The sequence below is a fragment of the Gracilinanus agilis genome, chromosome 3 (genome assembly GCF_016433145.1).
Source record: "Gracilinanus agilis isolate LMUSP501 chromosome 3, AgileGrace, whole genome shotgun sequence".
In the NCBI taxonomy this organism is placed as follows: Eukaryota; Metazoa; Chordata; class Mammalia; order Didelphimorphia; family Didelphidae; genus Gracilinanus; species Gracilinanus agilis.
In genome coordinates, this window is record NC_058132.1 from 423,879,122 (window position 1) to 424,023,300 (window position 144,179).

Here is a 144,179-nt window from a genome sequence, read left to right on the forward strand (position 1 = left end):
AAGACTTTAAGACCAAACAAGAGATAGAGAATATTACAAAATGTAAAATGAATAATTTTGATTACATTAAATTAAAAAGGTTTTGTACAAACAAAACCAATGCAACCAAAATTAGAAGGGCATCAACAAACTGGGGGAAAAAATCTTTATAACAAAAACCTCTGACAAAGGTCTAATTACTCAAATTTACAAGGAGCTAAATCAATTGTACAATAAAAACAAACCATCCCCCAATTCATAAATGGGCAAAGGACATGAATAGGCAGTTTTCAGATAAAGAAATCAAAACTATCAATAGACACATGAAAAAGTGTTCTAAATCTCTTACAACAAGAGAAATGCAAATCAAGATAACTCTGTGGTACCAATTCACACCCAGAAGATTGACTAATATGACAACAAAGGAAAGTAATAAATGTTGGAGGAGCTGTGGCAAAATTGGAGCACTGATGCTTTTTGGTAGTGTTGTGAATTGATCCAACCATTCCGGATGGCAATTTGGAAATATACCCAAAGGGCTTTAAAATACTGCCTACCCTTTGAACCAACCATACCACTGCTGGGTTTATACTCTAAAGAGATCATAGAGAAAAATATATGTACAAAAATAGCTGTGCTCTTAATGGTGGCAAAAAAAGATGGAAAATGAGACGATGCCCTTCGATTGAGGAGTGACTGAACAAGTTGAGGTATATGTTGGTGATGGAATATTATTGTGCTAAAAGGAATATTGGACTGGAAGAATTCCATGTGAACTGGAACAACCTCCAGGAATTGATGCAGAGCGAAAGGAACAGAACCAGGAGAATGTTATACACAGAAACTGATACACTGTGGCACAATCAAGAGTAATGGACTGGGCAGCTGGGTAGCTCAGTGGATTGAGAGTCAGGCCTAGAGACAGGAGGTCCTAGGTTCAAATCCGGTCTCAGCCACTTCCCAGCTATGTGACCCTGAGCAATTCACTTGACCCCCATTGCCCACCCTTACCACTCTTCCACCTATGAGACAATACACCGAAGTTAAGGGTTTAAAAAAAAAAAAGAGTAATGGACTTCTGTACTAGTAGCAATGCAATGATCCAGGACAATTCTGAGGGTCTTAGGAGAAAGAACACTATCCACATCCAGAGAAAGAACTGTGGGAGTCGAAACACAGAATAAAAACAACAGCTTGATCATATGATTCAATGGGGATATGATTGGGGATATGGACTCTAAACGATCACTATATTGCAGATATTAATAATATGGAAATAGGTCTTCATCAATGATACATGTAAAACCCAGTGGAATTGCTCATTGGCTCCAGGAGTGGGGTGGAAGGCAGGGAGGGAAAGAACATGAATCGTGTAACCATGGAAAAATATTCTAAATTAATTAAATAAATAAACAACAACAACAAAAAAGAATACAGAGAAGAGTGGGAAGGGAAAGAGAAAAAGAGTAAAGCAGATGGGAAATTAAATAACTTCTAGCACTATCCTCTTTCAAAAATAATTGAATGTCAATAAATACTTCTATTAATATTTTAAAAAAAGAACAAGAAGGGCAATTTATTAAATGATGTTATAAAGAAAAACACCTTTGAAATTTGAAAACCGCAAAAAAATGCATATGACCAATCATAATTCCAAAGGCCTGAAAATGAAGCATACCAGAGATGACCAAAATGAGATCCAAGATGTTCATTTTTGGACATGTCCAATTTGTTTTTCCTTGTACATATTTATTATACAAGATTGTCTTTTTTATTTTTGTTTTATTGTTCATTGGTGGGAAGGAGAAATGGGAGAGAAAATAATTGCTTGTTGAGAGGAGGAAATAGCAAAATGATATTTTTAATTTTTAAAAAAAGCTCTCCTCAGAAACTTGGATAGTACTATCTGTACAATGAGCTCTCTGTTGTTGATGGACTAATACTGTTTCTTGTTTTTTCCTCTCTTTTAAACTACAGCTTTATATTCTACCTATCTTGGGAACTGACTCAAATTATGGATGTTACCGGTTTGGCATCTCATCATCTACTAATTCTCTCATAATTGGTGCTACCATCATGGAAGGTTTCTATGTTGTATTTGATAGAGCTCAGAAGAGGATAGGATTTGCTTTGAGTCTCTGTGCAGGTAAATAGTTCTTGAATTATCCAACTTCTTTAGTTTTGCCTTTACTTAAAAATAGTTTCTGTAAATTTACTAATTTAGCAAATTAGTACCAAATCTTCTTGATATTATTATTTTACAATATAGTTTCATCTTGAAACTTCATCCTGAAATTTTGCAATTTTTTTAACAAGTGTAGGACTTTGCATATCTCCCTCTTAAATTTTACCTTGATAAAGTTTGGTTTTGACCAATTGTTCTAGAATGTTAAGATTTCTTGGCTCTTGATTCTTCCAAAAGTTATATTTTCAGATAATATAGAGAAGTAAATAACATATAGTTGTTGAGAGATTGGAGAAAACAGGCATACATTTTCATTTGCTTCAGGGTTGATAATGGAACTGAAAGATGTGAGTTTTGCCACTCAAAAGGTTAGGGAAACCAGGAGTCTGTTGTCTCTTTACCTCTCAGGCTCTGAGGGCAACATGGCTACCCTTAGTCCTGAAGCTATCAAAAACGCAATCTGACTGACGTGTAATTATAAACAAAAAGGTTTAATGGAATAAAGTAACAAGGAATGGGTGAGGGAGGAGAGCTAAGGAGATCCCTAAGCTAGTAGATCTTAATAATCTTAACCCACAAACTAAGAGACCTGCAAAAGGCTTGCCTTCTTTTTCTTCAAAGCTATCTGCAAACCCTTCCTAACTGTGCTATAACCCCAAAAATCCCTGTCCTAGCTTCCTAAATCTATAGCTTCTCCAAAATAGCGTTCAGTAAAGGCTGAGATCAAGTTGGCTGGATCAGGTTTGGTGACCAGATGATATGATTACTGAGGCTGCAGGGTAATGCCTGTAGAGGTTTTGGAGTAACAAGGACAGTTCAGGTTCAGCTGGGCTTCCTTCTTCAGGCTCACAGAATTAAAATTGAATCAGAAACAGGCTGGAATAACTTGGAATGGATAGGGACCAAAGGCAGGATCACACACTCAACACCAAGCAGGATCAAAGGGAGAGAAACAGTCCAGAAGGTAGGAACTCCTCTCACAGCTCCAACTGCTCCCTAGGTTGGCAGTTAACTCCCCATAGTCCACTCAGAGTTCTGAGAGAACCAGGAAGTTCCCCCTGCTTCAGCTTCACCCCTTCACTTTATCCTCTCTTTACATTCTGTTTGGAACCCTTCTCCTTTGCATTCCAGCAAAGATATTTAAATTTTTACAGCTTTTGTATCCTGTATTTCATTGCACCATACCTTACCTCTCCTTCCATTCTCACACAACACTTCTAATAAGAAGTCTTTTAAAATATTCCTGGTTCAATTATGAAGTGTTTACACATGCCTAGTCATTGTGGTAAACATAAGAGACATAAAGAAAAAGGAAAAGCAATCCCTGCCCTGAGGAATCTTACATTATAACAAGGGAAATAAATGTATATATAGGATTATACGAGCAATAACTATGCTCAAGCCTCCCCTATCCTTCAAAATGCTCTCAGTAGATTATAGCATCCCTGTTTGATATGATCCATATCTCTCCTCCCCTTATCAGACAATGATCTCTTAACTCTCATATCTAATGGGTTTTTTTCAATCCTGGTCTCTCTGTAGCATTTAACACTGAGAATGGTCCTTCTTTTAATAACTAAATTTATATAAATGTGATAATAAATATGAACAATATTAATTTAATTCTAATTAATTTAATTAATATAAATAATACAAAATATGTAAATATAAAATAAATTCTATCAAGGTGACCTGGGAGGGAAAAGGACTAGGAAATGAGAGAACCAGAAATGGCCTCATGATAAAGATAATGATTGAACTAGATATTTTAAAAAACCAGAGTTTCTGTGAGTTGTGTAAGCATTCTAGGGACTGACACAACTCCTGCAAAGGCACATGAAATACAAAGGAAATGAAGCATTTTATAGGAGGACTAGCAAATTAGGCCAGTATGACTGAATGAGAGAATGCTTGTAGGTAAATAATGGTTTAAGAAATTTAGAAAGAACTGGGTTGAAAAGGAAGTTAAAATATAAAACACATGACTTATATATCATTCTAATATTACTAGGAAGCCACCAGAGTTAATGAATGGGAAAGGGGAAAATAATCTGTTCCGAATTGCATTTTAAGAAATTCACTTTTGTTGTTGTTGTTTCAAAGTTGGGTGGGGTCTTTGTACAAGGAGAGAATAGGATGTATGTGGAGGGTATCATAAAGATAAAAAAAGGGATTAGCCAGCAGAATGAGAGTTAGGTGGAAAATATGACACCAATGCAATAAACCTAGGGCACTGATGGAGTTAGTGGTACCTTCAGCAATTATATGAAGATGTAGAACAATAACTGGGAAGTGGATTTGTGGCAACAGAAAATGAATTATGATTTCTAACATGTTGAGTTTGTGAGTATGTATAGTATAGTCTTCAAAAACATAGGTTCTACTCCAACCCATAGCAATATATTCAAGTAGGTCTTTATGAATAGCATTAATTCATGAGTATACCATAAAAGAGAAAAAAGGACTTCCCAGGAACAAAAGCCATGTTATAATCTTTGCTATATGTACTCTCTAATGCTGTCTACTTTTCTCTAAAGTCTATATGTACTGGTGAGAAATTGTCACAGACTATTTTTCAGCAAAGAGAGGTGTTTTTGAGCTAATTGTTCTTAATAAATAAATACCTCTTTTCAAAGATCAAATAATTCTAGTTAACTAATTGATATATAGCTATAGATATATAGATAATACTTGAGGAAAGAACAATGATAAGGGTTCATTAGTGTTAAAAGAGGAAAAGGGAATCCCTGGGATGACGTTATAGTGGTTAGTTGGTTTGTGCTAGTGAACCAAGCCCAAGGGTATGCCCCTCTCCTGTTTGACCAGAGAACTAATGGCTACCCTCTGTGCCATTATGGTGATGGTAGAGGAAAATGTAGAGGTATGAATCAGATTAAGGAACATTGAAGGACTGAAGATTGACATTTGGTTAGGGAATTTTGCATTACCTAACCTTCCCCAATATTCCTTTCTGAACATACCCCTATCAGAGGAAACCAGTATCAGACTATTTAGGATTTGACTTAATCCAAGTATGAAGAAAAGTTTCCCCCCAAATAAACCTTTTGTTCTTGGGCTGTTACTACCCTCTTCTTCAACTATCTGACTGCTAACTTGATGTCAACAACTATTTATTTAGGATAGAATAACAAGGGATGAAATTAGGAAAGAGGTTAAACAAGAGTTGCCTAACTAAAGTCTCAGAGAAATGCAGGTTCCTTTCAGCTTTGGTCACTAGCCGAAAGGACCAGTCAGGAAACTGTCTCAATCTTCTTGACTTTCTAATGCTAGCTAATCTAAGTAATCCAGTATTACAGAGATGCAGATGGTTTTAGATGTGGCAGATACAGAGAAAAATGTTTCTCTCTTCAGGACTGACACAGCTTGCCCTCCAGGATAAAAATCCTCCTGGGCAGCTGAATGTCCTGTCAGTCCCTCAGGTCTCCAGATACTGATAAACAAGGTCACTTCACAGTCATCAAGGGCAATGGTAAAGATTGGGAAATCCTCTGGAAATGATGGGGATTCAATCCCAAAGTTGGATTTGGAGCTTCTCTCAGTCCAGGGTTCAAAACTGAACTCTCCCAGGCACTCCTCCTCCCAGAAGTCTTTGCTTCCCTCAACTTTCTAAATGCTTTTGGCTGTCATTCTTGCTTCAACAGCATTCCATCTTCACTCTGTGTCAAAATCTCTTCCTTCATGAGATATTACATTAGAAAATTATCTCCAACCCTTCTGAGTCCCCTAGAATCCTGAAAGGAGACATAGTAGCCAACTTTGGGAAATCCAGTTTTCTAGTGAAGCTGGAAGTTATTATTTTAGCTTTAGACTATCTACTATACTTGCTGTACCTTAAACTTCCTGGACTTCTAGTCTTTCCCTGTAATATTGAATGTTGGTTTTTGGTTTTAGATAGATACACCATAAAAAAGGTTCACTTACTCCTGTGCTTTTTAATGTTTTTAAAAGACATGTTTGTTGTACTCGCTCCCTTTTTAAGAATTTATTCATTAGCAATTAAGTACAGGTTCTCTCTTTTCCTTTATAATTATAAGCAAAAAATAAGATAAGCTTTGTCAGAGATCAAGATTTTGAGATTTAGTTAAAGAATTATTGAATAGTTTGGAGACTAATATTCATTTTTGAAGCTAAATCACAGAACTAGTCTGAAGATCATTACTTCTCCAAATTATAGCCCTTGCCAAATAAGTTTTCAGGGATTCTATAGTTCCTACAGTTGTATAAACAGAATACAGTTCCATGTTGATAGATAGAATTCAAAAGAATTTACCAAATTTATTTTAAACATTAATTTCAACTTCTTAGATTTCTGTATAAATTTTTTATCAAATATAAAGTAAAATGATTCCATTTTCACCTTTTCTTACTTCTATACTGTAAAACTTGTGAAAAATGTCAAGCATCCTCTGCCTCAAAAGGATGGCTCAGTTTTAGATTTCTAGTGAGGTATGGCTATTGTGCAAACCCTAGTTCTTAAATTCTAAAAACTGGCCTTTTTTCCCCAATTCACTAGTCATACTCCTTGGGAGATCTGCCACTGGATACACCTGGACCCAGTCCAACCTAATTACATACTTGTTCTAAAAAACTACAAGGTTGGGGACAGCTAGGTTGCTCAGTGGTTTGATAGCCAGGAATAGAGATGGGAGGTCCTGGGTTGAAATCTGACCTCAGACACTTCCTAGTTGTGTGACCCTGGGCAAGTCACTCATTGCCTAGCCTTTAACCACTCTTTTGCCTTAGAACCAATACAAAGTATTGATTCTAAGAAAGAAAGAGTTTTTAGAAAAGAAACCACAAGATTGCTTCCATGACTATCTTTGAACTATGAGTCTATCATATTTATAGATTGATGTAAAATAAAAACAAACAGAAATAGGCTGTTTTACTTAGTAATTTCCATTTCACATGTCCATGATGAGAGGTAAGCAACAATTTAACCAAATAGTCAAAAAAAGAAAATTAATAGACAATTCCTGAACTGAATAATTAGTCAAGAAACAATAGTGTTAGTTATTTCCCTTCAAAGTCCCAATCCTGTCTAAATCAATATTATTATTATTAGAAACATTCCATTGTCTTTTATCCTAAACTATAAACTTTTATAATATGCTATAAACTTTTTTGTTCCTTCTCTTTCTAGAAGTTGATGGTGTTCCAGTATCTGAGATTTCAGGACCTTTCTCAACAGATGACATAGCAAGCAGTTGCATCCATGTCTCACCTTTGACTGAATCCATTTTGTGGATTGTCTCATATGCTCTCATGAGTTTGTGTGGAATTATCTTCCTTGTATTAATCACACTGTTGTTTCCATTCTGCCATCTGTTTTCATCTCGTGATCCTAATTTAGTCAATGATGAATCATGTCTAGTCCAGCATCGCTGGAAATAACCATCTTGATTCAGACCCAAGGAATTGGGAGCCTACTATTAACAGTTTAAATAAAAAATACAAGGAACACAAACTAAGGGTTTTTTTCCTATATACATTGTAGAGTTGAATCATTGTTTTGTTGCTATATACCATCCAGATTTCCATGTTCTAAGCTTTGATTTTTTTTTAAATTTCCGATTCTCAAGGAGCAAAAAACTATCCTAAATCAAAATATTGTAAATGAACTTCAGCCTCTATTACTAGTTATTGCATGCCAGAGTTAATGGTATACTTGAAACTGAAAAGTGATTAAAAGTTCTCTTATACCTCAAAATCTCTTCCAAAGTAGAGAATATAATTTCAAATTTCAGCCACAAAAATAAAATAAGAATTTTTTTCATTACTCATATCTATTAGTGATTTGTTTCCATTTTTAACATATCTCATCTTATGAGGGCAAGAGAGATTTAATGAGTTTGCTGAACCTTCAATTCTTTGAGTATCCATGAACTCAAAACAGGCATTTTTCATGGCCCTTTTGTACAGCTCAGATGAGAGTTCTGACACTCTTAAAGACAGTATATCACCTGACAACCTTTACTTGTCCCTTTTGTTTTGTTTTTTTGTAAGAGATAACAGAGATAACATAGCAACTCTGAACTCTCAGTTATACCTAACAGAATAATTCTAAACCAATCATCTTAAAAGACATTTATGCTCACTCACACAAAAACATTAAAAACCTTTGTTTTGGGGCAGCTGGGTAGCTCAGTGGATTGAGAGCCAGGCCTAGAGACGGGAGGTCCTAGGTTCAAATCTGGCCTCAGACACTTCCCAGCTGTGTGACCCTGGGCAAGTCACTTGACCCCCATTGCCTACCCTTACCACTCTTCCATCTATAAGTCAATGCACAGAAATTAAGGGTTTAAAATAAAAAAAAAAACCTTTGTTTTATCTATATTAGTTGAGGTATTTCCCTCTTCATAAGTCAACTACAGCAACTGAAAAGTAAGTTTCCATATTTAGATTTCACCCTACTGGGTAAATTAAAGTTCATATTGTTGCATGGATAATAGATATTTATGAGTAGATTTCAGTAATGTGAAGAAGAGATATGTGAAAAGGAAACAGCAAAAAACTTTATCCAGCTTTCAAAACTGTGGAAGTATTTATTCCTGTGCCCAGATATCCCTATACCCATACTGGAGGCATATGCATTATTTTATCTGAAGCAGATTAGCTTGAAGTACAAAATCCATTCACTTTGGGGATATTCAGTTTTAGACAATAATAAATGGACAGAATTAACCTTTTATATGTAATAATTCTCTACCAAAAAAAACAGTTAAGAATTAGGAAAATTCTTGATTAGTATTTATTCAGTCCAGTTCCCAAAGAGACTACTAAAATTATGATACTGGGGTGATGGTAGTATAAAACACAAGGCACTTAGGATTTAAATGTTTATAATCATTGTTTTTCAACATTTCTTCTTGCCACTTGTATTCATGTTACATGATGTCCACTTATCATTGTCAGCTTATTCTCTGAAATCTCTGAAAGTTCCATGTAAATGCTGAGTATTTCTTCTGACTAGAATTTCTATTGCAGTTATGATAAATCCCTTCAACAATCCATACCTTCATCACACAAGCAATTTCTCATTGAGTTGAGTGCTATTTCTATAATTAAAAAAAAAATCCTTACCTTCTGTCTTAGAATAAATACTGGTGTCAGTTCCAAGGCAGAAAAGTGGAAGTGCTAAGCAACTGAAGTTAAATAACTTATCTGAGGCCAAATTTGAACCCAGGACCTCCCATCTCCAGGCCTGGCTCTGTATATACTGAGCCTCATAGCTGCCCCTATTTCTACACCTTATGTGAGTCTTCACTGATGATGGTCATTCTTGGTGAGGAAGCTTCTCATATCGACTATTTTGCAACTTTTAGCTACTTATCTGTATGGCTAAAGAGTTACCTGACTTGCCCATGATCTCACCCTATCATTATGGATCAGAAATAGGACTTGAACTTTCAGAATGAAACGAATTCTCTTTCCTCTAGATTGCCCTGACCTCTCCATTTCTACATCAAGATACATATAGCTTATTTAACCCAAAAGTCTTCTTGATACACTGAAGCATTAAATCTAATTTCCACAAACAATCAATATAGAACTATTTTAATATGTCAGGCATTTTCCTAGACAACTAGGAATTTAATGAAATAATTTCCAATTTCCAATAAATTCCAAAAATGAAATAATTTCTACCCACAGATGATTCGGTGAAATCTGGGCTTAGAAAAAGGAAGTTTATATTAATTGTAATAATTGGCCAACTTCTCAATCCATAAACTAACACATTTATTGTGTCCACCTCCACCCCCACCCACATAATTTTTTTTATTTATTTGTTTGTTTGTTTATTTTGCAGTGACTGTCCTGCATAGTGGATATGACTGACTTGGAATCAGAAAGACTAGTGTTCAACTTCTGCTTATAAAACATATTAGCTCTAAAACTGTGGGCAAATCACTTAAACAGTGTCCCAGTCAGTTCTCTAAGACTATGTAAGTTGCAGGATGGTTCCCAGGCTGCATTACTAAAGAGAGTTTCCTCACCAAACAGCTACTAAATGGATTAAATACCAGGCTTAAATAAAAAGAAAAAAATTGCAAAATGAGTTTTAGTTATTTGGAAATGAGAGTGGAAACATGGTGAATTATTGGAGGAGCCTTGAGATAGGAATTCTAGTATTTGTTGTACAACCCAATAGCCCATCATTTTAGTCATAAATGATTGCCATAAATTATGCTTGAAGAAGCCAGTGGGCCTTTTTATTTGTGATATTCCTTGTGGCAATTAGTTTTTATTATTCAATTATTTTTAGAGGTCTTTTAAAAGGATATTAGGTACAAAGCCTATAGGAAGTGGACTTTCTTCTTTGCTATTGAAATATAAATGCCTTTGAAATTAAAAATTAAGAATTTCAGTCTTGTCCTGATTACCTTTACTACCTATTTCTTTATCAAGATATATTTTATTTTATTGTTCTTGTTTAATTCTATAAAAGCAAAGTAATAAAATGTTCTTAGCATCTTAATATACAATTTCAATGAAATTTCATTTATTCTGTGTTACATAGCAAATTTCTTTAGTTTACCTTATAGTTAGAATACCATGGTATTTTAATAGAAATATATGAATTATATAAATGTAATGGGTACTTTTAGTCATGCTTAAATCACTTGACATGGAAGTATCTTGCTTCTGGAAGAAAATATCCTATGTTCCCCTACTTCATGGGAGAAAATAATCTTTTCTGTTGACTGCATAATGTAAAGCAGAGATGCAATCAAGGCATTTACCTTTGCAAAACCTAACTGTAGGACTTCTGGCAGTTGACTAGCCTTAGAATTCTGACAAAGTTGAGCTGGTCCCAGAAGCTTGTGGAGAGCGGAGGGGCGAACTGGGCTCTGCTTTCGGGATGAAACCTTGCCTTGAATCTATGCTTTTGTCTTTGGATTTTTGGAGCTTAGCTAACTTCTCTGGACCTTCCCTGACCTTCCCTATTCCATTCCCCTATTACCTTCCTGATTTTCCTGTGGGCTTTGGGAGAAGGGTGGATTTTTGGGTTGTAGCAATTAGACTTTGAGGATTTAGCTCCCCATAGACTAGTAGGGCTTACCCTTGAAACAAACTATCCTTTGCTTCATTGTTTTAATACTCCCTAACCTCAAGGGCAGCCAAACTTCCCTGGCTGAGAGAGAGCAGGATCTCTCTCAGTCCAAGCCATTCCTGTGACCCTCCCCCATCTTGAGCTTCTCCCTAGCAGCTGTTAGGGAACCCTGAACTCCTCTCTCCTTGATAATCAACCCTGAAACTTTAATAAACCCCATTGTTACCTATTCAAACCCTCTGCTAAATCATTGGCTCTATGATAGGTGAGAATTGAAAGGGGGGAAGGAATTATTCTCTTCACTTTCCTGAGAGAAGCTGGAGGCATCCATCTTGGGAGGAAGTAGTAGTCTCTACACTTCCTCCTGGAAACCCTTCAGTTTCATTGTCAGAGGAGGAGCCTTGGGACTCCTTCTTTGTGGATTTGAGAAACTGACTAGAAAGCCCTCTAGTCAGATTCAAACCACTTTTGACTAGCCCTAACCTTTGTGTCTGTAGAAATACCATTTTCCCTGGAAGAGTCCAGCCTTCCTTCCCCAGCAACCTCTGTCTCTAGTCTGAGGGTCTCCCTGTCACAGCTGCCTCCCCTAATTACCTCATCATCTCCCTTACCGTTCATTATACTACCTTGTTCTCTATTTCCCTAAACTCAGACATTCCCTTACATCTCTCCTTACCACCTCAATCCACTATTGCACCCTCCTTTCCCACCAAAGGACCAAAACCCCCTATTTTACCTTTTCTTTATTTACCTTCTTATTACAATAGCCAGAAAAAGGTTCCATCATTTAAAAACTACTAGTCTAGGATACTGAACATCTTTCCAATATGCTCTTTGCAGATTCCAGAGAAGGCTAGAAAAAACAAGCCACCTAGAGAGTGGGTGCCATGAACCGATGAATTGGTGAGGTCAGGGAAAGGAGAAGGATTTCCTTTTCCTGTCTTTTCCTTTTTTGCCCCATGGTCCTGAGAAAAAGACTTGGTATTAGTCCTCAGTATTTAGGTGTAGACAGTACTCTTCAGGGACCTGGAAGAGCAAACTATGGCAACTTTGGATTCAGGATTTCAAGTGGAGTACTGAAAACAGCCAGTCCCTTGTAAAAGTTCTCAGTAGCCCTAGTACCTGGAATTTGAGTTCAAAGAAGGTGCTGGACTTCAACCTTGGGCCTGTGCTATATGAGAACTGAGCTAAACTGTAAGCTTAATCCACCCTCCCAGGTTCTACAAGAATATAAGATGACAGAAGAAAGGATTATGTCCCAAATGTCAGGGAGTATGTCTATATATTTATTATGAAACATTTGAAGTAAATATTTCTTTGTAAAAGCAAATCCAATTATTAAGTGGTAAAATGAACATGGGGTGCAGGAACACTATTAGGGAAACATTATACATAATAGGGCCTACAGCCAATGGCTAAGAGTCTAGACACCTCAATCTGTCTTTTTTGTTGTTGTTTATTTACTTAATTAATTAATTTAGAATATTTTTCCATGGTTACATGTTCTTTCCTTCCCTTCTTCCCACACCCCTCCCATAGCCAATGAGCAATTCCACTGGGTTTTACATGTGTCACTGATCAAGACCTATTTCAATATTATTAATATTTGCACTAGGCTGATTACTTAGAGTCCACATTCCCAGTCATATCCCAATCAAATCATGTGATCAAGCAATTGTTTTTCTTCTGTGTTTCTACTCCCACAGTTCTTTCTCTGGATGAGGATAGTGTCCTCTCTCATAAGTCCCTCAGAATTGTCCTGGATCATTGCATTGCTGCTAATAAAGAAGTCTATTATATTTGATTGTGCCACAGTGTATCTGTCTCTATGTTTAATGTTCTCCTGGTTCTGCTCCTTTCACTCTGCATCAATTCCGGAGGTCTTCCAATTCACATGGAATTCCTCCAGTTCATTATTCCTTTTAATACAACAGTATTCCATCACCAACATATGCCACAATTTGTTCAGCCATTCCCCAATTGAAGGACATACCCTTGCATTCCAGTATTTTCCCATCACAAAGAGCACAGCTAAAAATATTTTTTTTTCCCTTATTATCTCTTTGGGGTAAAAACCCAGCAGTGGTATGACTAGGTCAAACGGCGGGCAGTCTTTTAATGCTCTTTGGGCATAGTTCCAAATTGTCTTCCAGAATGGTTAGGTCAATTCACTACTCCACCAGGAGTGCATTAATGTCCCAATTTTGCTACATCCCCTCCAACATTTTTACTTTGCTTTGCTGTCATATTAGCCAATCCGTTAGGTGTGAGGTGGTACCTCAGAGTTGTTTTGATTTGCATTTCCCTCATTATTAGATTTAGAACACTTTTTCATATGCTTATTGATAGTTTTTATTTCTTTGTCTGAAAATTGCCTATTCATGTACCTTGACCATTTATCAACTGGGGAATAGCTTAATTTTTTGTTCATTTGATTTAGCTCCTTATAAATTTGAATATTTAGACCTTTGCCAGATGTTTTTGTTATAAAGATTTTTTCCCCAGTTTGTTGCTTCCCTTCCAATTTTAGTTGTATTGGTTTTGTTTGTACAAAAACTTTTTAATATAATGTAAATAAAAGTATTCATTTTGCATTTTGTAATATTCTCTATCTCTTGCTTGGTCCTTTTCCAGAGATCTGACAAGTGAACTAAAGTCATTCACCCATTCTGAATTTATCTTGGTGTAGGGTATGAGATGTTGATCTAAACCTAGTCTCTCCCATACTATTCCCATACTCTCGTTCCAATTTTTTCAGCAGTTTTTGTCAAATAGTATGTGTTCTTGTCCCAAAAGCTGGGATCTTTGGGTTTATCATACACTATCTTGCTGAGATCATTTACCCCAAGTCTATTCCACTGATCCTCCCTTCTGTTTCTTAACCAGTACTATATTGTTTTGATGGCCACTGCTTTATAGTACAGTTTAAGATCTGGTACTGCTAGGCCCCCATCCTTCACATTTTTTTTCATTATTTCCCTTGATATTCTTGATCTTTTGTTCTTCCAAATGGAGTTTCTTATAATTTTTTCCAATTCTGTAAAAAAAGTTTCTTGGTAGTTTGATGGGTATGGCACTGAATAAGTAAATTAATTTAGGTAGGATGGTCATTTTTATTATGTTAAATCATCCTACCCATGAGCAATTAATGTTTTTCCAACTGTTTAGCTCTAGTTTTAATTGTGTGGAAAGTGTTTTGTAGATTTGTTCACATAGTTCCAGTGTTAGTCTTAGCAAATACATTCCTAAATATTTTATATTATCTAGGGTGATTTTAAATGGAATTTCTCCTTCTAACTCTTGCTGCTGAAATGTGTTGGAAATATATAGAAATGCTGATGATTTATGTGGGTTTATTTTGTATCCTGCAACTTTGCTAAAGTTCTTGATTATTTCCACTAGTTTCTTAGTTGATTTTCTAGGATTCCCTAAGTAGACCATCTTATCATCTGCAAAAAGTGATAACTTGGCTCCTCAATGCCTATTTTCATACCTTCAATTTCTTTTTCTTCTTTAATTGCTACTGCTAGTGTTTCTAGTATAATGTTATATAGTAAAGGTGATAATGGGCATCCTTATTATACTCCTGATCTTACTGGGAATGCTTCTAATTTATCCCCATTGAAGATGATGCTTGCTGATGATTTTAAATAAATGCTTTTTATTATTTTTAGTAAAGGCCCTTCTACCTTCTATTCATATACTTTCTACTGTTTTCAATAGGAATGAGTGTTGTATTTTCTCAAAGACTTTCTACATCTATTGTGATAATCATGTGGTTTTTGTTGGTTTGCTTGTTGATATGGTCAATTATGTGGATGGTTTTTCTAAAAGTAAACCATTCTTACATTTCTGGTATAAATCCCACCTAATCATAGTGAATAACCTTGTGATCATTTGCTAGAGTCTTTTTGCTAGCATTCTATTTAAGATTTTTGTATCTATGTTCATTAAGAAGATTGTTTTGTAGTTTTCTTTCTCTGTCTGTGATCTACATGGCTTTGGAATCAGTACCATATTTGTTTCATAAAAGGAATTTGGTAGAACTTGTTCTTTGCTTATTTTTGTAGAATAGTTTGTATAGTATTGGGGTTATTTGTTCTTTAAATGTTTGATAGAATTCACTTGTGAATCCATCTGGCCCTGGGGAATTTTTCTAAGGGAGTTCTTTGATGGTTTGTTCAATTTCTTTTTTTGATATGGGATTAATTAAGTATTCTATTTCTTCTTCTGTTAATCTAGGCAATTTACATTTTTGTAAATAATCATCCATATCATCAAGATCATTATATTCATTGCCATATAATTGGGAAAAATAGTTCTTAATGATTACCATAATTGAATAAAGAACTGGAGGAATTCCATGTGAACTGGAATGACCTCCAGGAATTCCTGCAGAGTGAAATGAGCAGATCCAGGAGAAGATTGTACACAGAGACTGATACACTGTGGTACAATCGAACATAATGGACTTCTCTACTAGCAGCAATGCAAGAATCAGAGCAAGGCTGAAGGACTTATGAGATAGAAAACTAAACACATTTAGAGGAAGAACTGTGGGAGTAGAAACACAGAAGAAAACAACTGCTTGAACACATGGGCTGATGGGGATAATATTGGGGATGTAGACACTAAACAATAACTCTAGTCCAACTATCAATAATAGGGAATTAGGTCTTAATGATGTATATAAAACCCAGTGGAATTGTGTGTAGGCTCAGTGGGGTTAGGGTGGTTTGGGGAAGAGGGAAAGAACATGAAACATGTAACTGGGAAAATATTCAAAATAAAAATTTAGAAAAATAATAATTAACTTAATTTCCTCGTCATTGGAGGTGAGGTTGCCCTTTTTATCTTTGATACTGTTAATTTGGTTTTCTTCTTTCCTTTTTTTTTATTAAATTAACCAATACTTTATATATTTCATTTGTTTTTCAAAGTACCAGCTTCTAGTCTTATTTATTAATTCAATAGTTCTTTCACTTCCAACTTTATTAACTTCTTTAATTTTTAGGATTTTTCTAATTTAGTTTTTATCTAGGGATTTTTAATTTGTTCTCTTTCTAGTTTTTTAATTTGCATGCCCAATTCATTGACCTCTCCCCTCTCTGATTTGTTAATATATGCACTCAGGGATATAAATTTACTCCTGAGTACTGCTTTGTCTGTATCCCATAGATTCTGGTATGATGTCTCCTCATTGACATTCCTTCAACGAAATTATTAATTGTTCCTATGATTTGTTCTTTAACCAACTAGTTTTGGAGAATCATATTTAATTTCCAATTAATTTTTGATTTGTCTCTCCATGTACCCTTACTAATTATTTTTATTGCATTATGACCTGAAATGATTGCAATTATTATTTCTGCTCTTTTGCACTTGTTTGCCATGTTTTTATGCCCTGCCATTTTTAATCTTTGTGAATGAACCATGTGCTGCTGAAAAGAAAATGTACTCCCTTTTGTCTCTATTTTTCTCCATATATCTGTTATCTCTAATTTTTCTAGGATTTCATTCACATCTCTTACTTCTTTCTTATTTTTTTTCATTTGATTTATCTAGATCTGATAGAAGAAGATTCAAGTCTCCCACTAGTATAGTTTTACTACTTCCTCCTTAAGCTCCAGTAGTTTTTCCTTTAAAAATTTGGATGCTATACCATTTGGTGCATACATGTTGAGTACTACTATTTACTCATTCTCTATACTGTCTTTTATCCGGATCTAATTACCTTCCCTATCTCTTTTAATCAGATCTATTTTTACTTTGGCTTTGTCAGATATCATGATTGCAACTCCTGCCTTCTTTTTCTCAGTTGATGACCAAAAGATTTTGCTCTGGCCTCTTACCTTTACCCTGTGTGTGTACCTGCCTAATGTGTGTTTCTTGTAGACAACATATGGTTGGATTTTGATTTCTTTTTTTTTAAACCCTTAACTTCTGTGTATTGGCTCCTAGGTGGAAGAGTGGTAAGGGTGGGCAATGGGGGTCTAGTGACTTGCCCAGGATCACACAGCTGGGAAGTGTCTGAGGCCGGATTTGAACCTAGGACCTCCTGTCTCTAGGCCTAACTCTCAATGCACTGAGTTACCCAGCTTCCCCCAGGATTTTGATTTCTAATCCACTCTGCTTTTTGCTTCCATTTTATGGGTGAGTTAATCCCATTTATATTCAGAGTTATCATTACCACCTGTGTATTCCCCTTCATTTTGATTTTCTCTCCTAGTGCTGCACTTCCTTCTTTCACTATTTCCTTCTACACCAGTGTTTTGCTTTTAATCAGTCCCCCTAATCCTGACCCTTATTTTATTTTCCTTCCCACACCCTCCCTTCTTATTTCCCCTTTATTTTTCTTTAGGGTCTATTAAATTCCCTTCCCCCTCTCTTTCCCTCCCTTTTGGTACTCCCCACACCACTCCCACCCCCTAGGTTTTTCCCTCTCAACTTCCCTGTAGGGTAAGATAGAATTTGGTACACCAATGGATCTAGATGTGCTTCCATCTCAGAACTGATTCCACTGAGAGTAAGGTTTACGTATTATCTCTTAGCACTCTCTTCCTCTCCTTCTTATAATAGTATTCATCCCCTCCCCATCCCATGTGCCTCTTTATGTAGTATAATTTATCCTATTTTTCTTATTCCTTCAAGTTTTTCTTAGTGTCATCTTCTATTCCTCCCCCTTTCTTTTTTTACATATCATCTTACACCACTTAGTACCTCAACCACTACCTATGAATAATTCTTCTAACTACTATGATAGTTAATACAGTTTTTGAGAGTTAGAAATATCACTTTTCCATATAGAAGTATAAAATATTTGACCTTGCTGAAACCCTTAAAAAAATTTTCCCCTCTCTTTCTTTTCATGTTTCTCTTGAGTTTTGTATTTGGACATCAAATTTCCCATTTAGTTTTTTTTTTTTAAGTTTTTTTTTTTTAAACCCTTGTACTTCGGTGTATTGTCTCATAGGTGGAAGAGTGGAAAGGGTGGGCAATGGGGGTCAAGTGACTTGCCCAGGGTCACACAGCTAGGAAGTGTCTGAGGTCAGATTTTAACCTAGGACCTCCTGTCTCTAGGCCTGACTCTCACTCCACGGAGCTACCCAGCTGCCCCTCCCATTTAGTTTTGGTATTTTCTTTACAAACACTTGGAAATCTTCTATTTTGTTAAATGTCCATACTTTCCCGGGCAAGTATATAGTCAGTTTTGATGGGTAGGTGATCCATGATTGTAGGCCCAATTCTCTTGCCCTTCTGAATATCATATTCCAAGCCTTGTGGTACTTTACTGTGGAGCCTACCAGATCCTATGTAATCCTGATTGATTTCTGATATCTTGATATCTGAATTGTCTCTTTTTTTTTTATAAACCCTTAATTTCGGTGTATTGTCTCATAGGTGGAAGATTGGTAAGGGTGGGCAATGGGGGTCAAGTGACTTGCCCAGGGTCACACAGCTGGGAAGTGGCTGAGGCCGGGTTTGAACCTAGGACCTCCTGTCTCTAGGCCTGACTCTCACTCCACTGAGCTATCCAGCTGCCCCTGAATTGTCTCTTTCTGGCTTCTTACAAAATTTTCTCCTTAGCTTGGAAGCTCTTAAATTCAGCAATTATATTCCTGGGGGTTGTCTTTTGAGGATTTAATGTAGAGGGTGATCTATGGACTCTTTAAATGTCTATTTTGTCTTCTTGTTCAAGAATATCAGGACAGTTTTCCTGGATAATTTCTTGTAGTATGATGTCAAGAGTTATGTTTATTTCAAGGTTTTCAAGTAGGCCTATGTTTCTCAAATTGTCTCTCCTGGACCTGTTTTCAAGTCAACCATCTTCTCAATGAGATATTTCATGTTTCCTTCTAATTTTTCATTCTTTTGACTTTGCTTTATTAATCCTTGCTGTCTTGTGAGCTCATTAACTTCTACTTGCCCAATTCTAGTTTTTAAAGATTGGTGTTCAGCTATGATCTTTACATTTTCTTTTTCAGTTTGAGCTATCCTGCTTTTCATGGCTTCCAGCAAGTCAATTCTGATCTCCAATTTGCTTATCATTTCATTTGATTTCTGGGCTTCTTTTTCCAAGTGGAAGATTCTGCCTTTCAAACTGTTATTTTCTTTTTTAACTATTTCTCACTTTTCTTGCCAAGTTTCTTCCATCTTTCTCACTTGGTTCATAATCTCAATTCTGAACTTCTCAAGAGCTTGTGACTAATTTCCTTTTTTTGGGGGGATGCTTTGGATGAGTTTGCTTGTTTGTCATCCTTTGCTATCTTCTCTGTAGTCTGGAGTTTTTCTCCATAGAAATTATCCAGGGTCAAGGTTTTTTTCTCTTTGGGGGGTGGGGGGGTAGTTGTAGATTGTAGTTCTTGGGTGTTGGTAGCCATTGCTGTGTTAGTTTTGTTTTCTCCTCCCAGTTAGAAATCTTTGTATCTAGCTACAGAGTGGTTTTTGCCCTGAGGCTATTTTTTAGTCTCCACTCTGTCTGCTGTGTGCAGCCCCTCTATGCCGTCTCTGCACCCAATCTCCACATCCCATAGCCTCCTTGGGTGCCAAGTCTAGCTGCTCTCTGGGGTAAGTCTATGGTGTCCTCAGCCAGCCCCCTGAGAACCTACTGACTGCCTCATGCTCATTCTGACTCTGGCACCATAGGTGGAGTGGGGGAGGGGTGTTCAGCTCACTCTTTGATAGGAATAATTTTACCCCCTTAGAGTGTGGAAATGCCCAAACCCTGCCTACCTTCAAGGCTGCACATCATGTAAGAGCCCCTTCCCTCATCTGATTTTGGTTTTTGTCCTTTTGAGGCACTTTATATCAGTAGGTGGTGAGGCGAAGAAGACCTTTGCTTCTACTCTGCAGCCACCTTAGTCCAGAAGTCCCTCAATCTGTCTTAATGGTACCAGAGAACCAACCCCAAGGAATAGGTAAATACTGCCTTTAGGCAGTAAGGGCCAGAATAGTCTCTGTCACAAATGCAATAACATAATGATAAATTGCACAGGGCAAAATTTCCTTTGTATATTTTATAAATGGAATCCAAGCTTTGAGGAAAAAAGACTTTCTACAAAAACAAAGCAAACCAAAGCAACAAGACTACTAGCAATATAAATATCATGAGGGTTTATAAATTGATTTTCAAATAGCAAAAATTCAAACATTTCCTTCAGAGTTTTTTAAAGTCTTCAAACTTTATTGACTGGATTTGTATCTATATTCCAAATATTTCTAGGTCACTCTCAATCTGTGATAAAGTAAAATAATTAAACAAAATTAACAATAGATTCACTTCATCTAAAAGTACATGAAATATCCTACATCCATGTTACCCCCACCTTTCCACCTCTCTATTTGTAGAGTTTTTTTTGTTTTGTTTTACTTGGCAAAAACATAGTTTCTCTTGCTCCCACTATCCACCCCATGGGAAAAATAAGAAAATAAAAACAAATTCCTTGTGGCAAATAATGTATAGTCAAGCAAAAGAAATACCCTCATTGGTTTCATTTATGTATGTGTGTGTATACAGACAGAGAGCTATATAATAACTATCCTAAAATGTATTTATAATAATTCATGTTTGAAAAATAAGGTAAACTGAGAGATAATGGACTGAGCAAGATCAATTTGTTAGTTCAGCTAATAGTAACCAATCAGTTGGGTTTATAATCTCTCAATAACCAAAAACTGCAAAGTAGGACTCAAAGTTTCTTATTGTTTTTTGGGTTTTTTTTAGGATTTTTTTTATAAACCCTTGTACTTCAGTGTATTGTCTCATAGGTGGAAGATTGGTAAGGGTGGGCAATGGGGGTCAAGTGACTTGCCCAGGGTCACACAGCTGGGAAGTGGCTGAGGCTGGGTTTGAACCTAGGGCCTCCTATCTCTAGGCCTGACTCTCACTCCACTGAGCTACCCAGCTGCCCCCTTTCTTATCGTTTTTAAGGAGTACAATTGGATATTGTATCAATGTAACAATTATAACCATGCAGTTTGTTGCAGGGTCATCATGGTGGAGACAAAATTAGACCCAGAGGTTTTGTTTATTTTTTTAATCAGAATTCTTTTAGACTCTGCCCCACAATTGCTATGGAGGCAGTAACAGAGTTTGTTGAGAAAACATTTTAGCCGAAAGGTTTACTATACCTGTTAAATTTGTAACAAGTATAGGATTTTTTTAAACATCATAGCAAGTGATTAATAATAGGTTGTTTATTATTGTTTTAAAATGTGTTATTAAGAATTATGGTGCTCCATTTGAATGTGCATTGTGAATCTGCTATTTTGTAAAACCCATTTACACTCACAGCTCATGCAAAGGCTTAACAGGAAATGAATCTCATTTTGGGGTGCAAACCCCTTCACTAGTTCTAAGCTATTTATTTTTTTGATTTTTAAAACATTCTTTCATTTTTTTCTTCCTTACACATATGCAATACAATATGTGTTCTTTTTCTCTCGAATTTTTATCCTTGAGAGCATTGTATATATTTTTTCTTTTCCCTGAATATATTTTTAATTTCCTTATTGCTTTTCCTTTTAAATTTTTTAACTAAAGCAATTGATTTTTTCCTTTTTTCTCATTTTGTGTTAATCCTTTTTTTTATTTTACAATGATATAAGCTTAATGCAAATATATATTTGCTATATTATTAATGCATACCTGAAAAGCCTGAGACTATGGTAACATGCCAATTATTGGTAAATATTATGGGGCTGTGATTTAATGTCTCTCTGTCTGATTCCAGGAGAAGTGCTAAAAAGAGCCACAAGGTCATGGAGACTGACTGAGAATCTGCAAAGTGCCAAGGAGCAAAAGGCCATGCAGATCATGGATTGCAGAAGTTCTATGCCAGTACTGTAGGGCTTGAAACTGGGGTTTGAGTTTTGGAGTCGCAGTCTCTTCTAACATTTTAGAGGATGAGAGTCCCCCTCAACTTAAATTCCTAGTAAAGTACCTAAGATTGGCTATTATTGGCTCATTCCCTGAGAAGGTGAAGAAAAATCAGACCAGAGAGAGACATTCCCCTTATTTCTCTTATAAAGATAGAGAACAGCAATTTTCTGTAGTCCTGGCCCTGAATGGGTATTTGCAAACTGCTTAAATCACTTTAATTGGGCCTTGATTCAAAGGCCTGTTATAAGTTTATTTTTCCTTACATTTTTGCACATTTTTACATTTCATTCACAAGTTAATTTTTTTCTTCTTTATTTGAATTTTATTCTTTTTTTTATTATTTCTTTTGCCAAATTGATTTCATACAACCCCGTGACTCGGCCATGCATCCTTAGCTGACCTGAGGTACCCTCTTCAGGGGAGAAATGTGTTATTTAAAATTTTCCTCAGGGTGGTGTGTGTTAAGTTTTTATAATAATGTCTGAATTATAATCTATAATGCAAGTTAATTTTTAACTCCTTTAAGAGTAATCTCAGGGGGCAATGTATTAATTCTCAGAAGGAAATGTATGTTTTATAATCTATAATGTAAAGTTTAAATTCTTTTGAGAGTAATTTCAGGATAAGGATTTTGCCATCTCCCCAGAATCCAGACAACGAACCTGTTTGGTGAACACCATGAAGATGCCTGAAGAACCTTCAATGGATCATGAAAATCCAAATTTGAACTTTGAGGTACAGTTGATTTGAACTATGGGGAGTTGAATGAGTTGAATGCATTTGTTTTTAATGTACACTCTTATGCCAATAGGGGACTGCCCCAAATTGGCTTTTTGTCAGTGCGGCCAGTTTTTATCATCTTTTCTTTTATCCCCAATTTTCTGTAATTTAGAAGTTGACTATGAATTAAGATCCTTCAAAAAAGACCAGTCTTTTTCACTAGATCTCAGGGGGATAATGTGTTATTTAAAATTACTGGGGTTCTATTTAGAAATATTAAGCCTCAAGATATGTAGTATTTGACAAACTTCCTATGGACATGTAGGGGACTTTGAAACTACATTTTCCATGGTCCAACTGGTTTCCTGTTCTGGATGACGTCTTCAAGGTAAAGCCTGCTGGCTTTAAATATTGGGAAGTGGTGTTTGACTTATCTCTTTGCTACCTAAACACTCTGGGGTAAGAGGCAGACAAGATGGAAGGAGATACGGACTGGCAGTATTTTTGAAAGTCAGGCATGGCCTTATATATATTTTACTATCATGGCCATGGTAATTAAAATATTACTTTTCCTCATAATATCAGCCTTCATCATTTTTGAAAATAACAACATCAAGGAATTATAGTGATCATAGCACTTTGTTAAAAATATATTCTAGGTAGAATACTAGAATATGTACAGCCAGAAAATGTAAGAAATAGGAATAGCCAAGAATGTTAATGGCTGGAAAGTTAAGGGGGAAATTTGGATACCATATCTCCTTCATTGCTTGTGGTAGATCAGCCAGATGCACAAGGATAACTTCTAGAGACAGATGTAAAAAACACCTCTTTTAGGGGCAGCTGGGTAGCTCAGTGGAGTGAGAGTCAGGCCTAGAGACAGGAGGTCCTAGGTTCAAACCCGGCCTCAGCCACTTCCCAGCTGTGTGACCCTGGGCAAGTCACTTGACCCCCATTGCCCACCCTTACCAATCTTCCACCTATGAGACAATACACCGAAGTACAAGGGTTTAAAAAAAAAAAACACCTCTTTTTAATAACTATTAAATGTTAAGGAAAAGTAAGGAAGGTAAACAAAAGTTATGAGGATTAGGATTCCCTAATCTAAAACAGGTATGAGCTTTCTCCCATACCACTAGTCTGCAAGGACTATCTTCCTGCTTGAGTAACTTGAGCCTCCTTAAAACCCTCCTTATCTGTCACTAAAAAAACCTGAAACTATACTAAATAACCTTATACTAATTACTAATCTTCTAATTATATATTTACTGTCTCTTTAAATCTCCTTCAGCTTTGAATCAGTTGGTAATCTTCTCACTTACTGCCAGCCACCAGGCATCAGGCCTAGGCAGGCTTTTAGGCCAAGGACAGGCTTCTCAGCCTTGCCTCACTCTGCAGCCACACAAAATGGCAGTCTCTTCTCTTAAATATATATTTACCATCTCCTTATATCTCTTTCAGGTTTTAACCAGTTCGGTATTCACTCACTCTGCCTACTGCCAGCCTTTTTTGGGCCTAGCTAAGCTTTTGAGCCTCAAAATGACTTGGCCCTCTCAACCATCACACAGTGAAAAAACTGCCTCTCTCTTTCTCTTTTCTCTTAATTTCCCCCACAAACTGGGTTCTTTCAAGGTTCCAGGGAACAGAAACACCAACCTTCTACTAGGCCCAAACCCTACAGGAGTCTGTTGGCAGTTCAAGAATCTACTGACACAGCCACTACCCAGAATTCCAACCTGCAGGCTTCCCAAGATTCTCTCTAGCCAGCTTTCAAATTTAAAAGATGTTTGTTTTTGCAATGTTATATAAATTAATTTCTTGGTTTTGTGCATTTAATTTATCAGTTTATATAAAACCTTCAAATTTGTTCATTTTTCTAATTAATGCAATATTAATTGTTCTGTTTCTGTTCATTTAATTCAGCATCAGTTCATGTAAGTTTCAGGTTTCTTTGAAATAATTTGCTTTCTCATTTCTTTTAGCACTATGAGATAATAATAATAAAAATAATAATAGCTATAGCATATTATTCATGTTCCATATATTCAACCATTCCTCAACTGATGATCATCTCTTTAGTTTCCAGTCTTTTGACACCACAAAAAAACTGCTGTAAATATATACACATATATATATGATCATTTCCTATTTTTTAAATCTCTTTGGCTCTAGATATATGAACTGCTTAGTAATATTTTTCAAATTCCTTTCCAGAATATTCACAGCTACTTTTTTCCTTCCATGTCATATTTGTCAATTAATGGATGCGAGATAAAATCTGAGTGGCTCTAATTTGAACTTCTCTAATGAGTAATATTTGGGGAATTTTTTCAAAAGGTTGTAGATAGCCTAAGTAATTTTTACTGTTCATATCTGTAGATATGGGGAAAAGGCTCTCATGTTTATAAATTTGAATAAATTCCTTTTATATCTTGGAAAGGAGACCTTTATCAAAGTAAATGACTGCTAATATTTTCTTCCTGCTAACTATTTCCCTTTTAATCTTAGATTTGTTTGAGTAAAACCTTTAATTTTTTATTCAAAATAATGCACTTTATCTTTTATGATTTTCTTTATCCCTTGTTTCAAAATTTTCTTCTCTCCATTGATATGATAGTTATTTTTTATATTTTTTTCCAATTTGCTTGCGATAAAACATTTTATATCAAGGTCATTTTTACATTTGGAGTTTATCTTGGTATATGGTATATAAGGAATAAGGCAAAATGTAATTTTTCCATAGTGTTGTCCAGTTTTCCAAACAGTTTTCATCTAAAAATTATTCCTTTCCCAGCACCTTTGTGTTTCATAGTTATTAGTCTGTTTGATATATTCAATTCTGTTCTAATTATCCATTTTCCTAATTTTTACTCAAAACCAAATTGCTTTGAGAAATACTGTTTTGCTTTCTTTGTTCCTATTTTTATCCATTACTTTCTGAGAAATGCTTAGCTATTTTTGCCTTCATGTGAATTTATTATTTTTTTCTTGTTCTATAAAGTAGTCTCTTGGGAGTATAATTGGAGTTAATTATGGTAATGTAATTTTTTATTGAAACTGCCTATCCATGAGCAATTAATATTTTCCAATTATTTAGATCCATCTTTATGGATATAAGTAACAATGGTTTAGAGTAGATTCATACAGTTTATATAATTTTGTGTAAATATTGGTACACAGACTTCTGAATTTTGTACATTTTGTGCTTATTGTATTATATATTTGCATAATTGTAATACATCTATTTTAAGTGGAATTTCTCTTTATATCTTTTCCTCTAAGTTTTATTGATATTGTGTAGTTACTAAGAACTGTTGAGTATATTTTTATCCCTCAAATTTATAAAAATTATTATTTTAATTAAGTTTTCCATTATCTAGAATTCTTTAAATATACCATTATATCATCTGTAAAAAGTGATTGCTTTGTTTCTTCTTTATATATGCTTATTCCTCAATTTTTTTTCTTATCATTGCTATAACCAGAATTTCTAATTCTGTGCCATTTAGAAGTGGTAACAAAGAACATATTTGTTTTCAGAGGTAACCTGATTTTATTGGAAGGGATTCTAGTTTCTCTATCACATAATGGTAGGTTTTGACATATTCTGTAGTTGTCTATAGGTACACACACAAATATATTATATATATAAAAGATCTATCTTTTTAGTGTTTTAAAAATAGAAATAAGTATTGTATTTTGTCCAAAAATAAACCTTCTTCATCTATTGATATAATCATTTAATAATAATTAACAATAACAATAAGCAATGGTTTATTTGCTATTAATCTGGTCAATTATTGTTCTCCAAAGTTAAATCAATTTTTTTTTGTATTTGGGTATAAATTTAACATGATCATAGTATATAATCTTTGTGATGTGTTGTTTTAGCCTCTGTTAATATTTTATTTAAAATTTTAGCATTTGTGGCATACTTTAATAACATAAGAAATCTACTCCTTACTGAATATATCCAGTTTTAAATATGTATAGGACATCCTAGTATGCTTCTTATAACAACCTGCAGCAAGCAGGGCATTCCAATTTTTATGAAACTAAAAGTACTCCATGTAGATTTCTTTCTTATATGTTTTGCCAATTATAAGTAAAAACAATTTTTAACATCCATTTAAAAAAATTTTAGTTCCAAATTCTCTCCTTTCTTTCCACTCCCTACACTCATTGAGAAGCAAATAATTTTACAACAATAATACAAGTGCAGTCATGAAAAATAAATTTCCATATTAGTCATATTGTGAAAGGAAACAGACCAAAGGTGGAAAAAAAAAAACATGAAAAAATAAAAAAGACAAAAAATGGTTCACTATAACCAGATGGAATTGATACTAGGAATGCAGGATTGGTTTAATATTAGGAAAACTTGGGATAACTGTCAGCATAATTGAATATATCAGTAACAAAACCTCCCCCTGCCAACCATATTTACCCAATTTGGTATAGATGTTATTCAGTCTTTGAGCCAATTCTGATGAGAGTGAGGTTCAAGCATTGCCCACAACATCCTTTTTTCTCTCCATTATAAAATCTCTTTCGCACCTCTTTTATATGATATAATTTACCACATTCTTTCTCTACCTTCCACCTTCTCCCAATCCATCCCCTTGCCCTTTAATTTTATTAGGGGGCGGGGGGTTGATATCATCCTATCAAAGTTAACTTACATCCATGTCTTCTGCCTGTGTATACTCCTTCTAACTGCCTTAATAATCTAAAGTTTTTGAATTTCAAGAATCATCATCTCATACAGGAATGTAAATAGTTTAAACTTATTGAATTCCTTACACTTTCTCTTTTCTATTTACCTTTTTATGTTTCTCTTGAGTCTTGTATTTAAAAATCAAATTTTCTGTTAATCTAGAATGCCTGAAAGTCCTCTATTTCATCAAATATTGATTTTCCTCTGAAGGATTTTACTCAATTTCATTGGGTAGTTAATTCTCGATTGTAATCCTAACTCATTTCATTCCAAAATATCATGTCCCAAGCTCTCTGACCTTTTAATGTAGAAGCTGCTAAATCCTGTGGCTATGGCACCACAATATTTTAATTTTTTTCTTTCTAGCTGCTTGCAGTATTTTCTCCTTGACCAGAGAGGTCTGGAATTTGACTAATATTCTGGGATGTGTTCATTTGGGGATCTTTTTCAGGAGGTGATAGATGGATTCTTTCAATTTCTATTTTAACCTGTGGTTCTAGGATATCAGGACAGTTTTCCTAGATAATTACATAAAATATGATGTCTAGGCTCTTTTTTTGAGTATGTATGTATGTTAAAATTAGTTAGTAAGTACCAGTAGAACCTTAGACTAGAGGATATTAGACATAATGCAATTCCAATCTCTTTCTTTTAATAGTTATGGAAATTTTACATGGAGATTAATTGATTGCTTAAACTTTTTTAGCTGTATTCAAAAATGCTCTCTATGAACTAGTGATAGTTTGACATAGTGGAAAGAAAATTGGAAAAAGGCAGTAGGAAACCAGGGTTTTACTTTGAGATTTATTATTAATGTTTTAACCTTGAACAAGTGATATGACTTACTTGGGCCTTAAATACCTTAAATAAGGATAAAAACAAAATCAAGTTCAGCTAACACACTTGAAATTAAATTATTTAACTTGAAAAAGGTATTAACCAATACTGAAGTAGAAGGACAATTAGTGAGCACTCAGTGTGGTCTCTGAGGCTGAGATGCAACAGAGTATATGGATCCATTTTCTGCCACTTCTGCAATTTTGTCGTGACAATTTACACCAAGAAAACAGAGTTTCTCCACTAGACAGCACCACACCATCTATAAGTGAAACTATCAATTATAGAAAATGAATAAATTTTTAATGTTGTAGATAAGTTCACTTACCTTGGCATTATACTTTCCAAGGATATACATATAAGTGATGAGGTTGAAGGGCACATTGCCACAGCTAGCTCAGTTTTGGAGACACTTTAAAGGAAAATGTGAGAGAAAATAAATATTGGCTGAATACCAAACTAAAAGTCTACAAAGCTATTTTTCTGATATCATTATCGTATGCCAGGTAAATTTAGACTGAATACCAGTGCCATTCCAGGAAATTGAATTGCTTCCATTGTAATTTTCTTAAGCAGATTCTAAAGATCACCTGGAAAGTTAAAGCCCCTGACACTAATATCCTTTCTTGAAATGAACTGTCAAGCATTTGAACTCTACTGCAGAGAGCACAACTCCAATAGGCTGTTGAAGTTGTTCAATTGCCAAACGTATGTTTACCTAAAAGACTATTTTTCTGGGTACTCATGGAAGGAAAGCTTTCAAATAGGAAGTACACAAAGACACTTTTAAGGTCTCTGAAAAACCTTTGTATTGATTGAGAGATATGGAAGATATGGTCCAGCTCACATCAAAGGTGCTACATTTTATGAGCAAAGCATAGTTGCAATAGCTTAGCTTAAAGAAACATAAGATCCACAATTTTTGAGGTACCTAATTTGGGTTCTTTCTTTTAAAGTGTTTCTATTATTATTTTATATATCTCAGCACCTGGCACAATATTTGCTCTTCTACATCAGTCTTTGAAATATGAATATCTGTATGTGATTGAAAGAATATTGATAGCTGCATGGTAGTACTCTTTACATATCCTTTATTTGTACAGTTCATCATTGACCTTTGCACTCCCCTTGGTAAGGAATAGAGAGGGTAAAGAGTGATTAAACAAGTATAAAAGGGTCATGAATCAAAAAATAAACATGCAGAATAGGTTAAAAAGTAAAGATAAATTATGAAGAAAATAAGGGAAATAAATCCTTTTTAGAAAATGTTACACAAAATGAAATTTTAAAAATTAACAAACAAAATAAATTGAAATGGAAGAGAGGAGGAGACTTTTGATTACTTAAGTAAGGGAAAAGGAAGATTTGAGTAGTGATAAAAGTAAGAAAGAAAAGTTACTAAAAGTAAAACTCCAAAATTAGAGGAAAGGGGTAGCAAATGGGGGATGGGGTAATTTGAGCTAAGAGAAATAGGAAGGGACATAGTGAAAGACTGATTGCCTTAAAATAAATTAAACTGAAATAACTAAAGAAACAAAATACTATGTTTTCAAAGGAAGAGACAAAAAAAATCCTAATTTGGAAAAAATAACATTAGAAACAAATGGAGGATAACAGAAACCTAACCTTCAAATGTGAAGAGGACAAACATGCAATAAAATTAAAAGTAGCCAAAGATTAAATAAGAAAACAGAACTTTACAATCTTTTGCATATAAGAAACACATTTTGAAAACATAGATGCACAGATTAAAAAGGAAAAACAAGAAATGAATTGCCACACATCAGAGGAATCCAAAAAAGCAGAAGTCAGTTACAATTAAAGTTTCATACAAATATTCAAGACATAAAAAGCAACAAATAATTAACCCAAGCCCCAAAGTCTATTGATTAAATCATGGTGATACTTTAAATAAATGTTAAAAGTCAGAAATAGTTAACACATCCTTGACCAATCATAATGTAAAGCTAATCATCACTGGTTCAGGGAAAGCAGACAACATATGAAGACAACAATGAAATTAAATAATGAGTGGGTCAAAGAGTAGATAATAGAAATTATACTTGTATGAAAGAAAATTATTCTGATGAAACAACATACCAAAATTTTGGGTATGTAGACAAAATTGTCCTCTTGGGAAAAGCCATGCTCTCAAATATACAAAGTAAAAAAATTAAAAAAATAATAGAATGTGAATTCTAAAACTTATGATATAAATAATCCTAAAATTAGCTCAAATGACAAATATTAAAATTAATAGAGAAATAGAAAAATCAGAAACAAAAAATAGAAATAAGAAATCAATTTACTGAAAAAAACTTAATTAATTAACCTTTTGCCCATCTAATTAAAAAGAAGGTAGTAAATCAAATCAACAAAGTAAAAAATGAGGAAGATGAAGTCATAATAAGACCTAAAGAAATAAAGATAGTCAGAACTTTATATAGATACATATATTAGACTATATGTAACTATATGTTAAAATCTGAGAGGAATATCAATTAGAGGTATACCTTCAAAAATATAAAATACTAAAAAATACAAAAAGACCAAATAGATATCTTAACCTAATTTAACGCTAACTGTATTAAATAACACTAACTATATTAAAAATAAACAAAATAAAAATTCCTGGTTCTCATAAATTTAAAGAAGAATTCTGTCAAACTTTTAAAAATCAGCTAGTATCCATACTATAAGATTTGAGAAAGAAAGCATCACGAGAGAAAACTTTTGTGAGACAAAAAGACCTAATTCCTTACCTAGAGAAGGAGGAAACTGCTGACCAACAAAATTAATGAATATCACTTTTAAACTTTATATAAAATCCAGACTAGAAGAGATATTGGATGAATAATAGCCAATGAGGCAAAGGGATGGTGAATCATGTTTGAAAGTAATGGGAGTACAGAATCAAGGAGATGGGAAGAATATGACCAAGAGAGTTAAGTTAATTATTGAAGGAACAGTTTCAATTTTCCTTTTCCACTCTGGAGTTTGGCCTCAGAGTGGCATACTCTCAGAACCTTAGCCAATTCAGGCAAGGGAAAAAACAGTAAAGCTGATATTCAACATTTCTGCATTTAACTTTCCCAACTTCAAGCATTCACATGATTTTATGAGTAACTTCATTTTCATTTTCACATTGGTAAATATGAACATGCTTGATATGCAAAGTAGAGGAAAAAACAAAAAGCTCTATGTCTGCAAATTTCTGGAATGACTGGTATACTACTGAGGGTTTCATTAGTCTTATTCACCCTATTGTTGAAGATTAAAGAGCTCCCCAAGCATTATTGAGTATTTTTATTGCTTGCCTTTAAAACCTCAGATGTGTGTTGAAATTATTTCCCCAAAACACAGTGCAAGTCTTTTGGGCTCTAAGCCCAAGCATGCAAAGTTAGTGACATAACTTAGTGAGAAAATAAAATTATTAGATAAATATCTTACCAGAATGTCTGCAGCCAATGTCTAATCATTTCAATGTTAATTAATCCACAAAAAGGAGGAAAGTATTTATAAAAGTGTTAGTAAATCCATTCCAAAAATTGTTAATCTCTCAAGTGTGTGATGAGAGAACAATACCTTCATAACACATCTAACAGAGTAAAAGGTAAGATTTAGGTTAGAAAATATTTCCATTTTAAGAATTTTGTGGTACTTTAGATTTCATGTTTTGTGAAAAGTGAACATTGTCTGAAATCAATGTGTTTTTTTTATTTATATTTTAGCACAAAAGGTAACAATTCTAGGGAATTACTAATGAAAAAACTATTTTGCATGTTACCAATCTTATTTTGTGTACTGAATTTTATGGATTATTTTATAGTTACTGTCTAAGGAAAAGTGCATATTATCAAAATTAATGTTTGGTTATAAAGAATTATATGCAGAAAAGTGTATTTTCAGCAATCTCTAATGAAAGGTTATAGTTTTTGGTGGTCACAGGAACCTAACCTTTTCTTTCCCTTAAATTCAATGTACCGTCATTTGTGTTTTGACTCGCACCATTTTTAGGAATATTATTCTCATAAAAGTTGAGGATTGAATATAACTTGGAGCTAAAGAATGGTGCTATTCCTTTCCAGACTAGCCTGAAAAATCAATGGAATGGCATTTCTTTTCTTGCTTGGAAGAAAGGAGTTTCGTGTACTATGAAATAGTTTCCCTTCTTCCAGAAGAAGGTAAGTTATTGGGCAAGTTGTGTATCATATGATAGAATGACAATCTCTACTCTCACCACAAAGACAAGAAATTGATATGTATAAAATAGTATTTTTCTGCTTCCTAAGGAAGGCTGGAGATGAGGTAAGAGAGCAATGCAATGGCACTTTCTCATCTTCACTCAAAATCAGGAGACTGGAGTGTTATTGAATAGATTTTCTCTTCTTAACCCAGGATGCTGGGGACAAGGCAGAAGACTACATGATGGAACAGTGTTTTTCCTCTTCCCTAGGAGGGTAGAAGATTCAGAATGAAGACTGGTATGATAGATTGGAGTTTCTCCTCCTCCTGCAGGAGGCTAGAAATGAATTGGGAGAATTTTAGGAGTAGGAGATAGTACAAAAGCATGAAGATGGTGGATGAAATATTGTATGTGGGAAATGGCAGGGTTGATTTTGCCTGTACATTTGGAAAGGAAAGTTGAGGCCAAGTTGTGATGGGCCTTGAAAGGTCAAAGAGAGGAGCTTATATTAGATCCTTGAGCCAATGAAAACCATTGATGTGGAAATAAGCAGTATTTTAGGAAATCATTTGAATAATAAGTAATCATTTCTTATCTGTCAAAATATATTTTGTTTGATTTTTATGACATTTGGATTTCATTATGTCTGCCATTCTTTAATTCTCATCTTGAAGATAGTATCCTATCTTCAAGCTCTGTATACAAACCTTTGAAATATTGCATTTATTAATTCTGGAGTCACATTTTCTAATATATTATTGCTACTTATTATAAAGTATATATTGATTTAATTTGTAGATTCTTATTAGATTCTTTGTAGCATTTCTTTATCTTGTTCTTTGTAACAGATATTTGAATATAAGCTTATTTTCTGATTGTCTTTGGAAAATGTTCATTGGAAGACCAAGGCACTTAGGTTTTCTCAATAGCTGTGTGACCTTGGGAAAGACAATTCACTTCTCTGAATTACCTATTACTTGTCCTTAAAATGAAAAGATTGGAAAAGATGACCCCTAAGTTCTAACGTCTATGGTGCAATAGGACCACAAAATCACAAAATTGTAAATGGCATCAAAAACCATCAAATTTAATTATAGAACTATCTTCTACAATTCCCAAGCTAAGCATTCCCCTATGTTAAGAAAGGCATGCTAATTATAAACATCCTCTAATTTTCAGAAAAATCTTTATTTGTTTAGCAAATCCTAGAGAAGATATATTGTTTACAACTTGTATTTATACAGTTTTGTTTGAAACATTATATGTTATCTGGAAATTAACTGGTTCATTTTTAATGTTTTTGAGTCATCAACCTTTTGTATTCAGCCCATGTAAATGTACAGTTGAAGTTTTTTTATGATTTCTTATACATATTAGGTTCTTTTTTTGATCATCGCCTTCAGATGCTACAATGACTTTTTTTTTTTTAACCCTTACCTTTCATCTTGGAGTCAATACTGTGTATTAACTCCAAGGCAGAAGAGTGGTAAGGGCTAGGCAATGGGGGTTAAATGACTTGCCCAGGGTCACACAGCTAGGAAGTGTCTGAGGCCAGATTTGAATGGCCTGGCTCTCAATTCACTGAGCCACCCAGCTGCCCCCTACTGCCCCCTACAATGACTTTTAAGTAATATCTTCTTCATGTCTTTTTCCGGGTCAGTTTTTGTAAAATAACTTAAACTTTCTCCTTTCATTTTTCAAGGTTTTTTTACTTCATTTTATTTCTCATTGTCAGTATCTTCTATTTGATCCCTTTAATTTTCAGTCTTTTTGTTGCTTAAATAAGTTATCTCTTGAACCAAGCTGTTAATTTTCTTTGCAATCCTTTCTTCCATAGCACTCATTTCTTTTCCAATTTTCCATTACTATTTTCATTTCATTTATGAAAAACCTTTTAGGAATTCTAGGTGACACATATACCCACGCTATGCTTTTCTTTGAGGCTTTGCTTGTAATTGTCATTCCCTTCTAGATTTGGTTCTTAATTGACCCTGTCAACATAATAGTTTTTTTTTATAATGGGATTCTTTTTGTTAGTTTTGTTTGTTTGCTCATTCTAATAGAGCCTACTTTCTGGCTCTGAATTTTATAATCATTCTGGGGGGCGGGGAGGGCAGCTGGGTGGCTCAGTGGATTGAGAGCCAGGCCCAGAGACAGGAGGTCCTGGGTTCAAATCTTGCCTCAGACACTTCCTATCTGTGTGACCCTGGGCAAGTCACTTTACTCACATTGCCTAACCCTTATCATTCTCTTACCTTAGAACCAACACGTAGTATTGATTACAAGACAAAAGCTAAGGGTTTTAAAAAATCATTCTGGTGTCTGCATGTTTCTGGGAAGAATATCTCTGCTCACCTTGAGTCTTCTAGGTACCTGATGCTCCTCACTTGGAGTATTGAATATTGCTATTCCACAATCTTTGTGACACTTCTAGCTCTGGAGAAGCTTCCAGGGTTCCTATAGTTGGGTCCAAGGCAAAGTTCTCATGGTCCAAGTTTTATAAGTTCATGACCTGGTTTTTTTGTCTGAGCCACAGTTGAATGCTGCTAGACCCTCTTCTGTCAGCCATCTCAAAAATTCAAGTGGTTTCAAGTAACAGAATTTGGGGTTTCTTGTTGGTGTATGACTCTTGACCTGGTTCTTTAGATTTCAGACTGGGGTAGATGCAAAACTGAAACTGTGCTCTGCTGCTAGAGTCTGAGCCACATACTGCTACTTGCTTCTGAAATTTGGCCTTTAAGAACTTTGCCACCCAGGTCCTTCCTAGCCAAGAATACTACCCTAGATGGTGGTCCCTTTCTCAGTTTGCCCTGAATCTCTGATCTGCAACTGGGTGGTGGGCACCATTTAGAAACAAAGAAATCTCTGGGTTGTAATTCTGAGCTTAAGATCCAAATACTTTAATTGTGGTAAATTAAACTTGGAGATCTTACTTGCACCCCCAGTTTGTGATAAGGTCCCATGTAAATGTTAAACAGAATGTTTTATAGGTTATTAAGAGCTAATTAGCATAAGTCATTAACACAGCAGAAGGTATAGAGCAGTGGTTCCAAAACTTTTTTGGTCTACCGCACCTTTTCCAGAAAAAATATTACTTAGCCCCATGGAAATTAATTTTTTTAAATTTTAATAGCAATTAATAGGAAAGATAAATGCACCTGTGGCCATCATCGCCTCCCCTGAATCGCTGCAGCACCCATCAGGGGGTGGTAGCGCCCACTTTGGGAATCACTGAATAGAGGATGTTAAGAAACATGTAATGGTGCTTTATAACAAGAGTTTAGAACATTTGCTACGAAGTCCTAAAAGTTAAGTACAAGATTAAATATCATATTACTGAGATCACAGTAACCATTATTGGCCATAATACTCTGGGGAGCCTATAGTGTCATCTTTAAATCTTTAAAGGATCAAATAACACCTGAGGAAAACAAGGTTGTTTTCATACTATCTGATCAGGCCTGCTGTTTTCCTCTCCACTCTCAATGAACCCAGTTTTTTCTGCATGGGTTTCAGCTTCCCTAGTGTAAGGAATTAAATTTAGGGTTTGACTAAATAATGAGAGTCCTCAAGTAATGTTGTGGGCTTTGTTAAAATATTATAAATCAATACAAGTAAAACCCAGTGGAATTGTGCTTTGGCTACGGGGAACGGGGGTTTTGGGGGAGAGTTGCACATGAAACGTGCAACTATGGGAAAATATTCAAAATTAAAATTAAAAAAAGGAAAAAATAAATAAAAATAAAAATATTATAGCTCAAGCCAAATGACTTTTAGTAGCTTTATTTACAAAGAGGTGGAAAGAGTGAAAGTAGAGAAATGTAAGAAAAGAGTAGAGAAAATGTCTAGCCTATCACACTAAATGTTGTTTCAGTGCCCAGCTAAGCCGGGCAGGGCTTGTTGACCCTCAGCCAGAGGACCTGGTGGTGAATTAAACAGAGATTGCACCCACACAGCCTCCTCCAAAAGGAAAAGTGAAGGCTTTCTGGAGCCAATCTCTCCAGAAGCTAGGAAGGGAAGGCCAGCTACTCACTCACCAGGAGAAGATCCAAGAGCAATCCTCCCAGAAACAGTCCAAGAGCCAAAGTCTCAGTCCAAGCCTACTCACCAGAAGAAGATCCAAGCCAAAGATCCCAGGAGCATTCCCAGCCTAAGCTCAAAGGAGAAGTCCCAAGCTACCTCCAAGAGACAAGTCACTAGCCAAAGATGCTTTGTACAGGAAGTTCAGGACTTTTATAGTCCTTTTCCCACATCACTTCCTGTCCTTTCCCCTCTTCACAGGGGCCAATCACAGCTTACAAATTACCTAACACTGTCCAGGGAGGAAGTGTCTGTGGGATCCACCTTTCATTCTCTGAAGGTGTAAACTCTTATCAAAGGATTCACAAGTTTCTGACTGATTGAGTTAAAAGGGTGGAGCTCTCCAAGTTCATAACTGTGAACTCCCTTACTTAGTTTTAAGTAGGGGTGTTTTTAAGTTTTTGGTTGATTAATTTAAAATAGAGAATTTAACAAAGAGAATGAAGATTCCCTTTCACAATCTCCCCTGTGATTCCTTGGGAGACTAGGCTCCCCAATGAATTATTTAACATAACCAGCTTACACCTCTAAAGATCTTCTAGCTACAGGTACAAACAATATCACACTTTTTAAGAGGAAACTGCAATAGTTAGAGATGAGGGAAATAGAAGAGAGAACAAAACCAATGTTTTCTAGACCCATTGACAAAAAGTTGTTTACATTCAGAATAAATGTGTTCAACCCCTTTCAGTTCAATCAGTTACACCCCAAAGTTCATTCTGGATCTTCTTGATGCAGTGAAGGTTTCTTTATGGCATTTTCTCCACATAGTTCATTTTCTTGATTCAAGGAGTTAACAAGCTCCTTTTCCTGACATTTTTTCTCAAAAAAAAATTTTTTTTAATCTTGGATTTTACAAAAATTATACATTAGTATTAAACTAAAATAGGAGTCTTATGCTTAGATTTTAATAAAATTTATTAGGATTATTTGGATAGTTAGAAAGTGAGAGACAGATAGAAAAGGAGCCCTAATCTAACTTTTCCATCTGGCTCCTCTAGCAGATGCCCAGCACAGAAGTTTCTTGGCAGAATGCCAGAGACAAAGAGAGTGTGAACTTCCTGCTTAACCCTTTTTATAACCTCCTGGCTCCTTTTGTCCTGTCTTAGCAGGTCAAGTTCAGATTCACTGCCAGGTACCCAGGTAGTCAACAGGAGATGATGTCACCTATGTGACCCCAGAAAGGGGGGAGGGCAAACATTAGATAACTACACATAGACCTAAAGTTTTATTCCTTAATAGTATTATAATATATAATACAATTAATTGTTATAATATTCTAATACATCATTATATATTTTCTAGTACTATAATTAACATTCTATTACTAAAATTGATATCATACAGTTAGTTTAATAACTTGGTCTAATTCTTTCTAAAACTTATAATTGCAGATACTGATCTAAAGGATTATATGTGATCACTTGGTTTATGATCAATAATACAAAAGCCAGTTTTCCTTTCACACCAAAGCTGCCTGTTGATGCCTGCCCCTGTCATCTTCTTCTAGTGTGGGTCAGTGGGTGCCAAGGTATAGCTTAAGAAATTCATAGCAATTTGGAACTATGCCCAAAGGGCTTTAAAACTATGTGTGTCCTTTGACCCAGCAATACCACTGTATTGTAACCCGAAGAATTTTAAAAAGAAATAGTAGATAGTTATTAGTATAATGGATAGTCTTAGACTTGGGGTCAGAAGAAACCTAGACACAAATCCCACCTTTTATGTAATTCTGACTATTAAGCATAACTTCTTTTATTCTCAGCTAGAAAATAGGGATGATTGTAATACCTACTTCAAAAGATTGTTATGAAGAACAAATGAAGCTGTGTGAAACCCTTTCTTTTAATATTTTTCCAATTACATGTAAAAACAATTTTTAATATTTTTAAGTTCTATATTCTCTCCCTCTCCCATTGAGAAGGCAAACAATTTCAGATACACGTATAGTGTATAGTCAATCAAAATGTATTTCCATATTAGTCATCAGTCCACAATAATCATTAGAAAAGAGATGAAATAAAAGCTAAGAGACTTTTTTTAAAGCAAATAAGGACTTTTTGTGGAAGCAAAGAATTAGAAATTGAAGGGATGTCCATCAATTAGGGAATGGTTGAACAAATTGTGTTATATAATTAATTGTGATGGAATATTATTATACTATGAGAAATGATGAACAGGATGATCTCAGAAAAACTTGGAAAACCAGGACAACATGGTACATAGATAGTAACAGTAATATATGATAAGCAACTATGTAAGTCTTAGCTATTTTGAGCAATACAACCATCCAAGACAATTCTGAAGAACTTATTGTTAAGGGACAAGCTGTACTGATTCCAAGGATGTTTGTTACTTTCTAAAGAATTACAAGTGCCCAAATGAAGTTAAAAAGGTATTATTAGGACATTTGATGACCAGGAGGCAGTTCCAGGTGGAAATCTGCCTGCCAAAAGTGACAAAAAGTGAGGGTTTTATTGGTTTAATGGGAGAGCTGGATATTTGACAAACAAGGGGGCAGGAGACATGTGACCTTCAGGTAACTTGGGTAGGGTTGGAGATGGTGACTCCTGTGACTTTGGAAAGGGTTTGAAGTTGACATGCCAAAGATGGGTAACTTTGGGAGGGAGGGACATTGTAACTGGCAAGGGGAGATGGCTAGAGGGAAGGCCTGGGATAGAAGAATTTGTTTATCAAGAGATATGCAGATCTCAGAAAGGTGGAACACCATGTCATTTTTATCCATATTATCTATATTATCTTCTTTGTCCAGACAAGTTTAGGGGAATCCTTCATTTGTCCCCTGAAACTTCTGGGTTTTCTATGTCTCCATTTCCCCCTCTCTCTGTTTCTAATTTCCACTATATTAAGTAAAAGAATGCTGATATTAAATTAAAAGATAAAAAATATAATGTTATATGGTTTGATTTGGTTTAATTTTTAGAATTGTGATTTTTTTTTTTTTTTTGGTGCAAGAAATGCTCAGTAAAGAAGTTCCTTCTAGTAATACAGATTAACAATTGTTCTACAATTTAAAGTCTTGGATAATTGCCTGTGGCACTGAGGTAAAGTAACTTCTCCAAGATTCTATAGCCCACAGAGTCAGTACTTGAATCAAGGACTTCCTGATTTCAAACACTGAGCACTAATTACAGTCACTTTCCTGTATGGTTAGTAAAGATTATAAAAGTGAGCCATTACTTCACTTTTATACATGAATTGAATCTGATACCACTGGCCTTCTACAAGCAAAACATTCATTTTGAATTGTTTTTAAATAGGTGGCAATTCATTTGCACAGAAATAGCTACAAACTCAGGTTTACTTCCCCTGGTGAACGTCTCTTTTCTGAGACAAGGGCCTCAGAACCTATGGCCAGAAGATGCATAGCTCATCTGCATTAGAGCCTTATATTTTAATTGCTTTAATAGATCCTCAATGGAAATGAAAGGGAAAAGCAGTATTTCTTATACTCACAATAGGCGAACAACATAGAGGGTCTGGGATGGGAGGAAGCAATGTATAGGTAGAAAAAATCTCAAATGAGAATGGAAATCAGTAGAATGTATTTTTTATTTTTTAATTTTTTTAAAAACCTTTACCTTAAAGTCAATACTGAGTATTAGTTCCAAGGCAGAAGAGGGGTAAGGGCAATGGTGGTTAAATGTCTTGCCCAGGGTCACACAGCTGGGAAGTGTCTGAAGTCAGATTTGAATTCAGGACCTCCTATCTCTAGGCCTGGCTCTCAATCCACTGAGCTACCCAGCTGCCCCCAAAAATGTATATTTTAAAATGAAAAAAGAAAAAATCCTTAACATGTTCAAAACTAAACTCTGTTTTCCTAAACCCTGCCTCCTTCCAAACTTCCCCAAATCTATGAATGACATCACCATCCTTACAATATCCAGGTTCATAAATTCTGATTTATCTTGGATTCCTCACTTTCATTCTACATATTCAATCAGCTTCCAAATATTGCCATTTACTCCTTTAAAAATCTCTAGAATAGGCTTTTATCACATCTTGCCTATATTCTTTTTTTTTTGTTTTTGTTTTTGTTTTTGTTTTTATATTTTTAAACCATTAACTTCTGTGTATTAGTTTCTTGGTGGAAGAGTGGTAAGGGTAGGCAATGGGGGTCAAGTGACTTGCCCAAGGTCACACAGCTGGGAAGTGTCTGAGGCCAGATTTGAACCTAGGACCTCCCGTCTCTAGGCCTGGCTCTCAATCCACTGAGCTACCCAGCTGCCTTTGCCTATATTCTTTTAAAAAATATTTTATTTTAGGGGGCAGCTAGGTAGCTCAGTGGATTGAGAGCCAGGCCTAGACAGGAGATCCTGGGTTCAAATCTAGCCTCAGACACTTTCCAGCTGTGTGACCCTGGACAAGTCACTTAACTCCCATTGCCTTGCCCTTACCACTCCTCTGTCTTAGAACCAATACACAGTATTGATTCTAAGGCAGAAAGTAAGAGTTTAAAAATATATATATTTTCTTTTTTTCCAATTACATATAAAAACAATTTTTAACATTTTGACATTTAACATTTTATTTTGAGTTCCAAATTCTCTCTCCCTTCCCCTTCTCTTCCCCTTCCTTCCTCTCTTCTTCCCTGAGAAAGCAAACAATTTGATATTAGTTATATATGTGTAGTCATGCAAAATATTTCCTTATTGTTGTGAAAGAAAAAAGACTAAAAACAAAGTTTAAAAAATAATCCATAATATGGAAGTATGTTTTGCATGATAATACTGTTGTATTTGGGAATCTGTAAGATGACCGGAGTCTGTAACAATCAAATCTCCCTCATCTTTTGGTCAATGGAGGGACACACCCACAAGCTGGCTTGACTGAAGGTAGGGGCAGGATCTTTTCAAAGTGCTCCTTCACTTCCCCCCTCCCACTAGGCAATTGGAAAGTCAGTTACAATATGGTGGTTGATTTGATATCTTCTGGGCCAAGATGATAAGTGGAGAAAGACAAACTCCTTATGATTATACCTTTCTCTGTATTATTACCCACAGGATAGAATAGGAGAAGCTTGATGTCTTTGAAGCTCACAGGCTCAGAGGTTAGGATTAACTTCTGGGCTACAAATAGAAAGAACTTGGCTTGAGGAGGTTGTGAATATATCTCCAAAATATATATCTAGGCACTGCTCCCAGTTGATAAGTTTAATGATAGGTGGGAATGGGAAGGATGGGGGATGAATAAGGATTGATAAGGTCAGGAAAACCCTCAAATAGTTATGTCAAACCAGCCTTTTGAATGGCTGATCTGCTCTCTAACCCTATAAATATTCTTCCTCTATATCAAGATAACTTTAGACTGTGATGTTGTTGAATGTCTAACCCAAGTAAAGCAGTTTGGCAGTCAGGAACTAAATGGCTCAACTCAGAGTCACCCATATTATCCCTCTGCTCAGATTCAAGACCCAAGTCCCCCAAGACCAACCCAGGACTCAAGACCAGCAAACAGGGTCACCTGCCTTCTTATACAGGGGCTCCAACTGCCTTTAACTGCCCCCTCTCTTAGAGTTCTGGGGGGCCCTATGGAATTCTGTGCTGGAGCCTGAATCCCCCTCTGTAGCTTAAACCCCTCTCTGCAATATGGATCTCACAAATACACATATAACCCAAATCAAATTGTTTATCATCTCTGAGAAGGGGGGAGGAACAGAAGGAGGAAGACAATTTGGATCTTATAATTTCAGAAAATGCATGTTGAAAATTGTTGTTACATGTAATTGGGGAAATTAAAGGCTTTGAATTTTAAAAAATAGTCCACTTCAATCTGCATTCAGATTCCATGAGCTTCTTCTCTGGAGGTAGATGGTATTTTTCATCAGTCCTTCAGAATTGTCTTGGATCTTTGTATTGCCAAGAATAGCTGAGACATTCACAGCTGATCATCATACAATATTGCTAGGGCTAAGTACAATGCTCTGTTTTGCTCATGTCACTTTGCATCATGTAACTCTTTCCAGATTTTTCTGAAAGTATCCTAACTTTTATTTCTTATGGCTCAATACCACTCCATCACATGCCATTCTAATCATATACCACAACTTGTTCAGGCATTCCCCAGCTGATGGGCATCCTCTCAATTCCCAATTCTTTGGCATGACAAAAAGCTGCTATAAATATTTTTGTATATGCAGTTCCTTTTCCTTTTTAAAAAAGTTTTTTGGAATATTGATTTTATTCCTGCTATAATCACTTTGTTTTCCTTCTCTCTCTTCTCTTCCCCATTCTAGCCTATCCTACAAACTATTGCCATAATAATTTTCTTTAAGCACAAATTTGATAATGTGACTTCCCTACTCAACCAACTCCAGATGTTCCCTTGAATGTCTAGAATAAAATATAATCTTTTCTATTTAGAGCAGTGGTTCCCAAACTTTTTTGGCCTACCGCCCCCTTTCCAGAAAAAATATTACTTAGTGCCCCCTGTCACATACTATCACCGCCCCCTTACAGTTATTCACTGCTCCCAAATGCACCTGTGGCCATCACCACTCTCCTGGATCGCTACAGCACCCATCAGGGGGCAGTGGCACCCACTTTGGGAATCACTAATTTAGAGTTTAGAGCCTTTTCAGCCTCATTGGACTTACCCCTCCCACATTCTGCAATCTAACAACTCTAGACTTCTCCCTATTTCTCCATAACCAAAATGCATTCCCTTTTTAATTTCTACCTCATAGAGTTCCTTTTCTTCCTTTAAGATGCAGCTCAGATACCATCTTCTACATGAAAACATTCTTGATTCCTGTTAGTGCTCTCCCTCTCAAACCATTGTTTTCAACTGTTGTGTTTAATAACTTTATATTTGCTGAAATATGTATGTATTTATATATATATGTATGTATATATATGTAAATATATATGCACACACTTTTCCTCCCCCTCAGAATGATCATTTCATTGTTTAATTCTTCAGCGTATTCTCTGTGCTTAGCACAGTGATGGCACACAGGACACACTTAAAAAGTTAAAATGATTAATTGCAAATAAACCTAAAAGAGTAGATGTAGTGAGACTAAGATTTTTCACTAGCCAAAATATCACACCAAAGTAAAAAGGTTTGGGGGCTGTAATATGCATAATAATGACAAAAATATATGGGTGGAAAAAACTGACCTAGCTGGCCTCAGCCCACAGTTTCTTATACAGCTCTCATATGCTCTTATAGGCCAGTGCATCTTGGGAAAATAAGTACAAGAATTATCTGTTAGAAAGGAAAAAAAAAACATAATCTTTGCTTTTAAAAAGTTGGTAAGGAAAGACTTAATCTTACCTGGGGGACTCTGCCTGGCTTCATGAACTAGGTGTGATGTTTATGACTAACGAATTTTTAAACTACCCTTACCAGGAACAAGTTCTAACCATTATTTCCCAGCAAGGTGAAGCTGAAATGCCTTATCTGACCCTCAAGAAAACCGTAGGAGGGAATTCGCATGTACTACAAAAGTACTGTTAAGGCTTTCACAAATTCTAACGTGTTGTTTAAAAATAAGGTTCTAAAATTTTTTGGTTTCTCAGAAAGCAAATGAAATTCAACTAACACCATCTGGGAAAGCCAGTGGCGCCCATTCCGAAGTCCACCAACCGATCTTACATTTGTTCCCTTCCTATTTCCTCCTACCTTTACCTGCTCCCTCCAACTCAACTCTCCAAATCCGTAATAAGGGTGTGTCATGAGGTGTTCCCTTTCTTTCAACTCCGCCTAGGAAGGAACTGGAGTCCCGGAACATATCCGGGCGGTCTCTAGATAATGACGCAAGTGACAGCTCCAGCCACACCGTAACAACTGCAGCACCTGCAGCACCTGCAGCAGCGGCTACAAGAGGAAATCCTGGGGCTGATCTGGACCTAGAAGATGGGATCGTGGGTTTCTAGTGAGTTTGATTCTTCTCATAATTTTTTTCTCCCTCTCGACATTGCTTCCTCGCCTGCTAAACAGAAGAGGAAAAAAGAAAGGGAAAAGGAGAGAAAAGAGAAAGAAGAGCAAGAGAAGGTAAAGAGGGAGGGGCAGAGAGAAGCAAGCAGAGAGGGAGAAGGAAGAAAGGAAGATGGAGAAAGGGAGAGAAAAACAAGGGCTAGAGAAAAGGAGGAAGGAGAGGCGGCAGATGAATCAGAAGAGAGCTGGAGAAAGGGTGGATATTCTGGTTGGACTACTCTCAGCCTGAGGAGAAGTCTTCCCTCCTCCCCTTCCACTACCAAGCTCACTTCAGAAAAGGGAGGACTGTGGGTGGGAGTCAAGAATTGTGGTGTTTATGTTGCATGGTCTTGGGTTTTACACGTGGTTTGTATACCTTAGGAGAGGAGGAGGAATGGAGAAGCAGCAGGTGAAGATGTCAGAGTAGGTTAGTATTTTCCAAGTCTGACCAAGACAAAAATATTGTTTATGTATATACCCTCACAATCTGTCATCTCCTTCATTCCAAGATTTGAGTATTATCTCCCATCCCCAGCAGAAATAGGAGATAGGTCTATGAGAAGGGAAGAGAGTTTATGAAGGAAAATCAAACAACAGCAATTTTTTAGGAAGAATAACACTTTGCCTTAAAAATAGAAAGCTAGAAAGAAGACCAAAGCATTGATGAATTAGAAATAAACTCTTCTTTCTTCCTAATTCTTTTTGGTAATTTAATTGGGTAAAAGTAGCCAACTTAAAAGGATACAAGAAAGCCAGCAGAATTGGCATTGCAAGTGAATATAAAACATAAAGAATCCTCCAGAAAATCTGAGATTCAGTCATTGCAATATATTAACAATTGGTGGGAGCAATGTGAAAGTATCCTTTTCAAAAGGCAAAGAAAAAAGTGAGGTAAAGATGAATAAATAAGTGAAATATTTATTTAGGCTTCATGATAGACACTGATATCAGAAAAAACATCATAAGCCAGGTGACCTGGGTTCACACAATATCAGATCTCAAAGAGGCTTTCAAACATTTTATCTGTATCTGAGGGAATGTCTCATTAGAGATCTTCCAAGTCTTAAAAATAAATATTCATTTGATCTATTTTGGGAAGAGAAAAGTAAAGAAAGATTTACTCTCTAAAGTTTTGTTTTTCAGTTTCTCATCTATCCATTTTTCTTTCTATACAATAATATTTGGAATGTTTTTGTTGTACCCAAATTTTAATACCTAACCCAGGTTCATGACCGAAGGAAGAATCATACTGACAATGCAATATGCAAGAAGAGGCTCATTCTTTACTAGCAATAATAGCTAGGGTCTCTAGGCAGAGAGGCATGCCTGAACGACCCCTTGGAATTCTCAGCCAAGAGTTTATATAGAAATGTTTGGGGAAGGGGGTTGGTACATACATAATTATCAAGGTAGTGTCAGGGACAGGTGGTCAGGAAGCATCTGGGGAGGGGGGGGGTTTCAGGGTCAGGGGTCTGGAAGCATTTGGCAAACATACATTAAATAGGCAAATATTGTAAAGCAGGCAAACTTAGACAAACATTCAAGAAGGTTAATATTCATCAGATAAGATAGCTTCAGTTTTAGGTTTATGATAGGGGGAGATAAGGAAGACTGTGCTGGGAAACCTTGGGGGCTGGGGGTAGCTTGCCCAGGCCAGAAATAGTTCAGTAGACTGCCAGACTGATTTTTAAATCCAACATTTTGTTATATTTCCTTCCCCTTTTCAAGCATGAAGATTTCTTGGCTACTCAAAATATGAATCTAAAACACACGTTTTAGAATGTTAGATCTGGAAAGGACCTTTAGTCCAGTCTCTTCATTTTATAGATGAGAAAATTAGAACTTTGAAACACTAAATAACTTGTTTAATCTAAATGAAGAATCTGGAACTAGAATTGAGACCTTCTGACTTCCAGGAATCCGGTGATCTTTGCACGTGCACAGAAGAGGGGAAGAAAAAAGAGATTTAACCACTTTAGGATGGTGATGATGATAACAGCTTATTTTCTTTTCTTCCTGTTTCCTGACTTCAGACTTAATATTAGAGCTGAACTCAACACAATTCTGGAGGAAAAGTTTGAGCTGGACTTGCTGCTTTTTTAGAGTATTGAATATTGTATTATTTCAAATTCTAATAGACAAGCTGGTGGCCTATAAACTTTCAGTGTTCCCAAACATATATGATTTAAGGACAATTCTGATTGCTTCAGCCCTGCCCTGTCTAATCAGATGTAGAATGCTGTTGGACTTAGCCCCTATCAGACAGCTAGAAAAGACTGTTGGTTCAGAATGTACGAATTATAGGCTTTGCCTGATCTAACTATTCTTCTGCAGGCTTCAGATTGGAATTGAGATCCTACTCTGCTCCTGGGGTCTGAGTCATAATATTACTACTTACCGTTTACTAAATTACATGGCTCTGTCTCTCCAAGAATGCCACCCTTGTGCATGGGCCCCCTTAATTATTCCTCCCAGGCTCAGTCCTAGGAACATGCATATTTGGTGATATATATAAGCATATTTCCTGCTTATGGAAATGTAATTTTTGTAATCTTAACCACATTGGTTTTATTTGTACAAAAACCTTTTAATTTAATGTACTCAAATTATCCATCTTATATATCACAATGCTCTCTATCTCTTGTTTATTAATAAATTCCTCTCCTATCCATAAATCAGATAGATAATATTTTCCTGTCCTTTTTAAATTGTTGTTTTTTCTAGATAACATGTTGATGGAATTTTAATATTCATTTTCCGACATTTTGCAGTCCATGTCCTTTCTCTCCCACCCACTTCTTCCTCCTCCCCAAAGAAAGTAGATAAAATACTATAGCTTATACATATATATTATGTAGTACATATTTCCATACTCATTATGTTGTGAAAAAGGGCACATGTTGCTTACAATAGAGAAAAACGCATGTAGAAAATAAAGAATATATGCTTCCATCTGCATTTGGACTCTGTTCCTTCTGTGCCAATGGATTTTCTTTTTCATGCTGAGTCCCTTCAAGTTGTCCTGGACCCTTGCCTTGTTTATAAGTTAAGTAATTCCTAATCAATCATCATACACTATTGATGGTACTGTGTTCAACATTCTCTTGGTTCTGCTCATTTCATAGAAGTCTTTCCAGGTTTGGTTTTGTTTTTTGTGATCATCTTGTTTGTTATTCCCTATGGTACAATAGTTTTCCATCACAATCATATACCACAACTTGTTTAGCCATTTCTCAATTCTTGGTCACCACAGAAAGAGCTATTATAAATATTTTTGCAAAATAGGTCCTTTCCCCCTATCTTTTATCTCTTTGGGTATTGCCGAGTGATTCCAGATTGCTCTCCAAAATGGTTTTTACTAGTTCATAGCATCAACAACAGTGTATCACTGTCCCAATTTTTTCTCATTCTCTCTACTCTCTCCACCTTTTACCATTTTCCTTTTTTGTCTTGTTAGTCAGTCTGATAGGTGTGAAGTGGTACCTCAGAGTTATTTTCATTTGCATTTCAATAATTAATAGTAATTTGGAGTATTTTTTCATATGATTAAAGATAGTTTTAATTTTTTCATCTGAGAATTGCCTGTTTATATTCTTTGACCATTTGTCAGTTGGAGAATGCTTTAGAGACATCTCCTAATAAAGATTTTTTCCTCCAGTCTGTGATTTGACTTTTAATCCTCATTGCATTGATTTTTTTTGTGCAAAATCTTTTCTAATTTAATTTAATCAATTTACATTTTGTAATATTCAATATATCTTGTTTGGACATAAATTCTTCCCTTAACCATATTAATTTTCCTTGTTCTTTTAATTTGCTTATGATATATCCCTTTAAGAAATTTTTTAAGTATCATTTGAAATATCTTATCAATGAGAATTTATAATTTCTATAGTGGAGTAGGACAAAATTCTCCCCAGAAAACTCTAGGAAAGATGATATGTGTATTAATTACCTAACGAGTCTTGCTTGTCATGAATTTTATAGTAAAATCTTGTCGTTTGTCCTTAGATTACACGAAGGGACCACTCCTTATTTTTGCCTCTATTTGTGCTTGGTATTCTGGATACCTATTTGCAGAGTTTATACCTGATGAATCTCTAATTAATGCTGTCCATACTATGCAGAACATTGGAAAAAAACCTGCCATCAAAGGTAAGTAATGAAATATTTATTTCAATTGTAACCCAGTTTTCTGTTTTAAATATAGTATAAAGAGTGATGGTTGGATTTTCTTTTAAAGCAGTTGTGAAATTGTGAGAAGTAAAAATTCTGAGAGATTTGGTTCCGGATAAGGAAAATTGATTGATTAGGCTAGCAATATGTTTCCATTCAATACATTAATTGGTCCATTATCTCTCTCAGTGATGAAAGATAATTCAACCAGTCTTTAATCATTTAAATACAATTCTGAAACCTCATTTTTCAGGCCTCCCCAAGACTACCCAAGATATCTCTAATTCGTGGATACCTAATGAAGAGGTAGGCTAATATTTTCTAGGCCCTTTTTATATCCCCTCAGGATTATGGGGAGAAATTACTTGCCTGGTCACAGGACTCCAAAATCCTTGCTCTTCTATGTGAAGAAATCAGGTTGGATATGGTTAAGACTGACTTCCATTGTTCATCCTAATAGGGGCCTCAAAGACAAAACCATGTCACCCTTGGACATACTTGTTTGGAGCCAGATTTGTTTACCAAAAAAGATGAATCTTAAATCCTCAGGCTTAAGTTACCCTAATTTTAGAGAATGCTCTGGGACAAGGAATTTGAGGGCATTCCTATGATTGTTTAACAAAGGAATGAGGAAAAAGGTATGAAAACTCCAATGTTACAGAGCAATATTAGAAATCAAGGGGGCAGCTGGGTAGCTCAGTGGATTGAGAGCCAGGCCTAGAGATGGGACATCATAGGTTCAAATGTGGCCTCAGGCATTTCCCAGATGGGCTAGTCACTTAACCCCCAATGCCTAATCCTTATCACTCTTCTGCCTTGGAACCAATTCCAAGTTCCAAGATGGAAGGTAATGATTTAAAAAAAAAAAAGAAATCAAAATGATACAATACTGAGAATAAATCTTTTTCACTGCACATTTCAATTTCTTGGATTCATAGGGAATTCATCTATTTGTGCTTGAGAAAGATGAAAGAACTCAAACATACCCTTATGTAAAATGTTAATTTGTTGTTCTATTAGATGGCCTCAGTTCTTTTATAATGTGATCATGTCATCATTTCACTGCTATTCATAATTCTAGAATCTTCTTTTTATCATATACAGACAGCATATTCAGTCTGTAAGGCTATTAGACATTATGAGAAAGTTGGCCATTCTAACATCCTTGGTCACTGAGGAAGCCCCTGTTGATTTCTCTTTTGCTTCCTCTTGACTTCTGGTGAATCAGAAGATAAAGTTATTTGGTGGTGTGATCACTATAAAATATGATCGCATATATGTATTTTCATACATCTCCATCAGGCATATCTTTTCCTATTCAGCTAAATTTCTGAGTTTTTTCTTTCTGGGTACAGTGAAAAATAAATTTCATTTTCAATTTGTTTCTATTGCAACCATCTTTTTCCATCTCTTCACTGATGTTTTTTTAAAGAGATCCTAACCATTTTCCAGCCAGAACTTTAAAGATATTACACTGTATTTTAAGGATGATGAGTGATTTTCAAGAGTAATTTTGACTCTATATATTAAATTTTGACAAAGCACTTAACCTTCAGAGTCATGTGTGAATCTCCTATAAAACAAAAACAACCTTTTATTATTTTTTATCTGATTTTAACAAAGGTCCTTTTTTGTCAGTCTTATTAGTGGTCCCTTATTATGAATGCCTAATTAAATATTGCCTAGAGATGAGAAAACTTGGTAGAAATATGTAGAAATTCTTGTGCACTCTAAGATGTAATCATTTTAATACATCAGGATCATGAAAAATAATAGACAAGCAACTGATAGCCATTGCATGACGATGATGATAGCAGTGACATCTATGAAGTCATATTGCAAACTATTTTTTAAAATATATCTCTTTTAATTCAATTCACCAAGAATGGAGACAGAAGCAAGAAAAAATAGACTAATATTTTTCATTTCATTGCACCTATTATATTAGCTGACTTCTATTAGACCCTGGGGATATAAGGGCAAATTGAAGTAATCCTTCACTTCTAGTAACTCATATTTTCCTTTCTCTGAAATTGGTTATAGCAATGGGGTACTCAGATAAGTATAATGCCTGGCATATATTTAAGTGTTAGCAATTATCATATTTAATAATAAATATTAGCAATTATTATTATATTTATTATTTCTAAACTTCCAATGTCCTTAGGAGTATGTATGCTTATACAAAATGTTCAGAATAGCTCTATAACTAAGGAAAATATTATCTTCCATATTCATTAGAAAATTCAGATAATATTTAAATAATTCACCCAAAGTAGCTAGAGGGTTTCTTTTCTCCCATTTCAATTTGCCATTCATCAGAAAGAGTATTGTCTATTTGTCAGAAATAAACTAAGCACAAAAGCCAAATTTAAAATTAATACTGTTATAAATAGTAAAAAAATATCTCATCTTTAAAAAATGTAACTCAGTATTTTTACATTCAAGATGTAAGTTACTATCCCTTTAAGGTACTGCCCATAATCTTATTGAAAAGGCTTCTAGCTTATCTCCATTATAAAAAAAATGCTTGCTCTTGATTTAAGATATATATTACTTATTATTTTAAGAAAAGTTCCATTGATTCCTAGTAATTTTAATAGGAATGAATGTTTTATTTTCTCAAAAAGGTTTTCTGCATCTATCTATGTAATTATAATCATGTGGTTTTACATTAATATAGTCAATTATCCTTATAGTTTTCCCAATATTGAACTAGCTCTACATTCCAGGTATAAATTCCATCTGGTCACAGTTATGTTCTTTGTGATATATGCTATAGTCTCATTCAAAATTTTATTTAAATATTTTTGTATCAATATTCCTTAGAGAAATTGACCTATAATTTTTTTCTGTTCTTTTTTTTCTCTCTCTCTGGTTTAGCTATCAAAATTATATTTACATATAATGTCTTCATTAAGTATTTTTTAATTAGTTAAAATAGTAATGGGATTCTTTCTTAAATGCTTTGTAGAATTCGCTTGTAAATCTATTTTACCTGAGAAGTTTTTCTTAAGGAACTCACTTCTGACTTTGTTCAATTACTTTTTCTAAAACTTATTTAAGTATTTCATTTCTTCTGGGTACAGCTGAGTAGCTCAGTGGATTGAGAGTCAGGCCTAGAGACGGGAGGTCCTAGGTTCAAATCTGGCCTCAGACACTTCCCAGTTGTGTGACCCTAGGCAAGTCACTTGACCCCCATTACCTACCCTTACCACTCTTCTGCCTTGGAGCCAATACACAGTATTGACTCCAAGACAGAAGGTAAGGATTTAAAAAAAAAAAAATTTCGTTTCTTCTATTCAGGCAATTTATGTTTTTGTAATTATTCATCCAGTACATTTAAGTTGTCAGTCTTACTGGCATACATTGGAAAAAATGACTAATTGCATTAATTTTATCTTCATTGGTGATGCAATCACTTTTTGCATTTAGGATACTATTAATTTGGTCTTTCTGTTTTAAATCAAATTAATCAATGGCATATGTATTTTGTTATCTTATATTTCATAAAAACTGCTTCTAGTTTTAATTATTACTTATTTTTTTACTTTTTACCAATGTTACTAATCACTCATTTGATTTTCAGGATTTCCATTTTTGGTATTTATTTAGGAATTTTTAATTTGTTGTTTTCCCAGTTTTTTTTAGTTTCATGCCAAAGTAATTAGTCTTTGCTTTCCACCTTTTACTGATGTGTGAATTCAGACTTATAATTTCCCTACTTAGCACTACTTTGGCTCCATCCCACAAAAATCCTTGAGTTTTTTAATTTTACATTTTTTCCAGATTACATGTTTCAAGCAGGAAGAAAGCCTTTGTAGGCTAGAGGGAGTGGGGAAAAGCTTAGACTCTTTTAATCTTCAAAACCTTTGTTTACCTTCCTTACCTTTCCTTAGTTGCTAATTGATCCTAATAATGTAGATACAATTTTAATAATCATTTTCAGATATTTTGTGATCCATGTTCCCTCCTTTTCATCCTTCTCATCTTCTTAAAATGACAGATCATTTATGGGTTGTACATTTTGCAAAAGAAGGCACATATCATTTAACTAGAGGAAAATTCATGAAAGAAATGTGAAGAATGTTATGCTTCAATCTCCATTTTGATCTATCAGTTCCTTCTACAGAGATGGGTAGACTTATTTGTCATAAGTCCTTTAGAATTATCTTGGATATTTGATTTCTGATAAGTGTAGTCATTCACAGTTGACCATAGTACATTATTGCTGTTCCTATGTATAGCATTTTCCTGTTTCTGCTTACTTCATATAAGTCTTTCCAAGGTTTTTATTTGTCCTATTCATTATTTCTTATGCTACATATATATTATAAGTATTATGCTATATACATTATAAGCATACATCACAACTTGTTCATCCATGCCACAATTGATAGGTATCCATGCATTTCCAATTCTATACCACTACAAAAAAGAGTTCCTATAAATATAAACCTATTACAAATATATCCTATAAAAAGAGGTCCCTTTGCTCTATCTTTGATCTCTTAACTACTAGAATTATTGCTGGGTCAAAGAGTATGCATAGTTTTATGAGCCTTGGTCATAGTTCCAGTTTGCTTTTCAGAATGATGATATCAGTTCACAATCCCACCAACAATGTATTAGTATCCCAATTTTCCCACATGCTCTCCATCATTTATCATTTTCCTTTTTTGTCAAATTAGTGAGTCTGGTAGGAGCAAGGTGATACCTCAGAGATTTTTAAATTTACATTTCTCAATTAGTAGTGATTTGAAGCATTTTTTTCATATGACTAAAGAGACTTTTAGTTTCTTCATCTAAGAATTTCTTGTTCATAAACTAGCTTTTTTTCCTTATTGCTATTAATATGCTGTTCTAATTCCTTTGATTTATTCTTCTCTTATTGCTATAGCTGGCATTTCTAGTACAATATAAGATGGTAGTGGTGGTAATGGGCATCCTTGCTTCACTTCTCATCTTACTAGGAAGTCTTTTGCTTATCCCCGTTATAAAAAAGTAGTTACTGATGTTTTAGATATATATTTATTATTTTAAGGAATGTTCCATTTATTCCAATGTTCTCTGTTTTTTTTTGTTTGTTTGTTTTTGGTTTTTTTTTTAAAACCCTTACCTTCCGTCTTGGAGTCAATACTGTGTATTGGCTCCAAGGCAGAAGAGTGGTAAGGGTAGGCAATGAGGGTCTAGTGACTTGCCCAGGGTCACACAGTTGGGAAGTGTCTGAGGTCAGATTTGAACCTAGGATTTCCCATCTCTAGGCCTGGTTCTCAATCCACTGAGCTACCCAGCTGCCCCCCTCTGGTGTTTTTAATAGCAATGGGTATTATATTTTGGCAAAAAAATTTCTGCATCTATTGGGATAATCACTTAATTTCTGTTGATTTTATTGCTCATCCCACAAATATTGGTACTTTTCTCATTGCCATTCTCTTTAATGAAATTATTTATTGTTTCCATAACTTCTTTTATCTACTCATTCTTTAGGAATAGATTATTCTATTCTTCCTCAACTCTTTACTAAGTTAAAATTTTTTTGCATTTTGGTCTTTAAAGGTTGCATTTAATATTTCTTCTTTTCTGTATGTTTGTGAGGTTTTTATGCCCTAGTACATCATCAGTTTTGGTGACAATGTCATATGCATCTGTGAAAAAGGTATACTTGTTTCTATTCACATTCAATTTTCTCCAGAGGTCTATTACACCTAACTTTTCTGAAATTCTTTTCATCTCCTTAACTTTTTTCTTATTTATTTTATGGTTAGATTTATCTAGCTCTGAGAATGGGAAATTGAAGTCCCCCACTAGTGCAGTTTTGCTTCCTATTTCCTCCTGAAAGCCATTTAACCTTTCCTTTACAATTTTGGATGCTATACTGTTTGGTCTATATATGTTTAACATTGATATACATTTTAGCAAGATGTAGTTTCCCTGCTTATTCATTTTAATTACATTCATTTTTGATTTGCTTTGTCCAAGGTCATGATTGCTACTTCTGCTTTTTTTTTTTTTACTTCAACTGAATTATAATAGGTTCTTGCTCCAGCCCCTTATTTTAACTCAGTATATCTCTTTCTTTTTAAAGTATTTTTATTAAGAGTAAACAGGGGGAAAATAAGATGGAGAGAAACACAATTAGTAATCATAGATGTGAATGTGAATGGGATGAACTCATCCATAAAAGAGAAAAGAATTGCTATATTATTTTATATTTACACTGTATTAAAAACCAGAATCCTTGGGAGCAGCTGGGTAGCTCAGTTGATTGAGAGCCAGGCCTAGAGACGAGAGGTTCTAGGTTCTATTCTGGCCTCAGACATTTCCCAGCTCTGTGACCTTGGGCAAGTCACTAGACCCCCCCATTGCCAGCCCTTACCACTCTTCTGCCTTGGATCCAATACAAAGTATTGACTCCAAGATGGAAGGTAAGTGTGAAGATCTCTTTATCATCTCTGATAATCTGATGACAATTTAGTTGATAAGGAAACATGGACAGGACAAGGGAAATGTCTTTTACTTCATGCTTCCAGCTCTGGCTCCAGGAGCATGGAGTTTATTATATATATTTCAAGACTCATTTCACATAAAAGAACCCCCCCCCCGAAACTTTGCAGATGTGCAGAAGTTACAAATTATGTCACATCAAAACACAAAACATTGGCTTCAGAATAGACCAAGGCCAAGGCTGAATTTTGACTAGGTTCTTATCAGAAAGCCAAGTTGGGGAGTATCTTGGCCTTAGCTATAACAGGTAGCAGCATTCCTTGCTGTGTTAAAAGTGTTAACCCTTTAAATTCAGGTTTGATAGGAACATAAAGCTTTTCAATAAGGTCACAATACACCTCAACAAGAAATCACAAGGACCACAAAAGGGGTCAAAAGAGGAGTCCCAGATTCCCATCCATTCTCTTATTGGCTTCCCACAGGTAAGGGTTTTAAAAAAAATTTTTTAATAAAACCAGAATCTCACAATATGCTGTCTACAAGAAACACACTTAAAGCAGGGAGATATACAGAATAAAAATAAGGCACTGGAGCAGAATCTACTATACTCCAGCTAAAGTAAAAAAAAAAAGTATGGGTAACAATTATGATCTCAGACCAAGCAAAAGTAAAAATTAATCTAAAAAAAAGAAACAAGAAAGGAATAATGATAAGGACACCATAGACAAAGAAAAAATATTAATATTAAATGTAAATGCACTAGATGACATAGAATTCAGATTCCTAAAGGAAAAGTTACAAGAATTAGAGGAGGAAATAAAGAGTAAAACATTACTAGTGGTAGACTCAAATTTCTCCTCTCAGAAGTAAATAAACCCTCCTAAAAAAATAAACCAGAAAGAAATTAAGGAGATAAATATAACTTTTTATTATATTATTATAATAGACCTCTGGAAAAAACTTAATGGGAATAGAAAAGAATACACCTTTTTGCTCAGCAGCATATAACACCTTCACAAAAACTAACCATATAATAGGACTTTAAATACCTCATAACCAGATGTAGAAAAGCCAGAACTATTAAGTGCGTGCTTTTCAGACCATAATCCAATAAAAATACATTCAACAAAGGGCAACAGAAAGACTAAAAATTAATTGGAAACTAAATATTCTTATCCTAAAGAATTGAAAGTGGCAAAGAATAAATCATGAATCATAGAAAAAAATCAACAATTTCATTAAATAAAATGATAATGTAGAGACAATATACCAATGAACTAAAAAAACTAGAAAAAGAACAAATTAATAATCCACAGATAAACACAAAATTTGAAATCCTGAAAATCAAAGAAGAGATTAATAAATTTGAAAGTAATAAAACCATTGAATTGATAAATAAGATAAGCAGTTGGTTTTATGAAAATGTAAATAAAATAGATAAACCATTCGTTCAGTTGATTGAAAAAAGAAAGAAGAAAAACAAATTACTAGTATCAAAAATGAAAAAGTTGAAATAACTAATGAAGAAGAAATTAAAGCGATTATTAGAAGTTGCTTTGCCCAAGCATATGCCAGTAAATCTGACAATCTAAGTGAAATAAATGAATACTTATGAAAATATAAACTGCCCAGATTAAACAAAAAGGAAATAGTTAAACAATCCCATCTCAGAAAAAGAAACTGAACAAATCATTAAAGAATTCCCAAAGAAAAAGGTCCCAGAGCCAGATTGAATTCTACCAAACATTCAAAAAACAACTAACTCCAATACTATATAAATTATTTGGAAAAATAGAGGAAGAGGGAATCCTTCCAAACTCATTTTATGATACAAATATGATACTGATACCTAAACCAGGAGGAGCTAAGAGAAAGAAAACTACAGGTCAGTTTCCCTAGTGAATATTGATGCAAAAATTTTAAGTAAAATACTAGCAAGAAGATTATACATTATAGTCCAAGGGTCACATGCCATATTCAGGTGGGTTTTATACTGGGAATGTAAGCATAGTTCAGTATTAAGAAAACCATCAAGATAAGTGACTATATTAATAACAAAACCAACAAAAATAATTATTATTTGAATAGATACAGAAAAAAATTTGACAAATGGCAATACATATTCCTTATTAAAAAAAAAACATTAGGGCAGCTGGGTAGCTCAGTGGAGTGAGAGTCAGGCCTAGAGACAGGAGGTCCTAGGTTCAAACCCGGCCTCAGCCACTTCCCAGCTGTGTGATCCTGGGCAAGTCACTTGACCCCCATTGCCCACCCTTACCAATCTTCCACCTATGAGACAATACACTGAAGTACAAGGGTTTAAAAAATAAATAAATAAATAAATGCTTATTAAAAAAAATTAGAAAACATTGGAATAAATGGAGCTTTCCTTAAAGTCATAAATGTCATCAGCAAGCATTATCTATACTAGGGAAAAACATATCCTCCCAATAAAATCAACTATATGAACACAACTACAAAACATTCTTCACACAAATAAAGTCAGACCTAAACAACTGGAAAAACATTAATTGTTCATGGATAGGCCAAGCCAATATAACAAAAATGGCAATCCTTCTGAAATTGATTTGCCTATTCTGTGCATATCAATTAAACTACTCAAAAATTATTAATAACAAAATTCATCTGGAAGAACAAAAGGCCAAGAACATTGTTGTGTGGAGATGCAAAGCATGGAATCTCTGCAAAGGTACAAGGATAGACTCACCCAGAATTCCAGGGGACCTCCCTGGAGAACTTTGGGTGAAGGGCAGTTGAGAAGGGTTGGAGACAGTTAATTTGTGGGAGTGGATGTGAGCAGACACTCTGCTTGCTACTCCTGACTTGGGGTTTCTCCTGAGGTGGCCATTGTAGCATAAGCTAGTAGTTTCTACTCATAGGGTTAGCCTGTTGTTATTATTATTCTTCATTAATATAATTATATAATTACTTAGTGATTAGAGAGTAAGATATTTATCAATAGCAAGAGAGCCAGTTTCAGTTAAGTGCTTCATCCCCTCTTGAGAAGAGGGGGAAGGGCAGCATCTACTTAGCAGTTCAGGGTTTCCTCTCATTATCCTAAAACCCTCATTTACCCTTTTTAGTTTTCCTTGTTATTACTTAATATAACCTTTATCTTCAAATCTGTGCCTGATAATTATTTGGGAAAGATACTCACAACTCAGTCTGAACATCTAGTTTGAATCCTGTTGGCTGCCAGTTTAAGAAGATCTTCTCTGTCCTCAACAGTTAGATAGCTAGCTGCTATATCTCCTCTAACTGACCTGAGAGGAATATAAATTAAAGAAAAGGAACATTATTGGGGTTTCAGCCATAACAGAAACTTACCAGAAGAATCTTATTCCTGTCTTCATTATCAACTGAAGCAGAAGCAGTTAGAGGGGGAGGGGTTTGAGACCCAGGAGTGTTTAGCCCCCTCTTTTCCTCAACTGAAGCCTGTCAATCTCTGGCTCTTGACCTAAAGCTTTATTTGGCCCTGACACATTTATCTGCTTCTCCAAACTATCTGTTATTATCATCATAACAACATCAAGGTATTAATGAAAAAAAATGTGAAGTTCCAGATTTCAAAGTATACTATAAAGCATTAATCATCAAAATAATCTGGTACTGGCTAAGAAATATAGCAATGGATAGATGGAATAGATTAGATAATCAACACAGAGTAGTTAATGTCCACAGCAACTTTGTGCTCAGTAAATCCAAAGATCCAAGGTTTTGGAAAAAGAATTCACTATTTGACAAAAATCTCATTATTTTGCGAGGAAAAACTAGAAAACAGTATGGTAGAAACTAGTCATAGACCAACATCTCACACCAAAAATCAAGATAAACTTATGAATAAAGGATGAATTTATGTCATAGAGAACATTATGAAAAATGGAATGTTTGTACAAATAACCAATGCAGCCAAGATCAGAAGTGAAACAAATATGGGGGGGGAAGGGGGATTATACCAAATGTCTCTGACAAAAGCCTTATGTCTCAAATATACAGAGTCAAATTTATAAGAATACAAAGCATTCTCCACGAAAGATCTTCTAAGGATATGAATAAGCACTTGTAAAAGGAAGGAATTAAAATTATAGTCATATGAAAAATGCTCTAAATCATTATTGAATTAACAAGTGTAAATTAAACAACTCAGATACTATCTCATACTTATTAGATTGGCTAAAAAGAAATATAATAAATGTTGGAGGAGATGCAGGAAAATTAGAATATTAATACACTGTCAGTGGAACTGTGAACTGGTATAACCAATGTTGTTGTTTTAGAGAACACATGGAAGAGAACATGTAACAAAAAAAAAGTTTTTAAAAGAAAAATATTTTTTAAAATAAATTATGTTTCTTGTAAATAATATGTTGTTGGGTTCTGGTTTATATTCTATCTTACCATCCTAGCTGGCTTGCCAACTGAAATATTGGTGGGTTTAGGGGATGTGTTAGATGTTTCATTAGGGCCAGTAAGAGAAGATTAACTTTTTGGGAAGGCCACCCAAGCCCAGTGCACACAGAGCCAGACACTGAGATGACACACACAGACCACTGTTGTTTTAATTAACAAGGAAAAGGTTAGAAGGAATTTGGATAAACTTACTCTAATGTGAACTCCCTATACCTCCCCAGATCTAACTGTCTCTTCACAAAGATTTCTTCTGAGTGATTTTCCTACTCAACTCCTCTCCTCACTATCTGAAACCAAATTCCTATACTTGTCTAAGCTAACATTAAACCCACCTTTGATGGTTTTAAGGAAAGGGTCTGTGTGTAATTCTTATAGGGCCCAAAGATGGACCAAGATCCAAAGGATCTAGGCCAGGTCTCACAATCTGATGTCAGATGTTTCAGATCACCATAGGAACTCAGCAGATATCAAATACAGCCACAGGAAATCAGGATAATGGAGCAGCAGGTAGGATGTAAAGATAAGGTAGTAAAATGCCACAGGGAAATAGCCAGTCTCCTCAGGTCAAACCCTCAGAGAGAAAAGCCACAGCCCAAGGCCCAACTGTCTCTAAGCAAGAGCTCCCTCCACAGGATTCCAGAATCCTGCACTCTGCTGCCCTCTGCAAATTTACACACCTTAACTTTTCCTATAATACATCCCCTTCAGTTTTATGGGTGAATTTATCCCATTCCCATTTATAATTATCATTGCTAACTATACGTTTTCCCTCCATCTTATTTTCTCTAGGTTTTCTTTTTTCCCTCTCAGAAATGCTCTAAAGTATTTAAAGTATCCTCTATTTTATTAAATATCCATTTTTCCCCCTTTAAGATTATATTCACTTTTATTGGGTAGATTATTCTACCCAATTTATTGGTCAGTTTGGGGAAATAGTTTCATTTTTAATTGCATTTTAGTTTTTGCTTTAGTTTAAATGATATTTTTTCATTGTGGACTTCAATGATCTTTGAAATGCTTGACTTCTTCACACAAACAACCTCTACAATATTTCAGTCATTTAAATATGCTCATCAAGAGCCACAATTTTTGCATCTTTCCTTGGAGTAATATCCATTCTTTAAAACCACAGAGTTACATAAAAGAAATTCCTGAGTGAAATTTGGGCTCATTTCATCAAAACCATATGTTCTCTGTTGGTCTGCTATCAGAAGAAGCACAAATTAAGGCTATTGCTATCACAAAATTAAGCTACATCAAAACCATTGCTTCCTCAATAACTTACAAACCATTGTAATTACTCCTTTATTTGCTGTCACATTCCCCAAAAAACTACATGCATCTCTCCATTGCCTTTTGAGTGGTCTTCAATTTCAGTTCTTCAGAACTTATAGTTTGGCACAACTGATAGCCATACGACATCACCAGAAAAAAAATTGGACTAAAATAATGGACTTCTGTTACTAAAAGAAGCTTTAAAAAAACATTCTAATTCCCAAAAGGAATCCTGTTATCACCCTGATTACATTTAATTGTCTCTTTGTTGTACCTACCAGGGTTCTTGATGGACAAGATCTACTAGGATTCATTCCATTATATTCTATAGTCTAAACCAGTGATGGACAAACTTTTTAAAGAGGGGGCCAAAGGAAAGGAAATGCTCATCTGTCAGTCTGTGTCTAAGGCAACTCTTTCGAAGTTTCATTGTATTGTATCCTACTCATTGTATTCATCAGATTAGGAATAATGTTGCATGGCCAGATAGAACATTTCAGGGGCCCGCCCCCCCCCCCCATCTGGCCCTGGCCGTAGTTTGCCCATCACTGGTCTAAACAACAGAAATTCACTTGGTTTCTCCTATGCAGGTAGTGAGTTCAATAGCTTTTAAGTAACTCTTGGTTTCATTTAGGACACTATAGTGTCTTGGTGCTCTAAGCACAATGTTATCCATAAATAGGACCATATAGAGATCCTGTTTCCCTATGTAAGTTCTTCAAACTTGAATTCCATGCAGTATTTCCTTCATCAGAATGACCAAAATGACACACATATGTTTTTATGTTTTATATTCCACTCAGTGTTCATGTTCAGTGGCACTGAACAAGGTTATCTTTATTATATCTTTCAAAGAATCTTATATAACCATGAAATGGGAAGCACTCAGTTGAAAGAAGGCCTTTTATGTGACATTGTGTTTTACTGAATAAAAAAAAATTAATGGTCAACAAGCAGTACAATGGAACATTGTATTCTCCACATCTTGTACTGTTATATGATGATTGAGATTTTGTCAATTTTGGAATATCTTTTGTAAAAACTTTCCCCTCTACTACCAAGAAAACCATAAATACATATGTTGATTTTTCTCAAAGTAGTAGGGATGCTGCCTGATAGTTTTTAATTTTTTAACCCCATTTTTGGTAATGGTTTAAACCTTATGGTTTAAGACTATTTCAGTGCCTATTTCCTTCCTTCAGATAACTTTAAAATCAATACCTCAGTGCATTCACAATTGTAATACTTTTAGATTGGGTCATTTCTGTGAATAATTGGCCTTCTCCAACTGCTCTTCTCTTTAAAAAAAATATTTTTTAATTATTATAAACTTGACAAATGTGAATAATTTATTTGAAAAGAATATGAAAAGTGGATGGTCTATTCATCCTTATTTTGGGATTTTTCAGCATATGATGAGTTTAATATGATAATTCTGAGAATGTCCTGCCTGTCTGTGTCTTTTCTGAACTTTTTGCTATTAAAAGTGTATTTTTCAAACATATCATTTATTTCTCTTCCTTCTCCTTTTTTCTTTCTTTCCTTCTCTTCCTCCTTTTTTCTTTTTCTCTTGTTCTTTACACTCCATCCTAATAACTCAAATATTCTTTTTGCTAATTGAAAAAACTCAAAATTTAGAATTTGAATATCACTGAAATAGGGTGTCATTTGTAACAAAGCATTTTGTATTTCTTTAGTCTTTGAAACAATATTAATAGTAGTCATTCATTTCATAAACTTCCTGGTAGATGAAAATGTCACTGAGTATTTAGTGACAGAAATTGAATAGGAAAGCTTTATGTATTGTTTTTCAGGTTCAAAGGTGAATGACAAGTGACAGATATCAGTGTGGATAAGTGTGGATAAAGTAACTAATGTATGACCATCAAGTCTTTTTCACAATGCTAGTCATAAAGTTTGCTTTGAATTTGTCTTAATTTTTGTAATCTCACAAAGGTTCATGCAGATTTTTTTTAAGTACAGAGTTCCCTAAGGAAATTTCATATTTGGAAGCAGATATTAAATCTGGGCACCTTTTAAATAGTTTACATACTACCAGGAAGAGAAAGAAAGCTCCTCTATAATATCTCCAAGTGGGGATCTAGCCTTGCCTAAAAATTTCCAGGGATAGAGGACTCATTATTTCATAAGGTATCTGACTTACTGAAATGTTCCTTTGTTGTTGCCCTGTAGGGGTTAAGTGACTTGCCCTGGGTCACACAGCTAGAAAGTGTCTGAGCCAGATTTGAACCTAGGATCTCCCATCTCTAGGCTTGGCTATCAATCAACTGAGCCACCCAGGTGCCCCCTTGAGCTTTATTTTTACATCACATTTTTTTCTGAATACACTTCTGCTCTCTTCTTTACTCACCCTTCATAATAAAGATTTTAAAATAAAGAAAAAGTCAGTTTAGTCAAACCATATCAACCACATCGGACAGGTTATGATATATTCTATACCCTTGATGGCGAGCCTATGGCATGAGCACCAGGAATGTATGTATAAGCCTCTCTGTGGGCATCATGCCAAGGACCCAGTGTCCCAAGGACCCAATGTGCCCATCCCTGAAGCACAGTTTGCTAGAGTTCCTAACTAGAAAGCCAGAGGGAGGCACAGCTGGTCTATTCCCCTCCACTTCTCCCCAGTAGGAGTTAGTAAGCAGGTCTCTTCAAGACATAATCCCTAGCTAGACCAGATTGTCCCACCCCATTCAGAATACAATGGTCTATTAATTACCTTTGGCCTGAGTGAAAGAGAAACAGCTTATGTCATTACTAACGGAAGCAACCAGTCAGTGGCTTCCTCTTTTGTCATCTTCAGAGGTTGTGACCTCTCTAGGAGTTGCTGGGGTCACCATGCAATGCTAACGTCCAAAAGCAGATCAAACACTTGATGGTTTTCATTGAACAGGAAGCAAATGAGAAGGCTGGAGAAATAGATTCAAAGGCAGAAGGAGAATTCAACATTGAGAAAGATCATCTTATACAAACACAGAGACTGAAGATAATGGAGTATTTTGAGAAGGAGGAGAAACACATTGAGCAGCAGAAGAAAAATCAGATGTCCAACTTGATGAATCAGGCAAGATTGAGAGTCTTCCAAGCCAGGGATGGCCTTATCTCAGACTTAATAAAGGAAGCAAAGGAGAAACTCACCAGTATTGTGAAAGATACACCCAAGTACCCGGTGCTTTTGTATGGTCTTGTCCTTCAGGGTTTATACTAATAACTGGGGTCCCTGTAAGAAAGATGATCACACTCAGGTCATGGCTGCAGTACAAATGCAATCCCTTTGTACAAGTAGCCTGTTGACTTAGAAAAAACACAGAACTATCAAATAGTCAGAAAAGCCACTCTTTAATTAAGGAAAACGGGAACAGGGCTGATTAGGCCTCCACTCAGAGCTGCGCACACACCCTATGCAGAGTCGGAGGATTGAACTCTACTTGCTCTCGTTCCTGATTCCCTGGGAGTGCTACCATGCTAGATGACGACTCCTAGGAACAAAAGAAATTGGGGAACTTATATACCATTTGGGAAGATGGGGGGGGGGGGGGAAGATGATTGACATTATCACATTGACTGGATACAAATCAATCTTGGGAAAGGAATCATAGCTAGAGGCTAGGGTGTAAGGGACCCTGCTACTTACAATGGATACTAAAGGATGATCCCTGCCCAGTTGGGAAAGGGTCTCTTGATACTTTGGGGAAGATTACCTAAGACAAAAGGATATTTAGCATTTACCCTAGGGCCCATTATTTAGTCTACATCTGCTAGTCTGAGATTCTCTTCTGGGTGGAACAGGGAACAGGGAACAAGCACGAGCTTTGGGGGTCTCCAACTTAAAAGCTCTTCCTAAAACTTGGAGTTCATCAGATCCCACCAGGCCACAAGTCTGGAGTTTTTAGATTCCATGTCAACAAGCCAAAAGAGATCTTAATGTTCAAGTTGATTAGAAAACATTCCTGCCAGTAGAGATAACTGAAGGTAATGAGATCTCTAATGGAAACTGTAAAATAAAAGTTTCTAATACTCTAGAAAGTAGATTGGATCTTATGGCCCAACAAATGATACCAGAAATTCGTATGGCCTTATTTGGGACTAATACCAACAAGAAATTTTTTTGGACTAGGCCTCTGATAAGGTTGTTCCATTCCATCTGTTGTATCAATGAGCTATAAAAGTGTCTAAAATTTAAAAAAAAATTATGAATGTTTCTCCTTTTTCATGCTCTGACACCATCCCATGTTCTTCAGTGAAATAACTTTTGTGTAGAATGCCATCAGTCTAAGTGTTAACTTAGGGACTTAACTGTCAAGAAATAACTTCATTCATCCAGATGTTCTGATCTCCTCTTTGTTCTAAGGATAAGGGAATACATATCAGTTGCAAGATTTTCAATGAGAATCCTACTTCTGTGATCTGCCTTAGAATGGAGTAAGCTGTGTGAGGTATATGACAGCCTCTTTGAAGTTGATTTCTATAGGTTACTCTAAGGAGCACACATTCATGCTGTTATGGGATTACAACTGGGTGTTGTGGAGAATAATGGTGAACCCCTGGATTCAGGAAGGATACCTTTTGCAAGAATGCAAGACTCTGAAACTTAGCTTAAAAGTAAAAAGAAAAATTTATTAGTAATATAGGATTAGTGACAAGCAAGAGGGCAGGAGTGGAACAACCCTGGGGGTTGTTCCCAGAATGCCTTGGTTCAGGGGTTTTTATACCCTTTACAATAGTGAGTACTTGATATTATTTCATGTGATATTATGTGACTCTACAGTGGTAAGCCCTTAGGTATTTGGAGGGGTGTGGGGTCTGCCTGGAGACCCTCATTATTTGGGGAATAGATAGATAGATGCCTGAGTTACAGCCTGATGATATTACGGTGTAGCCTGGAGGTGTATCTCTTTGTCCATCTCAACCTAAAGGACATCCAAGGATGATAGTAATCTCAGGGTCTTATAGTAGCTATCAGATGTTCTTGGCTTAGGAGTCACAAGGACAGAAAGGAGCAAGGGAATTTCCCTGTTTACAGTTTGCCTGAGTTAAGGGGTACAATGTCCATGGCATCTCCCTATCACACCCATGCCAATGCCAACATTAAAAATATTATTACTCTTGTTAACTCTTTGAGCTTAGAGTCTTTCCTCAGTTATGCCTGTGATTCAAAAACCCAAGCTATGTGAATATGCTTTATTAAAGTAAAAAATCTGTGGATAGGGGGCAGCTGGGTAGCTCAGTGGATTGAGAGTCAGACCTAGAGACTGGAGGTCCTAGGTTCAAATTTGACCTCAGACACTTCCTAGCTGTGTGACCCTGAGCAAGTCACTTAACCCCCATTGAGTAGCCCTTACCACTCTTCTGCCTTGGAGCCAATACACAGTATTGATTCCAAGACAGAAGGTAAGGGTTTTAAAAAAAAAATATGTGGATAAAAAAAAACCAAAGAAGTCGCAACCAGTGTCTTTTTCTATACAAAGTATTTTGGGGAATTTTGGAATGTGTCTTTTGAGTTTATACCTTAAAAATGTTCAAAATTGTAGTCTAGTGATTTAGGAAAAAGTTTTATGAATGGATACTAGGCTAATAGCCTCTTCAGCTCCCTTCCCCAGTTTCTTTCACAAGCAACCTTTGCCTGCTTTAATTTGCATTCTTCTTCCCCTCACTTCTTACTAACTCAGCCTGTTCAATTTGCATTCAAAGGGGTGCCTGTTAGAGGGAGAACTGGAGGACTAAAAGTTCTGGAAAACACAGTAGTGGTTTGTCAATCTCCCAATCAGCCTGGTATCCAGATTAAAACCTGACTTCAACCTTTTGATCATTTGCCCAAAAAGGTTAATTTGGAGGATAGGAAAGCTGGAACATGATGAGGTGAATGTGTTAGGTTGATGTCAGTTAACCTGAGGGTTATATTTTCCTCTAAATAAGAAGTTTTCCTGTAAGCTGGGGCTTTTTTACCTTTTTGTCTAGGTTTAAGGGGATTATAGCTCATATAACTAGTGAGGAGCAGAGTGCTTGCACCTCTCATTTCTCCCTCTCCCCAAGCCTGACTACATCACCCGTCTCCCTGCCCAGCAGTCCAAAGATAGTGCTTCCTACCTCCTCTGGGTGGAGTAAGGGGGAGAATCAGTTTTCCAGTGGGGGGAGGGACACAGATGGGAAGGAGGGTGGCATGAACACAGCATTTAGTATGGGGTAGGGGGTGGGGCCTGGCACTCCATCTCTAAAAGGTTCCCCATCACTGTTCTATACCTTCTATAATGAAGGAAATGTCATGCATCTTCTCATCTTTTCTCCAGGGCCAATCTTAGTCATTATAATTACAGTGTCTTTTAATCATTATTCCTTTAACTTTGTTGGAGTCATTGTATATATTGTTTTTCTAGTTCTACTTATTTCTGTCTAGATAAATTGATATATCTTCCCACAAAAGCAATATTCTAAGGTTCTACTCTCAAATATACCATCCTTGAAATTTAATCAGCTCAGAGAGCTAAGACTTGAAACCTCTGACATGGTTTCCTGATCACTTAAATACAACAACAATAAAAAGCCATAGCATAGAGCAATAGGACCAAAACAGGGTTAGGAAAGTTAAACTTAACTGAATCAATGCTCCATCCTGAATTAACATGGTTACAGAGTGTCAGTATGGCTTAATCAAAAACAGGTCATACAAGACTTGTTGGATTTAAAAATCAGTCTGGCAGTCTACTGAACTATTTCTGGCCTGGACAAGCTACCCCCAGCCCCCAAGGTTTCCCAGCACAGTCTTCCTTATCTCCCCCTATCATAAACCTAAAACTGAAGCTATCTTATCTGATGTCTTGAGGAATGTTTGTCTATGTTTGCCTGCTTTACAATATTTGCCTATTTAATGTATGTTTGCCAAATGCTTCCAGCCCCCTGACCCTGAAACCCCCCTCCCCAGATGCTTCCTGACCACCTGTCCCTGACACTACCTTGATAATTATGTATGTACCAACCCCCTTCCCCAAACATTTCTATATAAACTCTTGGCTGAGAATTCCAAGGGGTCGTTCAGGCATGCCTCTCTGCCTAGCGACCCTAGCTATTATTGCTAGTAAAGAATGAGCCTCTTCTTGCATATTGCATTGTCAGTGTGATTCTTCCTCCGGCCATGATCGAACCTGGGTTAGGTATTAAAATTTGGGTACAACAGACTAACCTAATTTTCATTTTGGACTGGATTACTATGCGTGTTGTTATGTGGAGATGCAAAGCATGGAATCCCTGCAAAGGTACAGGGACAACCTCACCCAGAATTACAGGGGACCCCCCAGGAGAACTTTGGGTGAGGGGGCAGTTGAGAAGGGTTGGAGGCAGTTACTTTGTGGAGGTTGAAGTGAGCAGACACCCTGCTTACTATTCCACACTTGGGGGTTCACTTGAGAAGCCATAGTGGCATAGCCAGTGTGGTTACTATTTAAGGATTAGCCTGTTTAGTAGGGTTAGTTTATATCAACTTCATTACAACAAATATTTAGTAGATATTCATCAATAGCAAGAGATCCAGTTTTAGTTAAGTGTCTCATCCAAGGGCAGCTTCAATCTAACAGTTCAGGGTCACCTTTCATTATCCTAATACCTTCATAAACCTCTTTAGTTTTCTTTGTTATTTCTTAATATAACCTTTACCCTCAAATCTGTGCCTGGGAAATTATTTGGGGGGATACTCACAACTCAGTCTGGACATCTAGTTCGAATCCTGTCTGCTGCCAGTTTAAGAAGATCTTCTCTGTCCTTAACAGTTAGATAACTAGCTTCTACTTACTCATTTAACTGACCTGTGAGGAATATAAATTAAAGAAAAGGAACATGATTGGGGTTTCAGCCATAACAGAAACTTACCAGGATCTGATCCTGTCTTCATACCCAACTGAAACAGCAACTGTTAGAGGGGGAGGGATTTGAAAGCCAAGAGTGTTTAGCCCCCTCCTTTCCTCACTGAAACCTGTCAATCTGTGGCTCTTGACTTGAAACTCTATTTGGCCCTGACACATTTATCTGCTTCTCCGAATTATCTGTTATTATCATCATAACAGTGTAGATGACAGAAATGCTATACTATAATAGTGCTCCAGATTATTCTTATGAAGAAGATATAAAAAGGTAAACTATATGATAATTAGATGGATTCAGTATTGATGATGACAATAAAGTTAGATGACTCAATTCAGAGTAATTTTTTTTTAGATTTTTTTTATTTTTTTTTAAACCCTTAACTTCTGTGTATTGGCTCCCAGGTGGAAGAGTGGTAAGGGTGGGCAATGGGGGTTAAGTGACTTGCCCAGGGTTACAAAGCTGGAAAGTGTCTGAGGCTGTATTTGAACTTAGGACCTCCTGTCTCTAGGCCTGACTCTCAATCCATTGAGCTACCCAGCTGCCCCCAACCGCCCCCCCCTTGAGTAATTTTTAATAGTTCTATGTCAAGGTATCAAAAGTCTTTAGTGGAGCATCTTGGTGATCTATGCTTGACCTTGTATTGTTTTTAGTAATATTTCAATATAAGAATAGATAGCATACTCATCAGAGTTATATATGACACAAAAGTTGGGAGGAATAACTAAAACAATGGATATCAGAAATTGAATCCTAAAAGATCTTGAAATGATAAAACATTGAGTTAAATCTTACAAAATGAAATCCAGTAGGAATGAATGTAAAGTACTCCCCAAAAATCAATTTCATAATTATAACATGAGAAAGGTATAGTTTGGTATGTAGTATACAGAATTGGGGGTTATAGTTTTTTCTAGCTTTGGCTGAGTTCCAAAAAGCTGTTAGAGGTTTTAGAATCTTGAGGAGGGGCAGTTGACTGGATCTTCCGTGGAGGGAGGTAGTCAATGAGCAAGCTCTTGGATTTTCTAGCTTCAATATTGAAATTTAGCATTAATATATTTACTTAAGAAATTATTATTTTAGATAGACCCTTTATATCTTCCTTTCCTAATACCACCCTGCCTTCCCTCCCTTACCTTAGGGGCTGTGGAGTTTATAAGGAGAGAAATTAGAGAGGAGTTAAATCTGTGAAGAGTTATCTAATTGACAGCATTATTTATAATTTAATCAAATCACTTTTATTCCCTTTAGATAGCATTTTGTAAAACTGAGTAAGGCAGGTCCTTGCTCAGATTCCATCTTTACTTCCCTTCCCCCACCTGAGGTTCCTGAGATAACTGATAGGGCTTTCCTTTAACCCACCTTCCTAACCAACATCCTTCAAATAAATAAACCCTTTGTGTTTCAATAGTCATATTTAGTGTAATTTGTTAGTTAACAAGAGGGAAGAAGAGGGAAAGAGACAACATACTCTGGGTTTAGAGAGAAGCTGGGGCATCCATCTTGAAGGAAGGTGTTACTTCAAAATAGGTCCCTTCCTGTGAAATTAACTAAAGCCTGTTTGTTAATTTCAGTCTAGTCTGTTTCCCTCAGTTTATGTTTGAGTCTAAGTCCTAGTCTGTAAGCCTGCTGTATTAGTTTGTTTAGTTTATCTTACCTTCTCCCAAGAAGATCTCTGTTTCCCTTCTGTGTTATACTCCTGACTTCAGTCCTATATTACCCTGAATCTCCTTTAATCCCAGCCTACCTGTAGCCTAGTCTATCCACTTACCAAGTCTCCAATCATCCTCCTTCAATTCCCTTATCCCAAACACCTTTCCCCAAATTACCCCCATAACAGGTAGCAGTTTGTCTGAAAAAAAGTTATTATGGGGACAGAGAAGATCACAACTCAAACTCAGAAGAGAAGAAAAAGCACCTAATTCAAAAACAGCAAAGAAATACAAGAAATGGCTACAAGCTCAAAAGAGTTTTAGGAAGCCTTTTTAAAAACCTCAAAAACCAAATGAGAGAGGGCAGCTGGGTAGCTCAGTGGATTGAGAGCCAGGCCTAGAAATGGGAGGTCATAGGTTCAAATCTGGCCTCAGACACTTCCTAGCTGTGTGACCCTGGGCAAGTCACTTGATCCCCATTGCCTGCTTTTACCACTCTTCTGCCTTGGAGCCAATACTCAGTATTGACTCCAAGACAGAAGGTAAGGGTTTAAAAAAAATGAGAGAGATGGAGGAAAAATTAGAAAACCATAGAAAATTAGAAAAATTATAAAACTACAAAACAATACAATGCCAGAAAAAGCAATACAAGGGGAAAAAAAGAATTATGAAAGAAATATCATCTAGTTCAAGATGTCCAAAAAGCAATAGGAAATGTGAAACTAGAGGTCAGAGGAGATTTATTTATCATCAGTATTATTATGGGGAAAACCAGGGAAGTTGACTTAAATATTAATTGTGGGCTCTGTGGGGTGGATAGGAGACAGGAAGAAACAATGGGTGAGACTTTACAAGCCAGGGAACCAGATCATTGAATGAAATGGCAGTTAAGCCTGAACAACTGTCACTCAGCCCCACCAGCCTGGAATAACTTCAGATTATTACATAAACTCAATGAGGACCTTGAAATACTAAAAATACACAGGGAATCAATTTAATTATAATATGAGGGGATTGGAAAGGGGTTAGGTTAAACTATGACTAACAACCCAGGACTGGAAGCAAAACGGGTAAGTTCCTTAGCCAACCTGGCTTCTTCCAAGTTTTGACAGCTTGGCTAAGGACCTGAGGAAGGGGGCTTGAATTTTTGAAGTCTCACAACTATTCCAGAGATGGTTCAGGATGCCAAGAGCCAACACCTTCGGAACTGATGATCCAAAGTACCAGGTCAGGAGAGGAGTCTGCAAGCCGTCCACCAGATCACAGGCCACTTCCCTATTCAGTGTTGACTTGCAAGATTGATGTCTTCTGCTTTCAACTTTCACCACTCTCCAGGATCCCAGGGAATCAGGGTGCAACTCCACTAGCTCTGAGGTCTCCCAGGGTCAGTTACAGCTTGTCCCAACCACTATGGAGTCTGTCTCAGAGAGCAAGCCCCACTTCCTGCTTCCCCATTCCATTTGGAATTCTCCAGCCCTTCCTGTTCAGTCTCCTAACTAATAACTAAGTAATCCTCCTCACAACAGTATAGAGGTACTAATTAAATCCATGGAAGCTGATGGGGTCACCAAGTGAAAGAGACACAACAAGAGGACCTAGAACAGAGCCTTGTCGGATACCTACAGTTAGTGATTCAGATGAAGATTCAGCAAAGCAGATGGAGAAGTCACAGCCTCATAGGTAGGAGAACCAGGACAAGCTGCTGTACTAAAAACCCTGGGCATATCACAGCCCTCATTGCCTAGCTCTTATCACTCTTCTGCCTTTGAACCAATACATAATAGTGATTCTAAGGAGAAAAATCTAAGGAGAAGACAATATCAAGGAGAAGAAAGCAATCAACAATGTCAGAGACTACCATGTAGTCAAGAAGAATAAAAATTGAGAAAAGGGCACCAAGTTTGGCAATTAGGAGATCATTGGCAACTTTTGAGTGAATCATTTCAGTGAAATGATATAGTTTGAAACTGGATTGTAGAGGTTTAAAAAGAAGGAAGTGAAGAGCTCTGTTGTAGATGGCTTTCTAAAGCAATTTTGCTGCCAAAGGGACCAAGAGATATAGGACAAAAGTTCACAGTAATATAAGAATTATATAAGTATATATATAATTATATAATACATATAATTATATAATTATATAAGAAGTAATATAAGAATTAGGAGAGCCAGTCAATGAATGTTATGATAGAGGGGAGACAGGGAGAGTCTATATGGGAGACTCTTTTCCAGCTCTCCCCTCAGGGCCAACTATGCACTGCAGTAGACTTCAACTGGGTGACCTGGGTGGTCGTGCAGCCCTACAGGAGTTGGGGACTAGGCTTCCCTATAAGAAGAGGTATGGGGGACCCCAATCAGATTCTGAATGAGGATGGGGTTCACACAAGCCTCCCCCAAGGTCAGCCAACTTCACAGCAGGTGGTCTGGCTCCAAGATGGAGGCAGCCAGACCAAGCTGTGATTCCCCTCCCCCTCATGTCTCAGGTACTCTGAAATGCTATCTGACTAATGAATTCATTTATTAATATCAATATAGGGATCAGGGAAAGGGGTGAAGGGCAGAGGGATTTTGGGGTGCCCTCTTCTCTATTTCTATGGGGTCCATCACTCGGGTGGGAACCTTTGGGGTCCCCACTCCTAAGCGTCTCCCCTCTTGTCCCTTCTCCTTCTGTTTCTATTTCTATCCTTTTCTATAATTGTAAGATAGACCAGAAGGGGTTTCTCAGCAATGTTAGGTAATGGGGGAAGGAGCCTAAGAGATCACTCCCAAAATGGAGTCCCAAACTTAGCTGACTCGATGATTGAAGCCTTGCTGGGTGAGATGCAATGGGATACCTTTGACCAGGTAATCAGGGTTTCAATGTCCAAAGAAAGATCCTCAGGAAGCCTTCAGGACTGGATTCAAGCTGAGATGTTCTCCTCCTCCCTCTCTCAGTCCTCCAAGGGAAGTGCTCTCTCCCCTCCCCTCTCCCAGAGAATTACCCAGAATCCTCTCTGGTCCCAACTGTCACCAACTGTTACCAATGGCCTTCTTCTGGCTCTTTTGGTCCCATCCCCCATCCTTATGATAAGGAGTTTTTGACTGGAGGAGATAAAGTTTATAGGCAGTAGAGAAGGAAGCGGTAGACAGGGAGAAATTGAAGATAAGTGAGAGAATGGGGATGATAGAAGTGGCAGTCTTTGGGAGGAGATTAATGGAATGATGCTGCTTGTGCAGAGGTCCTCATGTGAAAGGTGGCAGAAGGCAACTGAATTATCATTCATAAATGTCTTGGGATAAGGAAAGGGCAAGAGGGAGCTCTCAGGGAATAGCCTCATTTTTTCTATAAAATTTTAAAACTGTTACCAGCTAAGAAGATTGGAGGAGACAGAACCATGGAAAGTTTTAGAAGGGATGAAAAGGTTTGGAAGAGCCATCATAGAGAATGGGATAGTGAATTGATAGGCGAGGTATGGGAGTATTGCCTAGCAACATGGAGGACCTAGTTGAGGTTGCATAATGTAACTTTGTTGTAGACTGAGTTGGATTAGTTCTTTACTTTCATTCAGCAACATATGAGTAAGAGTGAAGGCAGTAGATGGTAGGAGTGGTCCAAGGTTTGGGAGGGCACAATCAGTGATATGATGAAGGAGTCAAGGACTCAAGAGAAGAAAACAGTTTAGAGTTGAATGTTTACCAGAGGGTCAAGATGGGAAAGGGAAAAAGCATGACTAGTTCAGGGGTAAATGACCCAGGAAATAACTGTGAGACTGAGAGATTGGAGGTCATGGTGTAAACAAAAAATAAGGTTTGGTATGGGAGGGCAGAAAGAAATGGAAAGCCAGAAGACTACAGTTGTTAGGAGAGTTTCAGAGTTCTTGAGCCTGGAGGTTTGTTTGGGGTATTACAAGGTCTTTGTGTTTGAAAGATGGAGTGGAGGGTCATGGGAAATGAATATGTTGAGTAATTGAAGAGTGAGGGCATTGAAGTCCCATAGTATAAAAGCAGGAATTGAAGAAAGAATGATGGTGAGCATTTTGAGGAAATAATTGGCATACCCTGGAAGTCTCTAAATGAATAACTACCAAGATTTTGATTGAGTGGAAGATGTGAATTATGCAGAACTCACAGGGGAAGAGGTTGCTTAAAGATGGAAATAGGGATCAGCTAGGTAGCTCAGTGGATTGAGAGCCAGACACAGAGATGTGAGGTTCTAGGTTCAAATATGGCCTCAGACATTTCCTGGTGATATGATCTTGGGTAAATCACTTAATCCTCGTTGCATAGGTCTCAGCACTCTACTGCCTTGGAACCAATGAATTTTTTTTTAAGATGGAGGCATAAAAAGATCCTGGAAGTAACAATTTTTTAAATGCCAATGGGGAGCAAGAAGAATTCCAACTCTTCTATCTCAACCAGTTAGCCTAGAAGAATGAGTACAACCATTACTAGAAAGGGTTGCCAAGAAGGCTATGTAATTGAGTGGAATCCAGGTCTCAGTGATTGTCAAAGAATAGGGATGAAGAGAGGAAAAGACAAGATGAGAAGAGGTGGAACATCCATATAGCTTAGTGTATGAAACTCAACAAGAAAATAATTTGGATAGGTTAACAAGGATAGTTACAAATATATCACTTCTTATTATGAATAAGACTAATATAGCAAGATGGGGTATCTTGGGTTCAAATCTGACCATAGACATTTCCTAGCTATGTGACCCTGGGCAAGTCACTGTTAAAATTAAATTAAAAACTCCTCATTCTTAGTTTCCAGAGTTTATTAATATTACTTGAATAAAGAAAGCAGATAGATAGAGATTAAAGCCTATTTCTAACCATAAGTCTCTCCATATGGCTGTCTCTCTCAGGCACGGTCCTCCACTGCCACTGCCAAGGAAAAAGAGAGCACTTCCTGCATTCCTCTTTTATTTCCTTCCTTCCTGCCCCCATCCTTTCCAGGCATTGTCCCAAGGATGATTCACCTGTGACCTATGTTTGGAGTGTTCACATGATGTTCAGTCATGTGATGTAAAACTAGTAGGCACAGGTAGGATGACTCCAGTACATGGTACTGGGGGAGGGGAGTTCCCTTCACACATCACTCAACTCCCTTAACCCTTATCATCCTTCTGCCTTGGAACCAATACACAGTATTTATTCTAAGACAGAAGATAAGAGTTGTTTTTCTTGCTCTCTGGGCTGCCTTACTCATTCCCACTTTCCTTCATACTGGCAAGTCTCATATTCTTAGAGATGGACCACCACCACATAGCAACAATCAATCTCTCTCAGGATCCTAGAGTTTACCTCCACTGGGGATGGAGAGTGATACATTTCAACTATTCACCACTATAACTCCTGAGCCTTCACCAATGTCTTTATTTACATAAAATAAGTCATCTTCATATCGTAGAACTTAAAACAAAACAGTAATAATCAGATCATAGTTATTAAAAATAAGACAAATGAAGTAGTAATCAAAACATCATAACCTATCCATATTCCTCCTACACTCATCTATCAATGAATTCAGTGTCTGTGAGAAAATAAACAGACATTTATAGAAACAGAAGAAATGAAAGTGAGTAAAAAAATCCCACAAACCCTCACAACGTATGCCATGAAAAGGTCAAAATGGGTACATGATGTAGAATTAAAGCATGTTGTCATAATTTAGGGGAGCATGGAAAATTTTACATATCAGAATCATAGAGAAGGAAAGAGTTTATGACAAAACTAGGGATAAAAAGGATCATGGGAAGTATAATGGATAATTTTGAATACATGAAATTTAAATCAGTTTAATTGATTTTGAATTGAATACATGAAATTTAAAATTAATGCAGCCAAAAAGAGAAGGAAATGGGTAAAGAATTTTTAAACTAAATTTCTCTGATAAAGGTCCCATGTCTCAAATATAGAAATAAGAGCCAATCTCCAACTGATAAATGGTCAAAGGATATGAACAGGCAGTTTTAAATCACATTAAAAAATTTTTAACATTAATTTTTTAATTAATTTTAAGTTGAAAATTCTCTCCCTCCTTCATGTTCCTCCCCTCTCCTTTGAGAAGGCAAGCAATACGATATCAATTGCACATGTGAGGTCATGCAAAACATATTTTTATAATAGCCATGTTACACAAAAAAAGCAAAAAAAATATGCTTCGAACTGCACATGTTCATTAGTTCTCTCTCTGGAGGCGAATAGCATTTTTCAGCATGCATCTTTTGAAACTGTCCTGAATCATTGTATCTATCAGAGTAGCTAAGTCTTTCGAAGATGATTATCATTATAATATTGTTATGACTATTGTTTTTTTTAAAACCCTTACCTTCTTTCTTGGAGTCAATACTGTGTTTTGACTCCAAGGCAGAAGAGTGGCAAAGGTAGGCAATGGGGGTTAAGTGACTTGCCCAGGGTCACACAGCTGGGAAGTGTCTGAGGCCAATGACTATTGTTTTTGATTATCCTTCTTTCTAGTAGTACTTCTTTGTATTGATCACATTTGTCATTTCCTACAGCAAGTAATATTCCAAATAAGGGAACTGAGCCCTAGATGGGTTAAATGGCTTGCTCAATGTCACATGACTAGTAAGTGTCTGAGGCAGAATTTGAGCACAGGCCTTCCACCAAAGTGCATCACTTAGTTATTATTCTTTAGAAGCAACTCCTAGTATTAGATATAGCTTTTTTGGAAGGACCTACCAGAACATCAAAACTCTCAAAACTGATTGCAGATTTGTAAGACCATAGGAACCTCTTTGAATCCATTTCCCTATTCTTGAGGAATATTTGTTTCTTAACTCCAAGGATTAGAGCAATTAAAGTTTTACTGGCTCTGCCACAGGTGATTCTTTACCTTTCTCTCCTTCCCTTTATTATGCTGTTCTAAGAGAAGCAGCGTTGGTACAAAGGAAAGAGATGGACAAGCCTTTTAACTTCTCCTCACCCCAAATTGGTATTATTCCCCTGGTCTTTTCTACTGCCAAGTCAATTATTGATGTGTTGCACTTCTTGATTTCAAAAACTAAGGTGAATGGGGCGGCTGGGTAGCTCAGTGGATTGAGAGCCAGGCCTAGAGACGGGAGGTCCTAGGTTCAAATCCGGCCTCAGACACTTCCCAGTTGTGTGACCCTGGGCAAGTCACTTGACCCCCATTGCCTACCCTTACCAATCTTCCACCTATAAAGTCAATACATAGAAGTTAAGGGTTTAAAATAAAAAAATAAAATAAAAATAAAAAACTAAGGTAAAAAAAATTATTTTATCCACAAAAGTTTGTAATATTGCTTCCTTATTGTACAAAAGTTTGTAACTATTACTTCCTTATTGTATTTGGAGATCTAAGATATATTGTATTTGGAGATGCAGATAACAGACAGAAATATTGACATATTTATTGCCTTCTTTATTCTCTTCAAATACCAACTTTTCTAACCCTTTTTATTACAGCTCCACTTCCTAGAAGACAAAAATGTGGCCATTGGACTCCATGCCCACCTAACACCTATGCTTATCAGTTACTGAGTGGTGGTGGTCCCAATAATTATGCCAAAATTTGCTTTGAGGATGAGCTGTAAGTATCAGTTTTTGTACTAGAAATCATTAATTTTCATGCCTAAAAAAGGGGAATTGTTTTAATATTCATCTATTAAAATACTGAGGAAAAACTAACATTGCTAAGTCATAAAAGTATTACTATGACAGTTCTGTGGGAAAACGACATTTGTAGAACTTAGCATATATGGTTATCAGCATGTAAGTTGAAAGTTGGATAATTTCACTTGACAAGTGGTTTAGGCAAGTCTTGTTTATTGCTTTTACATTTCTCCTAAAATTTAGGGCATATAATTCCCTTCAAACATTCAGAAGTCCCATTCAGTTGTGGCCAGGTGCTTCTAGATGACACACATTTTAAAACTATCTCAAGTTGACATTGCTTTCTTTGTATCTCTTGTTAGTGTTTGGGGTGTCATTAAATATTGAAACAAACAAATATATTTTTCCCTTGAATTACATACCTACTATTAAACATGCTTCCAAATATTTTCCTCAATTTTCATGTTAACCTCTTAATTTAAGTCAACAAATTCAGGACTAGTGAAAATTCTGGTTTAAATGTTAATAGATGCCTCCATTAAATCATTTATTACAGCAAAGAAATGAAATTGTTCATCTTGATTGTAAGTAATAAATTGCTTCTATTTAAGCATTTCATCAGTTGTTTAAGTCAATAAATTAATAAGCCAATATGAATTTATTCATTAATGCCTGATATGTGCAAGACAATGCCTACTAAGACCCTGAGGGTTACAAGAAACATGGCAAATCCATTTAAGTCAATTTCCTTCCTCTTGGAAAAGAGCATCATATTTGTCTCTTTGCTAGAAGCATTGTAGCAATTAAAGTTTTACTGTGATATAATCCCTACTCTTAAAGAGATACTGTCTAGTTATGAAGACAAGACATTATGTAATAGAAAGAATATGGGCTAAAATAGTCATGGCATCTGCCACTCACAACTTTGCTTGTGAATTTATATAGTTTGGATATCTTTTTTAGTTGCCATTTTTTAATCTCTCTACATAAAAGCATAATATAATACATAACACAAAAATATAATATATATTACTTGTTATAACTATGTAATAAAATATAATAAATACACATCCAAAGAAACAAATTCTTTAGCTTTGTCCAAAAATCTGTCTCATCCTTTTTCCCCTCCCTCCCACCTGTCTCCTCTTCCCAAGAAGACAGGCAACATGATACAGGTTGTACATATATCATCATATAATACATATTTCCTTGTTCATCATGAGACACATATTGTTTATTGTAGAGAAAAATTCATGGAGGAAATTAAGTGAAGAATGATATCTTTCAATGTGCATTCAGACTCTGTTCCTTATATGATGGTCTAATTATTCTTACTTTATTTCCCTTCCTCCCTTTGCAAGTTCCCAAAATTTTAATATTTACTCACTTTCTACCTATGCTTTAAAGCCTAAACCTATGTAAATTGTTTTAGGAAACATTCTTCCCCTCACTAATACTATTTCCTCCTTCAGAATTCACAAATACTTTATACATACCTCCAATGAAAAAATATCACCATTTTGTATTAAAATTGTTTGTATGCATCCTATCCTCATTCTAAACTATAAGCTTCACAATTCATCAAAATTTTATATCTCCTCTAGCACTTCTAATGCTTCATACCTAATGGTATGCTTAATAGACATTTAATTTCTATTGAATTGAAAAAGCAGATACTAAAAAAAGAGAAATATTCATTTTTTAATAAAAGTGGAGTTCTAACTAATTCTTATTTAAATTACAGACTCATAAGTGAAGAAAAGGGTAATGTTGCAAGGGGTATCAACATTGCCACTGTGGATTGTAAGTTAAATTTTTTTCTTCATTACTTTTCTCATATTAAATTTAGAAACTTGGTGATTTAATATTTTTATTTATTAAAAAAGTAATTTTAAAATACTATACCTCTCCTAATATAGAGATAAGGACAACATTCCTTGATAGATCACAGAATGCAGATATATATATAGAGAGAGAGAGAATAAAAGAATTTCTTTTGCTTGACTAGGCATATTTGTTAAAAGGATTTTTTTAGTGTGAAGAAGATGATATGTAGGAGGAGAGGGAATTTTTAAAAAAAGTTTAATATTTTTCCCACTTGAATATAAAAATAATTTTTAACATTACTTTTTAAATGTTTGAGTTCCAAGTTATTTCCCTGCCACACTTCCCACTCCCTCTCTGAGACAGTAAGCAATTTGATGTAGTTTTAAAATGAGCAATTATATAAAACATATTTCCATGTTAGACACAATGTGAAAGAAAATATAGGTCAAAACATACATATGCGCACACAAACACATGCCCAAACAAAAGTGAAAAATAGTATGCTCCATTTTACATTCAGACACCATCAGTGCTTTCTTTGAGGATGAATAGCATTTTTCATCAAAATTCCTTTAGAATAAACTTGAAAAATAGCATTCACAGCTGATCATTGTATAATATTGTTATTACTATGTACAGTGTTTTCCTGGTCCTGCTAATTTCATTTTACATTAATTCATGTAAATCTTTCCATGTTTTTCTTTATTTTTAATTTTTTTAAAAGTGTTTTAAATTAATTTTTAAAAAACCCTCACCTTCTGTCTTGGAGCCAATACAGTGGCTTACACAGCTGGGAAGTGTCTGAGGCCAGATTTGAACCTAGGACCTCCTGTCTCTAGGCCTGGCTCTCAATCCACTGAGCCACCCAGCTGCCTCCTCCCAGGTTTTTCTAAAATCATCCTGTTCATCATTTCTTAGAGCACAATAGTTTTCCATTAAAATCATATAACCCTACTTATTCAGGCATTCCCAGAATCCCCTCAAATTTCAATTCTTTGAAATCACAAAAAGACCTGCAATAAATATTTGTGTACAAACAGGTTCTTTTCACTTTTCTTTTTTATCTCTGGGATTTGGGAATAGTAATAGTATTGCTGGATCAAAGTGTATGCAAAGTTTTACAGGCCTTCATCAAAATTCTTTGTGGAAACCATGCAGTCTTTAGTATTTGTATTTTTAATGCATTTCAAAACAGCAAAATCTATGAGTCATATGTAGCCCTCCTAGGATCATAGCAAAAAAGGGTTGGCGTATGTCTAATTAGGTAGCATATATGAACTACTAGGCCAGTAGCTCCCTAGGACCTACTGCTACCTTGATATAACTGTCTACAGTAAATAATTGTGGCAACATAAAAAATTCATAAATCTTTATGGATAGAAATCTTATCATTTGTCCTACTATTAGAAAAAAAATGAAAACATGGAGAATGCTTACTAACATTTAAGAATTATTGAGGGCGCAGCTAGGTGACTCAGTAAATGGAGAGTCGGGCCTATAGACAGGAGGTCCTGGGTTCGAATATGACCTCAGACACTTCCCAGCTGTGTGACCCTGGGCAAGTCATTTAACTCCCCATTGCCTAGCCCTTCCCATTCTTCAGCCTTGGAACCAATACACAGTATTGATTCTAAGAGGGAAGGTAAGAGTTTTAAAAAAAAAAGAAAAAAATTATTGAGATAAAACAGTTATCATTTACAAACTATAGTAATCATTAATCATTTCATTTTTTAAAAGAATATCAAGCTAATAAACTTATAAATTCTATTCTTTTAAAAAAAATCTTACCTTCTGTCTTAGAATCAATACTGTGTACTGATTCTAAGGCAGAAGAGTGGTAAGGGCTAAGCAATGGGGGTTAAGTGATTTGCCCAGGGTCACACAGCTGGGAAGTGTCTGAGCCAGATTTGAGCCCAGGACCTCCTGTCTCTGGGCCTGGTGCTCTATCCACTGAGCCGCCCTATGGATAAGTGACCTCTAATCACTACTTGAGATTAATAATAGTCATCTAATTTCTGTTTGAATGAGTCCAATGAACTGGGAACTCACTACCTCACAAAGAGTCCACTCCATTTTTAATGGAGCTCATTTTTTAAAAATTCCTATTTATTTTGAAACAAAATCTGCCACCATGTAACTTCTATTAGCCCTCAGTATACTTATCTGGAGTATAAGTTTAAACCCACTTTCTAGTGGCAGTCAAATATTTTAAACCAGCTATTTAGGTCTTTAAAATAGTCCTCTTTTCAATTTAATAATCTCCAGTTGTTGTTTTTTTAATAATTGTTCTGATGACATGGTATCCAGATGTCTTACATCTCATCTCACATATTTGTAGGTTCTTAATAAATATTTGTTGACTGATGCCCCATCATTTTGATTATAACTACTTGTACATATTCTATGACTATCTGACTAGGAATTAAATATAGTGTTCTGCCCTATGCTTCTGTGCAAGAGAATATCAACTCCCAGACTCATGTAATGATATGAGGAAGTTGTCCTGTTCAGAAACACATTGAATTTCACACCTTCCTGGATTGGAACAGTGTTTCCATTTGCCATTTTCTCCCTCTCCCAATTCTAACATAACAAATCAGTCACCTCCCCGAATCAGCACTGTGGCATATAATTAGGTAAAGCTAATGGTCATAATCTTTGATTAAACAGAACCAAACTAGAATTCTATTTCTGCTAGTCCACTCTAATCAAAACCATACGTTCTTAAAGGTCTCTTTTCTAATGTGTGACTGGAAGTCATATTAAAATTATTTATTCCAGTCTTACATATCAATTCTTTTCTTCAACTGGCCTTGTACTATACAAGGTTAACATTGGTGTTTCCTTTAGAAATGAAGAATAATGGCAAAACTTTCTAAATTAAGTGAACCCTATAGCACCTCTTCTCATGGGTATAATTCTCAGAATATCTCAGATTCAAGATACTCTCTGGGTCTATGTCCACTCCAGAAAATAGCTCCTAAGGTCCAAATGGTATATTTAATTTATTTCCAGTAAAACATAGTTAAAGAAAAGGTACTCATTTAATGAGATAGTGAAAATATTTATAAAAGAGCATTTCTTCCCATATAAATGTGAGACACATTTTTGCACAAATATTCATAAGAGCCTTGGGGAAAGAGGGAAATAAAAATGCATAGGGGTCATTCATGAGGAGTACATACTTGAGGAATGCATGTGAAGGGGAAACACATACCTCCAATGTCACAGGACTATATCTTCAAGTGATGTCATCATACACATCAGGTGGTACTATTCTCATGTATAGTTAGAATTATCTTGAATCCCTAAAACTACATTACCCAAACTTCCTTTCTGTATTACCCACAATTCCTTTTGCCTTTTCTTAACATGCATCCTTACGCAGTCTGTATATAGTTTGGGTTCTTTGTTCTGCTACACCCTCCCTCTTCCAGGTGGATTGAGTGGTGAATATTCCCAGTGTTCTCTAGCTCTCTAGTTAAATATTAAGAAGTCTTTATAAATATTATACTTTGGAGATATTGAATATTAATTTTAAAATCTATACTCAGTAGACCTACTCTTCTGTTGGTATGGCATTTCTGCTTCTCTGGGTTTTGCAGGTCTAGCAACAAGAACCTTTCTTTCATTCTCTGAATTAGATAATTTTTTTTAATTTTATAGTTATCTAATTAAAAAAACAGACAATGGATCTCAAAGCTAAGATCAGATCTTTCCTTTTCAACCCTTGATCTCTGAACTAGAGATCAAAAACCCTTTGCTATTGATTACTACTTAATTTAGGGTTTCTGCAATTGTATATGTTGCCAATGTATCCTCTGGCTTAGATGTAAATGTATTTGAGTTTGAAAAGTAAAAAATTAAAGAGGCAAGTTCAATGCTCTTCATCTACCTAGCCAGAATTCTCATCTTTATTATACAAATCTGTTGGCAGCAAATCTTGAATATATTGGTATTTTATTTCCTCAAGTACCAATTAACCTTCATCTCCTTACAATTAATCTTTAGGTATTTTAAATTATTACAGGATAATCCATGATAATCAGATGCACAATTTTCAAAGTCTTTTTTCCTTTTTTAGATAAAACTGGGAAACTCATACAGACAAAATATTTTGACATGTATGGAGGAGGTAAGAAAAAATAAATATTTGCTAAGACGAAATTTGAAAGAACAAAATATATTTGACTTTCTTAGCCTGTCTTTTACTTTTGAGCAAACAAAATAAATTTCTTTTAATTAAAAATGTCTAGAAAGAAAAACCATTCTGACAGGTTTTCCTATCTTTTTTTCCTATTCATGCCTTTTCTAAGCCTTTATCCAACAAGGAAAGAAAAAAATCAGTGGCAGAAGAGTCTGAAGTCTACCTTTAGTACAAATAGTATTTGACCAGTATGGATAAGATTCATGCCACCTTGACTGACAGTTGAGAGTTTCAGAATGTTCCCAGGTGCTGTGAGGCAGGGGCAAAAATCAGTTGACCTCACCCTATAAAAACCCACAAGGAACAACAGTTGAAAGCTCAGAGCTGAGAGTGGAGATTTGAGCAAGCTTCTGTGGGAGCAAGAACTAGGACAGAGGGAAGTGAAGGGTGAAAGGGTAGGCCTGAAACCTGTAACCTGTACCTGACTGAGAGAGAGCTAGTGATCAATCAACACCATTGATAGTAGAGCTGAGTATATAGATCATCTATCAACATCAACATCAATAGTCTTCCCTAATCTCTGGCTTGGCTGTGGCCAGGTCAAGTCAGAGTTAGTGAGAAGGTGAAGACCTTCAGCTTCTACCAGCCTAGCAATCTCCAGACTTGATTAACAAATAGAGTAGTAGCCAAACAAATAGCAATAGAGTTCCCAGATCCTCAAACCTATTACCTTGTTTTCCTTTCCCCATTAATAGTTTCAATAGAGTGATTTACCAACAAGTACCTTTCTTGAGTGGTTATTCTACCAAGCCCTTGGGAAAGGGAGAATCAAAACGCAGTCAGATAACATTTCAAATAGTTAATCAATAACCTTATCAACATCTAATCCAACCTCAGGTTGGGGCCTAGTGAAGTTAACCATCTATCTAACCTCTCAGGGGTCCCTAACCTGGGCAACTGTTAGAAGGAAACAACTGACAGGCTTAATCAAGCAAACCTGTCAGGGAGAAGAAGCATACATTACATCCATAGCTATTGTGAGAGGAGTGTGTGTTTCCTCCTTCACCAACTATAGCCAGCCTAGGCCTTGGGCACCTGATCCCTCCTCCATTTATATTATCTCTGAGATCTACATACCATCCATCCTCCAAGATCTAGGGGAAGACCTTTAGGGAGATATATAAAGATATTATTAGGCCTTTCATTTCTTTTTAACACCAGAAGGATTCTCTATAACTACCCTTGCTTGAGAGGGTCCCATTGCAGTCTATTCTACTTTGGGATAACTAATTGTTAGGAAGTCTTTTCTTACCTCAAACCCAAATATTCCTCTTTGCAATTTTTATTCAATTCTTTTCATTCTGCCTCCTAGAAACAAGAAGAAGAAGTAAAAATTATTTTCCATGGTACAATCTTTCAAATGGCTCTCGGTGGCTCAGTAGATAGAGTGCTAGGCCTAGAATTACTTAGAAGTGAGTTCAAACCTACCTTAAAAAACTTAGAAACTATGTAGCTACTATATAAATGTTTTATTATATGCATCTCAGTTTGATGCATGAATTAATATTGATAAAAAGATGGTTGAATAAAATTATTTCTATTGCATCTGTTTAGAAAAACTAGAATGATTTCCACATATGGTAGAAGCTTTCTTGGAAAAGAATCTTTAAGGAAGCTTTTAGTCTAAAATTTAGACTCTAAAGTGTCAAATATTTTTATATATAGTCAAGAGAAAACAATAATGTGATTTTTTTTTCATTTCAATCAACTTGTGTGAATTACTTATGTGAATGAATTTGATTTCCATTATGTCCATTTTCTCTTTCTAATTACTTACATTTGAACTTTCATTGTCTTTCCTAATATGTAGATAAACTTTACAAAAAGTAACAGATAAGCACTGGATTTGAAGACATAATAATAATCACTAACATTTATATAGCACCTACTATGTGCCAGGCACTATATTAAGCTCTTTACAATTATTATCTCATCTGATCTTCATGACCACCCTGCTATACTATTATCCCTATTTTACACATGAGAAAACTGAGGCAAAAAGCGGTAAAGGGTCTTGTCCAGGGTCACACAGCTAGCTAGTAAGTATATGAGGTCAGATCTTCCTGACTCTAGAACGAATGCTATGTTTGCTGCACCACCTAGCTTACCTTGAAGATTTGGGTTCAAATGTGTAGTCTTGTGTGAATTTGCGCGTGTCATTTAACTCCTTTGAACCTCAGTCTCTTCATCTGTAAAAATGAGATAATACTATTTTCACAATCTCACATGATTATAGTGTAAATCAATAATCAAATATAATATCTGTATAACACTTCATAAATCTAAAAGCAACATATAAAGCATAAATAATTGAGAATGCTTCCTGTTCTGTTCTTAGTCACTTTGTGATTATTCAAGAGCTGATTCATCTAATTTACTAATCCAAGCCTATAGTTTTTTCTTCTTCCTTTTCCTGATGCCTTTTAAGCATCCAGAACTTGGTTACTTTCAATTTGACAAAAGTATAAATCCACATTTTGGGATAAAGAAATCATCACTATTTGGTAAAAATTGCTGGGACAATTGGAAAATAATTTGGCAAAGACTAAGTATAGACCAATATCATACAACTCTAGGAAATATATTATCCATATCATGTATGGATGGAGAGGAATTTATGAATAAAAAAAGATGGAGAGCATTGTGAGATGTAAAATAGATAATCTTGATTACATTAAATTTAAAAAGTATTCTACAATTAAAATTGATGTAGCCAAGATGAAAAGGAAAGCAAAAAATTAAAGAAGAAAATTTATGGTTTCTTGGATAGAGATCTCATATTTAACATATAGCCAGAGCTAGGTGGCTCAGTGATTGAGAGCCAAGCCTAAAAATTGAAAGACCTGGGTTCAAATTTAGCCACAGAAACTTCCTAACTGTGTGACCCTGTAAAAGTCACTTCACTCCCATTGCCTACCTCTTACTGTTCTTCTGCCTTGAAACCAATACACAAGATTGATTCTAAGATGGAAAGTAAGGGTTTTCTTTTTTTTTAATAAGTAAAATATTGAGAGAATTTTATTAAATTTACTAGAATAAGTGCCATCTCCCAATTGATAAATGGTCAAAAGATATGAACAGACTATGTTTGGATGAAGAAATAAAAACTATCATTAGTCATATGAAAAAATGCTCTAAATCACTATTGATTAGAGAAATCCAAATAAAACAATTCAGAGATATCATCTTATACCTATAAGATTAGCTAAAATGATAGAGGGACAAAATGACAAATATTGGAGGGAATATGGGAAAATGGGAACACTAATATCCTGTTTGTGTATCTGTGAAGTGATCTAGTCACTTTAGAGAGTAATTTAGAGTTATAAAACTGCGTATGCCTATGATGGTGATGGAATATTATTAAGCTGTAAGGACTGATGATCTGCAGGCTTTCTATATGAATTGAGAGAACCTCAGATGACTGATGCAGAGTGAAATGAGTAAAGCCAGAAGAACATTGTAAGCAGAAAGGAAAACATTGTGGAAAAATTCAAGGCAGGACACTCCTGGGAATGTGGATTTTTAAGTTAATAACCAATAACTAAATATTATATTTAATAAATTTTTATTAATAATAAACTAACAAAAAATATTAGCTAAAAGGGTACTAACCGGCCCACTCCCAAAAGCAAAAGAGGAAGAATGAGGCAGAACCTCAGAACTTATACAAAATGTGACCAGGCAAACATAGACAAAAGGAACAGCATTACAGGTAAATACAGAAAGGAAGTTTGGGTAATGTAGTTTTAGAGATTCAAAAATATTTCTGACTATACATTCCCCCTGTGATCCTATTTGAGGGACAAGTCTCCCCAAAAGGCTCATGAATACGTAATCAACTTTAAAATTGCAATAATTTGTGGATTAAAAAAAAAAGGGAAAGAGAACAAAACCAATGATTGCTAGGTTGACAAAAAAACAATTTGGAGGCAGTCCCCTTTGACAGAAGAGTATACATTAAAAATGAATACTTTAAAGCCCCCATACTTCAATTTCACATCCCAAAGTTCAATTCTGGATATTCTTGATGCAGTGTGTGGTCTCTGCAGGCATCTTTATGGCACCTTCTCCAAACAGGTTCATTGTCTGGATTCTGGGAGGTAGCAAGTTTCTTATCCTAAAATTTCCTAAATTCAAATCAAAGTTTACAATAACAAAATTCCCTCTGAGGAAAATAATAACAAACATGGATCACTCAGGGATAAATGACATAGTTTTAAAGTATATGAATCAATTGCAGAAGAAATCAAAAGCATCAAAAAATCTACATAAAAGAGAAAAAATAACTTGTGGATGAAATATAAAATATTAAAGTCTATGTCTAAAAAGTCTTAAGTAAAGAAAAAACAAACCTTGAATCAGGACCCAATTAAAATTATTTATGTAATTATCCACTTACCCAATCAGTAGCCAGGAACAGAAAGTTTGCCACACTGTGAAAGATAGAAAAAAGGACTAGATTATAGGAGCCAGGATGACAACTAAAGAGATGCTTGTTAGAATGTGGTTCAGAGGAAGTCCCGCATCTTAACATATTTTAAGCACCGTAACCTCAAATCCCCCCAAAATTCAAGTCCTCTTGTCTTAGCTCAAAATTACATCAATCCCACTGGGATTGTTTGGTCTCTTTGACCTTGTGCTCAATTTACACTATGCAGGTTGGCTTTGTGCTTCTATAGCACTGTGCAGTGGCTCTTTTTTAAATACTCTTCTGGAATCAAACAGAATAATTAAGCAAAGTCCCATAATTATTTAAATGACCAATGACATTATTCTATAATTTAAAGCCTTTGAGGAATGCATTTATAATAGAAGAAATATATTTGCCTGTCTACATAGTGCATGTAAAGCAGAAAATGATTATTATAGCATTTAGTAAGAGATTTATTAAAATAAGTGGGTTCAAAAAACTTTGTTTTAGTTGAGTTGTTGAGTCTTACCTTCCTCATTTTAAAATATAATATGCAGCTCTTCTGCTTTTGCCCTTTGGCAAGGTTTTAGAGTTGGTAGGATATTAAGTTTGTGAAGATCTTAGTTAAAAGGATCTACCAAAGAGTATACTTCCTAAAAAATTGTATTTAAACCTGGACCCTCTTAGACGTTTATAATTTCACAGAATGGTGCTGTTGTGAACCACCCAGAAAGTGAATTTTATTAGCAAATTTAATCAAACTTTTAAGGAAATCATCTACCTTTAACTCTATCACCTCGAAGCAGACATATGAAAGCAAAATTTAATCTGCTCTGAGAGAATGCATTGCATGTTTACTGGGAAGCCATCTATTCCTCTATTAAAGTGTATGCTTTCTCTTTAGACACGAAAGTGTGTATACTGTATGTGACTATCTGAATAAATGTCTACTTTGTTTGCTATGTTATTTTGAATGGAAAAGACTGCTTAAGACAAGTTGTAAAATATTAAACTTTAACAACTGAAAAGGATTATCCATCAGTTGGGATGTCCAATCTTCCCCCTTTTTTCTTTGTGGATGTATTGGTGTCAGGCTCAGTCCTTTATTACCTGTTTTGAATATGTTATGAAAAGATATTGGAGTGAATAAAAATAATGGATTACATTTTGGGTAAGGGCACCACATGGAAGGATAAGTATGTTTCTGAATACTTCATGACCAATCCACTACAATATTACTATATGAAATACTTACAAAACAACTTGTTATCCGTTGTGATATGACACTTCATTTTGTATTATTTGTTCCAAATGTCCTCTTCTTTTTGTACATGAAGAATAAACAAGAAATTACTGGCCTAAAATATATATATATATATAACTTAGAATTAGTGACACACTGTGTCAGCCAAGGGGAGGTAGAATACAAAAATTCCTCATCAAAAAATGAGATCCATTTCCTTTTTAAACTTGGCCATGACCCACTATGTGAATGCAAACGATTTTTACAAAATAGCAGAATTATAAAAAGAAAACAGTAGTAGAATAGATAATGCACATTCAAATTTAAGTATCAAATTCCCAAAATTCACAATAGCCCAGTTATTGACAATAGCAAACAAACTCATTATATTCACATGAGTTTATATATAGCCACTTGCTGTGTGATGTTTAAAAAAATCTATGAACTGGTGGATATTTGTCACTTTATAGAGATGTAACAATTCTTTCAACCATGGCAACTGCGGTTGAAAATCTTTTTGGGGTCTAAAATATCAACAAGAATTTAGATTGTTCTGGCAGAAGTAAATTAAACTAAAGAGTTAAAAAAACCATGCATGCAGGAGCTCTTTTTGGCTTATGGCTTTATATATAAAAAGTTTTGGTAGGAACTTCTATTTGGTTTTCTACCTTTTAATACAACATTCTTTATTATATATATATATATATATATATATATATATATATATATATATATATGACATATCATCCATTCAGGAGATACTAGGTATCTAAAGTCATTTCTAAAGACCCCTTATAAAATTACAATTTAAATTCTTAAGTCATTATATTCTCCAAGGTTGTATACAATTGTAACCAGTTTTGATGGAATCCATCCATCATCATATGTAGCAGTTAACAAAGGCAAAAGAAAAGAAAAGACTGTATAAGCAACATGTGACCTCAAAAGTTGAGATGACAAATCCAGGATACATAAAACTTATGGGCTTTTTTACACTGATATGTTGTTCAGTAAAATAGTAAAATCATAGGGAAATGGACAACTCTCATAATGGGTATACCATAATGGATGTACCAAAATGCCAAAAGAGTGTGAGGAGATAAATTTCTCCCCTGAATCTTAAGATTAGTCAAACTCTCAATCAAGAGTTGCAAGGTATTCAATCAGCACAAAAATCCCCAGGATCAGAAGTAACAAAAGACACTCTAAAACATTTAGCTTCCCAAATTCCTTAATGCTCTCCCAGAATGGGAGCTGTTTGAGATAAGGAGGAAACCAAGACAAGATTTGCAACATGTTTACTCTTTAAATAAAGGTAGCCAGATGGCAAAATAAAAGACAATTACTTGAAGGCAAAGAGAGAAAAAAACCTTTTTGGGAGAACAATTGGTATTTGCATATGAAGAACTGCCTGCCCCTGGTATTTTGAGTCAGGAGAAAGAAGGAAAAAACGGGCTTATTTCTAAAACTTTGGCTTTAAATGTATTGAGTTTTAGACTTTCCTTGCCCTCAAAAAAAAAGACAACAGAGGAGTCCCCTTTCTGTGAAAAAATTCCTAAGTTGCAAGTCTCTCTCAGCCAGGAGTCCAGGGTCAGCTTAAGACTTTGGCTTAAAAATGGCTAGCCCAGGCTGGAAAACCCAGTGGAGGAAGGAATTGAAGTTCTCATCTGTCCATTGAGAAAAAAATGGCTAGGATTGGCAGGCTGAAGGCTGGGCAGGGAGTGGTGCTGAAAGTTGGCCCAAGTGGATGGATGCCAGATGGAGACCAGAAGCTGCAGCAGCAGCAGGACACAGGAGGAAAACAGGCAGGCAGGTGTGGAGGAGGAAAAAATTACTAACTTAACTGAAAATCTCTCTTTAAAATATTTGAGAATTCTGTCCTATCATGGTTGGCCAAAAATGTGGATTTTAAGATTAATAATCAATAACTAAATATTATATTTAATAATGTTTTATTCATAATAAACTAACGAAAAAATACTAGCGAAAAGGGTACTAACCAGTTTGCTCCCAAGAGCAAAGAGGAAGAATGAAGTGGAGTCTCAGAACTTATACAAAACGTGACCATGCAAATGTAGACAAAAGGAAAAGCATTGTAGGTAATACAGAAAGGAAGTTTGGGTAATGTATTCATTACCTAAATTCAAATTTAGGGATGCAAAATATTTCTGACTATACAGGGACTTGTGTAGAAGAGTCCACATTGAGAGAAGGAATTATAGAAGTAGAAATGCAAAAGCAAAACATATGACATCACTTATGACATGTAAATATGGGTATGTGATCTGGGGTTTGGTCTTTAGAAAATCTTTCTATAGCAGGGATGAATAATATGGAAATAGGTATCAAGTGATAACATTTGTACAACCTGGTAGAGTTGCTTGTTGGCTCATGGAGGAGGGAAGAGGAGAGAGAAATAAATGAAACATGGAAAAATGGGAAAATATTTTCAAAAATAAATGTTAGCTACCAATTCTTTTTCATTTAAAATTTGACTTCATACTGTGGCAGTTTTTAAAGGGGTCATTTACAATTGGGATACTTGGTTGCATCTGTGTTAAATTTTCATTTGGATTAAAAAGTGGCATTAGTATTTTGCCAATACATAAAAAAAACAAAGTATCATTTAAAATTAATATATTTAGAAGCAAGAGAGAGAATGTGTACATTATATAACAGACTTTGATTATGAGAGATTTAGAACACTATTTCATGTGCTTATTGATAGTTTTGATTTCTCTATCGGAAAACTGCCTATTAATGTCCCTTGCCCATTTATCAATTGAGGAATGGCTTACTTTTTTATGCAATTGATTTAGATCCTTATAAATTTGAGAAATTAGACCTTTGTCAGAGGTTTTTGTTATAAAGATTTTTTTCCCAAGTTGTTGCATCCCTTCTAATTTTGGTTCCATTGGTTTTATTTGTACAAAATCTTTTTAATTTATGTAATCAAAATTATTCATTTTACATTTTGTAATATTCTCTGTCTCTTGCTTGATCTTAAATTCTTAACTTCCCCATAGATCTGGCAGGTATACTATTCTATGCTCACCTAAATTTACTTATACTTTCCTTCTTTATATTTAAGTCATTCATCCATTTTGAATTTATCTTGGTATAGGATATGAGATGTTGATCTAAACCTAATCTCTCCAATACTGTTTTCTAATTTTCCCAGCAGTTTTTGTCAAATAGTGGGTTCTTATCCCAAAATCTGGGATCTTTGGTCTTATCATACACTATCTTGATGAGGTCATTTACCCCAAGTCTATTCTATTGATACTCCCTTCTGTCTCTTAGCCAGTACAATATTGTTTTGTTGATTACTGCTTTATTATACAGTTTAAGATCTAGTACTGCTAGGCTCCCATCCTTCACATTTTTTTCATTAGTTTCCTTGATATTCTTGATCTTTTGTTCTTCCAAAATAACTTTGTTATGTTTTTTCCTAATTCAATCAAAAAATTTCTTGGCAGTTTGATAGGCATGACACTGAATAAATAAATTAATTTGGGTAAGATTGTCATTTTTATTATGTTAGCTTGTCCTACCCATGAGCAATTAATATTTTTCCAATTATTTAGATCTAGTTTTTAATTGTGTGGAAAGTGTTTTGTAGTTCATATAATTCCTGTGTTTGTCTTGGCAGATAGATTCCTAAATATTTCATATTGCCTAGGGTGATTTTAAATGGAATTTCTCTCTCTAACTCTTACTGCTAGTTGTTTTGGAACTATATGGAAATAATGATTTATGTGGATTTGTTTGGATCCTGCAACTTTGCTAAAGTTGTTGATTTTTCCACTAGCTTTTTAGTTGATTCTCTAGGATTCTTTAAGCAGACCATCATATCTACTGCAAAGAGTCATAGTTTAGTCTCCTGTGTGAATCTATACTATACATCCTAATTAATTAATCATCTAAGAAGCAACATCAATACCTTCAAACAACCTGGTTCAGGTTAAAGCAGCCTGGCCTGGCCAGGTTGCAATTGAGAAAGATAAACCTCCTTAACTGTTCATCTCAAACCCTGATTACCTTCAACCTGATATCACCTGATCATCTGAAGCTTTAGCCAAGGATTTCCTTTATACCTCTTTCCTTCAGTTCCTGTTTCTCTTTCCCTAAGTCTGTTATCATTAAATCTTGAAACTTACTTAGGTGGATGTGAGAGAGCTTCTTCAGTCCCAAACATGCTTTTTATACCCCTTCGGTTAGGGAAGACAATTGTCTTCCCTTGCTGGCTCATGCAAATCTCCGGTTCATTTCAAGTTCCAAACTGCTAAATGTCAATCACTCTGCTCTCCATTTGACATAGCAGAAATGATATTACACTAGGCAATTTATATTTTTGTTAATATTCACCCATTTCACCTAGATTGTCATATTAAGTGCCATACAATTGGGCAAAATAGTTCTTAATAATTACCTTAACTTCCTCTTCGTTAAAGGCGACGTTGCCCTTTTCATCTTTGATCCTGTTAATTTGATTTTCTTCTTTCCTTTTTTATTAGATTAACCAGTACTTTATCTATTTTATTTTTCAAAGTACCAGCTTCTAGTCTTATTTATTAGTTCAATTGTTCTTTTACTTTCAACTTTATTAATTTCTCCTTTGGTTTTTATGATTTCCAATTTAATTTTTATCTGCGGATTTTTAACTTTTTCTCTTTCTAGTTTTTTAAGTTACATGCCCAATTAATTGATCTCTTCCCTCACTGATTTCTTCATATATGCACTCAGGGATATAAATTTTCCCCTGATTACTGCTTTGGCTTCATCCCATCGATTTTGATATATTGTTTCCTCATTGTCATTCTCATCAATGAAATCAGTAATTATTACTTTGATTTGTTCTTTGATCCACCAGTTTTGAAGAATTAGTTTCCAATTAATTTTAAATCTACCTTTCCATAAGCCCTTATTGATTATTATTTTTATTGCATTATGGTCTTAAAAATTGCATTTATTATTTCTGCTTTCCTACATTTGTTTGCAATGTTTTTATGCCCTAATACATGGTCAATCTTTGTATGTGTGTCATTAAAGGTATATTCCTTTTTATCCCTATTTATTTTTCTCCAGGTATCTATTAGCTCTAATTTTTCTAACATTTCATTCACTTCCCTTACCTCTTTTTTATTTTTTTTTGGGTTCAATTTATCTAGTTCTGACAGGGGAAGGTTGAGGTCCCCAACTAATACAGTTTTACTATCTGTTTCCTCCTTAAGCTCCTTTAGTTTCTCCTTTAGAAATATGAATGCTGTATCATTTGGTGCATATATGTTGAGTACTGATATTTCTTCTTTATAATGTCTTTCATCAAGATGTAATTACCTTCCTTATCTCTTTTAATCAGATCTATTTTTGCTTGAGCTTTGTTTAAGAGTATAATTACTACTCCTGTCTGTCTCAGTTGCAGCCCAGTAAATACTGCTGTACCCTCTTACCTTTACCCTGTGTATGTCTGCCTGCCTCAAGTGTGTTTCTTGTAGACAGCATATGGTGGGATTCTGGTTTTTAATCCACTCTACTATGCACTTCCTTTTTATTGGTGAGTTCATCCCACTCACATTCACAGTCATGATTACTGTCTGTGTAGTCCCCTCCATTTTGACTTCCTCCTTTGATTCTGCCTTTTCTCTTATTCCTCTTACCCTTCCTCCAACTTTTCACTTTTAGTCAGTCTCCCTCATTTCCCCTCCCTGATGTTACTCCCCTTCTCACCCCTCTCCCCTTTTATTATTCCCCTCTTACTATACTGCCTTTTAAACAACCTCCCAATCTCTCCCTCCCTTGTATCGCTCCCCTCCCCACCAGCCCATTTATTACCCTTCTACTTTTCTTAGGACACAATACAATTCTCTGCCTCAATAGATCTGATTGTTCTTCCCTCTCTGAGTCAATACCAAGAGTGTAAGATTTAACTATTACCTATTGCCAACCTCTTCCACCCTTCCATTATATTGATCTTCTCCCCCTTCCCCTGTGTGCTTCTTTGTGAAATATATATTTACCCCATTTTTTCTTTTTTCCCATTTCTCTTAATATTATCCACTTTTTTATCCCTATTTTTTGTATTTTTTGACACATCATCCTATACTGTACCCTCTAAGAATATGTCTTCTAGTACCCCAATGATAATAACAATTTTTAAGACTTACAAATATCATCTTTTTATATAGGAATACAAATCATTGGAACTTATTGGTTCCATAAAAATTTTTTTCCTTTCTTAATTACTTTTTGGATTCTCTTTCTTAATTACCTTTTGGATTCCTTTCTTAATTACCTTTTGGATTCCTTTCTTAATTACCTTTTGGATTCTCTTGATTTCCGTATTTGGGCATCCAATTTTCTGTTTAAGTCTGGTCTTCAGGAATGCTTGGAAATCTTCTATTTTTATTAAATGACCATACATTCCTCTGCAAGAATATAGTCAATTTTGCTGGGTAGTTGATTCTTGGTTGTAGACTCAGTTCCCTTGCTTTCTGGGAAAGTCTTCTAGTTCATCAGTGTGCATGCAGCAAGGTCCTGTGTAATCCTGACTGTAGTATCTTTTCCTTGATCTGGAAGTTCTTGAACTTGGCTATAACATTCCTGGGCATTGTCAATTGGGGATTTAATGCAGGAGGTGATCTGTGGATTCTTTCAATCTCTACTTTACTCTTTTGTTCAAGAATTTCGGGGCATTTTTCTTGGATAATTTCCTGTAGAATGATGTCCAGACTTTTACTTTTGTCATGATTTTGAGGTAGTCCAATTATTCTTAAATTGTTTCTCCTGGATCTCTTTTCCAGGTCTGTTTCATATTTTCATATCAATGAGTTGTTTCATATTATCCTTAATTTTTTCATTCTTTTGATTGTGTTTTACAAATTCTTGCTACCTTGTGAAGTCTTTTGCTTCAAGTTGTTTGATTCTAATTTGTAAAGATTGTTGAATTTCATCCCTGGCTTTTTGATTCTCCTTTTCCTTTTGGTCTGTATTTCTTTGTAGGTTATTTTTCACTTTCTTTGCCTTATTTTCAAGCTGGTCAATTCTGTTTTTTAAGATACTATTTTCTTGTTCATTTGTCTCTGTTTCCAGATGACCTATTTTACTTTTTAAGTTCTTTTCCCAATTTTATTCAGCTTCTCAATTGTTTTTTATTGTGTTTTGAGTTCTTCCAAAGCCTAAGCCCAATTTGCTGGAGATCCAGAGTTTTTGCTTGGTGTTCCTTGGTCCTCTTCTGTTCCATTTGTTCTTTGTTCATTACCTGAAGAGAAGCTGTTGATTGTAATTCCTTTTTTCTCTTTTTGTTGTTTACTCATATTTTTCTTTCTTTCCCCCTTTTTATTGGCTATATTTCTGCTCCTTTGTTTATTTTCTGGATCTGTGAGTTTGGGATTTTCTGCCCTGCAGGAGCTTCTTCTATACTCTGCTGATTAACTAGATTAGGCTGATAGAACTGACCTGTTGTATTAATGTGTCCTGAGGCCAGACCTTCCCCAGTTGCCAGCAGAAGCTGAGGGTGAAAGTGAATATAAGGAGGCTGGAGGTAGTTACACTCTTCCTCCTCTCTTCCTTTCTGCCAGCAGCCTCCCTGCCAACTGCAAAGTCAGAGCACTGAGCTTCCTCTGATGATACCAAGGTACTCTGTCATGGTTGCAACCTTTGCCCTGGGATCCCAGTCAGTCAGATTCTCTGGGGCCTCAGTGCAGTAGGTGGGTGAGGAGTGTTGAAGATTGAGCTTTCCTGTCCATTGAAGACTTCTTCTCTGCACTATTGATAGACTGGATTAAGCCAGTTGAACTGTTCTGAAGAGCTGAAAGTATTCTGAGGCCAAAACTTCCAGAGGCAGAGGTATAAGATGGGGGAGTGGTGGCTAAAGGCTTTGACTAGGCTGCCTTCCTCTCTGTCCCTTTCCTCCAGCTATCTCCCTGCCAACTGTGGTCAGAGCCCTGAGCCTCAAATAGTTGTGGTAACAAGGAGCTCCCTCCAGGCTGCAGCCTTTAGCCTGAGATTCCACCTACTGCCAGAGTCTCAGGACAGTAGGTGTGGGAGAGTCACTGGGACCTTCTTTCTTTCTTTTCCTCTGACTCAAAAATTCAACCTTTTCTGCATACCTATTAAGTTGAATCAAGTAGGAGGGTCTCCCAGCTCTGTCCTGTTGTTTTATTTGGTTTTCTGTCCCCCTTGAAGTGTTTTGTTTTTTATTGGTGTGGAAAGGTTTTCACATAGGAATCACTTTTACTGCTTCTAAGCCACCATCTTGACTCTACCTCCTAGTAGATCTCTACAGCAGAATCTGTTGTAAGATATCTATATCTTAGATACCATAAGATAATGAAGTACCAAAAAGGCGTGTTGTAAGATTTCATTTAAATCACAGAGTTACAGAGCTGGAAGGAAATTTGAACTCAAGTCCAGCTTTCTCACTTACATGTTAGGAAACTGAAATAATAATTCTTTGTTGAATTGAATTGAGTTGAAATGCATTGCTCAGGCACACAGGTAGTCTTAGGACTGTAATTTAAGTCTCTTGGGATCTGATATTCTTTCCACCATGCCAGAATTACTAGGTGATCCTACAGGTCAAATTCCAAGAATAAAGGGCAGCTGGATGGCTCAATGGATTGAGAGCCAGGCCTAGAGACCAGAGGTCCTAGGTTCAAATCTGGGCCTTAGACACTTCCTAGCTATGTGTTTCTGGGCAAGTCACTTAACCCCCATTGCCTAGCCCTTATCCCTCTTTTACCTTGGAACCAATACACAGTATTGATTCTAAGATGGAAGGTAAGCTTTGGGACCCTAGGCAAGTCACTTAACCCCCATTGCCTAGCCCTTACCACTCTTTTGCCTTAGAACCAATACCCAGTATTGATTCTGAGACAGAAGGTAAGGTTTTAAAAAAAATTCCAAGAACTGTTTTACAGTATGCCATTTGCATGGTTTGTGGTCATGTAGTCACCAGAAAAGCTAAAAGGGAGAAAATATTAGAGCTAGAAGAGATCTTAATGGTTATATTGTTTAACACCCTCTTTATACAGATAGGAACTAAAACTATTTTGTGTTCTACCAACAGATAATTCTGGGACATTGACTGAGTTCATTAAAAACACCCCACAGGAGTCTCTAATCTTTATGGTGACACATGATGATGGTAGTAGCAGGTAAAAGTATCGAATAATTCATTATCATCACTGATATAAGAAAATAGATAGGTAGGAACGTGACCTTTGGCAGGACCACGAGAACTTCTCTGCAAGATGGATACAAATGACAGAGGAAGACAGAAGACAATAGAGACAGATAATTCTTAAGGAAATTATACCCTTGACACATGACTAAATGATGAATGAAGTAGAAGCTAAGAAATATTTCTAAGGAATAAATAGCAAAAGTTTGTAGTAGTAAAACTAAAGTCTAAGATAAAAAGAGATTCTCAGAATATATAACAGGAAATTAAAAATAAATGATATTTCCTTATTTAGAAAAGATGGGTTCCACTCATTAATTAGGCACTGAAAATTAATATGAAAACTCAATTTCAAATAAAATTCCATCGAACTTTTTTTCTTCCTTTTTACCAACTCTTAAATTTATTACAAATTCTATGTGAGGGGGAAGAAAAGGGATTTATCATGCTTGGGGTGGTTTCATGTCATTTGAATTAGGTTTTAAAGCATATGTAGGGGTGGGGCAGCTGGGTAGCTCAGTGGATTGAGAGTCAGGTCCAGAGATAGGAGGTCCTGCGTTCAAATCTGACCTCAGATACTTCTTAGCTTTGGGACCGAAGGCAAATCACTTAACTCCCATTGCCTAGACCTTACCACTCTTCTGCCTTAGAACGAATATCCAGTATTGATTCTAAGACAGAAGGTAAGGGTTTAAAAAAAGAAAAGAATATGTAGGAATTCATTAAGTGTAGGACTACGGGAAGAAAGATCACTCAAAATAGTATGAGCAAAAACACTTCCTGGTTAAGATGGTAGCAGAGTAAAAAGCAACTGCTTAACCTCTCCTAACCAAAACATATAGGACTCCTCAGGGGTACATAAAAACAAATCCAGACAAACAAAGGGACCCCACAACAGGGCACAGCATGGAAGGTACATGGGTTCGGGGCATTTCCATTCTATAAAGGGGTGAAACAGCTCTCACTAAATCACGAGCTGAGCAACCCCCTCACCCCCATACCACCTATAGTGCCAAAGCCAGCACAAAAGAATTAGAGCAAGTTTGGGGCACCCATTAAGTCATTGGCAGCTCCAGGGCCTGATTCTGAGAGCAACAAGACTTAAGAACCCAAGAGGCTAAAGAACGCACGGACTTTGAACATAGACCTTGGGCACAGGCACGCATGAAGGTGTGGACTCAGGTGCGGGAGAAGGCTCGGAAACCTTGAGTAGGGAACCAGTGCAGATGGGTACACGACTGTGGAAGCAGCACCCTGAGACTGTTAAAGGAGCTTCCAGCAGAGGATCAAGCAAGGGGGACCACCAGGAGGCTTGACCCTGAGAACAATGAGATCTGAGACCTCAGGAGCCTAAAGAGTGCAGACAGACCCTGAGTGTGAGGATAAAGCTGAGAAGGCGCTGGGCTAAAAATGGCAAGCCAAAATCAGGAACTCCAGAAGAGAAAGATAAACAAGAAGAAATCTTTGACACTCAACAACTTTTACACAGAGAAAATCCAGACAACAGAGCAAACATAAGAGGAGAACAAACAAGCAATCACATCCAAACCTTCCCAAAATAATGAAAACTGGTCACAAGCTCCTGAAGAGTTCAAATCTGAGATGACGAGAAAGATGGAAAAGATTTGGCTAGAGAAGTGGAAAATAGCTCAAAAGGAAATCAGGCAAGAAAATAACAGTTTAAAAGACAGAATTTCGCAATTGGAAAGTGAGGCAAGTAAATCGAAGACCAGAAACGACCAGATTGAAAAGGAAAACCAAAAGATTATAGCCAAAAACCAAAAGAATATAGCTGAAAACCAGTCTCTAAAGGCTAGAATTGAGCAATTAGAAGCTAATGATCTCTCAAGACAGCAAAAACAAATAAAACAAAGTCAAAAGACTGATAAAATAGAAGGAAACATGAAATATCTCAATGAAAAAGAGACAAGGAAATAAAAAACAGGTCTAGAAGAGACAATCTGAGAATCATTGGTCTTTCTGAAAAAGCAGAAATTAATAGAAATTTGGATTCCATGCTAAAAGAAATTATTCAGCAAAATTGCCCTGAAGTTCTACAACAAGAAGGCAATATAGACATTGAAAGTATCCATAGATCACCCTCTACACTACACCATGAAAAGACAACCCCCAGGAATATAATAGCCAACTTCAAGAGCTTCCAAGTAAAAGGAAAAATTTTACAAGAAGCCAGAAAGAGACAATTCAGACATCAAGGAGCACCAATCAGGATCACACAGGATCTGGCAGCCTCCACGCTAAAAGACTGCAAGGCTTGGAATATGATATTCAGAAAGGCAAGCGAACTGGGTCTACAACCAAGGATTACTTATCCATCAAAACTGACTGTATACTTCCAGGGGAAAGTATGGGCATTCAACAAGATAGAAGATTTCCAAGTATTTGCACAGAAAAGACCAGGACTAAATGGAAAGTTCAATATCCAACCACAAAAATCAAGAGAAATATGAAAAGGTAAATAAGAAACAGAGGGGAAAGAAAGAAAACTCTTATTTTTTTTAAATTTGCCTCTTTAAGGGCTTCAATAAGATTTAATTATTTGTGTTCCTATGTGGAGAAATGTTATATGTAATTCTCTGTAGTGAACTCTAATCACTATTATAGTTTTCACTATTATAATAATTAGAAGAATTATTCATAGGGAGAGGTAGGAGTACTATATGGTCTAAGATGATATGGGGGTGGGAAAGAGGGGGGCAAATAGAAGAGGACACCAAGAGAAAATTGAATGAATAAGAAAAATAGGATATTCTGTTACATACAAAGAGGGCATGGGAAGGAGAGGGGATGAATACTATTGTAAGAAGGAGAGGAAGCATTAAGAGGTAATATTTAAACCTTACCCTCAGTGGAATTAACCCTGAGAGGGAAGAGTAGCTATATCCATTGGGATATAGAACTCTATCTAACCCTACTGAGAAAGTCAGAAGGGATAAGCCAAGGGGAGCAGGGGAGTGGGGAGGTCAAAAAAGGAGAAGAAGGGGGAGGGAATTCATTAGACCTTAAAAATAAAAAAGAGGGGAATAACAAGGGAGGGGGTGGAAAGGGAAGTAAATCAAGGGAGGGGACAAGGGGACTGGTCTAAAACAAACCACAGGTTTAAAAGGAAATAGAGTAAGATGAAGGGGTAGAAATAGGAGAGGATACCAAAATGTCGGGGAATACACAACTAATAATTATAACTCTGAATGTGAATGGGATGAACTCGCCCATAAAAAGGAAGCAAATAGCAGAGTGGATTAGAAACCAAAATCCTACCATATGTTGTCTACAAGAAACACATGTGAGGCAGGTGGACATACACAGGTTTAAGGTAAAGGGCTTGAGCAAAATCTTTTGGTCTTTAAATGAGAAAAAGAAGGCAAGAATGGCGATTATGATTTCTGACAAAGCCAAAGTAAAAATAAATATGATTAAAAAAGATAGGGAAGGTAATTAAATCTTGATTAAAGGCAGTATAGACAATAAGGAAATAACAGTGCATGCACCAAATGGCATAGCGTCCAAATTCATAAAGGAGAAACTGGCAGAGCTCAAGAAGGAAATTGATAGTAAAACCATAATAGTGGGAGATCTAAATATTCCTCTTTCAGATCTAGATAAATCAAACCAAAAAATAAATAAGAAGGAGGTAAGAGAGGTGAATGAAATCCTAGAAAAATTAGATTTAATAGATATGTGAAGAAAAATAAATAGGGACAAAAAGGAATACACTTTCTTTTCAGCTGCACACGGTACATTCACAAACATTGACCATGTAATAGGGCATAGAAACATTGCAAACAAATGCAAAAGAGTAGAAATAATGAATGTAACCTTCTCAGATCATAATGAGATAAAATTAATAATTAGTCAGGGCACCTGGACAGGTAAATCAAAAACTAATTGGAAATTAAATAATATGATTCTCCAAAACCAGTTAGTCAAAGAAGAAATCATAGAAACAATCAACAATTTCATTGAAGAGAATGACAATGATGAGACATCCTACCAAACTCTGTGGGATGCAGCCAAGGCAGTACTCAGGGGGAAATTTATATCCTTGAGTGCATATATTAACAAATTAGGGAGGGCAGAGATTAATGAATTGGGCATGCAACTTAAAAAACTTGAAAGCGAGAAAATTAAAAATCCCCAGATAAAAACTAAATTAGAAATATTAAAAATCAAGGGAGAAATTAATAAAATCAAAAGTAAAAGAACTATTGAATTAATAAATAAGACTAGAAGCTCATATTTTGAAAAAACAGATAAAATAGACAAAGCACTGGTCAATCTAATAAAAAAAAGGAAAGAAGAAAACCAAATTGACAGTATCAAAGATGAAAAGGGAGACCTGACCTCCAATGAAGAGGAAATTAAGGCAATCATTAAAAACTATTTTGCCCAATTATATGGCAATAAATATAGCAATCTAGGTAATATGGATGAATATTTACAAAAATATAAATCGCCTAGATTAACAGCAGAAGAAACAGAATACCTAAATAATCTCATATCAGAAAAAGAAATTGAACAAGCCATCAAACAACTCCCTAAGTAAAAATCACCAGGGCCTGATGGATTCACAAGTGAATTCTATCAAACATTCAAAGAACAACTAATCCCAATACTATACAAATTATTTGAAATAATAAGCAAAGAAGGAGTCCTACCAAACTCCTTTTATGACACAAATATGGTACTGATTCCAAAGCCAGGTAGATCCAAAACAGAAAAAAGAAAACTACAGACCAATCTCCCTAATGAACATAGATGCAAAAATCTTAAATAGAATACTAGCAAAGAGACTCCAGCAAGTGATCAAGAGTATTAGGTGGGATTTATACCAGGAATGCAAAGATGGTTCAACATTAGGAAAACCATCCACATAATTGACCATATCAACAATCTAACAAACAAAAATCACATGATTATCTCAATAGATGCTGAAAAAGCCTTTGACAAAATACAACATCCATTCCTATTGAAAACACTGGAAAGTATAGGAATAGAAGGTCCTTTCCTAAAAATAATAAACAGTACATATCTAAAACCATCAACAAGCATCATATGTAATGGGGATAAATTAGAAGCCTTCCCAATAAGATCAGGAGTGAAACAAGGATGCCCATTATCACCTCTACAATTTAACATTGTACTAGAAACACTAGCAGTAGCAATTAGAGGAGAAAAAGAAATTGAAGGTATCAAAATAGGCAACGAGGAGACTAAGCTATCACTCTTTGCAGATGATATGATGGTCTACTTAAAAAAAATCCTAGAGAATCAACTAAGAAGCTTGTAGAAATAATCAACAACTTTAGCAAATTGTAGGATACAAAATAAATGCACATAAATCATCAGCATTTCTATATATTTCCAAAACATCACAGAAGCAAGAGTTAGAAAGAGAAACACCATTTAAAATCACACTACACAATATAAAATACTTAGGAATCTATCTACCAAAACAAACACAGGAATTATACAAAAACAACTACAAAACACTTTCCAAACAAATAAAACTAGATCTAAACAATTGGAAAAAACATTGATAGCTTATAGGTAGGACGAGCTAACATAATAAAAATGACCATTCTACCCAAATTAATTTACCTATTTAGCGCCATACCTATTAAACTACCAAAAAACTTTTTTACTGAATTAGAAAAAACTATAACAAAGTTCATTTGGAATAACAAAATATCAAGAATATCAAAGGAAATAACGAAAAAAAATGTGAAGGAAGGTGATTTAGCAGTGTCAGATATTAAACTATACTATAAAGCAGCAGTCATCAAAATAGTATGGTACTGGCTAAGAGGCAGAAGGGAGGATCAGTGGAATAGACTTGGAGTAAGTGACTTCAGCAAGACAGTGTATGATAAACCCAAAGAGCCAAACTTTTGGAACAAAAATCCACTATTTAACAAAAACTGCTGGGAAATTTGGAAAACAATATGGGAGAGAATAGTTTTAGATCAACATCTCACACCCTACACCAAGATAAATTCAGAATGGGTAAATGACTTGAATATAAAGAGGGAAACTATAAATAAGTTAAGTGAACACAGAATAGTATACTTGTCAGATCTCTGGGAAAGGAAAGATTTTAAAACCAAGCAAGAGTTAGAGAAAATTACAGAATGTAAAATAAATAATTTTGATTATATCCAACTAAAAAGCTTTTGTACAAACAAAAACAATGTAGTCAAAATGAGAAGGGAAACAACAAATTGGGAAAAAAATCTTTATAACAAAAAACTCTGACAGGGGACTAATTACTCAAATATACAAGGAGTTAAATCAATTGTATAAAACATCAAGCCAATCCCCAATCAATAAATGGGCAAGGGACATGAATAGGCAATTTTCACATAAAGAAGTCAAAAGTATCAATAAGCACATGAGAAAGTGGTCTAAATCTCTAATTATTAGAGAAATGTAAATCAAAACAACTCTGAGGTATCATCTTACACCTAGCAGATTGGCTAAAATGAGAGAAGGGGAGAGCAATGAATTTTGGAGGGGATGTGGCAAAATTGGGACATTAATGCATTGCTGGTGGAGTTGTGAACTGATCCAACCATTCTGGATGGCAATTTGGAACTATGCTCAAAGGGCTATAGAAGAATGCCTGCCCTTTGATCCAGCCATACCATTGTTGGGGTTGTACCCCAAAGAGATCATAGATAAACAGACTTGTACAAAAATATTTATAGCTGTGCTTTTTGTGGTGGCAAAAAACTGGAAAATGAGGGTATGCCCTTCAATTGGGGAATGGTTTAACAAATTGTGGTATATGCTGGTGATGGAATATTATTGTGCTCAAAGGAATAATTAACTGAAGGAATTCCATGTGAACTGGAAAGACCTCCAGGAGTTGATTCAGAGCAAAAAGAGCAGAGTCAGAAGAACATTGTACACAGAGACCAATACACTGTGATAAAATCAAATGTAATGGACTTCTGTGCTAGCAGCAATGCAATGACCCAGGACAGTTCTGAGGAACTTATGGTAAAGAACACTACCCACATTCAGAGGAAGAACTGCAGGAGTGGAAAAAGAAAAGAAAATCAACTGCTTCAACACATGGGTTGAGGCAGACATGATTGGGGAGGTAGACTCGAAACTAACACTCCAATGCAACTATCAACAATTTGGAAATAGGTCTTGATCAATGACACATGTTAAAACCAGTGGAAATGCACATCGGCTATGATGGGCGGGGGGAGAGTCAGGGGGTGAAGGGGAAAGTAAGAGCATGAATCATGTAACCATGTTAATTTTTCTGAAAAATAAAAATTATTAAATGGAAAAAAGAAAAAGAAAAGAAAAAGAAAAAAAATAGTATGAGCAAAGACACCAAAGCACTTACCACAATTTTGTATTAGGACATTTGAATTTAATTTTAAAATAGGGAAGATGTTGCAGGGAGTTGCACAGCTGAGTGACAGAATGAAATCTATACAAAAGGAAGGTATCTGATAATAGTTTAAAGAGATTAGAGATGAGATAACCTCTTAGGAGATAACTAGAATGGTCAAGGCAAGTAATAATGATGGTTTCTGTAATGTTAGCAGAGAAAAACAAATTCCCTAATCACTCCACCAGTGATTCCCAAAGTGGGTGCTACCACCTCCTGGTGGGTGCTGCAGCAATCCGGGGAAGGGGGGGCAGTGATGGCCACAGGTGCATTTATCTTTCCTATTAATTGCTATTAAAATTTTTAAAAATTTAATTTCCAGGGCAGCTGGGTAGCTCAGTGGATTGAGAGTCAGGCCTAGAGACAGGAGGTCCTAGGTTCAAATCTGGCCTCAGACACTTCCCAGCTGTGTGACCCTGGGCAAGTCACTTGACCCCCATTGCCCACCCTTACCAATCTTCCACCTATGAGACAATACACAGAAGTTAAGGGTTTAAACAACAACAACAAAAAAATCTTGAAAAAAAAAATTTAATTTCCAGGGGGCTAAGTAATATTTTTTCTGGAAAGGGGGCAGTAGACCAAAAAAGTTTGGGAACCACTGCACTACGCCCCCACATCCAGATATAGTGATTAGGGAATTGCTTAAGGCAGTGATGGGCAAACTATGACCTGGATCTGGCCCGTGGGGAATCATTTGCCCATCACTGTGCTTGGGCCATGCCTAGGCCTAAACTTCTCTACACTATCTAATGATTTGCCCACTATCTAACTACCTGCCTAAGCTAATCACTAATTAATAACGCTGTTAAGGCTTTAAAATCCATTTCTTTTTTTTTTTTAAACCCTTAACTTCTATGTATTGGCTCATAGGTGGAAGAGTGGTAAGGGTGGGCAATGGGGGTTCAAGTAACTTGCCCAGGGTCACACAGCTGGGAAGTGTCTGAGGCCGGATTTGAACCTAAGACCTCCCGTCTCTAAGCCTGATTTTCAATCCATTGAGCTACCCAGCTTCCCCCCATATCCTTTTCTCTTATCTCCAACTGTCAGTTCGAAAAAACTGCCAGTCTCAGAGAGAACAAGCTACACACTCCTCTCCTCAGGGGACCTAGAGGGAAAAAAAAAGCCTCTTCCAACTGTCACTTTCTCTTATGTGTCTACTTCGTCTCCTAGGTAATGGAATCTTCAGCAGGCTGTTAGTTAACTGTTAGTTAACTGACTCTTACTGCTAAATGTTACCTGCTCCCTTGCCTCTTAAAGAGAGAGGGAGAGATTAAGAAACACTCTTTAACATATAAAGTTCTCTATAACAGGGTTTTTATTTGGGGTTAGTGGTTTTATATGATTATTCTCTTACAAAAATGAACAATATGGAAATACATTTTGTGGATAATACATGTATAACCCAGATTGAATTGCTTGAAAGCTCAAGGAAGGGGGAAGGAAGGTAGGAAGGGACACAATTCAGATAATATAACTTTAGGTAACTTATATGGAAATGTGTTGTTATAATGTAATTGTTAAAATTAAATATCTTTGTAACAAACAAAAAAGAATTATAGCACATAAAAAATAAAAGAAGTTTTCCAAAGAAGAAGAAAATATTACAGAAAAATTAAAGCGAGTGAGGACTGAAATAGAGCTATTGAATTTGGTGATTATGAGGTCACTGGAAATTTAGAATCATTTCAGTTGAATGATGTCATTGAAGAACTGAAAACAGACTACAAAGAACTGAGAAGAGTATTGAGAGAAAGTAGAAGCATTAAATAATTTTTTTCAAGAATTCTGGCCATGGAAGGAGAGAGATATAATAGAGCTAAAAGAAATTGATTAGTGAAACTACTCTCCAATGCTATCAAGGAGCCAATTGAGAGAGAGGTATTAACAATGAATGATAGTGATAATTTTTGGAAAAAATGAGAAGGGATGAGATCAACAACCTCTTCCTCTGACAAAAAAGGAAGGAATGGGACATTTATATGCTTGAGTTTACCCTTGTCAATTAGGAACTGAAACTGCAGGAGATAGAATATCATGTAGGTAATGACGACTGAAATGTAAACAATATTATATTGCTATCTTAATGAAAAAAGACCATGAAAGCTGATTTCATTATATAAAGAATAAAAGTTTAGTAAACTTCAATGAACAATAAATACAATTAACTACAAATTCTTAGGATACATCTCTTCAGTTTCTTCTGGAATAAAGTGCTTTCTATCCCAAATTTTAAATGATATATGGGGAAAAACCAGAGAAGATGACAAATATTAAATATGGGCTCTGTGGGGTGGATAGGAGACAGGAAGGGACAATGGGAAAGACTTTACAAGCTAGGGAACCAGGTTTAACTATAAGGGGAAGTCCATTGACTGAAATGGCAATTAAGCCTGACCAAATGTCACTCAACCCCACCCAGCCTGGAATAAATTCAGATTATTGCATACACACAGTGAGGACTTTAAATTACTAAAAACACACAGGGAATCAGTTTAATTATAATAAGAGGGGATTAGAAAGGGGGTTAGGTAAACTATGACTAACAACCCAGGACTGGAGTCAAAAAGGGTAAGATCCCTAGCCAACCTGGCTTCTGCCAGGCTTTGACAGCTTGGCTAAGAACCTGGGGAAGAAGGCTTGAACTTGGGATCTCACAACTATTCCAGGGATGTTTCAGGATGCCAGGAACCAACTCCTCCAGAACTGATGATCCAAAGTAGCCAGATAGTGAGTGAAGTCTGTAAGCTGTCCACCAGATCACAGAACACTTCCCTACTCAGTGTTGTTTTGCAAGATTGAAGTCTTCTGCTTTCAACCTTCACCACTTTCCAAGATTCCAGGGAATCAGGGTACAACTCCACTACCTCTGAGGTCTCCCAGGGTCAGTTACAGCTTGTCCCAACCACCATGGAGTCTATCTCAGAGAGAGCAAGCCACTTCCTGCTTCCCCATTCCATTTGGAATTCTCTAGCCCTTCCTGTTAGGTCTCCTAACTAATAACTAAGTAATCCTCCTCACAACAATGATAACATGTTTTTCTCCTTACCATGTAGATTAATGGATGATGCCAAAAATGCCATTGAAGATTTGGGCAGTAAAGAAATTAAAAATATAAAATTCAGATCAAGTTGGGTATTTCTTGGAGGAAAAGGTATTGATTTCCCTGAAGATATTCAAAGAGAAAAGGTATTTTTTTGTTTGTTGCTAATCATCTTTTATACAAAAATGTCAATAAAATGTTATAATATGTCATTAATTTGTGCCACTACTCCCCCAGTTCCTTGGCAAAATAAACACAAAGAAATATAATAAGAAAAAATTTAGTAGCTTACATTTATATAGTATTTTGTGGTTCTACACAGTTTTAACATTCTTTATCTAATTTTATTTTCTCAACAGACTTGGCAGTTGATATTTATTGTTATCGCTTTTTTTTTCCTGATCAAGAGAATTTTTAATGGAGAAGTGGGAGGGAGAAAATTGCATATATACATATATGCAATTTTCTCCATCCTAATATATATGCAATTTTCTCCTATATATATATATATGTATATATATATATATATATATATATAAAATCTGGTACCATAGAGCAGAGATAAAGTAGAAAGAATTGTAGAAGGAGAGGGGCAGTAATTATTGTCTTGATGAGAAACTGGAAACACATAAAGATCTAAATGATTTGTTCAAAATCAAACAACTTTAGATTCCAAGTGCTACTGTATTTCTACTTTGCCATGGCTAATTTTCCTAGAGTTTCAATTTCTTAAGTATCTACAAAAGTCAAATATTCTATCTGGACTTCATTTTGTTCAAAGAGAACAAGAAAGTTTTTACTACCCTATGGATAACTTCACCATTCAATTTTCATCTCAAGTACTGGTGATCTGTTGTCATTTGGTCATTCAATCATGTCCAGCTCTTCATGACCCCATGAATCACAGCACATTAAACTCTTCTATCCTCCACTATCTCCCCAAGTTTATCCAAGCTCATGTTTGTTGCACTATCTATCCATTTCATCCTCTGCCATCCCCTTCTTCTTTTGCCATCAATTTTTCCCAACATCAGGGTCTTTCCCAAAAAGTCCTATCTTCTCATGTGGCCAAAATATTTAAGATTCAGGTTTAGTATTTGACCTTCCAGAGAATAGTCTGAATTAATTTCTTTAAGTTTTGACTGATTTGATCTCCTGATATCCAAGGGATTCTCAAAATTTCTCCCAGCACCACAATTTGAAAGCATCATTTCTTTGTTGCCCATCTTTCCTTATAGTCCAATTCTCACAAGCATACATTGCATTGAAAAATGATATCTTTGACTATATGGCAAGGTAATGGCTCTACTGTTTAATATGCTCTCTAGATTTGCCATAGTTTTTCTTCCAAGGAGCAAGCTTTTTTTTTTTAATTTCATGGCTATGGTCACTATCAACAGCAATTTTTGAGCCCAAAAATATAAAATCTGACACTGCTTCCATTTTTTTCTTTTTGCCAGAAAGTTATGGGACCTATAGCCATGATCTTAGTTTTTCTATGTTAAGCTTCAAGCCAACATTTACACTCTCCTCTTTCAGCCTCACCAAGAAGCTTCCTTATTTCTCTCCACTTTCTACCATCAGAGTGGTATGATCTATATATCTGAAATCATTGAGATTTCTCCCAGAAACCTTAATACCAGCTTTTGGTGTGTTCAACCTGACATTTCATATGATATGCGCTGTATGTAAGTTAAATCAATAAGGTGACTATGTACAGTCTCGTTGTACTCCTTTCCCATTCTTGAAATAATCAGTTGTTCCATGTTCAGTTCTAGCTGTTACTTCTTAACCTGCAGTGCAGGTTCCTCAGAAGGCAAGTAAGATGATCTTTTCTTTTTGAGGATTTACATTTTGTTGTGATTCACACAAATCAAAAACTTTAGTGTATTCATTGAAACAAAAGTCTGTTTTTCTGGAACTCCCTTGCTTTCTCCATAATTCAGCAAATGTTGAGTTTGGTCTCTAGTTACTCTTCTGCTTCAAAAACAAGCCTCCCTTTCTCCCTTTCACATATTGCTGAAACTTAGCTTGCATAAGTTCAATAATTTGAAACTTTTTTTGGTACTGCCCTTTTTCAGGATTGGGATATAAGGTGATCTTTTCCAATCCAATGGTCACTGAGTTGTCCAAATTTGCTGGCATATTGTGTGTAGCACTTTAATAGTATCATCTTTCAAGATTAGCTCAGCTAAATTTATATCACGTCCCCTAGCCTTCTATTACATTAAAACTAAGACTAGCTATAGCAATTGAGTAGCCTCATCTTTTCTTGCTCCATTCTCTAAGAGTCAAGACTATATTCTTTGTAAGGACTCTCTGCCATGTCTGATAGTCTGTGCCTACTCTGGTGTTAAAGTTGGCCACAATTATTAGCTTAATCCATTTCAGCAATTAATTATGAGCCTTCATAGAACTGTTCATTGGCCTTGTCAAGATTCATCACTGATGGTGGTAGTGTGGCACTTTCTTGCAAGTGACAATCAAATTCACTCCTTTTGGGTGGCATACAATCTTGATGAATATATTAGAAATGATTGCGAAAACTACACCTGTTTCACAACACTCTTCACCATAATGGGAACTCCAGAAAAAACTGTATCTGACTTCAGTAAGCTAGCCTTTATTGTCAGCATTGTTTCACTCTAAGCTGCTCACTGGAAATAGCAATAGCAGGGGTCGGCAAACTTTTTGGCCATGAGAGCCATAAACGCCACATTTTTTAAAATGTAATTTCGTAAGAGCCGTACAGTGCTCACAGTGCGCTCCTGTAACAGCGCCTGAAAAAAAAAATGACTTTATGGCTCCTGCAGAAAAAGCCATATCTGGCCCTCAAAAGAGCCAGATATGGCTCGAGAGCCATACGTTACTGACCCCTGAGCAACAGCAACAGTCACTACTGAGGACATATGTCTTATGACTTTCTCATCACCAATGTTGGCTTCCACCTACTTAACTTCAATAAAATGTAATTAATGTATCCTAGTAGCAAAGACATGCATTTAATTGACTACATCATTGTCAGAAGAGACCAGCAGGATGTGAGAGTGAGAAAGGCAATGTGTAGAGCAGAGTATGGGTCTGATCACAGGCTCATCCCTTCCAAGCTAAACATTTGAATTCAGCAAAAACAGTGACTCCAAGGCAAGATGACTATAAAAAGATTTAACATTAACAGGCGAGAGAATTTCTCTGTGAGAGCACAGTGCACTCACCTGCAGGGAATGCTGAGTTAGCAAAGAGTCAGCAATAAGGTAGGAGAAGAAAAGTGATCAGCTTTCAGAGATTTAATATACAACACCACATTTGGTCATCTCAGCCAATTCACCTATATGCATCAGAACTGATTTGAAAAAAATAGGGGGGAAATTCAATGATAAGGACATGACCCTGGAGATATACACTGAGTTCTTCCATAGTGTTCTTAACAGACTGTCATCAACCAATGCTGTAGCCATTGATCATATAGCTCAGGTTATAATCAATTCCTCTATAGTTGAACTTCCAACTGAAGAAGAGGTATTGAATACCATCAAGATCTTGAGTGGCAAAGCACCTGGCAGTGATTCCATCCCAAAAGAGATCTACATGGCAGGGTATCCATTGCTCATACAAAAGTTGACTGAAATCTTCCAGATTACATGGTAAGAGTTAGGCATCCCAGGAGTATAAAGATGCATTGATTGTCCATCTCTATAAAGGAAAAGGAAACAGGTTACCCTGTGACAATCATAAGGGGATTGCTCTTCTAGTCACTGATGAAAAAATTCTTGCCAGAGTCCTTAATTAGCTGACTAATTATCTGGAAGATGGTCGCCTATGCAAGAGTCAGCATGGCTTTAAAAAGGGCCATGGAATTGTTAGCATGGTGTTTCCTGTCTGGCAACTTCAGGAGAAATGCCGGGAGCAGAATGGAGATCAGTATACAATTTTGTGAATCTAGCCACTGAAAACTGTCAGCAGTGAGGGTCTATGGAAAGTCTTGGTGAAATTAGGTCGTCTGAATAAGTTAATCAGAATTCTATGTCAGTTTCATGATGGCATAGTCTAATGGGTTCTGGATAAAAGACAATGCTCTGCATGCTTTGCAATCACCACTGGAGTCAAGTAGGATAGTGTGCTTGCTCCCATGCTCTTCAGCATGATGTTGTCTTCAATGTTGTTAGACACCTTTGACTAAGTGGAAGGATCCTGGTGTTGGGAAAGATTGAAGGTAAAAGGAGAATGGGATGGCAGAGGATGAGATGGATAGATAGTCATGGAAGTAAGAACATAAGTTTGGAGAGATTTAGGGCAATAGAGTGTAAGGGCTAAAATAGGGGTTTTGACAAAATAAGAGAGCAGCTTTTAATAATTTAAGTTTTAATGAGAATATAGTAGAGTTGTAAATTAATATTAACCCTTTAAGCCAGAAAAAAGAAAACTTTTAGCAGCTTTTAACAATTAACAATTTAGTTTAATTAGAATAGAGATAATAAAGAATATAGTAAAATTCATATAGTAAAGAAGAGAAATATAGGAAAGAGGTAGAGAAAGAAATTTCCTAATGTCTATACTAATTATCCTATAACTATCTATAACTGCCTATAATTACTATCTAAAACTGCCTATATTTACCTATAACTGCCTGTAACTTCCACTAATAACAAGGACCCCACAAAGTTCCAACCCAATCCAGCCCAATCAAAACCAACCCAATCAGTGTTTAATCCAACCCCAATTAGGTCTGTCAACGAAAACCAGCCACCATCCAAAAAGTTCAAGGAAGGGGAAAAAACCTAACAGCCCCAACCGAAAGTCAAAACCCCAAAAAGCAAAAAGACCTCTAAAGGCTAAAGCCAAAAGCCCTCTCAGTAAGCTCAGGCCTGCCTTTATATTCCAGCAACTAAATACCAACCACCAACTAATCACCAACCCACACCACCAGCAACCAACCCCCACTGACCAATTCACACCCAGCAGCCAACTTCCTCATAACTGCCAGACAGCCACTGACAACTCTGACCAACTGACCCTGGGCCAGCAAGGGGCTCCCTGGTTCCTACTTTCTGTCACTGTGGTCTTGTTAATCCCTGCACATCTCCTTGGTAAGAGTACCTCCAGGGCCCCCATTAAATTAAAAAAAGAATAAAGAATTCCTTCTTACAAGTGGAGGGTAGAAGGCCTTAATATACATGTTCTGGGGAGTGATGAAGAGACATACATGAATAAATTACTGAAAAACAATAAGAAGGCTGCAGTTAAGGTGAGTTTTGAAAGATACATGGAGTTTTAAAGGGGGGAAGGTAATAAAGGAGTGCATTCTAGGATGGAGGACAACCAGGGCAAAAGCACAAAAATGGGAGCTAGTGTCCTATGTGAGGAAGAGCAAGAAAACTAATAAAGATAGATCATAAAGTTCAACGTATAGGAAGATTAGAAAGGCAGGATGATAATAATAAATTTGTCAATAATAATAGCAATCACAACAATAATGAATAGTATTTTTATAGTGCTCTACAGATTGTAAAGCACTTTATATAAAATGTTATTGCATTCAACTCTTAAAACAAGTGTGTGAAGTAAATGGTATTTATTATACCCACTTTACAAGTGAAGAAACTGAGATAGGAAGAATTTAAGTGACTATAGAGTATAGATATATAGAGTATAGATAGCTATAAATGTCTTGGGAAAATCTGAACTCAGGCCCTCCTGACTTCAAGATCAATATAATATCCTCTATACCACCTAGTTGCCTAGAATAATACCAAATTTTGAGAAATTCCAAGTGCCAAATATTATAACCATATACAACAACTTGCCCATCCATTTCTCAAATGATGGACAAACTTTTCAGTTTCCAATTCTTTGCCACTACAAAAAGAGCTGCTATAAATATTTTGGTACAGGTAGATCTTTTCCCTTATCTCTGATCTCTTTGGGATACAGACTCAGTAGTGGTATTTCTGGATCAAAGAGTACATATACATAAGTTTATGGCCCTTTGAGCCTGGTTCCTTATTGCTCTCCAGAATGGTTGCATCAGTTAATAATTCCATTAACTGCATTAGTGTTCCAATTTTCCCACATCCTTACCAACATTCATCATTTTCCTAGAGTTGTTTCAATTTGCATTTCTCTAATCAGTAGTGATTTTCATATGCTATAGATAGCTTTAATTTCTTCCTCTGAAAATTGTCTGTTCATATCCTTTGACTATTTTTCAATTTGGGAATGTTTTGTATTCTTATAAATTTGACTCAGTTCTCTATATATTTGAGAAATGAAGCATTTGTCAGAGACACTTAAAATATTTTTTCCCCAAATTTGTTGTTTCTCTTTTAATCTTGGTTTCAATGGTTTTGTTAGTACAAAACCTTTTTAACTTAATGCAATCAAAATTATCCATTTCCTTTTTCATAATATTCTCTATGTCTTGTTTAGTCATAAATTCTTCCCTTATCTTCTCCAAAAATCTGATAGGTAAATTTTTCCATAGTCCCTTAATTTGTTTAGGTGTAACATCCTTTATTTCTAGATCAAATTTCACTTTGTTCTGGCATATGGTGTGAAATGTTGATCCATACCTAGTTTCTGCCTTGATGTTTTCTTGTTTTCCAAGCAGTTTTTGTCAGATAGTGAGTTCTTTCCCCAAAAGCTTGGATCTTTGGATTTCTTAAACAGGAAGTTTTATAGACATTAACTAATGTGTGTTGATAACCTAATCTGTTCCATTAAACCACAATCTATTTCTTAGCCAGTGTCAGATCATTTTGATTTCAAACTATTCATTATAGTTTGAAATCTGGTAGAACTAGGCTTCTTTCTTTCATATTTTTTTTATTGGTTGCGTTGATATTCTTGACCTTTTATTCTTCCAGATAAATTTTGTTATTATTCTTTATAACTCTATGACATAATTTTTGGGTAGTTTGATATTTGTCTTCAATTTCCTTTTCTGCTCTTATTGCCATTTCTAATACAATATTAAATAGTAGCAGTGATAATAGGCTTACTTTCCTCACCCCTGATCTTATTGGGAAGGGCTTTAGTTTATTCCCATTAAAGATAATGCTTGCTAGAGGCAAGTAGGTGGCTCAGAGGATTGAGAGCCATGCCTAGAGGCAGAAGGTCCTGAGTTCAGATTTGGCCTCAAGCAATTCCTAGTTGTGTGACCCTAAGCAAGTCACTTAACCTCTATTGCCTAGCCCTTATTGCTCTTCTGCCTTGGAACCAATACCCAGTATTGGTTATGAATTCACTTTTTTCATTTTTAGCACTAGCAGTTTGGTTTTTTCTTTTTTTAATCAAATTATCTATTTTCTTTTATTTTTTCTCTTTTTTTTCATAGAATCAGCTCCTTGTCTTATTTATTAATTCATTTTTTACTTTCACTTTTATTAATCTCTCCCTTGATTTTCAGGATTTCAATTTCAGATTTAATTGGTGATTTTTAATTTGTTTTTTTTTCTAGGTTTTTTTTTAATTGCATGTCCAATTCATTGATCTACTCTTTTTCTATTTTATTGATGTAAGCATTTAGAGATAAATTTTTCCCTAAGTACCACTTTGGCTGAATTTTAGTATGTTGTTTCCTCATTGACATTTTCTTTAATGTAATTGTTGATTGTTTCTATAATTTGTTCTTTGACCCATTTGTTCTTTAAGATAAGATTATTTAGTTTCCAATTAATTTTTAATGTTTCTTTCTGCTGCCCTTTGTTGAATGCGATTATGGTAGTGACTTCTTACTTGGATAAAAGAGGACTGGTTATAAAAGGGTTTTATACAAGTAGAAATGACAGTATTTCACAACTAATTGGATATATGTGGTAAATGACTTAAAAGATGACCCAAGGTTGCAAACCTGAGCAACAAGCAGAATGACAGTGCCCTCAAAAGTAGTAGTAAAGTTCTGGAGAGGAGAGGTTATAGGGGGACAGATAATGAGTTCTGTTCTAGATTATGCTGAATTTAAAATGCCTACTGTTTATATAACTATTAAAATGTCCAACTGGAAATTGGTGATGTAAGTTTGAGTTATCCAGACTTATAACTTCAGAGTCATCCTTATTTCTTCCCTCTCATCCTTGGATCTACTCTTAGAACCTTAATTGCTAAGTCTTATCAATTCCACTTCTAAAAGATCTCCTCTTTCCCTTTCTTTCTTCTCTATTTCCTGTCTAATTCAAGTCTTCATTAAAATAATCAGAGCCCGTAACTGTCCCTCCAGTGTCTTGCTACTACACACCATATATTTTGTTATTGTTGCCAAAACAATCTTCCTGATATATAAGAATATTAGGAATATATATAATTCCACTCCTTTCAAATAGCCTGATATTCCTTACTTCCAATGTACCTTATTTTTGTTACTGCACTCATTAGCCAAATTTGATTATTCAGTATTCTTAAGTTTTGTCCTGCCCTCTCCTAAAAATTTTAGATTTTTATTATACCTGTTTTTTAAAGTAGAGCATATTTTAAAGTACAGTATGTGTTATTCTATAAATAGAAAGTTATAGCCTAGAAGGGACCTTCAAAATATTCTATTGAAATCCATTTATTTTACATCTGAGGAAGCAAAGGGTCAAAAATGGGAAGTCATTTGACCAAGATTGTACTGATAATCAGGAACAGAACCAGACCTAAAACTTAGTTTTCTAACAGTGTAATTCATCTTTGTATCTTCCACCATGTTCCACACAGTTCCTTACACAGAATAGGTAATCAAAAGGTGTTCTATTAATTGAATTCAAGCATCATCTGATTATTTCCAGTAAAGCAATTAAAATAAACTTGAGACCAATTTTTTAATTTTTAAAATAATTTATTAATTGAGTGGTCAAGACATCCTAATTGTGGTCAGATGACTCTCTCAATCATCATAAGACAGATGGAAAAAATTTGAAACAAGTATACATATACATTTTGGGGAGTTCATAATTCAGCCCCTTCTTTGAATATACCAAGACACATTTAACTGGAGATAGCTAATTAAAAGTTAAGGATTCACTCATCTGTAGGAAAGATATTATTATAGAACTTTTGTAGTCAGCCCAAGTCTATAAAAGGGCCGCATTCTTCATTTCAAAGAGAATGCAAAAATCTATAGACTGAATGGAACCAGGTCTCAGAAATTATCCCTAATGTAGCCTTTATAATCCAGGACCCTGATATGAAAAATAATATAGTATATAAAAAATAAATTCTCACACTAACAACATAATGATGATAATTCAGTTGCCAATAGAAAATCCTCTCCTAAGAAATTATATATGCTGCTCTTCACTGAATAGGCACCAAGTAAATATTTGTTAAATAAATAAATGAGTGTGTACATTTTCTTTTTAAACAGATCAACCATTCTGATAACACCAAAAACAGATATTCGGGTTGGCCAGCTGAAATACAGATAGAAGGATGTATACCCTATGGTATCTAGGCTACAATTGTAACTTCTTAATAAATAAACTTTCCTAGTTATATATTTAAGAAAATTATTTTCTCAAATAATTTTCTAAAAAATTATAGAATGTAAGCCTCTTCAGGGCAAGGATTTTATATCCCAGTATGATAACTAATGTTTGGCAAATGTTTGTTGAATTGAATTAAAATGAATAAAGCACCATTCTAAAAAATCAATCAAAAAGCCTTTATCTTTATCTTTTATATTTTAAAGATAGCCTTTATAAATGCTCTTATAATTATTATTATATTTTATTTGTTATTTTAGATCTTTTCAGAGGTTTTATTGATAGAAAGTGTTCAGTGATATTACAGGTATATTAAAGTATTGCTTTCTGAATTGTTGCCAAAAAATGATAGAATTCTGGTCCCATAATTCCATAATTCCAACCACTTCTGTATCCCAATACTTATTGTTTGTTGTAAAAATGGGTCCAGTTAGCAATGTAGTCTCAGCAGGATCCAAGCCCCAGGCTGCAAACCTCTAGCAAGGGGAAGGGGAGTGAGTGGATGGAATTCTTTCTCCTCCATCTCCTTAGGCAGTTGCAGCTTCTGGTAACTGTTATTAACAGAATTTCTTTCTTTCCAGAAATGGAGGCTATCTGACTTGACTATCACAGGGCTAAATTGGCTGGCAAAAAGGGAATAATCCCACAGAAATTGGCAACTTCCACTGTTGGAGACTTATTCCTTAGAGCCCAAGATAGGTAAAGTGCTCAGGATGTCTTCAAGTAATTTTCCTGAAGATAGCTACTCTCAGGATCTGGCCAGGATGGAGATTTAGCTTAGGTAATGTCTGAATTGGGTTTATATAGCTTGAAAATACAGCACCTCATACCCACACTCTGAACAAGAGAAGGGATTTATTAATTCAGGGAAAACAGAAGGAGGGAAAAGTTCTAGGATTGAGGATGAGGTAAAAATCTATCTAAATCAACTCTGACAGGGGTCTAATTACTCAAATATACAAGGAGTTAAAGCAATTGTATAAAAAATCAAGCCATTCCCCAATTGATAAATGGGCAAGAGACATGAATAGGCAATTTTCAGGTAAAGAAATCAAAAGTATCAATAAGCACATGAGAAAGTGTTCCAAATCTCTAATAATTAGAGAAATGCAAATCAAAACAACTCTGAGGTATCACCTCACACCTAGCAGATTGGCTAAAATGAAAGAAGGGGAGAGTAATGAATGCTGGAGGGGATGTGGCAAAATTGGGACATTAATGCATTGCTGGTGGAGCTGTGAACTGATCCAGCCTTTCTGGCTGGCAATTTGGAATCATGCTCAAAGGGCTATAAAAGACTGCCTGCCCTTTGATCCAGCCATACCATTGCTGGGTTTATACCCCAAAGAGATCATAGATAAACAGACTTGTATGAAAATATTTATAGCTGCGCTTTTTGTGGTGGCAACAAATTGGAAAAGGAGGGGATGTCTTTCAATTGGGGAATGGCTGAACAAACTGTGGTATATGCGGGTGATGGAATACTATTGTGCTAAAAGGAATAATAAACTGGAGGAGTTCCAGGCGAACTGGAGAGACCTCCGGGAACTGATGCAGAGCGAAAGGAGCAGAGCCAGAAGAACATTGTACACAGAGACTGATATACTGTGGTAAAATCAAATGTAATGGGCTTCTGTACCAGCAGCAATACAATGACCCAGGACAATTCCAAGGGATTTATGGTAAAGATGCTACCCACATTCAGAGGAAGGACTGTAGGAGAGGAAACATATAAGAAAAACAACTGCTTGAACGCATGGGTCGGGGTGGACGTGATTGAGGATGTGGACTCGAAACTACCACACCAATGCAACTACCAACAATTTGGAAATTGGTCTTGATCAAGGACACATGACAAAACTAGTGGAAATGTGCATCGGCCATGGGTGGGGGGAGGGCGGGGGGGGGGTGAAGGGGATAAGAGGAGTATGAATCAGGCAACCATGTTAAAAATGTATATTAATAAATGTTAAAAAAAACAAAAAAAAATCTATCTAAATCTTCAAGGTGCTGTCAGAATAGCTATCCCTTCCAGAGGGGAAAGCCTCTGAAAAAAACTATTTCTCCCCTAACTCCCTCACAATCTAAACTTTCTCCTAAAATATAATATTAACAATTCCAAGATGGTAAAGATGATCTTGATCGTAGACCTGTAATTGTTGAGGGATTGGCTGGGACACTGCTTACAAAGTTTTGTCACAGTGCTCACAGCCTTTGGGAAACAGTCTGGATAGAGTCAGTAAGGAGTATTCAGCAATAAACCACCCTGCTCTCTGGGTTAGAGATAAACTAAGCTACTGAGAAAGAAGTAATTCCTACCCCCTTCCAGCCACCCAGCTCCCTCTGGCCCCCAAGGAGTGAGTTTGCCAAGCTGGGTGTCCTGCTTTTTTATACCCACATTCTTTTTTTTTTTAATTTTTTTTTTTAACTTTAAACCCTTAACTTCTGTGTATTGACTTATAGGTGGAAGAGTGGTAAGGGTAGGCAATGGGGGTCAAGTGACTTGCCCAGGGTCACACAGCTGGGAAGTGTCTGAGGCCAGATTTGAACCTAGGACCTCCTGTCTCTAGGCCTGGCTCTCAATCCATTGAGCTACCCAGCTGTCCCCTATACCCACATTCTTAACTGCCCCACCTGCTCCCTCTCCTGGAATTTGGGAGGGTACTGTGGAATTCTGTGAGGCAGTTCACCCTACTTAAGATTATGCATGTTACATTGTGCAATTCATTCAGCTGTTTAAGAAGGCAGTTTGGTATCAACTCTAGAGTCAGAGGATCTGACTATGATTTTAGGTGTCACATAACCTCCCTAAGCCTCAGTTTTCTTATCTATAAAATGAAGATGTTGGAAAAGATAACCTCTGAAGGATCTTTTCTTTCTAGATTTATGATTCTATGATGTAAGTCTATCACTAGCATAGCACCACTAGTGCAAGCCCTCAGAGGTTGGCAATTTTAGCAGATGGGAGTATTTGGGAAACACAGAGTGCAGGACCTGGAAACAGAAAGACCTGACCAGACCCGGCCTCAGATCTATATGACCCTGGGAAAGTCACTTAACTTCTCTTTCCTTAATAGCTTCTGAGTTTCCTTATCTGTAAAATGGGGGAAATGATAGCACCTACTTCTCAGGGTTGTCTGTGAGGATCAAATAAGATAATAATTGTAGTTAAGTGCTATACAAATGATAGCTTTTATTATTATTTGCAAATTCACATACTTTACTTATCCTCAGAGTTTGCCCAAGGTTCATTTATTGCTCTGTATATTTCCTCGATATGGGAATCGAACACCAGTTTTTCAGTTTCTGAAGCACAAATCCGTTTGGGGTGAGGGAGAACTGCTGGCAAGGCTGCAGTTTAAATACCCAAAGTACAAATATGAATCAAGTTATGGAACAAACAGTCTTATTCTCACATACAAAAAGTTAATTTTAAACAATAATCATCTAATGAGAGGCTAATTTTATTCAAACCTTGGGTCATTTGCTAATGACTTCCTTGTAAGATTTACTTATTAACTACTTTACATTTCTCCTCTGGTAAATACAGCCTAATCCACACAACAGCAGCTGATCTTATAGCCAACATCCTACTATTCCGGTGCCCAGGAACATTGGTGAGTTTACTTTAGAAATCTTACCAAACCTGCACTTAAAAAAAACAGAACAAGGAGTCAGTCAAACACATGCTTGTCCAGGAAGAAATGGACTTATGGCCAGTTAGGGGGACAGGGCTTGGGGGTCAGGGGATAAGTCCCCCCATGAACCCCTCAGAGCTCAGAAAATCACCCTATACTTCAAGAAGGTAAGCAAACTGATGGGCAGGAGTTGCTTCTTTATATTATATATTCATGAAGTTCTCACTTGGAAGTTCATTTAAAATGTCATTATATATAGGGAGTATACAGAGTGGGAGGAGGAAAGGAGTGTCTCATGTCCTTCATGTCTCAAGGGGATGCTACTCTTATATATGTGAAGTGATTTCACACTTTTAACTCTTTCATCTCCAACTATACTGTCAACTCCTTGAAAAGAACTGTCTTGTACATTTTTTCCATTCTTAGCACCAACCACAATGTGAATACATAGTAAATACCCAATGACTATTTGATGAGACTGTTATTTAGAGTGATGAAGAAAAAACCATATACCAGAGGCAACTAGGTAATGGAATCTTCCTCCTTCTCTAGACTGTCACCTTGTGGCTCATTTCTATGCCACCCTCACCACCCTGAAATACTTCTGACTGTAGAAATAATCTATTTTCTGCCTGGCTGATTTCCCCCCAGGCTTTCCATTTAAGGAGGCCCAGGCCAGATACTTCATCCCTCTTCAAGCTGGACTACTGACTCATCTCCACAGGAATTTCTCTGCCATATATCTGAGCCAGGTATCTTTCTCTGTTCCCGCCTATTCCCACTACCTACTTTTAGCTCCCTTTAACAGATGGTCTTCCCCCATTGGAATATAAACTCCCTGAAGACAATGACTTTTTCTTTCTGCTCATACTTATATTCCTAAGTGCCTGGTACTTTTAAAAAGTGCTTGTTGACTGACTGACTATAGAAAGAGGAGTGGGCCTGGAGTCAAGAAGACTTGAGTTCAAATATGACTTCAGATACTTACTGTGTAACTCTAGAGTTATTACTTCTACTTCATCTTCTCTCTTCCTCCACTTCCTCATCTATAAAATGGAGATAATAATACTATCTATCTTTCAGTGTTGTTATAAAGATAAAAAGAGATAGTACTTACAAAGAGCTATATAAATATTAACTATTATATGTTTATATCCCTAGTTCCATATTCACAGGGGTTCAGCCCTGGACGAGACTGAGAGAGAAGGCATCTAGTTTTTATTATTATTATTATTATTATTGCCTCTAACTCTTTACCAGAACTACTCCAGAACCTTAGGGAATTATCGCTTAAAATTTAAATTTAATCTTCTCTGATATCTCCCCAAAAGAAATCAACAGAATCTTTTCTGGAAAGATATTCAACATGCAAATTAGATCAAGTATATGATAGCTGTTTCCTCTTTGTAAAAGAAATGGTTAAAAGGATTAACGGTGTCAAATGTAGCAGGCTGAGAATAGGATGTAGCAGGCTGAGAATAGGAGGGGAGGGGAAATCAACAGTTTTAAGAGTTCACTGGTTTAGTCGAGGTGTGAGAATAGTTTCTCTGATAAAGAATTGTACTTCTCAGGACTACATCCTATCCCAGAGGAATCTAATACCTAGAATGGTAGGGAGGGAGGACATCTAGATATTGAGGGAATACAACTATGCTAAGTCACTCTTTGTGAGTGGTAGGGTATAGCTCTGGGCCTCATAATTTGAGAAATTCCAATCATGACACTATTTCTATTTGACATTACTTTTATCATTAATTACTATTTCTAAGGATGAGAAATAGTATAAAAAAGGAGAGAGTGTGGTAATAGAGGAAAATTTGGTAGTTTCTGGAATACCAAATTTGAACTTCCTTCTCTGATTCCTATGATGGTACTTCCCAACTCTCATTATTCTGCTTGCTAGAGATCCAGAAGGTGCCTGACATCTCCCTTCAGGAGTTCTGAATACTTTCACTCAGGAGCCCTTACAATTATAATTGTCATTGTTTATCAGTTAGCCAACTGGAGTTGATTAAATTTCAAAAAAGGTTTATTTACCCAAATAGAACAGTTGATACAAAAACATTCCTCCCCAAAATCTGAGACTTATTCTCTCACAGATACAAATAAGAGTTTATAAGACAGTGGACTCAAGCTCAGAAAATATATATGGCAAAGAGATCATTCACAATTCCTACTTAGATAGAAGTCATTTTCTCCCTCAGTTGAATGCTTATGAAGATACTTGAAGATAACATAAAGGTAATAAGATCATTACTTGAAGTGTGTGTAGCTCTTTACTAGACCCTAAAGGTTGTGCCTTTTATAGAATACTGAAACTATACTTCTCTCCACCCCCAAAGGAGTCACACTCCCTGATTCAGCCTCTCTTTTGAATGTCTAATTTGTCCTCTCTTGACTCCCAGCTGGATGTGTTATTTTTTACTGGTCCATTCTCTCCAATGGCTTTTTAGCAATGAGAAGGAGAGGGATATTGTAACATCCCATTAGGGTTTACTGTCCCTCCCCAAACTTGTCTGGTTGCATGCTTTGGATCATAAAAGTGCTCTCCCAGTTTAGCTAGAATTTTCTTAATAGAATCTTCTTCTCTAATCTACATATGCCCAGAATTATGTAAAATTCTTTCAGCCAGTTCCAATACTTTTTGTCATCTGATTTTATCCAACATCTTTATAAATTAGTAATGAAGTTGTATTTTTTATTAAATGATTGTTTTACTGATGGGATCGAGAAATCATTCATATTATTTTTACTTCTTTGATTCTATAACTCAATCAAAGTCATCCTCATTTGATAAATCTACCAGATCACAGTCTCATTGTTACATTATTTGGTGTTTGAGTATGAAGATACCCCTCATATCTGTTTTGTTTAATTTAATTTCCCATGTCTTTCACTGTTGGACTCCACAAATATGTCATCTGCCTTTATCTCCATTTCTTCTAGTCTTGTTCCCTTCTTAAAATGCTATAGTCTGTGTTTTATTTTCACTAGTCCATTAAGATTATTACTACTATTGCTTTGTTATTGATACTTATAATAGGATACATAGCACAGCAGACTGGACCTGGGGTCTCTAGAGTCAGGAAGACCTGAGTTCAAATCCAGCCCAGATATTTATTTACTACCTGTGTGACCCTGGGCAAATCACTTAATCTCCACCTCAGTTTCCTCAAATGTAGAATTGGGGTAATAACAGTACTTATCTCTTAGAGCTGTTCTGAGGATCAAATGCACATAGTAGATACTTAATAAATGCTTTTTCCTTCCTTCCTCCCTTTACTTCCCTTTTTCCTTCCAATAACTTATAAATTTCTAATAATTTGTATATTACAAAGAGATTTTCCAGCTTGTGAAGTGAATAGTCTACATATTCTTTTCTCCATCTTATAGATAAGAAATATAAGATCCAAGGAGGTTTTGACTTAACATATGGTCAACTCACTAGCAATTATGAGCATGGGAGTCAAACCTAGGCTTTATATCTGTATCTGTGCCCAGTGTTTTTTTACTCTATACCATGCCTTTCCCTAAATAGAAGGTTATTTTCTCAAATTTTAATCAACTTCTTCCTCTACACATTTCACAATTTGGACAGAGACATCATGACAGCTGTTTGGAATGTTATTCAAGACATCGTCTTGAGTTCTTTCTAACAGATTCTATGATATCCTCATTGAATTTTTTGCTCTTGGACCTCATCTGAATGTATGCTCCATTCTAGGAAGGATTTCTATGAACTTTATTGTTACCCTTGAGAAGAGAGAACTTTAGATGGGACATGACAAATATATCCAAGTATTTTGAAAGGTTGCCATGAAAAAGATATATTAAAATTCTTTTGTTTACCACCCTGCCAAAGAATAGATGAAGGATCAGTGGATGGGCATTTTAGCAAAACAGTTTTAGCTTTAATGGAACAAGTGTTCATCATTCAAACCTGTTTAATCTTTTTACCATTATTCTAATATCCAAAGTATTCGATTTTCCTCACAAATTTACTACATAACACATTAAAGTTATTGGCTTCCATGGCAACAAATATGTTTTCCTTCCTTTCTTGTTAGTTTACTCTGACTTCCTTACCTTCCATTCTCTTATGTTTCATATTTTAAGTGTAATAGAGTTACAATAGTTAGGATGAAGAAGGACGCACACATATACCATTTGTAGTGTAAGTGGCATTTGTAACATTGTCAGCCAACCTCACTTGATTGTCATCTGAGCCTTCTTTTTCACTTGCTTTCATATTTAATCTTAATAATTTTATAAAGAAAGAAGTTGTTTTAAACCAGAATTAGCTCTATGAGATCTATATCCCAAAGATATCAGAGATGGGGGAAAGGAGCTACTTATACAAAGATATTTATAGCAGCTCTTTTTGTGGTGGCAAGGAATTGGATGTCCATCAATTGGAGAATTCTGAACAATCTATGATATAAGGTTGTAATGGAATGCTATTGTGACATAAGAAGATGGAATAGAACAACTGCAAAAAAAAATTGGAAAAATTTATGTGATAAAAAGTGAATTGAACAGATCCAGGAGAATATTATAAACAGTAACAGCAATACTATAGCATGGTCATCTATGAATGATTTAGCTATTAGCACAGTAAAGATTCAAGAAATTCCCTACAAAAAAAGGCTTTCTATTGTGATAGAAAAAAAACTGATGGAGGGGACAGCTAGGTTGCTCAGTGGATTGAAAGCTGAGCCTAGAGACAGAGGTCCTTGGTTCAAATCTGGCCTCAGATACTTCCTAGCTTAACCCTCATTGCCTAGCCCTTACCACTCTTCTGCCTTAGAACCAAGAGAAGGTAAGAGTTTTTAAAAAAAAAGATGATGGAGTCTGAAGGCAGATTAAAGCATATCATTTTTCACCTTATTTCTTTCGTGAGTTTTTTCTTGTACAAGTGACATAACACAACAAAAGATGGAAATATGCATTTCATGATAGCACATACATAATCTACATTATATTGCCTGCCATCTCAGGGAAGGGGAAGAAGAAAGAGAAAGGAAGAGAATATGATTTCAAAATGTCAGAAACATTTCTTTAAGATTATTTTTACAGGTAATCTAGAAAAAACTAATTTTTAAAATTTTAAAGAAAAAGACAAAAATGTAGAGAACACAATCTCTTCACAAAAAAAGTGGCAACAGAAAAAGTGACAAACTTAACTTAAGTTTACTTAAGTTTAGTAGGATTTGTTTTATCAAAGCATACAAAATAAAGCCCAAATCAATTTGATTTTCAGTTTCTGGCTGTACAGAACATTGTAGGGAGGTCTGGTGGAGAGAGGAGATTGAGGAATGGCAAAGAAGGAAAAGAGAAATTAAGAAGAAAAATAAATCTCCTTAATAAACCACATAACCCAAAGAAAGTTTCAGTTTTGAACTATTAAGTCCACCCTCTCTAAAATTGCTACTTACCAAATAACACAGATGTTTTCAATTCTGAGAATTTTGATAGCTCAGTATCTCACCTGCTTCAAAGTGAATTATTTAACCATTATACAGAAAGAAAGTGGAAAGTATTTTTTATGCTGTAGCCAGTATTTAAACATTGTGTTTTCTATTAATGTTTTAGACTATTTTTTTAAACATCTGTAAACCAAAGTACTTGAACAACAGGCTTCATAATGGAACTGGAACACTTATTAAAAATCATTGGGATTCAGTGGAGCACTCAGCAAAACTCTCCCAAATTCCCTTCCACATAATTTTAAAATAATGCCTCAAAAGAATTCTGAAGTTGCAAAACCAAAAAAGGATCAAGGTGAAAACGATTTTCCACAAGACATTTTAGGAGGTCAGCAGAAAAAGTCTGTTCTCACTAGGGGATGATCAAGTCTGAAATACAGTGCAGGCCACTGGTAGCAGGCTTTGGAAGTAGCTTCATTAGTGGCAACAGCACCTGTGGGAACTCTCAACCCATTGATGATAGTTGAACAAATACCTCAGACAGCAATTGCAAGTGATCCTTTGCTGGTGCTGGGTACAGAATTCTATTACATTGCCAATATGGGGCTGTTTGCAATCTAAGGGACAAAAAGGTGGAGAATAATGCTTGTGGTCACTTAGAGGGAATTAGGGACCCTGAACTGAATAGAGGAGCACTTGCATTTGCAATTGCAAGAGAGCAGAAAAACTGGTCACAGTGTAGGACCATGAGGAATGCTAGCACTGATGACTACAGGGGGGAAAGTCCCTTTCTGGGTAAAGACCAAAGCAGTGACTACACCTCTCCTTAGATCACACTACCATAGGTGCACCAAAAACCTATAAATTCCTAAAGCTAGCTCTGAAAAAAGCACCAAGAAAGGAAAGGTATCCTCTCCATCTCAGGAGGAGAGCTCAACATTAACATAAAGTAAAAAGTAAAGAAATAGGCTGTCAAAATGAGCAAATGAAAAAAGTTACTTTCATAACAGGAAGAGAAATATACAAACTGAAGAAAACAACAAAAATCAAAATAGCTACATGGAAAGCTTCAAAGAAAAATGTGAATAGGAAAACAAGCAAAAAAAAAGAATTCCTGGAAGAGCTCAAAAAATATTTTAAAAATAAAATAAGAAATGTGGAGAAAATTTGGGGAAAAAAATGAATGATGCAAGAAATTTATGAAAAGACTGGTGGCACAAAAAAATACTTAAGAAAATAACACCTTAAATAACAAAATTGGCCAAATGGCAAAACATTCAATGAAGATAAAAAAAAAGACCATAAAAAGTATAATTGATAAGATTCAAAAGAAGCATACAAAATAAACAGAAAAGAGAAATCACAAAGAGAATGAACAAGATTAAAATGTTTACACTCCTATATGGGAAGATAATAATTGTAACTCCTAAGAAAGTTATTATTATTAGAGCAGTTAGAAGGAGTATACATAGACAGGGGGCAGACATATGAGTTAACTATGATAGGATGACCTCAAAAAAAATTAAAGGGTGAGAAAGAGGAATACAGCAAGGGAGAAAAGAGAGGAAGGATAGGGAAAATTATTTTACAGAAAAGAGGCACAAAAGGAAGAGCTTTTACAATGGAGAAAATAGGAGAGATGATGAACAACGATGCTTCACTTTTGCTCTCATGAAAATTGGCTCAAATCGAGTACAATATTCACACACATTTCAGGATAGAGATCTGTCTTATCCTAATGGGAAGAAGGAGGAGAAGAGATTTAGAAAAGTGGAGGGTAGGGGGCAGCTGAGTAGCTCAGTGGATTGAGAGTCAGGCCTAGAGACAGGAGGTCCTAGGTTCAAATCTGGCCTCAGACACTTCCCAGCTGTGTGACCCTGGGCAAGTCACTTGACCCCCATTGCCCACCCTTACCACTCTTCCACCTATGAGCCAATTCACAGAAGTTGAGGGTTTAAAAAAATTATTAAAAAAAAAAAAAAGCGGAGGGTACTGATAGAACAGAGGGCAGATTAAGGAAGTAGTAATCAGAATGAAAACAATTTGAGGAGAGACAGGATAAAAAGAGAAAGAAAAAAGGATAAATAGGAGAAAATAGGATGGAAGGAAATATACCACTAGTAATTATAACTATGAATGTGAATAGAATGAACTCATCTATAAAATGGATGTCTGTTGCAGAATGAATTAAAAACAGAATCCAACTGTATGTTGTTTATGAGAAGCTGACTTGAAACAGAAAGATGTACGAAGGATAAAAATAAGGGACTGGAACAGAATCTATTATGCTTCAGCTGAGTTTAAAGAAAAAAAGCAGGTGTGGCAATCATGATCTCAGACAAAGAAAAATAGATTTAATTAAAGGAGATAAGCTAGGAAACTTATCATCATTTTATTTCTCTAGTAGTTCTTTCTTTGCCTCAGGTTCCTTTCTTTGTTGTTTATAATTTTCTTGCATCTGGTCTTTTTTTTCCCTTCATTGCCATTACAAATTGCTTCAATTTGTTGTCTTTGAAACTTAAGCATACAGTTTTCTTTAGCTTGTAGAATCTTGTAATGGCCAATAGGTAACCTTGATAAGCAGCACCCAGAAGGAACAGTATCACTGGTACATAAGAGATAATCTTTCTTAATATTATGTCCAATACTGCAGTTAGTATTTTAAATCCAAGCAAAACATAACAGTGATCTGGTATTTCGACCAGGAAGAAATCGAATACTAATATAATCTAACTATAAAGCAGTTCCCTTAATGTCACCATTGTTGTCAAATTGCTCTTAGTTGCTTCTATTAGTATTGGCAACGTTTGGTTTTTATGTACTGGCGCTTAAAAAAAAACAACCTTGAGCCTTTGTCAGCTGGGTAATTGACAGCCCCTTGTTGCTGGGCAGATTTCAGCCCATGTTCTACTGTGCTGCTTGAAATTCTTTAAAAAATGACCACCCAGCTGCTCCACAGAGGTACTATTATGCAGGCTTCTGAGTTTCTCGCAGGCCAGAACCTGTGAATAGGCCCAAAATTGACTTTTGGGCCCAAAAATGTCCCAGATTTTGTAGATTCTTCCCTTTGCTGGCTCTGCCAACTGAAATATGTAAATTATCTGACTGCATGTTGTTGTTTATTGTGAGATACCAAGGTTGAGTTGATTCCTCAGTACCTCTCTGTGAGCCTGCTTCATAGTGACCAGTGCAATGTTCAGACTCCCAGACAGTTTTGTAAAAAATCAAGACTGAGGTTTATTTGGGAACAAGGTAATATGAAGGGAAGGATTAAGGAATTAGGATTCCCTAGCTCTAATGTTTCTAGCTAACTACCCAACTTCTAAAATCTCCTCACAGAAATGTCTTTTTTTTTTTTATTTTAAACCCTTAACTTCTGTGTATTGACTTATAGGTGGAAGAGTGGTAAGGGTAGGCAATGGGGGTCAAGTGACTTGCCCAGGGTCACACAGCTGGGAAGTGTCTGAGGCCGGATTTGAACCTAGGATTTCCTGTCTCTAGGCCTGGCTCTCAATCCACTGAGCTACCCAGCTGCCCCCAGAAATGTCTTCTTTTCTTCCAAGCTTCCTATTACCCTGACTTGCCTGCCTAGATCCCCAAAACTGTCTGGCTCCCCTAACTCTATTTATTACTTGTTTGTTCAGATTAAGAGTCACTCAAGGTAGTTAAGCTGATTCCTTTATATTAGAGATCAATCAAAGGACCTCTTCAGCCTGGGCCCAAGATGGCTTCAGGGCTTCCTCACACTCAGGCTACTGGCTTGCTGACAGCTTCTCTTCATAGATATTACGAACCACTCTCAGGACACAGGATATCACAGGAACACAGGTAGATAGAAATATGGAGACAGGGATTGACAAAATCTTCCACCAGGATATCAGGATCTCCAAATAGCTGGATAACTGGAAACCAAAAACCTTTGGCTTCCCAGGTAGTTAGGTAGGCTAACTTCCTCTAGGCTCAGACCAACCAGCCAGCCATACAGGAAGTAACCTCTTCAATCACCTTGAGGGACAGGAACCAATGACCTGCTAACTGCTTCAGTATGTCCCCTTTTAAAAAGTGCCCAGATTCTAGAATAACCCTTTTAGTTCTATGCATGCAAAAAGTTCCCTCTTTGCAAAGGTGTTGGTTTTTTTTAGTCTCTGATGCAAAGTCTTTTCTTTCTTTCTTTCTCCTAACGCCCTGATGCTGAACCTATGGCACACGTGTCAGCACTGACATGCATAGCAATTTTTGATGACACACGGTCTTATGCGGCTGCATGCAGAGAAGTTTGGGGCCACATGCCAAGGATGAAACATTTCCTGTAGTGTAGTTAGGACCCTCTGTGCTGGAGCTCTGTAGGCCAAAACAACAGAACTCTGGCACAGACCATCTAGTTCTGGGACTTCCAGACTGTTAGGGGACCTTTGCCCTCACTTCAGGCTGGTGGAGCAGGGAGCAACAAAATACTGTGGGGGATGCATCTCAGGGGGCCCTGTGATCGCCATTGCCAGCAGCCACACAACCACAGCAACCATCATCCAATCTACTGTTCTGGGGTGTCATGGATTTCTAATTGACCATCAATACTGAGATAAATGAGCTGGAGGCTGGGAGTGGCAAGGGCCTGTGCTATGGGTGCAGTTTCCCACCATTAAAAATAGCAGCAGCCATCTTAATTTACATAAGGAACACCATCTGGCAGCAGAGTGCAGACTCCATTCACAACTATTACTGTTATGCATCCTTATTAACCCCCATTTCTGCTTATTAACATTGCCCTTTCCTAAAAGACAGTTACATGTGCCATCTTGTAGTTAGGCTAGTTAACCCCTAAATGCCTGCAGGGTTAACAGGCTATCTATAATTCTATCTTCTGTCACTGCCTCCCTGATGGAGAACCCAAAAAATAAAAAACCAAGATTAAGTAAAGGAAGTGGTAGTAGCAGTAGCCAACCTTTTCAAGAGACGTGGACTGAGATGTATGGCATTATAGAAAAAAATGGCAGATCATTTTGAGTTCTATGTACTGAAATAGTAGTAAGCAGAACATGGAATATAAATAAACATTTTGAAACTAATGATTCCCAGCTCTTGAAAAAAAGTGGGAATGAAAGGAAGAAATACATTTCCAGGCAGCTACACCTTTATAAGAGCAAATCTAATTCCATCCTTAAATTTGTAAAAGGCTCTACAAATTTAACATCTGCAAGTTTGAGCATTGCTCACTCCATAGCTGAACATGGAAAAGCACTCAATGAGGGAGAATTTATTAAAGAAACTCTCCGAAGAGGTGTACCAGTTCTATTTCACAATATGCAGAATAAAGATGCAATTATTAAGAGACTATCTGAGTTACCACTCAGTAGAAATATCATAAAAGACCAAATAATGAGACTGAACACAAACATACATCAATTAAAGAGAGACATAAGTAATTGTAAATATTTTTCGATTTCTCTTGATGAAACTACTAATTTCATATCACATGCTCAATTGGCCATTATTGGTCACTATTCTGATGGTCTCACAATGAGAGAAGAATTGATAAAGTTAGTATCAGTGTCAACAAGTACATCAGGACGCAAAATATGTAAGTTTGTTATACAAACATTCTGTGACCTAAACATTGATATCTCTAAAGTTCTGTCAGTGACAACAGATGGGGCACCAAACATGGTGGGGAAAAAAGTTGCATTTGCCTAATTGTTTACAGAAGCTATTGGACATCCGATTGTGCCTTTTCATTGTATTATCCATCAGGAGGCTTTATGTGCCAAGGCAGGATTCACTGTCATTTACGACAATGTCAGTTGTTACAAAAATAGTTATTTTAATAGCTGCTCACCCCCTTCCCAAGTGAGAGTTTTCTGTACTTTTACTAGATGTTAATTCCACCTACAGTGGACTGCTGATGTACAATAATGTAAGATGGCTTAGCCAAGGCAAAGTTCTTGAGCGTTTTGTGGAGTGCTTTAAAGAAATTAAGGTATTTCTTGAGGATAAGGATCTGAGAAACTTTCCTCAGCTTAATGATGATAAATGGGTTAACACCCTAATATTTTTTACAGATTTCTCTGTTCATATTAATGAACTGAATTTAAAGTTACAAGGTTTTGGCAAAAGTATTAATGTTATGTTTGAATACTATAAGTCATTTTTACCTTTTGTACCTTCGCGTGCCCAGTCGCTAAAGAGGAAGTTCAAAGTCACTTCCCCCTATTTAAAGCCGTCCCTCACCTTGAATACGTAATCCAAAACAGGAAACCCAGGAAACCCGTTGGATCACGGGAAATGTAGTTCCAAATATCCCAAGTGATTTTAAATAACACATTACCCCCCTGAGATCCATTGAAAAAGACTGGTCTTTTTCAGTGGATCTTAAACCAAAAGAAAAGAGGACAAAAGCTAGCCACATTGACAAAAAGCCAATTTGGGGCAGTCCCCTACTGGCATAAGAGTGTCCATTCAAAACAAATGCATTCAATTCATTCAACCCCCATAGTTCAAATCAACTGCACCCCAAAGTTCAAATTTGGGTCTTCATGCTCCAGTGAAGGCTCTTCAGGCCTTGATTCAAAGGCTAATTAAAGTGATTTAAGCAGTTTGCAATTACCCATTCAGGGCCAGGACTACAGAAAATTTGCAATTTTCTCTCTATATAGAGAGGAATAAGGGAAATGCCTTTCTTTCATCTGATTTTTCCCTGCACCTTCTCAGGGAATGAGCCATTAAATGATAGCCAATCCTAGGTGCTTCACTAGGAATTTAAGTTGAGGGGGCCCATGTCCTCTAAAGTTTTAGAAAAGACTGGGACTCCAGGACTCAAACCCCAATTTTCAAGCCCTTCAAGTATTGGCATAGAACTGCTGCAATTCATGCAGATTCTCAGTCAAATCTCTGTAACCATGTGGCTTGGCACTTCTCCTGGAATCAGACAGAGAGGCATTAAATCACAATCCCATAGTCTCAAGGCTCCTTAGGTGTTTGCATTAAGCTTATATTGCTGTAAAATAAAAAAAAAAGATAAATAATGACTATATATGTACTTCCAGTATAAGATGAGAAAAAGGATAAATCAATTGCTCTAATTTAAAAAAATGTTTTAAAAATCAAATATATATATATATATATATATAGCTTAGAACTAGAAGGATTTTGTTACCCAAAAATGAGATTTTCTGTGAAAGTGGGTTTTTCAAAATAGCAGATTCACAATGCACATTCAAATATAGTACCATGTTTCTAATAACACATTATAAAACAATAAACAATGATGTTCAAAAAATCATATACTTGTTACAACTTTTAAACCTTGGCTAAGAGTTTCTCAACAAATTCTGTTACTGCTTCCATACAAAAATCTGATATTAAAAAACCTTCTGGTCTAAATTACCCTCAAGAATTCTAGATCCCTCTGACAAAAGAGGCTAAAACATAGATAATATTGAAAAAAATATAAGACAACAATTCTTCACAATAAAATATATAAAGCTTATCCTTTAAGACAACAATTCTTTAAAATAAATACATAAAAACCTTATCATTTATATAGAAGGGTACTAGGCATCTAAAATAAATTTTTAAAAGACCTCTCATAAAATTACAATTTAAATCTCAAGGCAAGCATCAAACTCTGCAAGGTTGAACACAATTACCAAGCTAGAATAAAAACTTAAAAGACATGTGCTCCTATAAATCCAGTATACATAAGGCAATTTACAACTTTAAAAAATGTGTAGGAAATATAATGTGAGTACCAGATTAACAAGCTGGTCAAAACCTCTTACCAGTTCTAATAGATTTTTCTCATTATTTGGGAGTTACAATAAAATCACAAACAGAATTAATCTAGCAGCCACAAACTTCATTGGCTTAAAATGATTCAGTGCAACAGTAAAATCAACAAAATAAACAAAATTAATTCATGAAACTATCAGCAAAATGCAGTAAGATACAAAGTCTTTTTAAAACCCTGAGTTCTGAGGATTTAAAATCCACCTCTCGACCCATTTTAAAGTCCAAAATTCAGGGTCCATATAATCAGTCTCTGCTCTTAGTTCAATGTTCTGAGCAGGTACAGGATGAATCTCTTCCCCCGAGTTTGAGTTTAATAAGTGCAAGAAAGTTTGGAATTTTTACTTCCTGTTTGAAGTGTAAATACTAGCACGCCCACGTGGAATCGTGGGCTTGGGGCTAGAGAAAAGCTTAGGTCAATATTTAGAAAAGAGAGACTGTGGTGGGGTGGGGGAGTGCTTAAATTAGGCCTTTAGAGGAACACATGGAGGGTTAGAATGCAGGCCATTACCAAGAGAGGGGGGAGGGGGGGCGGACAATACCAAATCCTAAGTAGCAGAGGCAGAATTCTCCAAAGATCGCAGCAAGACAGAGCAGGGTGGTAGTGAAAGCGGCAGCAGCTGCAGCAGTCTCCAAGTCAGGGCAGGGCTATAGTGAAAGCGGTAGCACCGTTGGGGCTCAGAACAGGACGATCAGCACCAGCGAAGGCAGGATCAGAGAAGTGGTCTGTACTGGCAGGCCAGGCAGGAACAGAGAAGGCAGCAGGAAATCCAGCAGTCCATCAGTGTCTGCAAGGGCCACCAGGCATTGAGCAAAATAATTCGCAGCCCAGTGGCAATTAAAACCATTGTCTCTCTTCCCCGTAAAGCAGCCTCTAGGCTGAGGAAAATTGGGAGAGGACTGGGCGAGGAAAAAGATCGTTTCTGAGGCTCTGGGGCCCAGAGCCGCATGGCTTCTTCTTAGGCTATCTAGAAGATTGAGAATTCAAATTTCGACCTTCTGGTTTGCCAAACTGTAAGTATTCAAACTGCTGCCTCAGCCATTTTTACCTTTCATACCTTTGCGTGCCCGGTCGCTAAAGAGGAAGTTCAAAGTCACTTCCCCCTATTTAAAGCTGTCCCTCACCTTGAATACGTAATCCAAAACAGGAAACCCAGGAAACCCGTTGGATCACGGGAAATGTAGTTCCAAATATCCCAAGTGATTTTAAATAACACAATACATAAAAGCTTTTGAAAGTAAACAACATTTTCAAGCAAGGTGTGGAAAAGAAAACTTATAAGTATTTTCCTCAAGTAACAAAGTATTTTGAGAAGCCAGTGCAGCTACACAAAATGAAATGGAACCCTTGCATATAAAGTACCAGCATGTTTTAGTCTCCTTACTTGACCAGTTCAGTGATAGATTTAATCAATTTAGAAGGCTAGAACAGACAATGAAAATAATTAGGTGTCCTGATGTAGTAGTCTACAGTAGTTGGAAATTAAATGGTTTCCAATGGATGCAAATTGATGATTTGGAGATACAACTTGCAGAATTTCAAGAGAGCATCTGGGCTCAGGTGTTTTTTGACTTGAGGTTAAAGCTTGAGAATCTGGAAAGGTGTCACTTGGAGAATCAAGAGGAGTGCCACTGCGAACAGGAAATTTGGATTGCTTGGAACCAATTACCAGACACTTTTAGTACCCTGAAAAATATAGCAATGGCTTTATTCACAATTTTTCCCTCTACATACTTTTATGAGACCTTATTCTCAGTGTTAAATAATATCAAAACCAATAAAAGAAACAGATTGATAGATGAAGTTAGTAGCTCTTCCTTGGGCTTGAAGTATACAAAATACCAACCTTCAATTGAAGATTTAGCAGCTAAATTAATTTTCATTAGCCAATGAAATTTAGCAACAAAAAAGTAACTAATAGGCAGGTTAGTTAAAGAATTTCCCCCTCCCCCTTACTTATCTTAGTTCATGGTACTCCACACAAGTTAAATAATATCAAGACCAACAAAAGAAACCAACTGACAGATGAACAAAGAAGTCACTAAGCAGTTAAGTTAAATAATTAGTTTTTGGTTTATTAAATACAGTTATATATTACAATTATATATTTTTGTTATTTAAACTATAAATTTCACAAAATTATGGCTTTTTTCTCAAAGTGACACACCACCCAAGTTATGCTAGGTTTTTTGGCAAATTTTGACACACCAAGCTCAAAAAGTTGCCCATCACTATCCTAATGCATAGTAAGCAAATTCTTAAAGGAAAAGTTAAATCAGATTCAGGAGGAAATAGAGAACAAAACCATACTAGTGGGGACCTAACTTTCTGCTCTCATAACTAGGTGAATCTAGACAAAAAATAAACAAGAAAGAAGCTAAGGAGATGAATTTCAGAAAAGTTAAATATGGTAGGCCCCAGAAGAAAATAAAATGAGAATAGAAAGGATTATACTTTTTTCTCAGCTATACATGGCACCTTCTCAGAAACTGACCATATATATTAGAGCATAAAAACTTCATAATCAAAAGCAGAAATGTTAACATCATCTAATCCATAATGTGATAAAAATTATATTTAATAATAGGGCATAAAAACGTAGATTGAAAATCAATTAGAAAGTAAATAATTTAATCCCAAAGCATGAGTGAGTCAAACAACAACTCATAGCAACAAGAAATAAATTTATTAAAGAGAATGAGAATGACAATGATAAGACAACAATTCCAAAATTTTTGAAATGCAACCAAATCAGTTGTTAGGAGAAAATGTATATCTCTACATGCTTTTTTATTTTTTTAGACCCTTAACTTCTGTGTATTGGCTCCTAGGTGGAAGAGTGGTAAGGGTGAGCAATGGGGGTCAAGTGACTTGTCCAGAGTCACACAGCTGGGAAGTATCTGAGGCAGGACTTGAACCTAGGGCCTCCCGTCTCTAGGTCTGACTCTCAATCTATTGAGCTACCCAGCTGCCCCTCTCTACATGCTTATATTAAGAAAACAGAGAAACAGAAGATCAATGAATTGTGTATGCAACATATTAGATTAATATTTATAAAAATGTTAATTGAGTAGATTAAGAGGAGAAGAAATAGAATGCTTAATTAACCATGTCTTAGAAAAAGAAATTGAACAAGCTATCAATGAACTCCCTCAGGAAAAATTCCCCACAAATAGATGGATTCATAAATAAATTCTACTAAACATTTAAAGAAAAATCAATTCCAATACTATTTAAATTATTTAATAGGTCAAGAAGTAGTCCTTCCAACTTATTTTTACAATTCAAATACAATACTGGTACCAAATCCAGGAAGAGCAAAAACAGAGAAAGAAAATTATATACTAATGTCTCTAATAAATATTGATGCAAAAATTTAAGTAAAATAGTAGGGACAGAGTCAAGATGGTGACTTAAAAGAAGCAAAAGTAATGTCCTCTGTGAAAACCCTTCCAAAGCAATCAAAAACAAAGCACTTCAAGGGGGACAGAAAACCAAATATAACAACAGGTTGCTGGGGGACCCTTCTGCTCAATTCAACTTAAAAGGTATGCAGAGAAGGTTGAATTCTTGAGTTTAAGGAAAAGAAAGAAGGGCCCCTCCCCCACCTACTGTGCTAAAACTTAAGCAGCTGGTGGAATCTCAGGCTGAGGGCTCCAACCCAGAGGGAGTGCCTTGCTACCACAGCTATTTGAGGCTCAGGACTCTGAACACATCTGGCAGGGAGGCAGCTGGAGGAGAGGGGCAGAGAGGAGGGCAGCCTGGTTGCAGCCTTCAGCCACCACTCCCCCATCTTGAGCCTCTGCCTCTGGAAGTTTTTACCTCAAGGCACACTCAGCTCTGAAGATCAGCTCAATTGACTTAATCTAGTATAGAGAAGAAGCCTCTGGAGGACAGAAAAGCTCAATCTCCATCACCCCTCACCCATCTACTACACTGAGACCCCAGAGAATCTGGCTGACTGGAATCCCAGGGTAAAGGCTGCAACCGTAACAGAGTACATTGGTACCAGTACAGGAAACTCAGTGCTCTGACCTGGAAGTTGGCAGGGAGGCTGCTGGCAAAAAGGAAGAGAGGAGGAAGAGGGTAACTACCTCCAGCCTCCACACCTTCACCTTCACCTTCAGCTTTTGCTGGAAGCTGGGGAAGGTCTGGCCTCAGGGCTCATTAATACAACAGGTCAGCTCCATCAGCCTAATCCAGTTAATCAGCATAGCAGAAAAGAAACCCTTCAGGACAGAAAAGTCCAAACCCACAAATCCAGCAAATAAACAAAGGAGCAAGAATACAGCCAATGGGGGAGGTGGGGAGAAGAAGTAAAATAGTAGCAAGAGATTACAGTAATATTTCACAGGTATAATACTCTGTGACCCAATTGGGCTTATACCAGGAATGTAGGACTGGTTCAGTTTTAGTGAAACTATCAGTATAATTGACTATATCAATAGCAAAACTAACAAAAATCATATATTCATCTCAATAGATAAATTCCTCTCAGAAATATTGGAAAACATAAGAATAAACAAAGCTTTCCTTAAAATGATAAGTAGTATCTATCTAACCTATCATCAAGCATTATCTGTAATGTGGATAATCTACAAACATTTCCAAGAAGATCAGGAGTAAAGCAAGGATGCCCGTTATCACCACTATTATTCAGTATTGTATTAGAAATGCTAGCTAGAGCACTAAGAAAAGAAAAAGAAATTGAAGGAATTAAAATGGGCAATGAGTAAACAAAATTATCACTCTTCATAGATGATCTGATGGTACACTTAAAGAATCCTAGAGAATCAACCAAATATCTAGTTGAAATAATTAACAACTTCAGCAAAATTGCTGGATGTAAAATAAACCCATATAAATTATCACTATATATTACCACCAAAAGTCCAGCAAGAAGAGGGATAAAGAGAAATCCTATTCAAAATAACTATACACAATCTAAAATACCTGGGGAGTGTACCTGCTAAGACAAACCCAGGAATTATAAGTACATAATTACAAAAGACTTTTCATATAAAGTCATATTAAAATAATTAGAGAAATATTAATTGCTCACAAGTAGATCAAGCCAATATAACAAAAATGACAATTCTAACTAAATTAATTTAAATGTTCCATGCCATACCAATAAAATTACCATAAAAAATTATTTTATAGAGGTAGGAAAAAAATCATAACAAAATCCATCCAAAAAAAAGAGATGATTCAAGGGAATCAATGAAAAAATATAAAGGCAGATACATTAGCAATTCCAAATCTCAAATGGTATTACAAAGCAATAATCATTAAAACAACCTGGTACTGGCTAAGAAATAGAGTGAAATATCAATGGAATCAATTGGGTACACAATAAAAAGTAATAAATGACCATAGCTATCCAATGTTTGACAAACCCAAAGATCTAAGCATTTCTGGTAAAAACTCACCAAGTGAAAAAATTCCTGTGAAAACTGGAAAGCAGATTAGCAGAAATAGGGTAGGGATCAACATTTCTCATTGTATATAAAAAGATAAAATCAAAATGAGTACATGATTTAGGCATAAAGGGTAATATGAAGTAGGTAAATAAACACACAGGGGAAAAGGGATAAAGGAAGAATGAAGGATGAAAAGGGATAACTGCTTGACACACAGTAACACACTAGAAATCTCACAAAACCCTACAAATACAGGACTTGGGAATGGGTGGTGACAGTTGAGCAGCAACAGTCACTTTAGACCAAATCAGCCAGGGATTTCCTATTAAATTATAATGAGTCCTTTGGGTTGTGGAAAGAAACAAGAGGAAGTTATAAAACACGATTTAATAATGATTTTAAGGGTAAAAGATATGGGGAGAGGTCACACCACACTAAATAACTATGGACAGGGGGCAGCTGGGTAGCTCAGTGGAGTGAGAGTCAGGCCTAGAGACAGGAGGTCCTAGGTTCAAATCAGACACTTCTCAGCTGTGTGACCCTGGGCAAGTCACTTGACCCCCATTGCCCACCTTTACCAATCTTCCACCTATGAGACAATACACCGAAGTACAAGGGTTTAAAAAATAAATAAATAAAGATAAATAACTATGGACAGATAACACTTAACTCCTTTGGGATAAATTCAGGGTTAGAGATCTGGGTAATCCCTTCACTAACTCTAAGGCAGGCAGCCAGGACACAAGGGACGAATGAGGTTCTCATGCAGATGTTCTTGATCTGTTGCTCAAATGTATCTGCTAGTCTAAGAGCACAGGTAACAGCCAAGTAATCCACAGAGAAGTTAGGGAGAAGGATATATCTTGCTTGTCCACCAAACAAGACAGCTATTCTCAACCTGCTCTTCTAGACCTTGATAGTTGAAATGTTCCTCTTGCAGATGTTGCTTACGGCACAGACACCCCAAAATCCACAGGCTCTCTGGTCAGTGGCTATGACTTCACCAACTCCTTCAAAATCCAACTGCCCTTAGAGAGAGAGTCCTCTGTCTTCAGTCCCTTGCTGTGTTCCAGGTTGGAATTTTTAGCTCCTGCCAGCCTGCCTGACTAAATTTTCTTAAAGTCAGTTTCCCCACTACAGATACCATAAGCAAATTAGGGGAGCATGCAATAGTTTATCTGTCATATCTATGAATAAGGGGGAAATTTATGACTAAACTAGACACAGAGAGCATTGTGTGATAAAAAAATGGAAATTTTCTATTAAATCAAATTAAAAAGATTTTATACAAACAAAACCAATGCAAACAAGATTATGAGAAAAGTAGGAAACTGGGAGAGAAAAAATATGACATGTTTCCCTGATAAAAACTTCATTTCTTAAATATATAGAGTGGAGTCAAATTTATAAGACTTTAAGTTATTCCTCCATTGGTAAATGTCAAAGGACATAAACAACCCATTTATAGAAGAAGAATAAAAACTAAGTATAATCAAATGGAAAAAAATGCTCTAAATCACTATTGATTAGAGAAATATAAACTAAAACAACTCAGGTACCACTTTTCACCTTTAAGATTAGCTAAAAAAGACAGAAAAGGAAGATGATAAATGTTGGAGTAGAGATGGGAAAAAATGGGACACTGATGCATTCTTGGTGGGGTTGTGAATTGATCCAACTAGTCTGAAAAGAAATTTGGAACTGTGCCCAAAGGACTATAAAAATGTGCATACCCTTTGACATATAGCAATACCAGTGTTAGATTTGTACTCAGAAGAGATTAAAGGAAAAAAAAGACCTCTATATACACTAAATTATTAATAATAGTTCTTTTTGTGGTGGTAAAGAATTGAAAATTGAAGGGAAACCCAGCAATTAGAGAATGGCTAACAAGTTGAAGTATATGATTGTGAGGGAATACTATTGTGCTAAAGAAATGATGAGCAAGATGCTTTCAGAAAAACCTGGAAAGACTTAGATGAACTGATACAAAGTGAAGTGAGCAGAAACAGAACACTGTACACACTAACAGTAATATTGTACAATGATCAACTGTGAATGACTTGGTCTGTGTTTCCTTTTGCAACATCACTCGTATTTAAATGTTTCACATGATTACATATGAATAATCTATATCAATTGCTTGTCTTCTCAAGAAGGGGTGGTAGAGGGAGTTCAGGAAAGAATATAAAACTCAATTTTTTTAAACTAATGTTAAAATTTTTTTTTGAAATGAAAAAACAAATATGTAAATACATGTTATATACATTTAAAATAGGAAAAAATCTCTGAAGAAAGGCATTTGGTGATAGAGGCATAATTCTAGTGTGGCAGAACAAGGTTAAATGTATTTTTTATTTATAAATATATATTTTATTTATTATAATATAACAGAAATTTTCATGAAATAAGTAAAAATACATTTAAAAAGTCACTGACATTCTCAAAAAACTAAGTTAAAATTACCAGCAGTGTTTTTATTTTCTCTGCTTTGTTTTTTTACTTCGTTTTCTCTCATGCCAACCTCCCCATTAAATATGAAAAGGAAAAAAGGAAACCATTGAAATGAACTTTGTCAAGCAACACCAGTTGCTACTTTAAATATTTTCAAAAATTTCTGTCTTATTCCACATCTTCAGTTCATCATCTCTCTCTCAGGATGTAGATAACATGCTTTATATTTGGTTCTCTGGAATCATCATTATGCAAAGGACTAATCAAGGTTAAGTCTTTCAAAATGATTTTAATTCACTGTGTTGTTATTATTATATTATTATATTATTATAGTGCCCTTCATTCTACCCACTACATTCTGGATCAATTAATAAAAATTAATAAAGGTTTTCCTAGATTTCTCCAAAACTACCCTTTCCATCATTTATTATGAAATGATACCATTATGTCAGTCCGACTAACATGGGTTTGACCCAAGAGACAATGAGACTAGAGTAAGGTAATAAATCAAAGCTTAAATGGAGGAAAGGTGGAGGGAGGGGAATAGAGGAAAGAAGTGGCAAGGGGGAACCCAAAGACAGTAGAGGTAGAGGGGGAGTCCCATATAGATGGGGGAATCT

The 144,179-nt window shown here is 35.9% G+C and overlaps 2 protein-coding genes and 1 pseudogene across 3 annotated transcripts in view; all 3 read left to right on the top strand.

The window, feature by feature from the left end:
• Positions 1–7,969, top strand: part of BACE2 (beta-secretase 2) — a 105,898-nt gene extending 97,929 nt beyond the window's left edge. For both annotated transcript variants that reach the window (XM_044670311.1, XM_044670312.1), the window contains 2 exons: positions 1,957–2,125; positions 7,329–7,969. In XM_044670311.1, coding sequence (XP_044526246.1) covers positions 1,957–2,125; positions 7,329–7,579 — 420 coding nt within the window. In that variant the 3' untranslated portion in view covers positions 7,580–7,969. The remainder of the gene's footprint in view (positions 1–1,956; positions 2,126–7,328) is intronic.
• Positions 7,970–32,509: 24,540 nt separating this feature from the next.
• FAM3B (FAM3 metabolism regulating signaling molecule B) lies at positions 32,510–118,990 on the top strand. The gene is made up of 9 exons (XM_044670313.1): positions 32,510–32,580; positions 44,395–44,562; positions 48,615–48,758; positions 77,884–78,007; positions 79,775–79,833; positions 83,942–83,992; positions 98,792–98,879; positions 109,391–109,523; positions 118,718–118,990. Exons 2-9 carry the CDS (start codon positions 44,544–44,546, stop codon positions 118,802–118,804), a joined length of 705 nt encoding a protein of 234 aa, XP_044526248.1. The 5' UTR covers positions 32,510–32,580; positions 44,395–44,543; the 3' UTR covers positions 118,805–118,990.
• LOC123239163 lies at positions 63,398–65,116 on the top strand (annotated as a pseudogene).
• Positions 118,991–144,179: the final 25,189 nt, after the last annotated feature.

What these genes read in the sequence shown, in the direction of transcription:
- FAM3B (XM_044670313.1), top strand. An exon ending in AAAAAAACCTGCCATCAAAG is followed by an intron (nt 48,759 to 77,883) that starts GTAAGTAATGAA and finishes TTTTTATTACAG; the next exon opens with CTCCACTTCCTAGAAGACAA. An exon ending in CAACATTGCCACTGTGGATT is followed by an intron (nt 79,834 to 83,941) that starts GTAAGTTAAATT and finishes TTCCTTTTTTAG; the next exon opens with ATAAAACTGGGAAACTCATA.